General features: G+C 39.4%; 2 protein-coding genes and 2 pseudogenes across 2 annotated transcripts in view; 2 read left to right on the top strand and 2 right to left on the bottom strand.

Moving 5' to 3' along the window:
* Nucleotides 1-11,126: 11,126 nt before the first annotated feature.
* On the top strand, nucleotides 11,127-11,512 carry LOC118829260 (annotated as a pseudogene).
* Nucleotides 11,513-39,049: 27,537 nt separating this feature from the next.
* On the bottom strand, nucleotides 39,050-134,604 carry LOC118829977 (5-formyltetrahydrofolate cyclo-ligase-like). Its single transcript, XM_036736841.1, has 3 exons — nucleotides 134,288-134,604; nucleotides 124,098-124,359; nucleotides 39,050-40,599 (listed from the first exon to the last, which is right to left on the bottom strand). The coding sequence occupies exons 1-3, from the start codon at nucleotides 134,405-134,407 to the stop codon at nucleotides 40,376-40,378; spliced, it is 606 nt and encodes a 201-aa protein (XP_036592736.1). The 5' UTR covers nucleotides 134,408-134,604; the 3' UTR covers nucleotides 39,050-40,375.
* On the top strand, nucleotides 48,149-48,269 carry LOC118830401 (annotated as a pseudogene).
* Nucleotides 134,605-141,914: 7,310 nt separating the features above from the next.
* BCL2A1 (BCL2 related protein A1) overlaps nucleotides 141,915-144,179 on the bottom strand; it is a 7,273-nt gene continuing 5,008 nt past the window's right edge. Inside the window, exon 2 of the mRNA XM_036736840.1 lies at nucleotides 141,915-142,400. Coding sequence (XP_036592735.1) covers nucleotides 142,302-142,400 — 99 coding nt within the window. The 3' untranslated portion in view covers nucleotides 141,915-142,301. The remainder of the gene's footprint in view (nucleotides 142,401-144,179) is intronic.

The raw sequence follows: 144,179 nt of genomic DNA, 5'->3' as shown, positions 1-144,179 counted from the left end.
AGCGGCCCAGGATTTGACTTCAGATGCCTAAAAGAACACAGGCATGACACCTGACTAGTTGACTGTCTCTCCAAGGGGGGTCAAGATCATGGAACATGGAACAACCACATAAGGGAATACCAAGGCACATGAGGCCACTGAAAGCTCAGGGGCTATTCATTCCTATGCTCTCAGTCATACACATAAATCTCACCGAGAACTGGCCCACTTGACATTCATACACTGGCCCTGATTGCATCACTGATCTTACCTAAATTCTGTCCCAACTCTAACCCAGATGCAGGTGGAGTTTCTAGAGATAAAGAGATCCAGCTGTTCTCCTCCATTCAAGAACTTACTACTGATAACAGATTACCTACAGCTGGTATCCATATAGCTGACAAATTAATAAAGAATGTTTATTATATTTATTTTAACACACATGCCTCCCCTGAGTACAGTCAAAACTTTATATTTGCTATATTACATAGAAACATGTAGAACTACGCATCTAAATTATGTATATGGATATGTATATCAAGTCAACCAGCATTTATACAAGTTGATTTGCATTACATATTTTATGTTTATGTGTGAGATATGTATGTTAGATATTAAATTTCTTGGAGGCAGGCACCAGCTCGCATCCATCTTATCTTTTTCATCCTTTACCTAGTTGCTGAACCTAACTAAAAACTATTACACCTGCACGTGGTCCTGTGGAAAGAGAATGGGAAGTCAGGAGAGACTTAAGTTTGAATCTGGCCTCTGACATTTATAAGCTGTGTGATCTAGGATGAGTCACAACTTATGCTTCCCTCAGTTTCTTCATCTGAAAGAGGAAGGTGTCAGATTTAAGGGCCTCTTAAGTCCTTTGCAGCTTTAAATTCTATACATGCATATGTAGAGGGCAGGGGACAGGGAACATTCCTATCAGAAACTGATTTTAAGACCTACTGCACAAGCTCGGTGGCGCAGTGAGTCAGGAGGACCTGAGTTCAAATCTAGCCTCAGACACTTGACATACTAGCTGTGTGACCTTGGGCAAGTCACTTAACCCCAATTGCTCTGCCTTCCCTCCTCCAAAAGAAAAATTTAAAAACTCAAGAACATGTAAAACTAAGTGTTGTAAACGAAAAATAAAAAAAATCTAATTAAAAAAAGACCTACTGCACATCATTTTGGAAAAATCTCAGTAATAGTTAATCATATGAGAGTGGTTTTGAGTTTGGAAATAACTGGTTGTTCAGAGTAAGTCTGCTGAATAAAATATGTGATCAAGCTGAGGAAATTCTACTAGTCAAAACTAAGGTGTGATTATTAATGCAACAAAACTATCGTCCTTATGTGTCTGGCTCTGAAGATAATTACCACAGAGCAGCTTGAGCAGTGACAGTACACTATTAGCTAACATTTGCTTAGCATTTTAAAGTTCTCAAAAAGACTTTTAATGTGCATTATTTTATCTGAGCCACACAACAACCCTTTGAAGTCAGTGTTAGAGGCACTATTGTAAGTCGGGATTCAGGGAGGTAAAGAGCCTTGACTATGGGGTTACACAGCTGGAAAATATCAGAGATGGATTGGACCTCAGGTCTTCCTCACTCCAAGGTCAGCACTCCATCTCTTATGCCATACTGTCTCCATATATACAATGAAATAAGGAAAGGAGATAATCATTTATGAAACACCTCCTATGTACCAGGCACTGTGCTAAGGACTTTACAAATATTATTTCATTTGGTCCTCACAACAAACCTACAAGGTGCTATCATTATCCCCAGTTTATAGATGAGAAATTGATGTGGCATTTAAGTGACTTGCCCATGGTCACACAGCTAGTAAGTGTCTGGGGATGAATTCGAATTCAGGTCTCCTTGACTCCAGGCCCACTGTTCTATCTACTGCACCATCCAGCTGCCTATGCATGACTGGAATATGGATAGTCTCCCCAAGATGTCTGCTTGGGGTACAGAAGGATGCAGCACTCATTTGGCCATATAAGTTCTCGTAACCTCATAAAGAAACAAAAATACCATTTGATTCAAGAAGCTATCTAATTCCAAACTCTCTAGAAGTCCAAGACCATAAAGTCTCCTAACATTATATTCAATCGACTTTATTTCTTCTAGAATGTTAATTTTCAACTCACTGTGTTAGCAAGTCTATGCATATTCAATAAAATTTGACACTCAACTTTCATAAAGCCCATTTGAAGACTGAACTCATAATTCTATAATGATTTCTAGATTAAAATGTTCTTTGTGAAATGGTTTCAATATTCATTCTTTTTACAAATTGCACAATTTAATGTTCAATTCTGTGGGATTAGTTCATTGAGAGAACAGTAATAAATTCCATGGGTATGGAGTAATTCCAGTTATACCCTTTGTTTAACTTTAAAAGTTCTATGATCCTCCAAGTTGCTGGTAGAAAAGCATCACTGCAGTGTCCTCTCTCTGTTTATGAAATGAACAATCCATAGGGAAAAAAACCTAAGCTCCCTGTCTCACAATTCAATGCTCCATCTTCAAGTTGGCACACTCAAATCCACTTTTATGCATGGGGTGGGGGGAGGAGGTGGAGTACTCATTTGTGTTGTAGGGGCTGAAAATGGACTCGGGAGAAAGGCTGCATCATTCAGTGACAGGCATCATCTATAATGGGACGGCTTCTTATGGCATTATCGTTCCTTTTGATACTGGATAGTTTTTCCAAGACAACCAAAAGCCAAACTTTCACGTATTTGTATCATGCCAAACATAAGTATGAGAAAATAATAGCCCATTAGTTCTACTATGTAACTTAAATGTCAGGTTGATTTTTTTTAATCATCTTTACTTCTGGGAAGCCTGTCTTTCCCGCCACCCCCCCAAGCACTATGTAATTAGCTAGATGGCACAATGCATAAAGTATCATACTTGCAGTGCAAATCCTGCCTCAGACATTACTAGCTTTAAGATACTGGGCAAATCCCTTACCCTCTCTCATCTCATTTTCTTCATCTATAAAATGAAGATGATAATAGCACTTACTTTGCAAAGTTGTTGTGAAGATTAAATGTAAAGCATTTTGGAAACCTTAAAACACTTTATAAATGCTAGCTTACTATTATTATTAGATGTTGGTAAAAAAAAATGTGCTTTCCTTGTAGTTTATAGACTCTGAGATAGTTTGTGTGGTGGAAGATGGGGAAATGAAGATGAAAATCTTTTGAGGTGCCTTCCAATATTGTGTTTCCAAGACAAAACATGAGTAATGATGTTACTAGCCCACATTTACTGTGCTTTTTATTACAGCATTGTAAAATGTTTTATTTGTTCAGTGTCTCTTAGATAGATATGACTTCAGAGAATGTGTATCTATGTGAAAAGGAGTAAATTTCACTAAAGATTTGACTGTATTTTTTCCAAGTAATGCACCACAAAATTAAAAACCTCAGCATAGAATTTATACAGAATTCATCTACACCTGTTTGGATGATGGCCAATAGGCCAGATCAGCTCTAGCTGGTTCACAGACACAGACTAAGTTGAGGACAAGTCTACACTGACTAGAGAAGAGGATGGTTTTTGAGCATTCTTCATCCAACTGCACCCAACCGCCTCTCGAGCTGAATTTTTCTATCACCCAAGTGATGTGTTATTTGTCTGGTTGGTTCATTTGTTCCCCAGGTTATCTGTCCCCTTAGCCACCTCTTGTTAAGAAGTTGTCGGGGCCGCTAGGTGGCGCAGTGAGGAGAGCACCGGCCCTGAAGTCGGGAGGACCTGAGTTCAAAATCTGGCCTCAGACACTTGACACACTTACTAGCTGTGTGACCTTGGGCCAGTCGTTTAACCCCAATTGCCCTGCCTTCCCTCCTTCAAAAAAAAAAGTCCTCTCCCCTCTTCCCTTCGGGCTATGTAGAACTAATGAAGTCTCCGTATAATAAATAATCAGATTGATTAGTTCTATGATAGCTGATTTTAGGACATAGATTTAAAATTGGGATGGAAATTAGCAGTCACCTAGTCCAGCTCCCTCACTTTACAAACAAGGAAACTGAAGCCCAGAGATGTTGAGCGGTTTGCCTAAACTGGAACAGGTAAATGCATAGTGCACCTGGGATCTGAACCACCAAGCACCCTGACTTCAAATCCAATATCATCCGTACTCTTTCCATGGCACCACACTAGCCCCTCTTAATGTTGCAACCCTGAGAATCATTACTGGGTATGAAGATGGCCCAAAGGACCAGACAGACTTTGCTATGATCTAGTTCAGAGGTTGACAGTACCTCTTTGTAGCAATGATACAACATACTGTAGAGGTCAGGAATAGACTACTTCCATATTTGCCAGGTGACTTGATGGGAACTGGAGACTAGCCTATACCTTTACGCTGCATCTAAACATGGTCCACAGGACTAGTTGAAAATGAAAAACTGTCAAACCTATGTTTAAGCACCATAGAACCAAAAAACAAAAATTTTTTTAAAAAAACCATGTTTGTTTGGTTTGGGGGCTGGGGAAGAAGGGAGAGTTGGCAGGGTAGGGGATAGAGTTGATTTGTGTATTTATCAATGCATGGAGACCCAGCTTTAGAATTAAGGAAATGGCTGGGATGAGAAGGTGGTAGGCAGGAAACAGCAAGGCCCTGCCACTGTAAACCCTACCTAGCAGCATGACCTTGTGGAAATTTGCCCAGTTTGTTTTGTGAAGGTCAGCCAATCCTATCTAGTGTCCTCCAAAAGTGCTCCTCACAGGATCGGGCTCATCGCAGTTATTTTAAGAGCAATGAAAGGGCTCAAGTTTTACTCCTCCATGCACATCTTCTCCTGATGGGTTTGGGAGAGAATTGTGTAGATGAAAATTGCTTCACATTTTACTTGAGAACCCATAAATATTCAAAACTCTTTATGGAAGTTTGGTTCAAAATAAAATGTCTGACAATATCCAGGTGATTGTCCACTGTCCAATATCTGCCAAAACGTTAGAAAGATAATTTTCATCCCTCCGAGAGAAGGAAGGGGGAAAACATGTACAGTAGAAGATAAAACAGCAACCTCCATGATTCTCCTGTGTGTTAATAAAATAAATGTTGAATTTGATCTTGGGGAGGCATCTGTTCTAAATCCTTACTCTGACGTGATAACTTAAAAAAAACAAACAAGTAAAATTTAATTTGCTCATAAAGCTCATTTTGTGTTTAGGCTTCTACATGTAATAAAAATAATGGGTATGAGTCAAGGCAGTAAAACCATCTCTGTTTCCTAGTATATTAAATCTTTTCCAGCTTCATGTTCAGCATTTGACACCGTGAATTAACTTGTAAAATGGTCACGTTAATTAGTATGGAGAAACCTAAAACTCTGTATGTGTGAAACTGTTGGCATTCACTTTGTGCTGATTCTAACATTCAAATGCCATAGAACTTTATATTTTTTCCATATCCCTTTCTTTCCTAGACTAAGCGCCTTCAGGGCATAATGCAGCATTCAGAAGCTTCATGTGGAATTCCCTGAGCATGATGGGACGCATTTCCTCTGTACCTCATTTCTTTAACATTTTATTTTAGAGTCAGCTAGGTAGTACAGTAGATAGAGCACTGTGCCTGGAGTCAGGAAGTCCTGAATTCAAATCTGTCCTCAAACACTTACTAGCTGTTTGACCCTAGGCAAGTCACTTAACTTCTGCTTGCCTCAGTTTTCTCAACTGTGAAATGGGAGGATAAGAATAGCAACTACCTAACAGAGCTGTTATGAGGATCAGATGAGATAATATTTGTAAAGCACATGACTGGCACATAGTAGATACCTAATAAATGCTTGTCCCCTTTCCCTCTCTTAGTAGACAATAGCCAGACTTCAACAACTAGCCACTCATTGGTCCTTTATATCTGTATTCTTTTTAAATTTTTAATTAATTTTTTTTAATTAACTAGAACTAACATTTATTTTTTCACTCTCACTTCATGGAAGAGAAGAGGAGACCAAAAAAAAAAAAACCCCTTCTAACAACCGTGCATAGACAAGAAAAGAAAATTTCCACGCTAACTGCATCCAAAAGCATTTGTCTCATTCTGTCTATTTAATCTATCACCTTTATGCCCGGAAGTGGGTAGCAGTAGGAGACCCTTAACTGAGGACCTAGGTTATGCTGATCAGAAACCCAATTAGATCGCAAGACTGAGGCAAGAAGTTTTCTCACAATTCCCACAATTGAATAAAGTTTTCTTACAAGATAGACGTTGGAAAAGACCAATAAGTGAATAGAAAGGGAGGGGAGCTAGCTCCACAACTGAGTCACAAGATAGAGTGAGTGTGGTTCACTCAATTTCCACTACCACTTGCTATTCCAATCTCCCCAATTCCCTCACAACCTTCATCATTAGTCTTCTGGAATCATAATTGGTCATTGTGTTGATCAGAGTTCTTATATTTTTCAAAGTGGTTGGTTTTTACAATGGTGCTAAAGGATAAACTGTCCTCTTGGTTCTGCTCACTTCACTCTATCAGTTCATACGAGTCTTTCCAGGTTTCTCTGAAACCATTCCCTCCATCATTTTTTATGGCACAATAGTATTTCATTATATTTACATACCATTTTTGCCAAATGGCTACTTTGATGAAGCTACTGACCAGCTATGCCAACGTTTCCCACTTACCCACACCCTCTCTCTCTCCCCTCTCTCCGCCCCAAATATCTTGCTTTTGGAAATTGCATATTTTGCATATACTTTTATATATGGATCTTTTGTCTGCCATGATTGAAAAGCTCCTTGAAAGCTAGCACTGTTTCTTTTTTTTTGTATTTTTATCCCTAACTCCTAGCATAGTGCCTGACATAGAGTAGGCACTTAATACATATTTGTTAGATTGGCTCACTCTAGACACAAAGTCTAGTCTTTGCTCATTTACTACAGAAACCAAATATAGGCTGGAATGCAAGCAGAGGTAGAACCACAGTGAATAGGGGAATTAGGAATTAGGAAGGTTTTTAAGATACCTTACATGTAAATGTAAGTGGTCACGAAGCGCACTAATTCAACATTATCTCAGTCTTCACAACAATCTTATGTGATACGTAATAACAGCTGACACTCCTGCAGCAGTTTATGGCTAAGAAAGCACTTTCCCCATGATCACTTTTGTACCTCACAAAAATCCAGTTGGTCAGTTAGATGGTACAGAGCATCATCCTCATTTTGTTGTTGTTCAGTCGTGGCCAACTCTTTGTGACCCCAGTTGGGGTTTTCTTAGCAAAGATATAGCATTTGCCATTTCCTTCTCCAGTTCATTTTACAGATGAGGATACTGAGGCAAACAAGGTTCAGTGACTTGCCCAGGGTCACACAGCTAGTATGTGTCTGAAGCTAGATTTGAACTCAGTCTTCCTGACTCCAGGCCCAGCACTCTATCTAACCACTGCACCACCTAGCTGCTGAGGCCAATAGAGACTAAAGTGACTTGCACAAAGTTGTGCCAAAGGCAAAAAACAAACCCCAGTCATTACCAAAGGTCCCAACTGCCCTAAAGGGCATCTAATAACAAGGGCTTATGGAAAACACTTTAAGCCTATATTGGATTGCATGCCATCTTGGGGAAGAAGGGGGAGAAATTTAAAACCTATGGAAGTAAATATTGAAAACTAAAAGTAAATAAACTTATTAAAAAAAAAGAAAACACTTTAAGGTTTGTAAAGCTATACACACACACACACACACACACACACGTCTCATTTACTATAACAACATCATGAGTTCTCTTACTATCCCCATAAATAGAAGGCATCATGCCACTCTTTAAATTATTTCATTACTTAAAAATTTTTTTAATAGAACAACATTGTGGGGTAGTAGGAAGAAAACAGACTAGAAGTTAGAAAACTTCTAGTCCCTAATCAATAAACCTCATTTGTGATCCCTAAGTTTTCTCATACCTAATAATAATAATGACTTACATTTCAATAACACTTTAAAGTTCACACAATTATTTCCTCATTATCTCAGTTTCACAGATGAGGAAACAGAGGCTCAGAAACGTGTGCCCAAAGGCACACTGCTAAGAAATGTTCAAGCCAGTACTCCAACGTCCTGACTTCAGGCCCACGGCTGCTTCTGCTATGTCACATTGTCTCCCCATGTAAACTTAAGGAGTTGAACTAGAATGTCTTAAAATTCCCTTCCAGCTCTAAGGTCCTGTTTGGATGGGTATGGATTTATTCACCAAATCCTGGAACACAAATGCGAAGAAATGTTTGTTATGATTGTTTGACTTAGCTTTCCTGGTATCTGGTGATTTTGTTTTATTTAACATATACTTGGCAATAGTCTGTTTTAAAAAGTTGGGTTGTAAAATACTGAATCATCTGGACAGCAATCTCCTGAGCGAATTAATTAGGCTGAACTGGGTGAAAAGACAGCCACGTCCTGTGCTCCAGGAGTAACAAGCTGGTTTTTCAGATGAGAGAGAACAGAAGTAGAGAGAGGTTGGTTCCCTCAGATGGTATAGCATAGCTAAGAACTGAGAAGAACTTTGTTCCTTTTCTCCAAGACTAGGAATAATCAGGCTGCATGAACTATATGAGACATTTACTGTTATGCAAACTGATATAGCTACCAATTTAACTAATTAGCAGCTGAGAACAGGCTAGGGCCAACAGATAACAGCTACGAAAAAATCTAAGACAACCAGGGTAGCAATAGAAAATTTTAAATAAATCAAATTAAAGGGCTTTGAACAAAATCAATGCCACAAGAACAAGAAAGGAAGCTATCATAAAAAAACTTAACATCAAATATTACCGATAAAAAGTCTGATATTTAAGGTATGTCAAGAAATAATGCAAATATGTGAGACCAAGAACCAAATAAAGTGGTCAAAGGATAAGAACAAAGTTTTCGAAATGAAAAAAAATACTGTTAACTATCATATAAAAGATAAGTCCAAATCACTAATTATAGAAGAAACACAAATTTAAAATAACACACATGGGCAAAGATGGTAAATGACAGAAATGCTTGAAGCCAACAGTCATAATAAATGCTTGAAGAGCTGAGAGGATATAGTATACTGATGTAATGTGAATGAAGCTATATGTATTGGTCTAAACATCTAGAAAACAACTTGAAATTGTGTTATGTTATAACTATAATGTCTATCTATACTCTTTGACCCAGAGAGTCCTCTACAGGTAATACTCAGTAGTACCTCAAGGAGATCAAAGACAGAAAGGCTAGATAGAAGTCAGTCTCTCTCTCTCTCTCTCTCTCTCTCTCTCTCTCTCTCTCTCTCTCTCTCTCTCTCTCTCTCTCTCTCTCTCTCTCTCTCTCTTTCTCTCTCTCTCTCTCTGTGTCTCTGTCTCATACATGTACATATATTTATATATGTATACACACATGAATATATGTACATGCAGTGTGTATACATATATGCTCAGAGAGATTGCAGATATAGATGTAGATGTTATTGATACAGACAATGTGGATGTAAATGATATCTATATCAAAGAGCATAGATATAGATATGGGTATTGATCTTGATATCAATCTTTCTCAAAATTGATCTTGAAACTGACCTTGATCACAAAATCAATCAATCCATCAATTTATCTATATCTTGATTTTCTCAGTCTTGATTGGTGGTCTCAGGGATATTAATGATACCATATATTGATCTTGATATTATGTGTGTATATATAAAAAAAAATTTTGTTCTGTCAAAACAATGTTTTGGGATCTTTGATCATTTTTTATATTGAGATTTTTTATTTTTAGTTTACAACACTCAGTTCCACATGATTTTGAGTTCCAGATTTTCTTCCTTCCCCTCCCCCGCTCCTTCCCCAAGACGGCATGGAATCTGATATATCTTCTACATGTAACTTCACATTGAACTTATTTACACAGTCGTCGAGTTGTAAAGAAGAATTATTTGATCGTTTTTTAAAATGCTTTACAGTTAATTTATAAATGGCAGAAAAAAAAGACCCCAACAACTTGTGAACTACAGCCTAAAGACAGATATGACAGTAACTGTGGGCTATTGCCAAGGTCTCCAGAGTCTCAGAAAGAACATGATTTCCAGAGGGGAGCAAACAGTTGGTGCAGACATTATAGACAAATGGAAAACAAGAAAGGGAAACCTCTAGAAACGTATGAATGAGGTTATTCATAACTTGACCACTATTAATTAGGGTTAGCTTTAATAAATTAATTGATTAATCTGATAGGGCAATAGGCTTCACTCAACCTAGTCAGGCCATTTAGGACCAGTTTCTAGACAAAAATCTTTAATTATCAAAATGGTTACAAATGAAAAAAAATGCTATTAGAGTCACTACTATTGTCTCAGCTTTTAGTTAGGATAGTGAGGCATGAAGAACACTTCATTCTATAAAGCAGCCCCAAAGCCTATGATCACCATGACAATGGCTTGGATGAGTCTCTCAAAAATAAGGAAGGTATACCATGTGAACACCACTGGGGCCCTACTTCTGGCTAAACTATTTTGTCTGGCTTGGTTAGATGTCGTCAGGTAGAACACATCCTTGCCTGATCCCTCCCAGGAAATAATGGAAGATAATTGGCTCCATAGGCTATCTGAATAAATGCCAAGACAGAGATATAGCTCTTAGTCATCATTGTGATTACTGCTGGAATCATGAAAGGGATCGTTTTAGTCAAAGCTGTGTACAGAGCTGACTTTGGGTTATCTAGCAGGTATGCATGAAAGACTGGTAGCCTTGCTGGGACCACAGTGAACTTCTTGCAACAGCATCCTTGACCAGACATGAGAAGCCCTGGTCTCAGAAGGAAGGAGGGGCTGTTCTGAAGAGGATTCCTAGGACACAAGAGGTGTCTACCTTCTATATAATCAAAATTTTCATAACAATATATTTTGTGATGATAGTATAAACCTCAAAGCTTCTTAAGAGTATGACTTTTCTTCCCCTGAATTTCTATTTCCAGTGCTTAGCATAGTGCCTAGACATACTATGCACTTAATAAATTTTTTATCAACCATCATCTATCTATCTAGCCATCTAAAACATGGAGGCAATGTAATGTGGGGAAAAAAAAGGCACATGCTGCCTTCTTTGGACATGCCCTTAAATTGTATTAAAAATACAATTAGCCTTCTGCTGTGGCTGCCGTTGGGGCTACGCGCCGCAGCCATGGCCATCTGATACCCCATGGCCGTGGGCCTCAACAAGGGCCACAAAGTTACCAAAAACGTTTCGAAGCCGCGACACTGCCGCCGCCGTGGGCGCTTGACCAAACACACCAAGTTTGTGAGAGATATGATCCGGGAAGTGTGTGGATTTGCCCCTTATGAGAGGCGTGCCATGGAATTGTTAAAGGTCTCTAAGGATAAGAGAGCCCTTAAGTTCATCAAAAAAAGGGTGGGAACTCACATCCGGGCCAAGAGGAAGAGAGAGGAGCTCAGCAACGTCCTAGCTGCCATGAGGAAGGCTGCTGCCAAGAAGGACTAAACTGGACCCTGCCAATCTTTCCCACTTACCCAATAAAGATTTGACAAATAAAAAAAAAATACAATTAGACCACAAATAGATACTTAACCCCAATAAAGGAGAGGTCTGAATTATTAACTTACCTGGATTCTTCAAGTTTCACCAGGGCGAGTCTTCCTCCATTAATGTAGATTACATTCCTGCTGCAGTAGGCAGTCAACAAAAGTGCAGCCAACCTAACAATGAGGCTGTCTAAGTTTAACTAGGGCGCACCTCAGATGACCAACACAATAGTCCACCACTAGTCACCACATTGGAAGCTTTTCCAGCTTGATAAGATCTGTCAAAGTTTGCATTCACACTGTTGGCATAGCTTTCAAGAGTCAAAATCACCTGCATATCATGATGAGGCACTGAAGTAGGCCTTCAATCTTTATATAACAATGTAAAACCCACCAACATACCTTAGAGCTATTCAATACATCCTAAGAAACTCTGAGGGTCTTTCCCTTCCAGATTGATTCTTTTGTGAAGGCAAACTAGGCCACCTTTTGCCTCAATTCTTACCTAGCCTTTAATTAGTGGGCCTTGCCTCGGACAAACTAAGACCTAGGAAGGACCTTAAAAAGGCCAAGGTCTCCCACTGCGTCCTGGGCCATCCTATGCCTTGCCACTGGACTCTGGAGAAGAGAGTGAGGCTGATGACTGCACAGCTCTGCCTCATTTAAATCCAATTCACTTGCAAATCAAAAACACCTGCCTGATGGAGAGTGACAAACCACAAGCTCTGTTGTTAGCCAGCCTTGCTGCTTTGTCCTGGATGGTGCACAAAGTGACAATTTAGGCAGATGTAAGAATTTTCCCTTCTCAACTGAAGATCCCCAGTCCTTATTCCTTCTGGGTTACGGTGGCTGGATTTCATTCACCTTTTCCCTGTCTCAGGATGGAGTTAGCATGTACACCGCCCTATGATCTACAACAAGGCTGGTGATTTCTGAAGAGTCTTTTCTGAGACTGCGATGAAATGCATGCACCCCTTTTCATGAATCCTTTCCATTCCCTTCATACTCAACAACTAGTGCCCAACCAGGCAAATTGTCTTTAAGCTTTGAAGAGCCTAAAGAATAACAAAATCTAAAAATAACAGCTAACATTTATATAGTGCTCTTACTATGATCCAGGCAGTGTGCTAAGCCCTTTACATTTATTATTTCATTTGATTCTCACAACAGTCATGGGAGATAGGTGATATTCTCGAGATAAAGAAACTGAGGCAAACGGAGGTTAAGTCAGGACAACATTGTACACGGTAACAGCAATATTGTATGGTGACCAACAGTGAATGACTTAGCTATTCTCAATAATACAATGATCCAAGACAATTCCAAAGGACTTGTGATGAAAAATGCTATCCACCTCCAGAGAAAGAATTGATGGAGTCTGAATACAGATTGAAGCATCCTATTTTTCACTTTATTTTGGGTTTTTTTTCTTTTCTTTTTCTCTTGTTTTCGGTCTGTGGTCTATGGAAATGTTTTGCCTGACTATACAGGTATAATCTATATCAAATTGCTTACCCTCTTAAGGAGGGGCTAGGGAAGGAGAGGGAATTTAGAACTCAGAATTTTTTAAAAGCATGTTAAAAATTGTTTTTGAATGTAATTGGGAAAAATTAAATTAAAAAAAAACAGAAGCTAAGTGATTTGCCAAGGAGGCACATAGCTAGTATATGTCTGAGGTTGGATTTGAACTTAGACCACCTTCATGATTCCAGATTTTGATTCCACTCTAGCCACTGAGATACCTAGCTGCCTCAGACACTAAAAACACAAGAGGTGGACAAAATTTTGCAGCTTTTAGCAGAAGTTCATTTAGTATAGCAAAGCCTATGTCCCCATTATATGGTAATAAACACATGGAACTTAAGAACTGGTATAGACTGAAATATGTAAAGAAGTTTAACGAGGTGATATTCACAAGCATATCTGTGAATGATGGATTAATATATACTACATAAGTTAATGTCATAGAAATCAACCCATTCTTCTTCCTGTCTCACAAACATACAGCTGTCCTACAATATCCTTGTAGAGAATGCAGATCAATGGTTCGAAGGCAGGGGGATATGGAGCCAATTCTTACAAACTAAGAGAGAGCTGATTGTTAAATTTTCTGGGTGAGCATTTATACCTCAGAAATCAGAAAACACTAAAAATCAGTGTTTACTGTTTTATTTTCTCAACTTAAGAAAGTGATGAGGGAAATGTTAACAATGCAGATTAAATTTAAGTGTGTCATCTGCACATTTTAAGGGGAGAACCAGTAGTTAACCATTTACCAGCACGCTGAGGGTTGAAAGCATCATTCTGACAGATGATAGCATTCTCACATTCTTAAATAGTCAAACAAGCAGTTTATTGATAGAATTTGTCATTTTTAACTGGTCCTTTTGATATCCTATAGTCACAGCTTGCTATCTCCAAGACTTTAGAGCTAATTACCTCAGATGCTTTCTCATGTTTTAAATCCATTTGATCAGATGGAATGGTGCTCACATTGGCATATTGCATTATCAAAGATCCACGAAGGAAACGGTTGTTGGTCAGTTCCAAGTTAAGTGTTCCAGCTCTTATAACTAGCCACCACCACCAATGATATTGCCTTCATGGCTACCTCTCCATAAGGAGGGGATTTCAAAAGAGTCATTTTCTACCTTTCATCTATTTGAAATCTCTGCATTCTGTCCTCTCCTTTTCTATTCAAGGATGTAATTAAAGTAAAAAAAGTCCAGAAAATCCCCTTCCAATCAATAATTCAAAAAGTTGGTCCCCTGTGACATTTTTTCATTATAACTCTTCAGGTCAGGAGTTAATGAATTCTCTAGGATGGAGCTCCCTGCTGGGATTCTAAAGTATAATTAATGTACTCCTTGGGTAATTATGTATTTTTTAATTATCCTCTTTTTTCCTAAGCAGGCTGGAGGACTTGTTTATAAATAAAAGAAAGCATTACAGGACTGTGAACCATGCTTTGCAAAAAGGGGATTCAAATGAGGGAACAAAGTGCAGTGCCAAGAGACTGTTGGGATATTCGCTGAGTCAAGAAAGATTCATTTAAGAAGGGGTGATAATAGTTCAATCATCTATTAAAAATTCCTGACACGATGTTTCAGTGCCATAATGAATACTACTGAGAAATCAGTCTATTCAGAGGGGTTTTCTCACTCTCTTTTTTTTGTCAATGTTGGCAGCATGCTTTTCTCCCTGGGCACCAGAGAACCCTTGGAACACATTCAATCATCCCACCCTGGGTAAATTTCTTTCAGTTATAGGTACCTATTATTTTGTCACAGCTACAGTATAACCATGGGATTCAACCAAGTTCAGAATGACTCCTATGAAGGGCCATTGGTTAATCTGGCTCTAAGGTAGCAAAGGAGTGAAAAGAATATTGAATTTTCAAAGCTCCTTCACTTCCTAGAAAATATGACCTTGTGGGTCAAGTTACATCTTTTCTCTCAGTCTTAGTTTCCATAATAGAGACACGATAATATATGTACTACCCACCTCAAGGCAGCTTGGAATAGAGGACCAGCCTTGTCGGAAAGACCCAGATTCAAATCCCATCTCTAACACACACTGTGTGACCATGAGCATCTCACTGAGCTTCTCCATGACCCAGGAAGCTAAGATTCTGTGTTACAGATTAGTTGCATTGGTAAAGGGATTGTCACACTGGGCATTCCCTACACTGATGAAATAGCAAATCCATATTTAATAAAAATCCATTTGCTACCTACCTCACCAAGATGCTATGAAGATGAAATAATATATGTGAATGTACAGTATAAACAGAAGCTATTGTTACTAGTGTGATAATCTAGGTGACAGGTAGGTGACTGAGACTGTAGTCAGGAAGATCTGAGTTCAAATTCAGTTACACATACTAGCTGTGTGACCCTGGACAAGTCACTCCACTTCTGCCTGCCTCAGTTTCCTCAATTGTAAAATGATGATAATAAAAGCACCTACCTCCTAGATTGTTGTAAGGATCAAATGAAATAATATTTCTAAAGTACTTAGCACAAGTCTCAGGTCCTTATTCTAATCTTGCCTTCCTTCTCTTGTCACCAAGACATTGCTCAAACTATTTGGAATAGACTTACCTCCTTCCTTGTCTATCTGTTCAAGCTTATGCATTCTTTTAAACTCCACTTAAGATACTACTTTCTCCATGAAGACATAATTGTTCTCCCCTCCCATCCCACAAACCCTGCCGTGATTCTCTTTTCTCAAATTTCCTTGGCTCTCCTTTGTCACTCTTATATTTTGTGTTCTACCATACTTAATTGCGTATGTGTTGGATTCCACCACTTAGGGCTATATAATTGAAATTTTTCTTTTTAACCTGGGGAAAAGTCAGTTGAAGGCAGGAAGAAGTGGGGCAGTGCAATGGACAGACTACCTGTAGTTGTAGTCAAACTAGGAAAGCGAATGGTCTAGTCTCACTCCTAAGGGAGACAGGGGGGATTGTAAGCTTCTTATGGGTAAGGACTCATGCTTCTTTTTGTATCTGACATCTAGTAGGTATTTGATTGATTGATTGAAAGGTAGGGTTAGGAGAAGGGTACAAGAGTATGGGACACTGGAACTGGTGGCTGTGCCACATTACCGTGGGTCAGTAGAGGACCACAAGGCAAGGCGCGTGGACAGATATATGTTACAGAAAATAGGGAGTGTGCCCTGCTGAGAGGAAGCACACACCATATCTCACTCAGGGAAGTATGTTCCACTGGATGGAAGTTGATGCCCTGGATCAAAGCTCTGTCCCACCTGGAGTTCTGCTACTACAACATTCCTGAGTCTCCCTGACCTGTAGACCATAAATTACTTGAGGGGAGGATATTTGTATTCCCAGAATCCAGCGCAGTGCCTTGATTATAGTAGGCACTTAAGAAATGTTTATTGAATTTAATTGAATAACTGCTTGATGACTAGATAAATGGACAAAAGAAAAAAAACAATAAAATAACCTTCTTTCTTTCCTGACATAGCCAATGACTAAGTGAGCATGGTAGTCTATTGTCTCCAGTTCCCTGACCATATTATTGAGAAGACAGTCCTTTAATTAATAAAATGTATGAACCAGAAAAATTGGAATTTTGCCCAATTTTTCTGTAAAGTAGAATTTGGTATAAGGAAGTTCTGCCTTGAGCACTGAAACTAAGGGAACCAAGTAGTGTTACAAGAAGGTGCACTGTGTTCTGAGTGATTTTGTCATCATTCCCTTTCTGTATGCTATCCCCACAAGGAAGTAGGGCTGTGTGGGGGAAGGGGTAGGGACGGGAGGAGACAATTGTGGTATTTGTTTGATCCACTCCTCAATTACTCCACCACCGTATGTCTTTTGTGCTGTGCTTGATGGGTCTTCAGGGCAGGGGTACGGGATCAATTCACTAGAAGGGATGAGTCTGAGATGGCACAATAAGCCAGATACACTCCAACAGCTTCATATTGTGAAGATATTTGGTCTGAGATTCCTCCCCATCCCTTTAAAGGTATACGTTATTCTATATGCGAACTTGGTTCAGACCATGACTCCCTTGATTCCTTCTGGAAGGCTACCCCGGCAACAATCTTAAAGCTGGCAATTTCTCCACTTCTACAGTTTTCTCTAATTGGCGAATCCATCCTCATTTGAGAAAGCACCCACAGCAGCCAAGCTTACTCCCAACCTTGCTTAACCAGTGAATCTCTAGGCTCCCCCTAGATTTTTCCCATCCTCCACAATTACCTCCCAATATCCTCCCCTTAAGCTCTTGACTTCCCTTTTCTGTGCTTTCTTTGCATTAGAAAGTAAGCGCCTAGACAACAGATATTATCTTGGCATTTGCTTGTATTTGCGTTCCCAAGGCTTAGCACAGTGCCTGGCACAGAGGAAGAACTTGATAAATATTTTGTCAATGGAGCTATTTAACTTTTTCACTATCTCCATACCATCCATGGAGGATTTGTTACTGAAAGACAGAATTTACCTCGTTATTAGGGAGTTCTTCCCATGAGGGGATACTAGAAATGGCCTCCCAAGACTGCCTTAGAGTAAGGTGCCAACGTAGCATAGCATTTGCTCAGCTCTGCAGAGATGTTCTCTCATTAAACATCTGCAATATAAACCACTCCATTTTGTTCTCATTTTGTCTCTATAAGCAAATAAGATCTTTGCTAAATAATGCATTACTTAGTCCAAAAAGGAACATTTAGTAATCTAAGTATCAGCCTCAGAATGGCACCTGCAAGAAGTTTGGCTAGTTGACTCACCCTTCCCTCCTTCAAAGGAAGATGAATTAAGAAGGGAGTCTAGTGTTATATAGCAAATGATGTCACAGAATCATAGAAATGGAGAGAATTTTATCTAGTCTAATCTTTTCACTTTACAAAAGAGAAAAATGTGTCCCAGAGAGGTTGTGACTTGCTGAAGGTCATATTGCCAATTAATTAGTGGGAAAGCTGGGAATAGAATACGTACCTCAAGACATCTAAAGCTAGGTGGTGTGGTGGATTTGCAAAGCATTGGACTTAGAGTAAGGAGGAAAACCTCAGTTCAAATCTAGCCCCAGATACTAGCTAAGTGACCCCTGGGCAAGTCACTTAGCTTCTATCTACCTGTTTCTTCATCTGTAAAATGGAGAGTAGTACTTACCTCACAAAACTGTTGTGAAGATCAAATGAGTTATTGAGCTTAAACAACGAATTAATATTTATAAACTTTAAATGCTAGCTTACATGTATGTGTGTGCATATATAAAATTTCCACCCCAATTATGCAGCAAAAACAATTTTTAACTTTTTTTTAAAGTTTTGAGTTCCAAATTTTTTCCCTCCCTCCCTCTTTCCCCTCCCCCCAACACTAAACAGATATAGGTTATACATGTGGAATCACGTAAAACATTTCCATATTAGTTATTTTGTACAAGAAGACTCAAATCAATGATAAAGAATAAAAGAAATAAAGTGAAAAATAGCATGCTTCAGTCTGTGTTTGAACGATATCAGTTCTTTCTCTGGAGGAGGACAGAATGCTTCATCATTAGTCCTTTGGGATTGTCTTAGAATTCCATTGTGTTACTGAGAAGAGCTAAGCCATTCACAGTTCTGTATTGTACAATGTTGCTGTTACTGTGTACAATGTTCTCTTGGTTCTGCTCACTTCACTTTGCATCAGTTCATGTAAGTTTTTCCAGGTTTTTCTGAAATAATTCTACTCATCATTTCTTATAGCACAACAATATTCCATAGTACATAGTACAAAGTCATATACTACAGCTTATTTAGCCATTCCCAAATTGATGGGCATCCCTTTGATTTCCAATTCCAAAAGAGCTGCTATAAATATTTTTGCACAAATAGGTCCTTTCCCCTTATTTTTTTAATGTCTTTGGGATAGACACCTAGTAGTAGTATTGCTGGATCAAAGGGTATGCACAGTTTTATAGCTCTTTGAGCATAGTTCTAAATGAGCTATTTATTATTATTATTATTACTTAGTGTTCTTTTTATTGTACCATCTTAAAGCTGGAGGTTCTGTGTGACAGGGCAAGTCACTTAACCCGAGTGGGTCTAAATATCTTCACATATAAAATGAGGGGTTTAGACAGAGGAATCTCAAAAAACTCTTTGATTTCTAGTTCATATTAACTCCTTTTTTAAATTCACTGGTCTTCAACATGGTATGGCAGTTCTTTTTGCTTTTCTTTGCCAAATATCTTTGTTTAAAAGCCTAAGTTGGTTCTAAGGTATTAATCATAATGTGTTATATTAAATTTACTTATACTTTTTTTGCTCATTGGTCTTATTGTTTAGGCAGATTAGTGTGTCCCTATGTCAGTGAGTGAAGGTTCCTAGAAAGGCCTCCCCTGAACAAAAATATCTTTTTCCCCATTAGTCTTTTGCTGATGCCTGAAATTCTACCATTATAAAGTAATTCCTTTGGTTCTCTATGGAATTGTCCCCTTTTATAACACAAATTCACTTGAGAGGGATAACATTCAATTCAATTCACCAAATATTAACTGTGTGCCAACTATATGAAAGATACTATGCTAGACACTGGGACTACTCTTAAAATCTTCCTTTAAATAATAATATTAATAAAAATAGCCAGCATTTATATAGCACTTTCAGGTTTACAAAGCACTTTATGTATATTATCTCATTTGATGTATATAATGAAATATCAGGGATGCCCCATAGAGAGATTTTTGTGTTCATTTTTGCTAACTTTTCTTACTAATATCCAAGGATTACAAGTAAACCTCATCGTTGGGCTGCAAACTTGGGTCCTTATTATCTCCATCCCACCCTTAGTTATGAATCATCAGCAAAATCTCTGCCAGCCCAGCTGTGTCAAGTATAAATAACTTGTCTACCTTGGAAGGATCCTCAGGATACAAACTATGTGCAAGTGGGCTAATTACACAAATGGAGGATGCTTACAAAGCCTTGTCCAGCTTCACAAATATCCTCTTTGAGAATTTTCTCTTTTCCAGATCTATCTAATGCTTCAATCTTAGCCTTTCCAACTCTGGAGCTTTATCTACTTGGCTTCCCTCAAAGTCTGGCTCATCTTCTTAGTTGACCTTGCTTCTACTACCTAAGTCTCACTACAGCTAGGTATCCAGTTGACCACTGAAGAAGTAGATGGTTTGGCTTCTCTCTCTAATTTCCTGTCCCAGCTCTGGTAGACCTTATAGCCTTCATTTTCCTGAATCTTTTTGCATCATAATGCTAGTGGTACACAGATTCCCACTGACTAACCCATGCATATACTGGCCTCTAACTCATTCTTGTTCCTGGCCTGCTCAAGATCAAGTCCTGGTTTTTTACCCAGAAAGCTGAGTCATGTCTTCCCCCACAAAAACATAACCTTCAATGAATATTAAGTTGCTTGATGATCAATTTCCTGAATGATCTGTCCAATTATATGAGATTTACATTTTCAAATGTATAAATTTATATTGAGCATACAAGAGAGTAGGAAGTTATACCAGAAATGATCTGATAAATTTCATTTAATAGGTATCACTCTTCCTCTGTGTAGAAATTAGCTGACAGAATTAGGGCTTGGTGAGCTGTGAAGATGGGCCAGATTTAGAATGACTATAACCTGGAGACTGAGTAGCCCAATTCACATGGCACAAATGTAGCAGGCGTCCTTCTCTCCTTTGGGGTCAGTCAATATTTCTGTTGACCACGTGAAAGCTTGGGGTGAGCCTATTTCTAGATATGTGTGATTGAAAAGTTAAGAATGTGTGATGATGATAAGTACTTACATTGGATACTGTGCCAGAACTAAACATATATACAAAAGGATTGACCTGCCTCCCTCTGCTTGTCTCTCTTCCATTTGGCTTTGAAATGCAAAGGTTACTTTGAGTCACCTCCTAAGAGTGGGGTAGAGAAGGAGCAGTGAGTCCCATTCTTCCTCATGATGTCAGGAGCCCATGTACCAACTAGGTGAATCCAAGCCTAGCTTTAGGCTACCTTGGTTGGTGTTTCTCTGAGGAGGTGATCAAGCAGACACCACAAGTTGGAAATACCCAGTTGACCTTGTGAGTTTCTTTTTTAAAAATTTTTTTTTGTTACATTTTAAGTTCAGAACTGTCTTCCTCCCTCATTCCCTCCTCCCCACCCACTAGATAAGGCCATTTCACAAACACACACCCACACACACATGCATGCACACATGCACATATATATGTAAAACTGTACTATGAATAATTCTGTTTATCACTTCTTTCCTTCATAAGTCCTTTTTAGTTGATTTGAGTGTTTAGAATATTGAGGATAACTTAGTCATTCACAATTATTCTTCAAACAATATTGCTGTTACTATATACAATGTTCTCTTGGTTCTGCTCATTTCACTCTTCGTTATTTCATGCAGGTCTTTCCATGTTTTTCTAAAATCAACCAGTTCGTCATTTCTTACAGCATGGTAGCGTTCCATCACAATCTTACACCACAACTTGTTTAGCCATTTTTCAATTGATGGGCATTCCCTCAAATTCCAATTCTTTGCCACCACAAAGAGAGCTGCTAAAAATATTTTAGAATGTATAGGTTCTTTTCCTTTTCCCCCAGTTGCCTTGGGAAACAGACCAAATAGTGGTATTGCTGCATCAAAGGGGATATGCAATTTTATAACACTTTAGGCACAATTCCATATTGTTCTCCAAAATGGTTAGATCAGTCCACAGCTCCACTAACAGTGTATTAGTGTCCCAATTTTTTCCACATCCCCTACAATATTTGTCATTTTCCCCTTCTATAGTTTTAGCCAATCTGATGGGTGTGAGATGATATCTCAAAGTTGTTTTAATTTTCATTTCTCTAACCAATAAAGATTTAGAGAATTTTAAAAGACTATATATAGCTTAGATTTCTTCATTGAAAAACTGACTGTTCATATCCTTTGACCATTTATCAATTGGGGAATGACTCATATTCTTATAAAGTTGACAAAGTTCTCTACATATTTGAGATATGAGACCTTTATTTGAGAAACTTTCTCAATTTTCTACTTTCCCTCTAAATCTTGGCTACATTGCTCTTATTCATGCAAAAAAAAATTTAATGCAATAAAAATGATCCATTTACATCTCACAATGCTATCTCTTGTTTATTCATAAATTCTTCTCCTATCCATAAATCTGGTAGGTAATATGTTCCATGTTCTTCTAATTCTCTTATGATATCTCCCTTTATGTCCAGGTCATGTATACAATCTGACCTTATCCTGGTAAATGATGTAAGATATTGGTCTATACCCCCTTTCTGCCAGAATGCTATCCATTCCCAATAATTTTTACCAAAGAGTGAATTCTTATCCCAAAAGCTTAAATCTTTACATTTGTCAAACACAAGGTTACCATAATCATTTACTACTGTGTATTGTATGTCTACTCTGTTCCACTGACCTATCTTTCTATTTCTTAGCCAGTACCAGATATGTTTTGATAACTAACGTATTGTTATATAGTTTAAGAGCTGGTACTGCTAAACCTCCTTCATTTATACTTTTTTCATTAATTTTTTATATTCTTTACCTTTTGTTTACCCAAGTAAATTTGTTATTATTTTTCCAGCTCAATAAAATACATTTTTGTTAATTTAATTGGGATGGCACTATATAAGTAAATTAGTTTAGGTAGAATTGTTGTTTTTATTGTATTGGTTCTGCCCACCCTTGAACAATTAATATTTCTCCAATTATTTAAATCTGACTTTATTTGTACAAAAAGTGTTGTATAATTAGATTCCTGAGTTTGTTTTGGCAAGTATACTCCCAGGTATTTTATGCTGTCTGTGGTTATTTTAAATGGGGTATCTATTCCTAGCTCTTCTTGCAGTATTTTGTTGTTGATATATAGAAATGCTAATTATGTGAACTTATTTTGTATCCTGCTACTTTGCTAAAATTATTAAATGTTTCAACTAGCTTTTTAGCTGAATCTCTAGGATTTTCCAAGTATTATCATCCTATCACCTGAAAAAAGAGATAGTTTTATCACCTCCTATTGCTATTGCTAGCATTTATAAAACAATATTGAATAATATTGATGATATTGGGCACCCTTGTTTCACTCCTGATCTTACTGGGAAGGCTTTTAGTTTATTTCCACTACAAATAATGCTTGCTAATGATGTTAGGTAGATGCTTCTTATCATTTTAAGGGAAAATCCACTTACACATGCGCTTTCAAGTGTTTTTAATAGGAATGTGTGTTGTATTTTGTCAAAAGCTTTTTCTGCATCTATTGATATAATCATATGATTTTTATTACTTTTGTTATTGATATAATCAATTATGTGAATAGTTTTCTTGTTAAACCATCCCTGCATTCCTGGTATAAATCTCATTTGGTCACAACATATAATCTTTGTGATATATTGTTGTAGTCTCCTAGTTAGTATTTTATTTAGGATTTTTGCATCTATATTCATTAGTGTAATGGCAAGCGAAGTGGGACTTTTTTCCTGTTTTTTTCTCTTGGAGTGCTTCTCAGCACTAAGACAATCAAATACCTTTGATTGAGTCTTGCCTTTGTTTGAATCAAGTCTTTGACCGAATCAAGAGTCTTTGATGACCTGCTTAAGTCACAAAAATGCCTAAATCATATGAATCTGAGTCACACGGTGTGATGCTCTCTGTGGGGTGACCCTAAAGAAGTGCATATATACTCTGTGGTTAGTATTTTGCTTTAGGGCTCACTCATTGGAAGAGTGTTACTGTGATTTGGACAGACGAGACTCTGGGTAGCCTGTTAAGGAGTCCTCTAGCTTTGAAAACCCAAATGTTGGTGCTTCTCTCTCTGGTAACTACGTATGTATTGCTATGAACAGTTAGAAGCCCTGTCTAATGATTTGTGTTATTTGCTCTGCTTATATAATTTCTGCTTGTAACTTCTGTTTGTGTTTTCTCTGAAGCTCAGGGTGCTGACTTTTTCCCCTGAACTAATTGAATTATATACGTACATACACACACACACACACACACACACACATATATATATATATACATATATATGTTTCATTAAAGTGGCTTTCCTTAGAAAAGCAGATCAAAGAACCTGTGCCAGCAGCCCTCCTGTGTGCTGGTGTTATTGGCCTTACACCTCCGAAGCAGCTGCAAGCAGCACTGTTGTTACAATTAGTGAAACTGGTCTTTAATTTTCTTTCTGTTTTCACTCTTCCTGGTTTAGGTGTCAGCACTATATTTTTTGGTAGAACTCCTTCTTTGCATATTATTCCAAATAATTTATTTAATGTTGGAATTAGCTGAAGGTCTCAAAATACTAGGCAAGGAACCAAGGCAAGCTTTTGTTGTTGTCGTTCATCCTTCATTTTCAAAGAGGACCAATGACATCCCGATGCTGGGGTAAAATAGCGGATGATGGGCAATGTCCTGACTTGCACACGAATTGGATTTAATTGAGGCAGAGTGGCACAAAGTCATCGGCCTCACTCTCTTCCACAGACATCAAAGTCTAGTGGCAGGACAAATGTCAAGACAACTGGCAATGGCCCAGAATGCAGTAGATGACCTTGGCATCTTTGATGTCTGACCAAGCTCTAAGCGCTCTATAGCACCTGCTTCAGCTGCCTTCATGGTCATTGGAACAGATTGTTCTCATCCACCCATTCTACCAGGGGAAATCTTCACATGCTTGTGGTAGACATCCCCCCAATAGGGAGATAAGCCAAGATCCTAGTTACTAGAATGAATATAAGTTACAGATATGATCCCCTTATAAGATATGGTCCTCTGGAATATAGGAATCTCAATTAACAGTCAAAATCAGATTAGGAGCAAGACTGATGATACAAACAGTACGAATTGACAATCCAGAGATTCTTTTACCTCCTCTGATAAGGGCTTACATTGAGGCTTGAGATTGAGTCAGGGACACACCTTCAGGAAATTGTTGAGGACCCAGCTTTCAGGTCAGGGAGCCAGACAAGCTATTCTTCTTGCTGAAAGCACCTCCCTGAAGAATGAGACACATAAAAACCAAATTTGCCAATGGTCCTGAGGAGAGGTCCAGAATCCAGGTGATTGCCCAGAGTTTGGCAAGCCTGGGTAGGTACTACTATGGTGGCTCCTAACAACAGTGAGATGGATAGTATTAATAGACTAGGTAGAATGAGACCACTAAGAGATAAACATAAGGGTGCTCAAAAAAAGGTTTGAAAATGTAAGGGCAAAATGAGCTAAAGAGATTATTTGTGGCAGAGAGATGCCCCCAAGACGTAATCTGTGACCTCTGTACCCCAAGCTCTGAATTTACAAGGACTGAGCTCAATCTTGGTGACACTTTGGCTCATTTTGCCCTAACCCAGATTTCCTTTTGGGAAATTTCAGGATAGAGCTCATGTCTAGCACTCCACAGATGTGAGTCAAAGGGAGGGTCCCTAGCTCCCATCTAAGCATTAGTGGTAAGAAGGCATATCATTTACAGGACAGTCTTTAATTTCACTCCACAAAAAAAAATGCAGAAAACACCTAAAGAACTCACAATAGCCTGTGAACAATAAATACAGTTTTCCTCCCTCTTCCCTGAGCCCCAGTTCCTTCAGGGACCTATCGAGCTCCCCAGACACATAACTTCATCCTGTATAGGCTCCACAAGACAGGCAATAAACATCTGTTAAGTTGTTATTATGTGTTAGCCACTGTACTAAGTACTCCCTGTGGAGTATCTTGGGACTCCCCCTCAGAATTCCTATACATTTAAAGTGTCAAATTTTTATCAGAGATATTTACCACAAAGGCTTTCCCCCCAAATTCTGTATCTGTCCTTCAGATTCTAGCTTCATTCATTTGTTTCTTTGCTGTACTTACCTTATAATATCATATATTATAGGAATTTGCATCTTATTTTCCTATCAGTTCCTAGAAGTCAGAGACGGTCTTACAGAAACTTAATATTTTTCACAACCACAGAACTTTGTGAATAGCAAGGATCCAATAAATGTTTGATGAATCTATTAAAGTTTTTTAATATTATATCATGTTTTAGGATTTACAGAATGCTTTTATAAGTTATGTAACAATTCTCATAACCTTCCCATATTATTGTAATAGTGCCATAATGAATCTTTCATATTTATTCCAACCCCATTTGGTCAATTCAATTCTTTCCCTCATAGTCTGGACTTTATATAGATTATAGTCAAGTTTCCAGATGAATCCTCCTAAAACAGTGCTTTCACAAGGTCACTCCTCTACTCAAAGCTGACAGAACTAAAAAAAGAGTAAGTCCTTAAGATTTCCATTCACATTGTGTCTCCTCTGTACCAGCTACTGAAAATACAAAGACAAAAACAACAGTCGATGTCCTCAACAGGTCGATGCAACACATGCACCGAAAATGTAGATGTACAGTAAATATAAGAGGTTAGAATCCCTGGCAAAGGGGAAGGCTGGGCTAGCGTAATGGAAGAAATGGTACCAGAGTTGAGCCCTGGAGGAAGAGACAGAGGTGAGGAACTACAATACAGACATGGGGAAATCCTGTGCAAAACACAAAGGCAGGAGACAAAATGCTGAACTGAGGAACCGCTAAATAATTCAGCTTAGCTTGAAGGTCAAGTGTATGTTAAGGAGTAGTAAGGAATAAAGTGGTAAGCCAGAGTCAAATTGGGGAGGACCTAGACTCCAAGCTTAGGAATTTGTATTTTGTCCTAGAGTCAAAAGGGACAGATTCAACACTTTTCGAGTAGCGAAGTGACATGGGCTGACCTATATTCTTTGAATCCCTATATCAAGAAAGTCACTAAGTTTTGCTGGGATTTTTCCCTTGGAAATACCTCCCAATTGCATCCCTTCTACATCATTTTTATAGCTGCTAGATTAGCTCTCCTCCCCCATTAGATTGTGAGCTCCCTGAGGAGAGGTGCTGCTTTTGCCTCTCTTTGTATCCTGAGCTTAGCACAGTGTCTAGAACATAGTCGGAGCTTAATAAATGCTTGTCAACTAGTTGACCTGACTCCCAAGCCCTCTTTTTGTCATAGGAGAAAAAAAAACTGACTATCTGGACAGAAAAAGAAAACAGACAAGGATTTGGGGAAATAGATGACAAACCTGGCACAGGGGCAGGTTAGGAAACTTCATTTATCCAGATATATACTGGAGCTCCCTTTCTGCCAAAAGTAGAGCGCCACATACCTCCTAAATGTCTTTGATTCTTATTTCATCCTTCCAAAGGTGGAGGAAACAACAGAATTCTATTTTGGGCCTGATTCTCACGAACAGGAAGGATCTGGTAAGGGGCTGGAAACAATGGGAATCTTGGCCAAAAATGACTAGACCCTCCTAGAGTTTGTGATAGACAAAGAAAAGAAAGTCAGACTGTACCAATACTTATCCTAAATTTGGGGACAGCAGATTTCAAGGAAAGGTAAATAGAAGTCACAAATATAAATGCTATAATGGAAGTCAGTTGATGAGGCATGGGAAGGTTCTCAAGAATGAAATTTTTAGACACCAAGGGAAATGGTTCTTGTGAAGAGGGAAAATGAGAATCATCTGAAGTGACTGGTAGAGATTCACAAAGAAGTCACCCAGCAACTTACATTTTCAAAAGAAGATGGAAACAAAAAAGGGCTAGCAGAGGATGAATACAAAGTCAGGACACGACACTGTAAAAATGGTGTTTGGAGTACTAAAACTAACATTGATTGGAGTCTGATAAGGAAAAATCAAGACAAAGTTGCTTTGTTTGGCTTTTATAGCATGGGAAGGCAGGATTAAATAAATGATGAACCCACTGCTCAGAGCAAATATTGAGATCAATAACAGTAAAAGACAAAAGCCACAATTGTTAGTCTCTACCCCATTTCTTGTGCAAGTCATTTTCATTCCTATATCCAGACAAAGCCAAAACTAGGCTGGGGCAACCAGGACTTTTTTTTTAATAAGGCTATAAATACAGGGAGCACAAAAATTCATCACACGCACTCCATCATCATTGTTGTTTGGTCATTTCAGTAGTGTTTGACTCTTCGTGACCCCATTTGGGGTTTTCTTGGCAGAGATACTAGAGCGGTTTGCCATATCCTCATTTCACAGATGAGGAAACTGAGGCAAACAAGGTGAAGTGACTTGCACAGGGTCACACAGCTAAGCGTCTGAAGCCAGAGTTGAACTCACGAAGATGAGTCTTCCTGAATCCAGACCTGGCACTCTATCCACCGTGCCACCTAGCCGCCCACTAGCCAGAAACAATTGAATCTAATAGGGTGATACAGTACAGGCTCTACAGTCGGAGAACTTCGGATCAGATTCTACCTTTGATATTTAACTACCCGTGTAACTTTGAGCAAGTGATTTAACCCCCCCTAGCCTTCAAACTTCTCATCTTTAACATGAGGGAGTTGGCCTAAATGGTCTGTGGGGTCCCTTCTAGACTTAGATCGATGATTCTATTGTTCTAATTAGATGAAATAATTAGTTATAATAGGAAGAGACAAGCATTATTAATGACACCCAACTGTGAACCACTATAAAAACTAATTCCCCCTTAACTGATTTTTCCTTAATTACTCCTTATTTTCAAATCATAAATTAAAAAAATTGATTGGAGAGTCCATTTTGCGCTGCTTATCCTGAACGGTGAAATTGCCAGTTACCATCCTGTTTCCACATGTTTGCTCATGCTCTTTTTTCATTTGGAATTTTTCCAATTTTCTCCTCCATCTCTTCACCTATATCTATCTATCTGTCATCATCATCATCATCATTATCTCTATACAGTCAAGTTCAAGATCATGGGATTTCGATGGACCATTGTGAGGTTCCAATGAGATAATGCACTACACAAATGTCAGTTGTTGCTGTTATTCCACAGTCTCCAGACCTCCTTTCTGGGCATGACTTCATTCCCTGAGCGATCTACTGCCCTCCCATGGAGCTCAAGCAATGTTTATAGAGCAATATAGGGGTGTGCTGGTAAATATTTAACCGGGCTTCCCAGGAGAAAAAACGTACTCACATACTTTTAGGTTGAATATGCATGTGTTAACACTTCCTTAAGTCTAGACGACCAACAAAATAATAAAGCAAGCCCTGATTTTAGTGTTTGTTGATTTCTGAGGCTTAGATGTTTGAACACAAAATTTCACAACGCCTCTCCAAACCTATTCAGTTGGCTTCAGCAAACCCCTGCATTTCGGGTTAGAAGGGACAGCAGAGATCATCTAGTTCAAACTCCTGCTTTAATAGAGGAAGAAAGTAATGTTTTATTAGATTGTGAGCTCCCTGAGCGCAGGGACTCTCTTTTGGCTCTTCTTGCATCACCAGTGCTTAGCATAGTGCCTAGCACATATTAGGCACTTGACAAATGCTTATGAGACGACTGATTGTCCAGTGAGACAAAGTAATTCATCCAAGGTAACACAGGTCCCTGCAACCAAATAGAATGCTTAGTTCCCTACACTATCCTGACAAGATTCTGTAGGGCAGGCACTGTATAATATTTACTTCTGTAAACCCAATGCCTACCACAGGCTCTTGTATATAATAGGTGCTTAATAAATGTTTGTTGAATTGAGTATAAGTCCTACTTTCTAATCCTACCATGTCTCCCCAAACTTTAGCCTATGCTGATTTCTCCTTTCTCTGAACCATAATCACACCTATGGTGGCACAGTTTATTACTTAATTATTCCTTAATTATCTTATATATGTTGGTTTAGTTAATTAGTTAGTAGTAGTAGGAGCTAATTAGTTCATCTCTTCTCCTCGACTATAAATTCACTGAGGACACGGACCATATCTTACTCTTACTTTGCCTCTCCCACCATGCATAATACAGTGCTAGGCACATGAAAGGCACTCAGTAAGTCGAGTGGACAGATAGGATTGCTATCTAGTTGATTCAAATCAACAAACATTGTTTTCAAGGGGAAAAGTTATTTTTGTCTGAAGTTGAGCTATTTATTATAAATATGTTTCCCATAGGAAACATGGGTAAAATTAGACTGATTTTCTACAACAACAAAGTTTACACGGTATAGTGTCATCAGGGACAAGAGTCAATGGGGTATCATTTAGACAAAAAAAAAGCTGAGTGTGGTGTAACATTGATGGTGTATTACAGAGAATAATATTATATAATGAAATCATAGGATCGGAGCTTTTAGAGATATCATAGGACATCTGGTCCAACATCCTGACTTTGTGAATAAGGAAACTGGGCCCACAGAAATGAAGTGACAATAATAATATTTATGGATTACTTAAAAGTTTGTAAGGTGCTTTATTCAAGCCTCAAAAAAGTCCTGTCAGGTGGATGCTATGGGTATTACTCTTTTTTTTGGAGGGTGGGGAGGCAGGACAATTGGGGTTAAGTGACTTGCCCAAGGTCACACAGCTAGTAAGTGTGTCAAGTGTCTGAGGCTGGATTTGAACTCAGGTCCTCCTGACTTCAGGGCCAGTGCTCTACTTACTGCGCCACCTCGCTGCCCCGATTTCTTGCTTTCTTTATTTTTTATGGGTATTATTAATCCCATTTTATGGCTGAGGAAAATGAGGCAGAGAGGGGTGAAGTGATTTGCCAATAGTCATATAGCCAGCAAGTGTCAGTGGCAGGATGAGGATTGAGATTTGGAAGAAGGTCACTGAATCCAGCCCTCTCTCATTTTACAGATTAGAAAACTGTGACACAGAGAAGTTAAGCAACTTGCCCAGGGTCACACAGCTAAGCAAGCATTTGAGGCAGGATTTTATACAGGCCTTCCTGACTCCAACGGCCAATACACTAACCATCATCCAACCCACCCATGGTACTAGTAGTGAGACAAGCCCCAATGTGAATGCACTTCACACTGAATCTAACTTGCAGTGTTTTGGCTTGGTTTAGAACCCACCTCATGAGTGAAAGCTGGACTTCTGATTAATTTAATCCATCCCAGTAGGCAGTTACTAGGATCCATTACCATGTGCATACCTACTGATAAAAAGGTATAATATGGCTTTAACTGTCCTCAACAACAAAATCCTACTAGGCTCCAAGATGAGAACGTCAGTCTAAGAAACCTATCTATAAGAATCTGGGGATCAGGGTCTGTCTGTTAATCTATCTCTCTTTGTGCTGTGTGAAAATGAGCAAATTATTTCCTGTCTAGGATTTAATTTCCTCAACTACAAAATGAGTTAACTGGACTAGAGTCAGGGATTATTAACCTGGGGTCCATTAACTTTTAAAAAATATTTCAATAACTGTCCTTCAATATATTTTACTTCCTTTGTAATTCTATGTATTTTCTTTTATGCACTTAAAAATATTATTCTGGAAAGAGGTCCACTGGTTTCATCAGACTGCCAAAGGGACCCATGACACAAAAAAAGTCAAGAATTCCTAAACCCCTGGTTGGTAACGTCCCTTCCAGCTCTGAAATCTATTACCTCTAGGTAATACCTCTGCAACTGCCCAGCCTGGTATTTAAGAACCTTCACAAGCTGGCACCAGACTACCTTTCCAGGATTTTTTTTTTCACCTCATTCTATTTTTTCCCCCTGACCTTTAATTTCACTGGTGTAGCAAGCTCCTGGTGAGGGATTACCTCTACCACAGCAGATGGGCACTTTCACTGCAATTTAAAAGTCTTGGAAAGTTACCTGAGGGCACAGAGAGCTTAAGTGATTTGCCTAGGGGTCATGCAGCAGGAATGTGGCAGAAGTGAGACTCGGACCCAGCTCTTCTTGCAACTAAGCCATACATTCCACCATACGACCTTCACATGCTCCACACACAGTTAGACTGACTATTCCATACACAACTTTCCATCTTGCACCTCCTTTTAGTCTCCCTAACTGTAATGCACTCTTCATCCCTGTATCTCAGAGTCCTTGCCTTTCTTCAAGGTTCAGCTTAGGTTCTGCTCTTTTAACCATTAAACCTTTCCTAATCCCCTTGGTCATCACCACTTTTCACTTCCCCCTACCAGGGGTGGGGAACCTGCGGCCTTAAGGCCACATGTGGCCTTCTAGGTCCTCAAGTGTGGCCCTTTAACTGAATCCAAACTTCACAGAACAAATCCCCTTAATGAAAGGATTTGTTCTGTAAAACTTGGAATCAGCCAAAAGGCTGTACCCAAGGACCTAGAAGGCCACATGTGGCCTCAAAGCTGCGGGTTCCCCACCTAATCAATCACTTTGTATTTACCGATCTAAATACCCATTGCATCTTTCTCCACTCTCTCCCCACAAGCTCTTTGATGAGAACTGGGGTTTTTTTTTTGTCTTTATATCTCCACCTAGCCCAATGCCTACACACAATAAATATTTGTTGAATAGTTCCATTTTCTTTTATATGCGTGTGTATGTATATATACATATATATATACATGTATATATGCATGTGTGTATATATATATATGTATGTATATCTTTTCCTTTTTGTTTGTATCTCCAACTCAGTGGCTGTATATATCTGTATCTTTCTTTGTATCCCTATGTGGTCCTGTATCTCACTGTGTTTGTGTGAGTTGCTGTGTCTTGACTATGTATCCCTGGTCAGAGAACAGGGGAAGGGACTAGTTTTTAACCTTTCCATGCAAGAAATGCCCCAAACTTTACTGTGCCATTCCTATAGGGTATGGGGAAATCAGTAAAATACATTTAGAAAATTGATTCCACTTAAAAACAGTGACTTGTTCACCTCTAGCATATTTGTTCTTTGGTTATTGGGTTGAATTAGAATTTCTGCGGTATAAATGTGTTTTGCTAGGAAGTGAGATGTGAAGCCAAAAAAGCTGTAGGGGCGCCGAGCTCCCAGATGAGCGGCTTCCCATCAAACGTCCACATAGCTTTGGCAATGTCTAATTGAAAAATATGTTCACCGCAACTCAAACAGTTCATCTGGAGCTGTCCAAAGCTGAAACTTATTCCAAGAAATGGGGAGGGCTGAGAATCATCACAAGGGGCTTAAAAATATAGGTATGCATACATTTAGCCTGACAAGTTGCATGTGAAGTTTGTGCTTAAAGCTCAGACATTACTGAACCACATCTACCTTGGGCTCCCATTTGTGTTGTATTTTGTTCACAATTTTGGTAATTTCCCTTCTTCATCATCTGACCTACTGTGCTGCTTGATGAACTGAGACTGCAGCCATGGACTTTTCCCTTCTAGATATCCCAGGCTCCCAGGATCCTAGTTAAAGATATGGAAGAGCTAGGGGGGAGAACACAGGATCTTAGTTTCCTTTGATAGTAGGAAAGGTATCAATGGCCCAGAGGGGTTTATCATTTCTTCCAAAATAGGATGGGGCCTTGCTACCCAAGTGGGAAATTTAAAACTGCCTAAATTATCCACATTGGCCTAAGTTTGGGCCCTGAAAAAAAAGATACAGAAAAAAAGACAATTATCCAGATAATTCAGACAAAGAAAGAAACTTCTCCATTATTATCTGGGTATTATAACAGGAAAAGCAGCACTGCTTTGATGTGTATAATGGCCACAAATAGCCACCTGAATTTCTAGACATGGTCCAGGAGGTACTGGCCATTCATGTGATTAGTGTTGTCAGGTTCCACCTGACCCAAGAGGTTAAATGCAATCACACAGCATTTTGAATTTTTTATTTGTAATAGCTAAACTTTAAAGATAACCTTATCTTTGTCTCTCATTTTATAGATGATAAAAATGAAACACAGGAAGGCTAAGCAGTTTGGTTAAGGGCAAGCAGCTTCTTCACAAGGAAAGCAAAAGCCGTAATAGAGCTAATCCAGTCCAGTATTCTTTGAGATAACTAGGTGGTACAGTGGATAGAGCACTGGGCCTGAAGTAAGAAAAGACCTGAGTTCAAAACCAGTCATGTGATCCTGGGAAAGTCGCTTAACCTCTGCCTCCCTGTTTCTTCAACTGTAAAATGGGGATAATGAGAGCTCCTTCCTTGAAGGGTTGCTGCGATGACCTGTTCTCAGTCCTCATTCTCCTTGACCTCTCTGTAGCCTTCGACACTGTTGATCACTCTTCTTGCTAGTTCTCAGAGTATCACCTCCTGGCTGCTAAATGAACAAGACATTCTATCTCTCAGCTCTGAACATTCTGATTATCCCCCATACTTTGAATGCTCTCCTTCCTCTGCTTTGACTACTGATATCCCTGATCTCCTAAGTCCCAACTAAAATCTCACTTTCTACAGGAAGCCTTCCCTGACCCCTCTTAACTCTAATTCCATTAATTATTTCCTATTCATCCTGTATTTAACTTGCTTTGTATATATGCTTGTACATTGCTTCCCCCATTAGATTGTAAGCTCCTTGAGGTCAGGAACTGCCATTTGCCTCTTTTTGCATCCCAAGCACTTAGCACAGCGTGTGGCACATAGGAGGTATTTGATAAATGTTTACCGATTGATTGAAATGTGATAATATATGTAAAGCTCTTAGCACAGTGCCTGACACATAGTAGGTGCTTTATAATTGTTATTATTATTATTAATTACCACCAGAAGACCATGAAGGCTTGGTCAGTCTCCCAGCTTGTTGCTGACAATTGGTTCCTCTTCTCCTTAAAGAGATTGCCGAGGGAGGAGAATGTGGCCAATAGTACTGTCTCCTCTCTCCCTCTATCCAATGACTTTACTGCCAATGGTTCCCAATATCCTTCCACCTCTAGGAGAATCATCAAAATCACTCAGACACAATTGGGTAGTCAATAGGGGACTAGAGTAGAGTATGGATAGAGAGCGAATTTGAAGAGTTCTCTGAGAGCATAGCTGGGTAAGACATGGGCACCCAGGGTTATCATGGTAGAGGTAACAAATGTCAGAGAACAGATCCATTGGCAAGAAGACAAAACCGAAAGCTGTGGGTACTACATTATACTGCCCAACATTGGCTAATTGCCTTGCAGAGCAAAGGTAAGTGGTCCTGTAAATGGCCTATTTCACTTGTCTTAACAATGTCAAATCGAGAAAGAGGTGATATGTGCAACGGAAAAAACCCCAGATTGAGCCTCAAGAGACTTGGGTTCCACTCCTATGTCTACCACAAATCAGCAATTTGATCCTGTCTCTGGTCCAGACAGCATTGGATTAGATGATCCCACAGGTAGCATGCAGTTTTATTATTCAATAGTTCTACTTGGTTTGGATAAATAAATCCAGGGCATGTTTCTCCCATACAGTGGAATCCAACTGGGAAGATAGTTTGGTTGTATTTGATATGCTCAGATATACAGCTGGCTGTGCCATCTACTACCTCTCCCAAACATTTGCTACCTCTTCTAGTGCGGCTTGAATTTTAACTACCTTTTTCTGTAATGGGTCCAAGTCCTGGGGCAGACACTTTAATCAGAAATGAAAAACTACTGGCCTCTTGCTAGTGTTGTGGAACAGGAAGCTGTTTGTTGACACCTATATGCATGTGGATGGGGGAAATATTGATTCTGGGGACAGAACAACAACTTCAGCTACTTTAGGCAGGTTAGCATAGACATAGCCTGCATCTTGGGGTGATTTGGGAGGAAGCCAAAGACAGATCTGGGGCTGGGACCAAAGAAACATGGCATGGCAAAGCTATGCTAGGACCACAGAAAAACAGTCACATATGTTTCGTCCAGATTGGCAATGGGATCAAATGGGTTGGTGGGAAGGCTTCAGGCAAACCAAAAGGACAGCACTGTGTCTTACAATGGTCAAGGGATATCTGCAGGGTTAAGCCTGGAGGGGGAGGATCTAGGAGAGCCAGACAGTGTGCACTGGCACCTAGGGCTCTGAGGAAGAAGGAAAACTGGAGTAACAGGGTGGGGGTAACCAAAGTAGAACAGGGGAGGATTGGGATATATGAAGACTGGCTACACAAGTGATAAGCATTACTAGAGATGCCAAAAAGTAGAGATTGGACGGTCAAACTCACATTCTCTAGGCTCCACCAGGATATTTGTGCTAAATGTGCAGATCTGCTTGTGTGAAAAAGACAGCAATAGACTATTTTCTTGGTAGCCTAGCAAACATCTCTAAAGGCAGATCTTTTTATTCTTCGATAGTTGGCTTAGCTAGGTATAGTCTTTAAAATCTGTCCTGATTCCAGGAACATCACTGATACTGAATCTCATTTTTTTTAAGTGTCACAAGTACATGACCTGAGCTGAACTTAACAATTTTCAGAAATGGCTATATATGAAACTGCAGATTGTGTCTTTTATCACAATACTTTTAATTACTGTACATACTCAGTTTTATTATCCAATTATGGATAAGATTAAAGTTCATCAAGCAACTTGCTTTATGTGAATTTCCTGCATTTTCAAAAGATCAGTATAACATTAAAAAGCAAATGAAACTGTCAGCTACAGATTATAAAGGTTGATATATCATCTATCTTCCACAGGCAGCAAAACTGAATGCAGTATTTTCCTTTGATGTATTCATTCTGCATATACAGTATATTGTATATCTTCTCATTTCAGCATTGAAAAAATACCACTAATCCCCAGTGGGAGTCATAATTTCACTAAGGATGCAGTACCTAGAGCTCTGTACCACTGATCCTGTTTGTTACACCAGATGAATGCGGGAGGAACCACTATTTCATGAAATTACTTTTAAATATTGACAGCTGCCTTGCCTCACCAAGATACCTAACTCTTCCTATAAAATAAAGCATCAAGATAATAATGAACATTGTCGTTCATAAGATTCTAAGTTGAGGGACCATAAAGGTCATTTAGTCCTCTCCTTCTCTGCCTGCATTCATTTTACAGGTAAGAAAACAGGTTATGGTAAAGTGACTTGCCCAAAGTCACAGAAGTAGTGACTAGGGCAGATTTTGAACCCAAGTCTTTTGGCTCTAAATCCAGCACTCTTTCCATTGGGAAACCATCTGAGATTTGATCATACCGGGGGTCAAATCATGTCTCCTCATCTACTTCATCCAACCATTCGAGCACTGTTTATTGAACACTTACTGTGTGTATCATGCACATACATCACCACACCTACCAGTGAGAAGCACAGGATGTATGCAGCTTAGAGAATCTAAGCTTTCACCAGTTAATTTAACCTATTATGTACAAAGCACTGTACTGAGTGCTTCGACACTGAGTTACAGCGTTAGACCTGGAAGATCATCTACCTCAACCCCTTATTTTACAGATTAAGAAGGTGAAGGTCACAGAGATATGGTGCCACCACATGACAGGGGTAAGTAACAAAGTATCACTAGTACGTGGCTGTGATAATCCCTTGCAGTTGGACAGCACCCAAAAGTTTTCTCACTGCTTTCCTATACATTATTTCATCTGAGCCTCCTGGCAACCCCATGAAGTAGATAGGACAGGTGCTAATAAACCCACGGTGTACTGTGTTTTTGTTTATTTTGTTAAACATTTGTCAACTACATATTAAGCTAATTCAGGCCACACCTCCAGCCAACATGTTGATATCTGTGGTGTAGTGGATAGACTGCTGGCTTTGGAAACAGGAAGATCTGAGTTCATATTCTGCCTCAGCCATTTACTGGCTGACTCTGAGAGAACCGGATTTGCATTGTAAACCTTAAAGCATTACATAAAAACTAGCCATTATTATTGTTATAATTATTATCAAATGCTTTGTTAAAATCTATATAATCTCTTGACAACATTCCCCTCACTGGCCAGTTTATAAATCCTGTCCAAAAACAGTAAATAAAGCTAGTCTGTTATGACACGCTCTTGATGATACCATTCTAGTTTCCTTGTAATTATCATTTCATTTTCAGGTTGTACATTAGCTATCTCTATAATGATCCATTCTAGAATTTCTACCACAAACCCCAAACTTCTGACTCTAGTGCCCTAAGTCTATTGATATTTGCACTACATAGATGAGCCCCAGCTGTGCACACAGGTCATGTACATAAGAAGAGAACCAAAGAGGTTATAATTAGTATCACCTACTGCATTAAAGACAGTAACTTTTAAATAGATTATAACAGAGATAAAACTATGCACATCTACCATCATGGGGCGGGGAGGGGTGGTTCATATGAAGAAAAATACTGGCAAATTATATTGACTTCTCAAAATTAAGGTAACACAAGCCATTTCCCAATAGATATTGGTTAAAGTGTACGAATAGGAAGTTCTCAAAGGAAGAAATCCAAGTTATCAATAGTTATATTAAAAAATCTTCCAAATATTAATATAAATACAAATTAAAAATGACCCTAAGATTCTACCTCAAACATATCAAATGGGCAAAAATGGCAAAAATGAAAAATAACGAACATCGGAGCGGCTGGGAAAAGCCCACTAACGCACTGTTGGTGAAGCTGTGAACTGGTCCAGCCATTTGGGAAAGCAATTTGGAACTCTACTTCAAAAGTCACTAAACTGTACATTCCTGTGATCTAGTAATTCCATTTCTAGGTATGTAAAGCTCAAAGACAACAAAGAGAAATGTCCCATATGAACAAAAAATATTTACAGCAGCATTATTTTGTTGTAGTAAAGAATGGGAAACTAAGGGGGTAGCCACCAACTAAGGAATAGCTGAATAAGTCATGGTGTATGAATGTAATGCAATATTACTACAGCGTAGAAATTATGAAAAGAATTGATTCATAGAAACCTGAAGTTTAGGAAAATATGGGAATTGATGCAGAGAGAAGTAAGTACAACTACGAGGACAATTTATACAATAACATTATTTTTTAAAAAATCACCTTTGAAAGACTTAAGAACTCGATGAATACAATGATTCATCACTACATCACAACACTGATGAATCATGTTACCCACTGTGTGAAGGGATCAAGGGGCAGAATGCAATAGATATTTTCTAATATAGCCAAGGTCAGTCAGTCAGTCAATAAGCATTTATTAAATGCCTAATATGTGCCAGTCACTATGGTAAGTGCTAGAGTGTGGATTCCTTTTGCTTCACCATCCTTATTTACAAGGAATACAAGAAATGGTTGTTGTTTTGTAATTTGGGGGGAATTTAGGAGAAACTAGTGATACAGATGACCAAAAATGAAAACAAAGAAAAAATGTTCATTGTAGCATTAAAAACACAAAAGAGAACAGAGAGAGGTTCAGATGGAGACACAGACACACAGGATAACTTTGAAACTAAAATATTTGATTATGGTCTTTTTTTAATATATGCTAGAAGTAATAGATTCATGGTTTCATGTAAAAAAAAAAAACCCCTCCATTCATATGCCCAAAAAAACCACCCAAGATTAAAGCAACAATGAAAAATCCAGAATCAATCTATAGCAAAAAGTTTTCTGACAATGTTTTAATTATTTAAAAAAGCATCAGTATTGAAACTTTATAATTACAGCGTATTTAATATTAATGTTTATAGTATAAATAATTCAAAATATCAAAATGTTTAATCACTTTTTTAACCAACATAATATTTGTCCTTATAGCTCATAGATAGTTCCCCTACCCATCCCCCCACCTTGTTACTTCTGCCTTCTTCATTCTTTGTAGCCAACTTGACTTTCTTTACAACATGTCTGTCCACTTTCTACATGAAGTCTCAAATCACATACAATCCTCTAAGCCATTATGAACAAATTATTCAAATAATGCCACTTTTAAGTTATTACCACAACCAAGAAATATATTGTTCCCCAGGTGAAATGTCATCAGCCAACTTTCAACCTAAGGCAAATTTTATTTCCAAGTCAGAAACCCCAAATAAATGGAGCTGAGTTTATAATCGCTATAGCACCAGAACCTGGCATTAGAATCTAGAGACAGAACAAGTCGCTTTCCTATAATAAGGCATTTAGGGACTAATCATGGTGAATTGTAGTATTAAGCTCCAAAACCAATGAGCAATTTCTGTTGTATCCTACATCACTTTAGCCCACAAAAGCTATGAAGTATTCGACCCAAATTGCAGGTTGGGTGAACAAAGAAAAGGATTAATAGAGTCCTGATGAGTACTATTTGCCCTCTCTAAAGTCTGAACCAGGAACAAACAACAACAAGGCAATTAATATTTATCAAATCTTCCTATGTATGCTAGGGATTGAAGCAGAGCCTTAAAGGACATGTTGGAATACAGTAAAATCTTGTTCTAAATGAGTTTAAATTATCTTCATCATGCAAGTTGGACCACAGAATCTCATTCATAATTTATATTTCAAAGGGAATATAAATTTGTCATTTTAACACCAGGAAATTAGGAAGAAAAATCACTAAATGCAATGTTCACCTTTACCTAATATTCTATTGAACCCATTGCTAAAGATTTTTAACAAATATTTCATACTAAACCCTTCCTAATTACACCCAAGTCAATCCAGTTCTTAATAATACAAGGGTACAGTTGCAAATGAATTTTGGATAGCAGAAAAGAAATGCATTTGATGCTATTCAAGTACAAAACCCAGATCATTCCAAAGAGTTGTCACTAGGAACCACAAAGTTTATTTGTCTTCATAGAGCACTTCATCTATTTTCACATCATTTTCTCCGACTGGCACCGAACCACAGATCTGCTCTTTGAAAGCCAAAGCAATCGTGTAAGGCTTTCTTCCTTGGTGCTGCATGCACTGCTTCAGGTAGGTGTCATAGTATCCCTTTCCCCTTCCCAGGCGGTTGCCCTGTTTGTCAAATCCAAGACCCGGCATGAAGATGAGATCCAGACCCCCTATTTAAAAAAAAAAGAACAAATGTAATAAAAGTTAACAAATTAAAAAATAATGGATTGTTTTAAGTCTGCCATGCTATTAAAGGAAAGATATGTATAGTTTCACTGGAATACGTGAATGTTTGCAAGTAATTCTACATAATGCTTATCTTAAACCTAGAAGGCTGGTTCTTTGGCTTTTCTCTTTCAATTCGGACAATTAAATTTGAACGTCTATTAAGAACCTGCTGTGTGCGAAGCACTGGAAATACAAAGACAAATCCTAGTAGGCACAGAATGATGGGAGGTGTACAACAACTAAACAGAAAAATACGTAGTTATCAAAGAGCAGTGCCCAACAGCTAGGGGTGGAGGAGGGAGGTCATGGATGAAATGAGCCTAGAAAAATAAGAGAAAGAAATGAGGAGAGAGGGGATTCCACGGAGGAGGGGCAGCCCACGAGAAGGGAGAAGGGCTAGAGGCAGACTGCTGGGTTTGGGGCTCAGAGTCAGAACATAGATAGCTCAAAAGGAATAATGTAAAATAAGGTTAGAATAATGGGCTGGAGTGGGATTGGAGAAGGCCTTCAATTCCAGACAGAATCATTTGCATTTTCTCCTAGGGACAAAAGAGAGCACTGAAGGTCTCTGAACAGAGGAGTCACACGGTTAGATGTATGTCTGAGAAAAAGATCGTTTTGGCAGCTGTGTGAAGGATGGATTAGAAAAGGGAGAAACAAGAAAGAAGGAGACTATTACATTAGCCCAGGCAAGAAGTGATGAGAGCCTCAAATAAGGAAGCAGCCACCTTGTGAGGGGGAGAAAAAGAATGGATGCAAAAGATGGGATAGGCATAACCAACAAATACAGGCAACTGACTGGATGTGGAGCAAGGGAGACAGAAGCATCAAGGAAGTTATAAATCAGAGTGACCTGGAGAATAGTAGCACCGTCAAGAGAAATAAGAAAGTTTAAAAGAGGAGCAAGTTTAGAGGGAAAGATGTAGCATAAGCTTCTCAAACTAAATATCTACAAAACAACTCATTATGTCCAGAGTCAAAGTACCTGGGTTCAAACCCCACCTCTGACAATTACTACCTGCACGATCTTAGGCATATATCTTCACCTCCCCAGGCCTCTATTTCCACAACTGTAAAATGGGGGGGGGGGGGTAGACCTAATGACAAGTGAGGGCCCTTTCAATCCTTGATCTGTTCTCCTGTGATCTTCCCCTGTAAATCTATGTCTCTTCATAACTTTCTTCAGTTACTGTTGAAGGCACCACCACCCTTCCAATTATACCGGTTGAAAACTTTGGTGTCATCACTGACTCTTCGTTCTCCCTGACCCCTATGCTGAAACCGAGCAGGAGCAATCAGACTGGTATGAAGAGAACCAAGAGACAACAAGGGTACAGATACCAAGGTAGGTAAAAATGTCCAGGAAAAGGGAGGTGTTCAGCGGTGTCAAGGACACGGTAAGGTCATAGAGGATAAGGTCTGAGAAAAGGTCATCAAATTTAGTAGATAAAAAGATCACTGGCAACCTTGAGAGACCAGCTCCAACTGAACAATGAGAGCAAAAATCAGAGTGCAAGGAGTTGAGAAGTGAGTCGGTGGGCAGTGAGGCAATGGAGGCGGAAAGGGTTTTCAGGGAAAGGAAATAGAAATAGATGATTATTGAGAGGATGGCAGAGTTAAATGAAGGTTTTTAACGGCAGGGAAGACCTGAGGATGTTTGTAGTCAGAGGGGAAGAAGCCAGCATACAGGAAGAAATAAAAAATGAGGGAGAAGATGATCAATGGGGCAATATCGCAGAAATGACAGTAGATTACAATTAAGGGCACAAGAGGAGTCAACTCTAGCAAAAAGAAGGGACACATCTTCAAAGACTAGCGGAAAGGACAGAATGGAGGAAAATTAGAGGGGTGTTGAGGTGTGGAGTGGAGAAAATGAAGAAATTCATGATGGATGGCTTCAATTTTCTCAGGAAAGTAGGAGGCAAAGTTGTCTGCTCTGGGTGGGAAGACAGAGAAGCTTGAGGAGAGAGGAAAAGATCTGGAAGAGTCACTGGGGATGAGGGGTGGGGAAGAGAGTGATTGAGTCAATAAAGGAAAAATAAAAAGATTGCTATGCAACAGTGATAGTCCATTTGAGAAGAGGTGGCATAAATTTGTATTGGACACAGAACAGTTGCATTAATTTTTCCACACTGCCTCAGCAGCTTGGGAGTACGGAAAGAGAAAGTCAAAGGTGCCAACTGTGACTCAAGATTGAAGATGAGTAGAGTGTGAATGGGTCAAAAACAAGGGGTAACGGGATTTGAGGGTGGAGGAGAGTGCAAAGATGAATCGGTTAAGTGCAGAGTCAAAACATCGAAGGAAGGAAAGCAAGGCCAGGCAGGGGATGAGAGCCTGGGAGAACAGAGAGGGATGGGGGAAAAGAAGGACAAAGGATAGGCTTAGGAGAGTGGCAGAGAGATGTAATGACAAGCAATTGTGAACAAAGGAATTTAAGCACTGAAGAACACAGGGGTGGCATAGTTTGAGGTGAGGGGTAGGTTGAAATTGTGACTATATCTGTGGATGACTGAGGGAAAATGTAGATGTAGGTCATGGAAGGTCAAGGTTGGTGAACTGGAAGGGTCAGGCACATGAATACTGAAGTCCCCAAGGAAAAAGGGCAAGATTTGAGGAGGAAAAGATGGCAATAAGCCAGTTACTGAATTCCTTAAGAAAGGAAGAAGATCAAAGAAAGAGGAAGAGGTCGTATATGTACAAAAATATAGCAGCTCTGCGATGGCAAAGAACTAGAAACTAATGACGTGCCTATCAATTCAAAAATGGCTAAACAAATTGTGGTATGTGATATAATAGTAATACTACTGTGTTGTAAAAATTATGAAAGGGACAGTTTCAAACAAACTTGGGAAAATTTCTATGAACTGATGCAAAGTGAAATGAGCAGAACCAAGGGAATAATTACACTATAACAACACTGTAAGAATGTACAATTTTGAAAGACTTAAGAATTCTAATCAATGCAAAAATTAACCATGATTCCAGAGGACTGATGATAAGTGCTACCCACCACCTCCTCACAGATAAATGATAAATATGCAGAATGAGACACACATTTTTAGACATGATCAATATGGTTTGACAATGCATATTTGTTACAAGGTTGGGTTTCCTTCTGTTCAATGAACCAATCAATTAAATCACATCATTTGTAATCTTTGTATCTTTGCTGCTTCTCAACTCTTTTCATCACTTCCTGCAGTTTGGGTTAATTTGGGTTTGTGGCAGTTCTGAATAGTTTAAAGTACCATACTACTGGATAAATTCATGTTTTTCTATCTATATACCTTCACTAGTACTAAATATAATAGTTATCAAATATTGAAATATCCCTACTTACAACCTTGGAAATAGCTTACTCACCGAGGATGATAAGCTATACCAAATGAACATAAAAGAAGGATGGTTTAATTTACTTTACAGCCCTATGCAAGCTCCACAGAGGAGACGGAGTTTGGCAAAAATGAATGAATGAATTAATAATAATTTGTGTGAGTAGGTGCATTTTTTACTTATTTAGAAAGTTATCATAAAATTATAAAGTATTCCATATTGAGGACAATTAATGGATCAAGCAGAGACTACTTAGACCTAGAAAGCACAAGTGAACATAGTATTTGTATAAAATTGCTTGGTTTTCAGTGAATATAGTCTGATATGCCAACAGCATAATCTTTTGCTGAAACTAGTTTCAGAGAAATGGGGGGTTGGGCAGGGAGAGGGGCAGGGGAGGGAAAAACAAGGCCCGGCAGAGGGAAAGGCAAGGCTCAAAACTAAAGAAAATAAAGTAATGGTCCAGGTGGAAAGTAACGGAACTGCACTGCTCTGTAACTGATAATAATACTGATTCCCCTCAAAGAAGTCATTTTGTTTGCAAAAGGTTCAGCCATGGGCCATGATTTGCAATTCTGGATATCTAAAACGCACACATGGAATCTGAGTTCCTTACCTGAATCACATCTGGGTCAGGACAATGGTGCAGTTGAAAGAAACCAAGACTTGAAGTGGAGAGGCTCCAGCTCAAGCTCTGGTTTGCCATTTACCAGTGGTAGGATTATGGGCACACCCTTGAACTTCTAAGTCCCTGTTTCTTTAGCTGTAAAATGAGGCCCTCTCACTGGAGGCTGTTAGAAAAGAGCTTCATAAAGTGCTATGTAGCTATGAGCTGTTATTACTATGACTGTAATTGAAATTCGTTTCTGTACTTAGATGGTGATTCTTTCACATCAGGACCATCCCAAGATAATTGTGGTAGGACAGAAAGAGGTAGTCTTGAAGTCAGAAGACTAGGGCTGAATCCCAGCTCTACCTCTTGCCATTTGGCACCTCTGTTTCAGTTTCCTAGTCTAAAAAATGGGGAGTCTGTACTACCCGCAAGTACAATGTAAGTCCCCTGACGACAGAGGCTGTCTCTTGTCCCAACATCTCGCAGAGAACTTTGCACATAATACGTATGCACTGAATTGAACTAAAAACACTTGGTAAACCTTAAGAGTTCTAGGTAATTGTGGGTTGTTGTTATTATTACAATCACAGTAAGAGGTGGCCCACTAAAACGACTTCTCACTCAGCACTAAGCCCAAATCAATCAACCAAAAAGGATTAAGTGCATACTCTGCACTCCGAACTGAGGATACAGAAACAATCCCTATTCATAAGGCGCTTATGTTCTAACAGGAGGGATAATAACAACACATATGAGCATACGCAGAACAACTGTGAAGAGAATAAATGCAAATAAATATAATGTAGCTACACATAAGGTGGCTGAAAAGGAGAAGCCCTAGCCATTGGGAGAATCAGGAAAGGCTTAGTATAGAGGGAGGTACTTGAGCTGCATCTTGATTAACTCTTACGTGAAGATGATTCAACATCACAACCATTTGGAAAAGTTCATCTACTTCCTTTTTTTGTTTGTTTATCTCAAGCACATACTAAATTTAACCCAGTAGGACTGGCACTGCCTTGCTTGTCTGTCTCCCCTTTTGAACTTCCTTCTGCTAGCTCTTTTGGGCAAGCTCTTATTATTATGACCACAGTAAGAGCTGGTGCTTATTTTCCTATTTTCTATCCACAAAAGGATTTCAGTGCTGGACTTGGAACAACTGAGTAGGTGGAAGGGAGAACCTAATTTCTTCAGTGCAGTAGAAAGCTGCTTGATTCACATCTCAGTCTGCCTAGACCAAGGAAGGGATTAAAGGCAAGAGTGAAAGGCAACCAAGTCTAAAGGCGGTCACTGTTCAGATTACCGTTGCTTCGTCTCCTGGTTGTTTTCTGAAAATGAAACAGAATCAAAAAGGTATCCCATCACCAAATGAATCCGATCAATATGGCCACCACTTCATCATCTAAAGGGAGTACGGAAGGAGAGGGACCTACCTATTTCCAACAATGGAGACTACTCTGGTAAAATTCAAGTTTGAAGAAAGGACAAGAAATTAGAAATGAAAAGTGAGGTCCCAATTTCTTTTCATTTTTGTTGGACGAAGGAGAGGAAAGGAGAGAAAGAAAGATCAGAAAGTATACCAAGTGTGCAAAAGCTTACAGCCTCAGGAGGGAAAAAAAGGATTAGTATCTATTCTTCAGTTTTATGTTACCTTCACTACTCCCAACAACTTCTGGCCTGCCACATTAGTTCTCAGACCCTTTTCAAGACTAAAAATGATTGATTTTCCTAGTCTTTCGATGTTATCACAGAGAGAGAGGAAGAATAAAGGTACTGAATTATGAGGCTAAAATGTTACACACTCAAACTGTTAAAGGCTATCAGTTTGGCCAAATTTGTATCGGGGTCAAATAATTCCCCCTTTCCTACTGGGGAAGCATGGGGGGGAGGGGAATATTTCCTGATTTTTCTAGCTCTTTCCTTGTAAGTTGGGGGTGGGGAGAGAAGAGTTTGAGGGTAAGCAAATGGTTGGTAAGGGCAAACATATTTTTTATTTTCTTCTGCTACATCCAATGTATTCAACAGAAAGACCTCTGGTCAGTCTGGTGGGGTACTCCCCCTTCCAGGGAGATCAGAAAAGACTTATCTGATCTTCAAGGTACTTTTTCACTAATCAAGTCATGATGTTCTTAAATATTCACTTGGGTCTAATTCTGGTTTCAATCTGTACCTATTGGTACCCCAGTAAGCAAGTGGAATATAATTGGAAATTAACTTGTTCCATCTCATGACCATACTAATGCTTGGTCAGCAGGCTGCCAACAGGGTTTTTCAGTAGATTTTCCCAAAGGTACTACACCCTGTTCAATCAATGGAGCATATCAAATGCTTCTACCTTACTTTTAAAGGCTTTCCTTATATAAGTAAAAATAATGGTCAGTAGTAACTAAAAAAAACCTTTTATCCTAAAATTTTAAGAGTATTCTATTTGGAATATGCCATTCCTCACTTTTGAGACTATAGTAATTTTGGTCCTGACTTTTTTTTTAAGTTCATTTCTATAGTCTTTGATTACAGAACAAATACGCAGTAATTAATCTGTAGGTTGTTTTCTTACTTAACTATTTATTCTATGATGTATTGGATAGAAGGAAGACTTGGTATAGAGCCCCACCCCGTGACACATATAGGCAGTATATCCTGGGAAAGTCATTTAACCTCTCAATGTGCCAGGTAGGCAGTGGCTGATCAACATTGGTAGAGACTGTTCTTCACCAGGAGCTTCCTACACTGATAAAATCATGGGTCCAGATGATTTAATTTTACAAAAACATAAGTCTTTTAGAAATGTTCACTGAGACATGTGGGAAATTATAAGTAGATAAATAGAGAAGTAGATACATATAGGCATATATAAATAAATATATGCATAGGCATATATAAGTAAATATATGCATATTTTTAATCTCCTTCATAAAGTAACAAAGCACCATTTTTCTGAGAATGATGTTTAAGAGGGTGTTTTTTTCAAGGCAGAGGTTGTAGGGAAGGTAAGAGAACATTATGTTCCATGAAGAAGGGCCCACAGTGTGAGAAGGTTAATTGTCCTCTTAACAATGTGCATAAATGCAAACCCACACGCCCACAAGAGAAGGTTGGGCAATGTACTCATAAAATATAGACTTCACAGCTGGTCGCATTTGTTGCATAAACTACTACATCTAAATACACTGGAAGCTCCCCTGATCTGGATTAGTTAAATTTGATTTTCTACCCACCCAGCCTACTCCATGTCCCTTCATACCCTTCTCCCCTTACTAGTGGTTTGGTCTTCTTAGTATCTCATCCTGTTCAGCAGCATTGCTCCAGTACTGATGTATGTTATGGATCCCATAGAGAAGATTGGGATCTGGCTCTTCTGATTATCTTGTTACCACCATATCATCAATCCCTGAATTAGAGCTCGCAGGTAAATCTTAGAAGGCGACTTTCAGTTGGCTGTTACAACATTTCCTACTTGCTTCAACCACATTACCCAGGGTGTAGCCCTGAAAGAGGAATTTCTAGCATTTAGGAAACACATACTATACACTAAGCACAGTTAAGTATTGTATGAAAGGAGAGAAGACCAACATTTCCCATAATAAGGATAAAAGTGGTCATAGGGTCTTTGTAATACATATGATCGTAGTATTGCCACCTACTCTGTGGCATCCAAATGTTTTGGGAAAGCTGGCACAGTGTAGTGGATAGAGGGCAAGTCTCAAAGCCAGTAAAACCCTATTTCAAGCCCTCTAACTCTAGAGTCACTCACACGTCACTTATTTGCGCAATTCTAGGCAACTCCTTAAGACTAAATTGTAGGGAATTGTGAAGCCAGGCATTGATTGATAAGAGAGAAGTTCCTCACCCTGGAGTTCCCTAAGGTAATGAAACTGGAGGTTCACTTACAAAAAAAAAAAAAGTCCCTGCCTTCAAAGAACTTACATTCTAAGGAGGGGAGACAGAGGAGAGGAAGAGGAGACACAATGTGCATGTTTATGCAGGTATACATAAGACTCATAAAATGCAGACACAAGGCAACTGTGAATGCAAAGGCACTTACAGATGAGGGTGCTGGGAGGGCATTAAGGCAGAGTGCTAAAGACAGTCACAGGGCAAATGGGATTCTCTCTGTGCATGATATTTTTAAGGGAGCACACAGGGCCAATTGCAATCTCCTTTCTGCCTATGAGGTGAGAAAAATATAAATCAGTACTCACCAAAGTAAAGTATTTTAGTATTAATATCTTTATTGCTGGGCTTTATCTTTCAATAGTCTTCCTCTCCTGTCCATTTTGGAAAGAAATGGGGAAAAAAAGTCCTCTTGGACAATACCTTTGCTTTATTTTCTGCTTTGAAATGGCAACTATAGTTATAAACAAAGGCTTGGGGCGGGGGAAAGGGGAGTGTTAAAGAAAATCCATTGAAATATATTGTCCTCCATTGAGCAAAGAATTCTATTAGAAGAGCAGCTAACTTGTTGACACTGCCTCATGTTCAGAGTTAATACAGTAAATAAGTCAGTACTTTCTTCTATTTCTGGACACAAAAAGGCAAGAATATATCTAACATTTTATTAGAAATAATAACAATAATGACAGCTATCATTTATATAGTCCTTGCTTTGCAAAATGCTTTATGTTATCTCATGTGTTCCTCACAAGAACCCTGTGAGGTGGATGCTGTTACTATTATCACCATTTTACAGATGGAAAAACTGAGGTACAGAGAGGTTAAGTAATTAAACTAGCTAGTGTCTGAGGCAGAACTAGAATTCAGGTCTTCCTTTACCCCAAGTCCCATGACCTACCTACTGAGCCACTTTGAGAACACAGACATTTAAAAAAAAAAACATACTGCCATCAGATGACATAACAATGTAAGGAACATAAGCAATATATAAATATTAGCTATTATTATCATTAATATTATCTCTATTATTTATCATCTGAAACCATTTGGGATCTTTGCTGTTTTATCAGGCAAGGCTGTCCAGAGTTAGTGAGCGTCTGAGGCCACTCCAAACCAGGGTCTTCCTGCCTCCTGTTCTACTCTCTATCCGCTATGCCGCCTAGCTACCCCAATGGACTCCATTACTTCAGCTAATTCATGATTTTATCACTATGGATACTCTCTCCAACCATACAGATTATGATTTATTGATGCTTTCGTATCCTGTGCAAGCCTTTCCAAGTCCTTCCATAAATCTTCCACATAGTATGTGCCCACCATGCCAAAGGCCTTCCTCTAGGTTTTTAAATATTTGATAATAGTTGATAAGTGCTACCAGTTATACAGCACTTTAAGATTTGTAAAACATTTTACACGTATTATCTCATTTGATTTGCCAATGCCCCATTCGGACTGTTGAGTTGTCATCTCACTCATTCTTGCTACATGACTAACCCTAATCCGTTTCTACTCGCACGTTCGTAATGAAGTCTTCTGTGCTACGTAACATGCACATTGTCCCCTTATACCTTGCAGGTGCCTTTGGGACACCTGCAAAGCTGAGTCTTCACAGATGATGGGGTTCTACGACCTGTAGTCATATGGCATCGTCAGTTGCTGTTTATGGATTCTGGTGGCAGAGAGCAGTCTGGAATCAAATGCAGGACAAAATTAAGAAAGAGCCGGCAGGTCAGTGTGAATGAAATACGGAGTACATGAATGAGATTAACATAAAACGGGGCTAGGAAAGTAGTTTGGAACCAGACTGTGGACCGGAAGCATAGGGATCTCACTTAGCTCACAAAGGGACAAGAGGGCGTGGGGAGGACAAAGAGAAAGAGGGGGAGGGACTAGATTAATTGCCTCTAGTTGCAAGGCTGTTTCAGGCCTACAACCAAATCACCATTTATAATCACCAGAGCAAAGCCTTCCAATGTTTTGCCTTGCGCAACCACAGAGATCAGTTGCAACAGTTAAGTCGCTGAGTGACCCTCACTATTGTCTTTAATAACTTTCCTGTGCTCAATTCCAGAAGTGTAATCACTGGGTGCTGCCTCCTGGCTAGTAATGAGTGTTTCCTGTATTCCCGACCAGGCTTCTTTTCAGAGAGAACCTGTAACAATGAAGAAGACGCGGTTACCCTGGTTCCTACTGTGCTGTTTATTGTCATTTAATTATTAAGAGTTCTGAGAATGTCATGCCTCACGTCAAGAATCTTGAGTTGTTCTCTATTGCCTCTGAGATAAAATACAAACTCCTCAGCTCGGTACTTTAAGCCCTTCACAGTCTGGCTCCAGCCTACCTTTCCAGACTTATTTCTCTTTCCTCCTCTTCAAAAACTGGCCAACTTCACTGTTCCCTGACCTTGATGTTCATTATAGCCTACATTACAAGATACCCATTTTTACTACAAGTCCCTTCTGCCTGCACCAAAAGCTGAGGGAGAGCTTCCTCACTGGGCTTTCTCTTACCCCTTTATCTTTCCCTTGCCCCAGATCAAAAGCAAACCATCATGACTAACTTTGATAGACTTGGCTCTCCTCAGCAATACAAGGCTCAAAGACAGCTCCAAAGGACTCATGATGGAAAGAGCTATCTACATCCAGAGAAAGAACTGAGGAGTCTGAATGCAGATTGAGGCAAACTATTTGCTCTCTCTTTTTTTCCCCTCTTTTTTTTTTTTGGTTTTGTTTCTTCTCTCTCATGATTCATCCCATTGGTCATAATTCGTCTTTGCAACTTGACTATTGTGTAAATAAGTTTAATCTGAAGGTTTATGTAGAATCTATATCAGACTGCATGCCATCTTGGGGGGGAGAGGGGAGAGGAGAGGAGGGAAGAAAATTCGAAACTCAAGAACATGTAACACTAAGTGTTGTAAACTAAAGATAAAAAATCTAATTTTAAAAAAAGGGTAAATCATCAGCTACTTCACACATATGACATGTCTTTTAAATACAAGAACCATCTTACTAGAGTGTAAGGATTTTCAGGGCCCAAGCTGTATCACAGACAAGTTATAGATACGTAGTATCAATGAAGAGCTCAGCTTTGTCCAGCCATAAAGGTGTCTTACCTAGTTGTGGATGGATGGATGAATGAATGAGTAAGTGAAAAGGGGGATTTATGAAGCTCTTATTATGTGTCGAACACTGAGCCTAACCCGTACAAAAGCAAAGATAGCTCTCGACCTCAAGGAGCTTATATTCTAACTGGTTTGCATGACCGTAAGCAAAAGCATGGAAGTAAGAATAATTGTGATAGGTTTGGGGGAAGATGAGACCAAACTTGGTTGGATCAGAGTTTGTATAATGGGATCAGTGCTTGCTTTAAGGTCTGCAAAGCACTTTCCTCATAATAATCCGGTGAGGATAAGTATCATTTTTCATTTTTCCCATTTTTGTAGATGAAGAAACTGAAGTTCGGAAAAATGAAGCAACTTATCAATTTCACAATGCTAGTAAGTGGAAGAAACAGGATTAAAATCCAGATTTTCTGGCTTCCTCTGAAACATGGGCCACAAAAAGTCAACAGAAAAATATTGCTAGTTCTACTTTAGAAGCAAAAGTAAGATCAAAACCAAGATTTTTGAGCCAAAAAAATCATCATCAAAACAGGGTATTTCACCAAGGCAAACAGCTTTTTAGAAACTGACACTGTTGTACCATCATCATAAAGGACTAGTTTTTGTGCTTAGCTGAAGAAATGGTATGCCAAAAAGCAACAGGACATCATAGCTTCCTTCTAAAGCAGAGCATTTTAGTGCATTTATGTCTGAAACATTCTCATAGATTTTTGCTTTGTCATTTGTCCCATTTTCCCCCCAGAAGAATTCACTCAGCAGGTAGCCGTCTGGCTCTAGGAGTGGACTATTCTCACAAGGAAAGAGTCATCCGTGAAATCTGCCAGTTCAGTTTGTGAAAACCTATATTCCTTTTCCAAATCATGGAAATGATCAAAGAAACAAAAGACAATATTGTGGTCTACTTAAACTTAAGACTTAGGATCATGGATCTTTGGTCTGTAAAAGGGATCATAGAGATGATTTAGTCCAACCTCATCTCTGTCCTACCCCTCCCATTTACCATATGAAGAAACCAAAGCCCAAAAGGGTGAGGGAATTAACCCAAAGTTGCACAGAACAAGGAAGTGGACCCAGATCTTCTCACTTCAAATCCAAACATTTTGCTAGATTCTGTACCTACTTCTGAAACGTATGTTCCAGTTCAAAATGTTAACTGTCAAGTGAAATGGAAAACAGCACCTAGCATGACACTGTGCACAAACAATGATGCACAAATTAACTAGGACAAATTAAAGTAATTAAATGTACTGACATAAAATGCACTTTACAATTTATTATGTCTTTTTAAAAAGTTTATAATGTGATGTTATTTTGCTATAATTATTTGTTTTACATGATTTATGATTGTGCTCACAAGATTTTGACACATACTTTTTAATTCATCATAATTAAACTACACTTTTATCACACTGGATATTAAGCATAATTTTGACAGTCAATTTTTCTGGGTCTGGTCTTGATTTCAATAGGGTTTAAATAACATTGAGTTCCCAGGCCAATGAAGCATGTTTATCTCCATTTCTTGGATATATTTCTTGAACTTTCATGGCATCTGGCATACTGCTTGGCACATAGTAAGTGCTATGTAAATGTTACCTATTATTATTATTATTACTATTATTGTAATGCAAGCCTGTGACACCATTTCTACCTCCATTTAAACAAGTCTGCTTCTCAGTATGTAAGTATATTTATCAGACTTCATTATTCTCTCATTAGGGATAAGATTTCCAAGCCTAAAAAGAGGAGAAAAAACAAAAACATTTTTAGGAGGTGATGTTTTATGGTCTAATAAAGATGCTGAAGTCTTACAGGACCCCCTGAACTCCTTATAAAGGTTTTAATAGAGGCTTGAATAAAAAAGTTGAGTTTCATTAAAGTAAAAATTACCCTTTTCCAGTCTTTGGTATTCCAGTCTTTGTACTGTCTTGCCCATGAGAGAAGGATTCTCTCTTCATAACAACAGGTTGCAGCTATTTTCTTGTATTTTTTTGTTTTGTTTTAATGGTCTTCTCACTGTTCTTCCAACCTCAATAAGCTTATACCACACAGTAAAGGAATCAATAATAAGCTCTCCAGTTGCCAAGCCTCCCTGAAGTTCTTGCATGTTTTCTAAAGCTAAATTAGATTTTTTTTTGCAGCACTATTCAGTTTTTTATGTTGATTTTCAATTTCCTTTGCACTTGAGCAGAATTTATCTTGCTTTATTATGGGCTTAAATAATTCTTAAAATGCCTGACTTCCCCAAACCAATAGCCTCTTCAGTATCTCTAATATTCACCAGGTATGCTCTAAGAGTTATATTTTTTTCACATTTTCTTGAATTAATATCTTTTCTTTAAAATCATTGAATTAAAAGCATTAGATCAACTAAATACATGTTTGGCACAAAATCAAGCACCCATCTGATATAGAATTAACTAAAAGTGGGGAAAACAGTTCAATATGGTTTCAACTGGTAAAGGTCAGATGTTCTAAGTCAGTCTGGTGTCAGTATTAACACTCATGAATGATCATTACTGTGACAAAATGAAACCCTATCAAAATATTACTTGTCCCAAGTACTTCACAGATCACTTTAGTCAGTATATAATAAATAGTTTGTTTAACTGACTAGTAACTAGGTTAAAGTGAGGCCTAGCACAATGCATTTGCAACTATACAGATTTCACTCTTCAGAAAGGGTTTTTTTTTTAGTGTTATAACTTCGGAAAGAGCAAATCACAACCTGTCTGGCCCTCAGGTTCCTCACCTTTAAAAAGAGAATGTTAGGCTAGATAACCACTACTACCACCACCCTCCAATCCCTTTTCTCTCTAAATTTACAATCCTATGATTATTTCATCTATCAGTATATTATAAAAATAACATCCATTCTTTGGATTGAACTAAGGAAACTTGGGTTCTGATTCTACGTCTACCACAATCTTAGATGTGTGACCTGTAGCAAGTTAATTCAACTTTATGGGCCTCTATAAAATAAGTAGGTTAGAATAGATGGTGAATGAATCAATGGAGCACTTATTAAACACTATGTACCAAGCATTGTACCTATGTACACTGGGGATACAAATAGAAAAATTGAGACACTCCTTCCTTTCATGGAGCTTACATTCTAATTGGGGGAACAATACAGAAAAGAAAGTTAACCTGAGAGTGGATGGAAAGGCTTAAAAATGCTAAAGGTATAGCGGAAGGACCAAGAGCAAGTTCACAGGACCCTTAGGTTCCATCAGTAAGTCAGAGGAAAGTGTCAGGGCATAAAGGTAGGGCAGATGGTAAGACTAGGTGGGCCTACATCTCCCTGGAAGGAACAGAGTTGGTGACTCCCATCTCATCCAAGCCAAATGAGCAGTCAAGTAAGCTGGATGGATTCTGGGTGACCCTACTTAGGGAAGCACCAAGGAGAGAAAATGGGGCAAGGCACACCACCAGGTAGTAGGGTCATGATCTTTAAAGTCCCTTCTCAATTTAACATGTTGTGGTTCTAAAAATCACACCATATTCTTCAATTTTAGGTAGCATACTATACAGAGGAACTCTATTAATGTTTAAAGATGGCTTCTTTTCTTAGAAAGTAAAATATAAAATATTCTTTCTACTTTCTACTACACTCCACTGCCTCTTAAAATCTTTGATTAAAGGAGCCTTGCATACCAAGGTCACTCAAGTATCCTAAATTCCTAGACTTAGGTCTTTCGTATTTAATATTCTATCCTCACCAACCCTTCCTTTCTAGCCACAATAGTATTCTCCATCCTCATTCCAGATTCATCTAACACTTCACCTCTAAGATTCTTAGTTTACCTTTGCCATGGTGTAAGGTACTTCTCCCTACAGAAAAGGGCAAGGGAAAAGAGATCCATCAAAAGAAGCTGGGTAGAATACAGAGGAACTACCTGATATGAGCTCTGTTGACTACAGAGAGGTCAGGTTTGTTTTTTTTTTTTAATGGGAAAGGATTATATCTGAAGCCTGGCAAAGTTAAGAGGTAGCCATCTAACCTGAGTGGGGAAAAACTGAAAGAAACTGTAAAAATAGAAGTGGGGTTTTAGTATTTAGTTAGTAAAAGCATTGTTTTAGTTACATCAAGCTGGGCTAAATAATGAAGTATCGTATCTGAAATGTTTCCAACCCAATACTGCTTGCGCCCTGTGTTTCTATTTACTAAAGTCTTGAAATCTGGAAAATAAGGAGACTGGGAGAAGAAACAATGCAACATCTCTCTCACCTCTCTGCAGAGAGGTGGGCCTGGAGGGGTTGCACAGACTGACAGATATGGTCACTGTGTAAGTTGGTTTTGCTTAATTGTTTCTCTTTGTTACAAGGGAGAGTGGGTTCAGTGATTAGTGGGGGAGGAAGAGCAGCCATAAGGGGGAGGGGACAACACTATATCTGGAAATTGCTATCATAAAGAAGAAAAGAAGAGGATGGGATTAGACGAGCTCTCCAAGGTCCCTTCCAAAACTAAAATTCTGCCGTTTTTAAGAATTACTCACAGCAATGGAACACTACTGTGCTCTAAGAAACAATGAGCTGGCTGATTTCAGAAAACCATGGGAAGACTTCCATGAACTGATGCAAAGTGAAATGAGCAGAACCGAGAGAATGTTGTACACAATAACAGCAATATTGTTCTATGAACAGCTTTGAAAGACTGAGTCATTTTGAGTACTGTAAATACTCCAATCAACTACAAAGGACCTATGAAGGAAGATGCTATCCATATCCAGAGAAATAACTGTTAAAAAGTAGTATGAGTAGTATGCTTATATATGTATGTGTGTATGTGTATATACATGTGTGTGTATATATATATATGTATGTATGTATGTATGTGCATATGTATCTAATGGTAGCCTTCTCTAGAGCTGGGTGGGGAGAGAGGGAGAAAAAAATAAAAAGTACACAGCAGAAAATAAAAGAAAAATTAGAAGGAAGCATAGAAAAGGAGGTCAGCTTTGAAAATAATGTGTAGTATTTATTACATTGTTTTTTAAAAAAAGCAAATCACATGAAATGGAAATTTGTGATTTTATATTGAATCCTCTTCTTATGCTATGCTGTATACATGGAAATGTTCTCTTTTTTTGTCTTTAAGTTCAAAATAGATTAAAAAAATTCTAAAGAAAATAAAACAATTACATCATCATTGTCATCATCACCATAAAGAATTACTCATAGGCGTAAAAGGGGGAGAAAAGTAACAATGAGAGTAGGATTTGTTCCTTAACCAGAGACTTACCATCATCATACTAGAAAAATATCTTTTAGGGTGCTGGATATCTACAGTATACTATCTGTGTATATAGTAAGGTTATCATCTGTTATATATTATCCCTTACAATGACAGTTCTTTATAATTTAAAATCATTGGACATTTTTATAATATGATTTAGTAGACAGAGTACTAGACTCGGCGTAAGGAAAAACTGAGTTCCAATCTCACCTTTGACACTTACTAGCTGTATAAATTTAAGCAAATCACTTAACTTCCATGTGCCTTAGACAAGTCCCTAGGATTTACGTACTAATTCTCAGATGGGTTGTGATCTTGTTGGTAGAAGGAGTTCCCTAGGCTAATGAACTCCTCTGTGTACCAGCAAGAAGCTTTCTGCCCACTGTGTTTACATGTTTTTATGTCTCACACACAGATAGGATCAAGTGTTGTAAGGATCACAGGATACTTATTTTTAGACTTTGAACAAAACTGAGATATCATCTGGTTCAACCCTTTCTTATTAGAAATGAGAGAGTATTTATGCCCAAAGAGATGAACTGTCTTGTCCAAATCACAAAGGTAACAAATACCACATCCAAGACTAAAACCCAGATCTTTTGAGTTCAAATCCAGTGCACTCTATATTATGTCATGCTGGGAACAAAGAAGATAGAGGAGAGTTCATTTCTAAGGTCACATCAAAAGTTGTCATGAGAACTACAGGGCATGTAGTCAATGACAAAAAGAAAAGTAACTGGAAATAAAATGGGTGTCCACTGACTGAATGATTGTGGCATAATAATGAAATGTTATTTCATTACTGCAACATGATTTGATTTGTGAAGAAATAATTACGGTATAAAACACAAAAGACAAACTAAAATTAACTTTTAAAAAGAGGGAAAAAAGTTGGCATGAGGGAAAAGTCATGAACTTTTGTCATCTGACCTATAATCAATCTACTGGGCCACTAGTTAGCAACCTTTCTTGTCTATTACTGGAAAAAACTTTGGATGGAAGTTTGAGCCCCAAGTTCTAGGCCTTGCTCTGCTATAAACTTGCTAGGGAAAATCAGCTGCCCAATTTTAGCTTCAGTTTTCTCATCTATAAAATGAGAGAAGGGAACTAGAAAATCTCTAAAGTTCCAGCCAGCTCCAGCATTCTATGATTCTACTAAATTGGTTCAAGAGACTGACCACATACCATGCCAACTTCCATTTGGCATATGGGGAAACATTACTAATATAATGACCTTCATATAAAACTATTATTTGGATTATATGTCTGAATGTTCATTTTTAATGTAGATTCAAATTTGTAATTAGAAATATACTTTTTAAATGCATATGTTTGTGGGACTTACATTTTGGATCAGCCTATAATGATGTGGAGAATCCTGCTAGAACATACAAAACCACTGTTTTGGGTCACAATACTCACAAGTTCTAATTCAGAATTTCCAAAGCCTGGTCTTTGTTGTTTTTCCCCTTCCTCAACATTCCCTCCATCACCTTCATTTTCTTCTGCAAGCCTGTGTGGAATCCAGTACCACAAATGATAGCATAAAATGTTGACTATGTATATAAACCTATTTCAAAATAAAAGCTGGTCCAATGGCTCTGAAAAACTCTGATATTCTCTTTTCTAATTTGTTCGATGACCCACTGAACTTGTAATAAATGAATACTAAGGATGATAGAAAAGTTGATCCCATGGCATCAACCAGCATTCATTTTAGTAGAAAGTCATTTCCTCTTCCAATCTAGCTAGAGAAGAACAGCAAAAGCTCGTGTTGTAGCCTTGAGTCTGTCCATGCTTACATGAAATTACTGGAAAAACACATTCACCATGCTGTTCGTCCTTCATTCTTGAAGAAGACCATGACATCTGAAAGGTGATGCCATGACATGCAAGTGAATTGGATTTAAGTGAGGGAAGGCTGTGCAAAGCACCAGTCTCACTTTCACCTCCAGAGCCAACTCGGTCCAGTGGCCAGATATGGATCAGGACAACTGGAAATGGCCCAGGATGCAGTGGGGGACCTTGGCCTTTTCAAGCTAAGGTCTTTAACAGGTCTCAGTTTGACCTTACAGCAGAAATGAAAAGAGGGAACCAATCAAAGTCTTCTCTGTCACCAATACACAGGTTCCACCCATTAAATCCATGGATGAGGAAACCCATCTGGAATGCAGAAGACCACCATAAAAGGAAGAAGGACCAGCCAGAGGCCCAATTAAAAACCAAAGAACTTCCACTCAGGTAAAAATCTGCTTCCAAGTTGTTCTCCATTCATATAGCTCATAACCTCTCAGCTCAAGTGAACAAAAAATTAAAAGTCCATACATCTATTTCTACTTCCATGCCTTCTTTCTGCTTGTTGGGTTCCATGATAATGCAATTTAACTCTCTGACTCTCCAGAGCTTCTCCACCATTTTGCTTCTCTCCAATGGTGATTCAGATGCTTAACCCTTTCCTTGCCCCTACAAGGCTCCTGTCTGCCAGGAAATTCTATTAAACCTCATTTAACCCATACCAACTGACTCAACTGTGACAGTCACTATCATTATCACTCCTGGAAAACAACGCAAACCCCATGTGACACTTACAGTGTGTGCATTATCTTCCTAGAGATAATACGGTGCAATGGAAAGGATACTGGGCTTGACATCCAAAGACCTTGGTATTGGTACTTACCAGCTCCATGGCTTTGATCAAATTACTTCATTCTCTCCCCTGGGCCTCAGTTTTCTAGATTACAAAATAATGAATTTGGAGTGATCTAGAAGGTTTTTCAAAACTCAAACAGTCTAGGGTAAATAAACAAGTTACTTGTAGCCATGTGGATGGAGGTTCTAATGACAAAGGAGCGTTCAGAATCCTAAAACCTGACTTTAAGTAATAACAGCTGACATACAGTGTTTTAAGGTTTGCAAGGTATCCTGTCTACACTATCTCACCTGATCTTTCCAACAAACCTGTGAGGTAGATGTACCACAGGTACATCTACTTTTACAGATGAAAACAATGTAGCTCAAAGTGGGTAAGTAACTTGCCCATGCCCACAGAGCTAGTTAGAGCTGGAAATAAAATTTGAATCCATATCCTGTTGACTCTAAGTTCAATGCTCTTCCACTCCAATATGCATAGATAGATCAAGTGCTAAATTCATTTTGCTTCATTTACAAAGTTAATGTTCCTGGCTGGCCATTAGCAAAGTGTGCACTTCTAAATGTTCATTCCAGTAGTTGTGATGGAAATATATTAATCCTTCCTCAGCCTCTTGCCCATGTGACTGATAACATTTCTTAGAGGCAGCTAGGTGACACAGGGGAAAGACCTGAGTAAAATCCTAGCTCAGACACTTACCAATTGTGTGACCAGGGGGTAAGTCACTTACTTCTAAGTCTGTTTTCTCACCTGTAAAATGGGGATGGAAATAGCATCTATGCCACAGGGTTGTTGAAAGGGCCAAATAAGACAGCATTTAACATATGTAAAGTGCTTTCCAAATCTTAAAGTGCTACATAAATGCTGGCTATTATTATTCACCAATACATCAAAGATACGTCATTTTGGTACTGTGGGAATGCCTTTCACAAATGCAGACCGTAGGCTATCTTTCTCTAGCTTTTGGAGATGGTTTCATAGCTGAAAGATTCATCGGTCAATCTAGTGACAATGTTCACCAACTTAGCTGTGTTGCTTTTTGGATGACCAATAAATTCTGACATCAATCCCTGACTTGAAGTCTTTCCAGCTTGGTAAGACTCGCCAGAGTTTGAGCTCTACTGGCATAAATAACCTTCTGTATCACCTTCACGCCACAACGAGGAATCAGAGTAAGACACTGGTGGAGGCTCACTGTCACATTCAATAAATGTCTAGCCAGGCTTCAGCCTGTACTCCATGGTTGTGGATTCAACCAAAGTTCATAATATAACCTACAATCTTAGTAACATGCCCCATCCAACTTGGCTATCCAATCAAAGATCAAGCCTATATTTAATAGATACCTCTTGCAATGAATTAGGGAGAAAAGAAATCACACCTCTCCCCTACCGCAAGGGGTTCTTTTACAGTTATGTGCAAGAAGTCTAAGGGTATATTTCTGTTCTATCAGCTGCAGCTTTTTTTTTTCCTCCAAGGACCTTCTCCACTTTCCTGAAGCTCACCTTCACCTGGTATCTTTTTTCATCTACTAGCTGGTGAGGCAGCAGCTGGCCTAGTGATAGGTCTTAAGAGACTATGGCCTGGCAAAGATAAGCCCTGCCCCATCTTGCTCTCCTCTGCCTCCTTAAGACCTGGCTGCTATCCTGAGCTGCCCAGGGCTAAAATTAGCCTGACTGATGCTTTCTATGCTGGCAAGAAATTAGGTTATTTTTAGCCTCCAAGAGCTCAGAACCAGGACTATGATGGGGGTGGAGAAAGGCCTTACCTCCAGCTTTCCCACCTGTCGTTACAACCTCCCCAGCTCTTCCTATGCCTCATTTTCATTTCACCAACATATTCTCTCCATTGTGTATTTCTGCCGTTCTGCCTTCATGATTTCCCTTCTTCACTTTCCCCCAACTTTGAGTCTTCTGATTGGCCAACTGTAAATATCTCCTCAGTAGACCATCTGACTCCAGCATCACCCTTCTCCAATTAATTCTCTCAGCTGTTGCCAAAGTTGTCTTCTCTGCTTGTCACTTTGAATATGCCACTTCTTCTCAAAACCTAATTAGTTTCCCAGATTCCAGGCCCTCCCCTTGCAATCCATCCTATGTATCACTGACATATTAATCCCCCCAAAACATTTATTTCATGATTTCACACCCCTGCTTACAAACTTTAAAATAGACCACATTGCCTAAAGGATTAATAGCAATGATTATCATCGTGAGAATTAATTTTATGTAGAACTTTTCAGTTTCTCTACAACAGCCCTGTGTGAGAGCTAATCTAGGTATTCTTCCATTGGAGGCCCAAATTTCTTAGTCTGGCATTCAAGGCTCTCCATGATATAGCCAAACCTCCTTTTCTAATCTTATTTCCCACTACTCCCTTGCATGACATCTCCACTGGTCTGTTCATTGTCCCTTAGACTTTGTTTCTTCAGTTCATAATTCAACAAATATTTATTAAATATCTACTATGTGCAAAGCACTAGACAGAAAGATGAAAAATGTCACTAGTGCTCCTCCCAAAGAGCTTATAGAGAAATTGCAACCTGTACAGAAATAAGTTTAATACAAAGTAGAATGCGGAAGGGGAATGAAGATAAAGTGCTCTAGAAAGATTTGAGGAAAGAAAGACCACTTTAACCTGGGCTTTAGGAGAGTTTAGGAGAGGCTTCATGAAAGTGGTTGTACTTGCACTGTACCTGGAAGGAAAGGCTAGAGAGAGGAGAAAGAACATAATCTAGGCATGGGCATATGAGGGGATAAAGAACAGCTGGCAGTTCAGTCTGATTGGAATGTAAAGTGCATGAAATAAAGTAATATTTAAAAAAAAAAAGGTTACAAAATCAGGTTATTCAGCCTCACTGTGTGATGATCAGCTTTGATAGACTTGGCTCTTCTCAGCAACACAATGATCTAAGACAATTCCAAAAGACTTATGATGGAAAATGCTATCCATATCCAGAGACAGAACTATGGAGTCTGAATGCAGATCAAAGCATACTATTTTCACTTTTTTTGTTTTTCCTTTCTCATGGTTTTTCCCTTTTGTTTTGATTCTTCTTTTACAACATGACTAATATGAAAATACATTTAATATGATTTTACACATACAGCCTATATCAGACTGCTTGCTGTCTTGGGGAGGGGGAAGAGAAAGGAGGGAGGGAGAAAAAAATTGCAATTCAAAATCTTATAAAAGTGAATGTTGAAAACTAAAAAAAAAAAAATTTAAAAAGAGGAAAAGAAAAGGCAGGTCATAGTCGGATTATGAAGGACTTAAATGATAGCTAAGAAGTTTCCATTTCGATATATAGGGAATGGGGCATAGAAATCTATCCTGCCCTACAAGAAAGTAAAGGGAAAGGGGATGGGGGGGGAGTGGGGTGAAAGAAGGGAGGGCTGACTGGGGAATGAGGTAATCAGAATACACGCCATCTTGGAATGGGAGGGAGGGAAGAAATGGGGAGAAAATTTGTAACTCAAAATCTTATGGAAATCAATGTTGAAAACTAAAATATTAAATAAAAATGATTTTAAAAAAGAAGTTTCCATTTTATCCTACAGGCAATAGGCAACCACTGAAGGCTGAGCGGGGGGCCCGGGGGGGTGGGGTGAAGCATCCTCAGACTTATGCATTAAAGCATCACTTTAGAGCTGGAAACTAAGAGGGTGTCTTCCTCTTGGGGAATGGCTAAACCAATTAAGGTATAGGGATGTAATGGAATATCATTGTGCCATACCATAAGAAATGTCAAAATAGTTTCAAAGGAAATTGGGAAGATCTCTATTAACTGATACACAACATGGTAAGCAAAACTAGAACAATTTTTACATATACATATATGTACTTGTGTACATATATGAATATGTATACACGCGCACACACACACACACACACACACTCTGACCACAGCATTATAGAGAAAAACAATTTTGTAAGACTTTGGAGTTCTGACCAATGTAAAGTTAAATTGCAAGTTTAGAAGCCTGAAGATGAACCATAGTACTCACATCCCATCAGAGAGGTGATGAACTTAAAATGGAGAGAAAGCACATGTTTTCAGGCACACAATGTGGACACTGGTTTTGCTGGGCTATGTATGTTTATGATGAGAATTTTATTTGGAGAGTTTTTGTTCTTTTTGTTGTTGTTATTTGATAGGAAAGAGCAATGGGAGGTTGTGATGCCAATCAGTGATTAAAGATTTTCCTGCCCATTCAACAGTCCTCAGGTGGGGCCAGTTAAAGGAAGCTTGATTAGAGGTTTGTTTGTAGGCAGCCCTACACTCTTTACTTACTACTAAGCCCCAGGCCTACACTCTTCTGCGTATTGGGCATGAAGCCCTTGCGCCCTAAAAAGAGAGAGAGACAGAGAGAGAAAGACAGAGACAGAGAGAGAGAGAGAGTGTGTGTGTGTGTGTGTGTGTGTGTGTGTGTGTAGACATATACACATATATACCCAGAAGGTAGCCATTGTAAGGTCAGAATTCAGAATTCAACCAAAAGAGGAGAACCAAGAACTCCAAGTTGACAGAGCTGCAGAGAGAGTGCAGAATGGAGAATGGAAACCAGGGAGCTGCAGAGACCAGAGAACTGAGCGGGGAGAGAACCCAGGCAAGCAGACAGTTGGGATTCGTGAGTGTTTACGGAAAGGCCCCAGCAGTGGGGAAGGTTACAGGATGACTTGGTTCCTTGCTATAATACTATGTTATATTTCCTTGTTGTTACATTGAGGTGGATTTACTGGTTTTGGAATACAATTACTGCTACATCAAATTGGAATTACTGGTTCTGGAATTAGATCCTCTGGTATCCAAATAAATGTCATACTTCCCCCACCTTCTACCTAAAGAATCTCTTATACTTTGTGATTCTGAACTATACTGGCATGTATCCATGACCATCTTCGAGGTCATGAATCTTGCCTTACTGATAACAGAGGTACATATTATAAGTACATGTGAAAGCAAACAAATGTGTTTTTTAAAGCATATATTATTTTGGCAACTGTTTGTTAAGGCTGAACTAGAAAGATCTGTAACAGGAAAAAGGATCACTAAGGAGGCTATTACGATAGTCCAGGTGGGAGATAATGAAGACTAAATTGGGATATTGGCAGCACAAAAACAGAGGAAATGGTTACAAAGGGAAACTGAGGAGGTAAAATGATAGGAATTTAAAAATTAGTTGGATAAGAGAAGTGACAGAGTCAATAGTCAAAGAAGTCTCCTAGATTTCAAGAACAAGAAGGGGGCAGCTAGATGGCACAGTGGTTAGAGCACCAGCCCTAGAGTCAAAAGGACCTGAGTTCAAATCTGGCCTCAGATGCTTACTAGTTGTGCAACCTTGGACAAATAACCCTAACTACCTCGAAAAAAAAAAACAAGGAGGGTGGTCATGATATCAACAGAACTAGGGAATTTTAAAGGAGGGAAAGACTTGGGGGGAAGGGATGCTTGATAAATAGAAAAAATAAGATTTAATTTTAAAAAAGAAAAAAGAATGGGAAAAATATGTTCAATTTTGGACATTCTGAACCAGCAAAACATACAATAGGAAATGTTCAGTAAAGCAGTTTCCTACTTCCATTTTTATCATATACTGCTTAGTTTCAGGGTTCTGCAACACTGAACTACCAACATCCTGCAACCTCTGGCACTGAAACATATGCCTAAAAAAAGGTGAAAGAGTTTGTGAAGTGATGTCAAAAACATATCTCCCAATGACCTAATGGCACGGGGTGACCATCATTTAGCCTTCGGTATTCTCTATGCTTAAGAAGTCAGGCATTTTAGAGCAGAGTCCAAGGCATGAGACTTTTCCACACGTAACACAAGGAAATTCAAAAGAAGATAACCTGGGAAAGCCATTCCTAGACTCCCCAGAGCAGCATCACTCAATCAAAAAGCTGTAACACCACAAAGACATAATACATGATTCTCTTAATCACCTTCCTTTCAACTCATCTTTATAGTCAGAGCATAAAAGTCAATTTAATAATACCACCAGTACAGTTCTGCGCTGTCCTAGATGTTACACAGCCCCTCCAGGCAAATGCCCTGTCTTCCTGGTCTCACTACTAAACCATCCTGCCTGACTGTAGTAACGTTATGAATTGGAGTTACGTTGGCACCCCCAGGTACAAGCATGACTATTGGCCCTTCCCATTCCCTCCAACATTTTACCAACACGTGGGAATGTCAACAACTTAGCTACAAATCATGATGCCCTGCAGTCTTCTACATAGAAGATTCTTTAAAAAAAAAAAAGATTTTCTTGGTTGATTTATTAAAGTACTGTGGTAGCTTTCTAAGGAACTACGATTCAAGCACAAAATTTTAAGTCTTCTAAATCTTTCACCAGGCCATCTTAGCCTAAATTGCTGGACTCATATCTTTTATTCCTCTCATATTTTCAAAGCCCTATTTGTCTAATTATCTGACTTCTGTCTCCACTTTCACTAATATGAAATAATCATAACTTTTCCCAACCTAATGTTATGTTAAAATGTATATTTGTGGGGAGAAGAGAAGGCAGCAGAAGTACCACTTCCTGGCCCTACCCTAGGACCTGTATAATCCCATATTCTTGCAACCCTCCAATCTAAGACTCTGCCTTCATAGCACTGCCCAGAATATTCAGGATGGGATGTACCCTTTGATCCCATATTCCTAGGTTTATCGTGATCGATATCACCACAACTAACATTTCTATAGCATTTTACAAGGTACTTAAGACAGATTACCTCACTCGGCTCTCAAAACAACCTGTTACAGTGTTACAGGTATGATGATTCCCTTTGCATAAATGAGAAAATATGGCTAAGATGGGTTAAGTTATTTCTCCATGATCACAGAACTAATAAAGGTAGGATTTGAAGGCAGAATCTGAACCCAAATCTTGCTGACACCAAGTCCTGTGCTCTATGGACTATGTACCCTAGCTACCCACTCATAGATACTGATGTCCCCTCCTACCTTCCTCTGTATTGCAATTTTGTAGGAGAGAACATAATGGCAGACCCTCTACCCAGATTTATTTATTAAGAGTGAAACATATCAGAGACAAAGGATGCCATGAATTACAAAATATACATATACATTTATTTTCCTGTTGTAATATACCCTAAATACCTAATTGACAAGGTCAACCCTTAATTCTTTACTACAGCAATTTCTTTCAGAAGGAACTATTATATTCCTAGTGTCACTGTTCTGCTATAAAAGAAAACCTCTTCCCCCTCCCACTTTTTTTTTTAAACTTCCCGTAGTCCTCAAGGAAGATCAAAGATCCTCTACCTCTCCTGGACACAATAAAACAGCCAGATGTGAGTCCCATCTATTCACCGACCATTGGCAAGTGACAAAAAGAAAGCAGAAAGCCTCAACTCCCATTTCATTTCCATCTTCTCTAGAAAGGAGGTTGCCCCACATACTTTCCAGATTGATGAGCCAACAGTATAAAGAAGAAACTGGAACCAAACACAGGCGACAAGTAAGAGGGCACCTATAGCGACCTTAAATGAATTTGAGAATTCAGCCAGAGATAGATGGAAGGTGCTGAAAGAACTTGTAGATGTAATCTCAGAGCCACTGTCCGTAATCTTTGAGAAGTCAGAGAATGGAAGAATTGCCAGAAGGCTGTCAACTATTTATTTCCAAAAAAGGGCAAATAAATAGGTTCTGGAAACTGTACAGGCAAGTTTAACACTGACCCCTATAATATTTTAGAAGAAAATATTAAACAGATGGTTTGCAAGGATATAGAAAAGAAAGAGGGAGGGGGCGTAAACCAGAGATAAGTACAGTTTTTAAAAGAAAATATGTGAAACTAACCTCATTTATGTTTTTAAAAATAGTGTTGGTAGGTTGTTGGATCAGGAGAATGTCCCAAATACGATATATTCTGATTTCAGCAAAGCACTCAACAAAATTTGTCATGATACCCAATGCAACAAGTATTTATAAAACAATTATTATGTGCAATGCCAAGGTACTGGGAATACAAAGACAAGATGAAACCAGCCTCTGCCCTCAATGAACTCATATTATATAGAGGGGATAAAACATGGAAATCAATAATTATGCACATGAAGAGGGAGAGATGAAGAAAGGCTTCTCACATGCTACGGCACAGGAGCTAAGCCTAAAAAGGAGGACTCTAAGAGGCTGAAGTCAGACAGAAGGTCATCTCAGGTTTAGAGAAGAGTCTGTGCAAAGAACACAGGGGAGAGATGGATGCCAATGGCAAGGAATAGCAAATGAAGTGGTCAGTTTGGCTAGACTTGACAAGATTTGGCTGGTACGGCTACACCTGACTGGTATGGTTAGATGTGGCCCACATGGCTAGAACAAGATGTACATAAAATGGAATAATGTGCAATGTTCCTGAAGCAAGTCTGTGAAGTGCTTTAAATGACAAGCTGAAAAGTTTGTATTTCATCGTAGAGGCAACAGGGAGCCATTGAAGATTCCTGAACAAGGGAGTGATGCAGATCATAACCGTGCTTTAGGAATATCAATTTGACATCTGTATGGAGAATGGGTTAAAAGAGCAGAAAGACTGGAGTCAAGGAAACAAACGACAAGACTGTTACAGGTGTGTGCAGGTGAGACAAGATGAAGCTTCAATATAGGGTAGCTGCTACATGTGAAAAGAGAACAGACAAGGTATGCTGTGGAGCTAGACCTGAAAAGGCTGTGGTGCACAATGGAGAGAGAAGAGCTGGGCACAGTGCTGAGGGTGCGAGCCTGTGTGACTGGAAGAAGAGCAGTGCCCTCAAAATGAATAGGCAAGTCTGGAGGGGTGGGCTAAGGAAGGGAGACAATGAGCTCCATTCGGGACACGTCAAGTTTGAGATGTTTATGGAAAAGTTAGAAAAGTCCAACAGGCTGTCCAAGACATGAACTAAGCTCAGGAAAGATATTATGGTTTCATTTGTAGAGAAATGATCATTGAACCCACAGAAGCTAATGAGATCACTGACTAAAAGGAAATAAAGAAAGGAGAGGAGGCCAGGACAGAGCTCTGGGAGACATCCATGGTGAGGGGGAGAGAAATGGATGATGGGCATAAGATAGAAAGAGGATGGCTGCACAGTTAGCTGAATTTATAGCCGGCTGAATAACCAGCTACAAAAATTGTTAATTGGTAGATCGGTGTTAATCTGGAAGGTGGCACTTCTAGAACTGGAGTCAGGCAGACCGAGTGCAAATCTGCCTTCTGGCACTGTGTGACCCTGGGCAAGTCCCTCAACTTCTGTCTGTCTCGGTTTCCTTATTTGTAAAACGAGGATAATAAGAGTACCTACCCCCCAGAGCTGTTGTTTAAAAAAATGTGATATTGTATAGTACTATATAAATGCTAGCAATTTGTCATTATTATTAACATCTTTATTATTCAGTAAAATCTCTGGTTAGTTACTTTCATAGGCAGAATCCCACTATAATTAGTCTAACCTAGCACAAGTTACTAACTTATCCTCATGACCTCATTTACCCACACAGACAAAAGAAGTCTTAACTCAACTCAACTCAATAACTAATTATTAAGTGTTTACTGTGTCCACCACAGTACGCTAGGTACTAGGGATCCAATGACATGTAGCAGTAGCAGTTCACATTGAGGTAGTACTTTAAAGCTTACAAAATACTTTCTTCACAATCCTGGGAAGTAGGTAGTTCAGGTATTGTTATCTCATTTTTCAGATAAGAACACTGAGCCTCAGAGTGACTCATTTAGCACCACACAGCCAGGAATGTCAGTTCTCATATTCAAACACAGGTTTCTTCCCTTCCGTTTCTAAATCTATGATCTTATTATATATTCTGGAGAAGAGGACCAAGGACAGAAGCTTAAGAAGTGGGAAGAAGATAAGGGGCCAACCAAAAGAAAGAGAAAATACAACCAGACAAGCAGGAGAAACATCCATGAGAGGACAGTGACATGGAAACCAAGGGAGAAGATATCGAGGAGGCATGTCAAGTACCACAAAGGAGTCAAGAAGTATGAGGATGGGAAAAAGTCCAATATTCCCATAAATCCCTACCCTCAAAAAGAACATAAGCGTTTATCCCCTCAATAGGAAGATGCAGTTTATCCCCTCAATAGGAAGATGCAGTGAACTGCACAGAATGTATGCAAAAAAGAGAAAGAAGGAATGAGGTTCAGTATCATGAGTGTGGAAGCTATACTGATCCCTCCACTGTCTTAACCTGCATCCAGTAAATGCTCTCCAACAATCCTGAAATCACTCTGGTTTTCCAAAAACAATGCAACTGCTTCTGACAAGCACCAGTACCAGTAGATTTGGGCCATTAATTTTCATTCATACCTGTAATTAACTAGCAACTGACCCCTGTCACTGCTGTACATATCTCATACTTAAGTACTTGCTACTCATCTTACCAGACTCTACACTGGCAAAGAGGGCACCTCTGCCCTGGGCTTCAGCTCCATTTGTTTACAGGTAAAACAAAGCTGGGAGGGACAGTCAATTCCACAAATGACAGAAATCAAGCAGAATGGTCGATAGGCTAGAATATTGGGCCAAAAGCACTAAAATAAACTTGGACAGGGAAAATGTGAATCATTACATTTAGAATAAAATATTCAACTGCACAGGTACCAGATAGGGGAGAGCTGAAGACTGCCATTCACATGGTGATATAATACATTTTGCTTACTACAATCTTAATATCGGTCAATACGTATAAATGGCTGCTAAAAAGTCGCCGTCTTTGCATCAATAGAACTATATATATAGCCAGATCAAAGTAAGTAACAGTCTTACTTTATTCTCTGATCAAAACATCTGTTCAATTCTGGATAAACAGGGGCAAAATGAACCTGTCCAGAAGAGGGCAATTAAGAAGGTAAGAGATCTAGGAATTCTGTTATACAAAGGACACTTAAAGAAATTTAGGGATGTTTAATCTGGAAAAGAGAAGGCTAACAGAGGACCTAAGTGTTTTCAAAATAGTTGAAGGGCTTGTCAGGCAATGGAGGAGAACTGTTCTCACTCCAGAAAGCAGAACTGAAATTAACAGCAGAAATTAAAGGAGAAAATATTTGGGTCAATTTAGGAAAGAACTTTAGAATAATTTCATTTGCCCAACAATTGAATTACCTGCCTTGATAAGAGCTCCCTGTCACTGCCTCTTTTCAAGCAGGGCCTAGATGCTGTAGAACTGCTGTGCTGGGAAGAAAGAAGATTAGAAGGATGAAACTGAAGTTTCCTTTTTTGTTTCTTGGCCCAGATCTGTGATTTCATGGGGGGTGAAGACTCCATCTACAAATGCAGATTTGTCACAGTTTTAGAAAGCTGCCTCGGGCACTAAGAGGTTCACATGCAGTCAGTATATGTCAGAACTGGGATTTGAACTCAGCTTGTCCAGGCTTGAAGGCCAGCTCTCTATCCATTACTCCCTCTCCAGGATTCCTCATAATAGTAGAACTCTGACTATATTATTAAATGTTCTCAATAAAGGCTATGCTATAGTTCCAAATTCTAATTGCCAGATTATTTACAAATTTTAAGGAATCTGATGTATCCTTCAACTCAAAGGGAAGTCTGGAAAACTCACATAAATCACTCTGGGTTATAAAGGTCGTTTTACGCATAGCTTTTACTACCCGTTCCATTTACCAGGCCACCTTACAGAAAATTAATGTAGCAATCGATCACTTGAGGAAGGCAGCATAGTACAGTGAAAAGAACATGGGCTCTTTAAGTCAAAAGACCTGGGTTCAAAACTTACCTCTAATGCTTGCTACCTGTGACCTTAATAAATCAATTAACCTTTCTGAACTTCAATTCTCTTATCTGTAAAATGAAGGAGTTTGATAAAATGGGCCACTCAGGTCTATCCCAATACTATATCTACAGTAGGAGATATGTTCAGGATGTGGGATATTCATCTGGTCTTATGATGGAATAATATGTGGGTCATAAAAAGACCTACACAGAACTGGGGAGTCCAATCAGGTTTTGGTTCCAGTACCAAAGCAGGGGGTACTCAGGAAGATAACTCCCAGTCTTAGCATTTGTATTATGAACCTCTTCCCTAATGTAACTCAAGCTATTCTTGTTCATCTAGACTGAGAGAGTAATGCTACAAGCAATATTTTAAATGGTTAGGTGAGTGTTCCCCTGAAATACCACTGGAAACTAGAGGAATAGCCAAAATCCTTTGTTTGCAGAGGACAGAATATCAGACCACAGGATTTGTTTCAAGTGGAGGATTGTTCGATTTGGTATCATTTCCTCCCCCATCTTCCTCAGGGTCCTACACTGGGACATCTGCCTCACTTTATAAGGTTTACATATCTGCATGAACAATCTTTGTTTTCCCCCATTTTAGAGGTTAGTCATAGCAATCTCCATTGCCTTTTTTCCTCCTAATGACAAACAGCCTAAGCTGCCTTTCATTTGTTGGCTCAGAGAGACAGGGGCCAGGACTAGGTCCTACTCACAAAATTCTCTAGAACAAGTAGTTTCATCATGTTGAGTAATGTCAAGGGGTCCCTCGAACTTGTCTTTTTGTGTTGCCATATTTTCTGGAAACAATGGACCCAGAGTATGTAGGAAGCCCTGAATGTGTCAAGGACAAAGTAACACGCTCCCCACCCCTGGAGCAGACATAATTTATTGTTTGCATCCCAAACTGGACTCCCTGTGTGTCAAGACAGGCACCAGTCAGTCTGGACTAGCCTGGGAAACTGGCTGAGCAGCTAGCTGGGCCCCTTGTAGATAAGCAAACCATCCTATCTTCACAGTCTAACAGTTCTCAAGGGAAAGGAACGTGGTTTTTGCAATGGCCGAGCCATGGCCTTGCTGCTCCCCTTCAGGAGGAGTTTTGTCCTTTTGTGGTCTTTACTGCACCTTTCCCCCTCCCGTACCATGCCCGTTTAGGTGGAGATTTCTGGTTCCTCCTCCTTCCTTTGTCCTCTTGTCATAAATATGCAAATTTCTGTATGGATTGTGAACTCTTTGGGTTCCACATGCATGTTCATTTCTCTTGTAATAAATCTAGTTTCCACATAATTTTCATAAAATTTTGATTACTTGTTGACAATCATAACTGATTTTGTGCTTTTCTTGAGCCCGGCATACCCTCTACCAACTGGTTTCTTACTTTTAACACATATACCCAAAAAAAACCCCAACCCACCACAGAGGCCTGAACTTTCTGGAGGAACCCCTCCCACACCTCTTTTACTAATGCCAAGAAGCAACAGGATAATTAATCACTGACAGGAATTTCAAAGGAAGAGTGGACTCTTAAGATAGTGGATGCTTAGGATGCCAAATAACAAGTTAGAGATGTTTGGATTGATAATTACCTAGAGAAGCAGCTTTGCAGAACAGTTGGGAGCTGATCTCAAGTCCAAGGAAACCTGACCTATGACACATACTTGTGTGACTTTGGGCAAGTCACTTAGACGTTTATTGCTCTAGAAAACTCTATCAGACTCTCAGTGACAGAGAAAGTACTTGGTTCTAGTGAAAGAGGGAGTTTCCTTATCTGAGATTTCCTTACACCAATAAAATCAAAGGTCCAATCCCTATCCCTAATTAACTAACCCTTAAGTATCTCTTACCACTGTAGCAGCAGTAACTGACTTCTCTATAGCACTTTAAAGTTGGCAAAGTGCTGGATATACATTATTTCATTTGTGACATTACAGGGTTCCATCAGGGTATCAGAAACCAGATCCATAGCTTCTATTAATTAATGCTAAATTCTTTAGCTTTTCTATAAATTCGGAGAGAAATCTAGAACCTTATCTGGTAGATCAAGGGAAAAAAGACCTTGCTTCAGATCCTGCCTCTGGTACCTACCACCTGTGTGACCAAGGGTAAATACTTAATCTCCCAGGTCCTCATCTGGAAAACAGGGATAATATTACTGTTATCCTGGAGGGAGGGAGATAAGCATGTATACAGTGCCTACTATGTGCCAGGCACTTTGCTAAGTTCTTTACAAATATTATCGCATTTGAACCCCATGACAAGCCTGCAAGGTAGATGATATTATCATCTACATGTACGATTACTGTATTATCCATTTTACAGCTGAGGGAGTGAGATAAACAGAGGTAAGCCACTTGCTTAGAGTCACACAGGTAGTGTTTGAGGCTGGATTTGAACGCATGTCTTCCTGACTCTGGAACCAGTAATCTTCTCCATTGAGCCGCCTAGCTGCCACTGATCTCACAGGGTTGTTTTTAGGTTCCAACAAACAAAGTAATGTGTGTGTGTGTCTGTGTGTGTGTGCGTGTGTGCATGTGTGTGCGCGCATGTATGAACACATGTATTAACAAAGTGACATATATATGTATACATGTCACTTGGAAAACTTTAAAGCACTATATAAGGGTTAGGAATATTTTGCTATTATTGTTGTCATTATTACTATGAGAATGACTATATTATTACTATAAGAAAATCTTATGGGGCCCCTAGGTGGCACAGTGAGTAGAGCACCGGCCCTGGAGTCAGGAGGACCTGAGTTCAAATTCAACCCCAGACACTTGACACACTTACTTACTAGCTGTATGACCTTGGGCAAGTCACTTAACCCCGATTGCCCTGCCTTCCCCTCTCCAAAAAAAAAAAAAAAAGAAAATCTTATAACCTCCGTCTCCAGCCCCTCCTTAAAATAGTTAAAGAGCCTCAAGATCAATCCATATGAAGCCCGGTTAAAGGAATTAGGGCCATTTAACATGGAGAAGAGAAGGCTTACAGGCTTTAAGGGCAGCTACCTACAAATATTCAAAACATGGTAATATAGACCAGCAATGGGCAGAAGTTACAAAGAGAAACACTGACACCCAATATAAGGGAAAAATCTCTAATAATAAGAGTTGTTGAAAAGTAAAATAGGCTGCATTGGAAGGTAGAAGGCAGGTTCCTCCTTACTACAGGCTTTCAGGCAAAGACTGGAGGAGCACTTTTTCAAAAAGGGCTGGAAGAAATAGCATGAGATCCCTCAGAAATCTGAGATTCTCTGGTTCTGAGTATGATTTATTATCTTTGTACTGATATTCCCAAATCATCCTTTTTTTTTTTTTGAAACACATAAGGCCTTTTCTAAAGCACAGGGACTGTACTTGTCAAAATGGCAACTAAGACAAATACCCTCTGAAAAATGAGATGGCCAGTCTGGAGGAACTCTAAGATTCTCTCTAACTCTAAATTCTAAGATCCAAGTGAAATGTAAGGTGGCAGCATTCTTGGTGCCAAAGATTCCAATGCTCTCCTATAGTATGCAAATACAGTAAGGTATGTGTGTAGAGAACCCTCTAAGACGATATATGTAAGGAAAGATTTTAAGTTCCAAGAAGACAGCGGCCTTTTCTTAATTATCTTTCTATGTCCCCCAGCATGTGCTACATCACTTTGCATATAATGTCTACTTACTAACTCATTCCTTAATGACCACTAAGTCAAGAGATCAATTATAAATGATTATAAGATACTTTACTGTATGTTACAGTTTTTAAAAGTGGAGAGGAGAGAGTGTGGCCTAATGACTTCCAAGGTCCTGTATAGTTCTAAATCTCTGCTCCTGTATAAGCCATCCCTGCCTCCCAACCAGACTTCCAGCTCTTAACCTCTAACGGAGCCTTGCTGATTGGTGAGAGCCCACTGTACCTAGCTGGCCCCAGGCATCCTATCATGCCACCTTCCCACCATGCTGCTAACACCCCTTGCCCTCAATTTCTACCTCTTGTTCTGGGATCAGCAATCAAATTAATAGTATTATTGCTTCTGAGAAAAAGACACATCATTCAATAGCCCTTATGGCTGCACCAACTGTCTGTGACCTCAACCTACCTGGTCACCACACTCCTACGTTAGCATCTAAGCAGGATATGTATGTACGTCACTTGGAAAACTTTAAAGCACTATATAAGGGTTAATAATTATTGCTATTATTGATTGCTGTCATTATTACTATGAGAATTACTATATTATTACTGTAAGAAAATCTTACAGCCCCCTTCCCTGGGCCCCCCCCACTACCAACATACTAGCCACCACACTCCTATATGTTAGAATCTAAGTCAGATATGGTCTAACAGCATAGGATGAGAAGGCCTGGATATGTTATGCTCTGCAATGTTTGGAGGCAATACCCTCACTGATGAGATTACGGAAGGATCAATTCATCCAAGTGTCTAGCACAAAGTACGTTATGTAATCCTAATTGGTAACTGTTAAAAACCTAATGTCTTTGGGGGGTGGGGGAACTTATATTTATATTCTCAGCACTTAGCATCATGCTTGGCACAAAGTGTTTAATTAATGCTTGTTGACTGACTGACTAATGTTAACACAGGATCAAGAGCTATAAGGGACCTTAGAGATCATTATCACAGATTTAAACTGGAAGAGACCTTAGAGTTCATTTAGTCCAACCATCTAATTTTACAGGCCAAGAAAGGTTAAGTAACTTCCCCAGAGCTGAAGAGGTAGAAAAGTAGCCCAGCTAAAATTCGAACCCAGATTCTCAGACTCCATGTTCCAAGCCTTTTGGAGTCAGGTGGGGAAAAATCTGACAGCTGCAATAACCACTACCTACCTCACACACAGCACAGGCCAAAGATATTATTACAAGGAAAGTGACCTTGAAGCCTTAAAGGGCTACAAAAATGTGAGCTGATTTTTTTGTGTGATGTGACTATGAGAGGACATTATTCTTCTGGCTAATTGCACAAGTCCGTAAATAAAAGAAAAATAGACACAAAGAATAGCAGCTCTGCTCGGACCATCTAGGATGAAAGGTTAATAAAGGAAAGTCTTCCTAGCAGGCCCTTGGGGCAGAACAAGCCCCCAGGAAAGGCTAGCAGTCCACAGCATACCTGAGCAATGAACAATTTCTATTCACTTCATGTTTGCTCTGAAAGTTATTTATCTTTGAGTTCTCAATGTTTTATTTAACATTCAATTTCTAGCACACTAATTAATTGAATTATAAACACTACATTCTTTTGATTCAGGCCTATAAGTTTCCATTGCCTACCCAGACATCCTCAACTCTCTTCTGACACCTGGTGGTAGCTAAAAATTTGCAGGGACTAGTAACCCAGAAAGAAGCCACAGGATAATTGGAGAATCTGAGATGGTTGATTAACTGCGATGATATGAAAACCCAAACCTATGAAAAAAGAATCACTACATAACCGAATTACTATAAAAGTATCTTTCACTTTAAAAAAAAAAGAACTACAAAAAAACAGATTACCTGCAAGATCTCTTAAAAGACGTGTTTACTTGTGTACAGAGTGAGAGGGACACAGTAAGTTGATTTCCAGAGTTGCTGGAGGACAGAGAAACCTTAATACATTTTTAGGACTGACTTTTTAAGAGAAAACCTTACCCCAAGCCCCACATCTAGGAGGAGTAAAAGCAGTTAAGATGACAGCCTCTCCCTATGTTCTCTGCTCCCCTGTAATGAGTACATCCTAAGCCAGGGCTTAACAAATCCCAAGAGCCAGAGCATTATGAGGCCTGGACATTTCATTGCAGCATTCTATTTCCTTTTCTTTTCTTACTGTAATAGATTTGCCAGTTTCTTTGTCTTTTTGCTGAAATAGATAGACCAGTTTCTTTTTCCTTTTTCTTTTTTAAGTTTTATTGATGCCCTTTGTTTTTATATCATATTCCATTCCAGATATACCCTACAACCCCTGCCACCCAGGAAGCCCTTCTTTGTAACAAAGAAGAACAGTTAAGCAAAAGCAACCTGTCTAATAGAAATTACACACATCTAGTCCCTCAATTCTACAAGGAAAGAGGAAGCAGTATCTGCTATTTACACAATAATCATAAGAGGGGAGAGAAGGGAGAAGAAAGGGAAGATCAGAGAAGGGAGGGGGAAGGAGAGGGAGGCAGAGGGAGAGAATGAAGGTGGTAAGGGAGAGGCACTCAATTCCACTTCACAGCATAGCTCTACTACACCTACTTTAGCCTGTGCTGACCCTCTGCGGTACTTCTACCCAACCAAAATCCCCTCTCCTCACCCCCCAAACAAAAGCATCAACTGTTGTCTCACTAGCCCACAGTGATCACCACTGCTTCTAACTCTCCACTTCCCTTGGTCCATTTTTGAATAAACCCATGCTAGCCCATTCTCCTTAATATAACAGGCTTGCTCAAGAATGGAGCTGGGCAAACCCCTTTAGTGTACTTCCTCTTGGACTAAAACCTCTCAAGTTCCCTTATGCTTATTTGAGAAGAACACACAGTTTTCCCACTGAGGAGAAAACTTCATTCTTCTCTGAAGTCAAATTTTGAGGTCAGGATGCAGTGTAACTTCAAGCCTCTTGGTCTTCTTGTTGGACCAGTTCTGAGGAGCTGGAATCCCCAGGAAGCTGACCAAGGTCAGTGAGGTTGAACTCAATTTAATTCAACAAGTATTATTAATAAAATACTGTGTGCTTGGTACTCAGCTGGGTACCAGGGACACAAAGACAAAACCGAAACCGTTCCAACCCTGAAAGAGCTAACGTTCTACTGGGAAGAAACAACGGGAACATTAAGAAATATCTATAAAATAAATACAAAGTGTGGAAAAGAAGAAGAAGAGGAGCAGAAGGAAGAAGAGGAGGAGGAGGAGGACAAACCAATGGGGGCATCTGAAAAGGCTTTCTACAGAAGGTGGCTCTTGAACCTGAAGGGCAGTGAGAGGGAGAACATGCCAGGAACAGGGCACACCCAGTGCAAAGGCAGGGAGATAAAAAGACAAGGAAGCTAGTTTGACTGGAATGTAAAGCACATGAGGAGAATCCTATATAATCAGCGTGGTGAGAAAGAGGGGTACTAGATTATGAAGGGCTATAACATTCCTGGAGGACTCACTATCCCAACATACCCCAGATTTTCTAATCACTGTACGTTTGCACATGCCTGAGATGGCCTGCAGAATTACTATCTATACTTTAAACGCAAATGACACCTTTTCCATTCTACTTGTTAGTTACAGTTGGCTCCCTCAGACCTCACATAACCTTCTGAATTTCTCTAATGTTTTCTATAAGAACATAGCTGGGGGGGGAAGGGAAAGGGGCTTGAAAGCAGGGACTGGCCTAAAGCTCTCCCCCAGGACTCTCCAAACACCTATAAAAAATAGCTCTGAATAAATTCTAGAACTGCAGAACCCACAAAATAGCAGAGGGAAGTAGGACTCCAGCCCAGGACAGCCTGGATGGTCGCTGGGTAAGGTCTATCACATGGAGCTGGGAGCAGAGCAGAGGCCAGCATGGGCTGCGCCCAGACCAACCAGACCAGGAGCCAGGTGGAACAGGCCCCAGCACCCTGAATCAGTGAGCTGTGGCAGTTACCAGACTTCTCAACCCACAAACACCAAAGACAACAGAGAAGGTTAGTGGGAAAAAACTACGGGGACAGAGTAAAAGGAGTTCACCATTCAGCCACCGCCCCAGGGGGCAGCAGAGGTGGGGCAGCTACAGAACTACAGCTGCAGTTGCTTCTGGCCCCAGGCCCACCTGGTGGGAGGAAGTAAGTGGCGGATCAGAGCAGGAGTGCAGAGCCTGCTTAAGACCTGAGTCTCAGTCCCGGTTGGTGGTTCTTGGGGGAGGAGGAGCCCTGGTGTGACAGAGCTGCTGTATAGAAATAGCTCTGAAAACAACAGAGCAGCCCCTCAAGCTTGGGACAATGTACTCTATACTCTACAAGCAGTCATACCCCAATGAAAAACTCAAGAGTCAAGTAAGTTGGCTGGGAACATGGCCAGGCAGTGAAAACGGACTCAGATTCAGACTCAGACTTCGGAATCTTTCTTTGGTAACAAAAAAGACCAAACCATACAGCCAAAAGAAGTCAACAAATTCAAAGAGCTCACATCAAAAGCTTCCAAGAAAAACATGAATTGGTCTCAGGCCATGGAAGAGCTCAAAAAGGATTTGGAAAAGCAAGTTTGAGAAGTAGAGGAAAAATTGGGAAGAGAAATGAGAAGGATGTGGGAAAAACATGAAAAACAAGTCAATGACTTGCTAAAGGAGACCCCCCCCCCAAAAAAACTGAAGAAAATAACACCTTAAAAAACAGACTAACTCAAATGGCAGAAGAGCTCCAAAAGGCCAATGAGGAGAAGAATGCCATGAAAAGCAGAATTAGTCAAATGGAAAAGGAGGTCCAAAAGACCACTGAAAAAAATACTACCTTAAAAATTAGACTGGAACGAGTGGAAGCTAGAGAATTTATAAGAAATCAAGATATTATAAAACAGAACCAAAGGAATGAAAAAATGGAAGACAATGTGAAATATCTCACTGGAAAAACCACTGACCTGGAAAATAGATCCAGGAGAGAGAATTTAAAAATTAGTGGACTACCTGAAAGCCATGAGCAAAAAAAAGAGCCTAGATATCATCTTTCAAGAAATTATCAAGGAGAACTGCCCTGATATTCCAGAGTCAGAGGGTAAAATAGAAATTGAAAGAATCCACCAATCGCCTCCTAAAAAAGATCCCAGAAAGAAAACTCCTAGGAATATTGTCGCCAAATTGCAGAGCTCCCAGATCAAGGAGAAAATACTGCAAGCAGCCAGAAAGAAACAATTTGAGTATTGTGGAAACAAAATCAGGATAACACAAGATCTAGCAGCTTCCACATTAAGGGATCAAAGGGCTTAGAATGTGATATTCTGTAGGTCAATGGAGCTAGGATGAAAACCAAGAATCACCTACCCAGCAAAACTGAGTATCATGCTCCAAGGCAAAATATGGATTTTCAATAAAATAGAGGGCTTTCAAGCTTTCTCAGTGAAAAGACCAGAGCTAAATAGAAAATGTGACTTTCAAACACAAGAATCAAGAGAAGCATGAAAAGGTAAACAAGAAAGAGAAGTCATAAGGGACTTACTAAAGTTGAACTATTTTATTTACATTCCTACATGCAAAGATGATGTGCATAATTCATGAGACCTCAGTATTATGGTAGCTGAAGGGAATATACATATATAGAGAGACAGAGGGCACAGGGTGAGTTGAATATGAAGGGATGATACCTAAAAAAATACAATCAAATTAAGGGATGAGAGAGGAATATGTAGAGAGAGGGAAAAAGGGAGAGATAGAATGGCATAAATTATCTCACATAAAAGTGGCAAGAAAAAGCAGTTCTGTAGGAAGGGAAGAGGGGGCAAGTGAGGGGGAATGAGTGAATCTTGCTCTTATTGGATCTGACCTAAGGAGGTAATAACATACACACTCAATTGGGTATCTTACCCCACAGGAAAGAAGGAGGAAGGAGATAAAAAAGGGGGAATGATAGAAGGGAGGGCAGATGGGGGAGGAGGGAATCAAAAGCAAACACTTTCAAAAAGGGACAGGATCAAGGGAGAAAACTGAACAAAGGGGGATAGGATAGGAAGGAGCAAAATATAGTTAGTCTTTAACAACATGAGTATTGTGGAAGGGTTTTACATAATGATACACATGTGGCCTATGTTGAATTGCTTGCCTTCTTAGGGAGGGTGGGTGGGGAGGGAAGAGGGGAGAGAATTTGGAACTCAAAGTTTTAAAAGCAGATGTTCAAAAATGAAAAAAGTTTTTGCATGCAACTAGTAAATAAGATATACAGGCAATGGGGCACAGAAATCTATCTTGCCCTACGAGAAAGTAAGGGAAAAGGGGATGGGGGGGAGTGGGGTGACAGAGGGGAGGACTGCCTGGGTAATGGGGCAATCAGAATATATGCCATCTTGGAGTGGGGAGAGGGTAGAAATGGGGAGAAAATTTGTAATTCAAATGCTGAAAACTAAAAATAGTAAAGATAAAAAAAGAAAAAAGAAAAAGAACACAGCTCTGACTTTCCATACAAATCACTTGGGAAAAAATTCTTCAATTTAGAAAATTTGAATTACATGCAACTTTTCACTATCACTGTCATGGTGTCATGGTCAAAAAATATGTTGAATACTTCCCATATTTTTGTAGAGTATATATGAAACTGCAACAAAGATATAGAAGGAGGTTAGTGTTGTGGAAAGAACAACAGATTAGAAATTAGGACCAAAAGTTCTAATGTGCTTTGATGCTAAGTAGCTATTTGATCTTGGACAGGTAACTTTAACTCTTAGACACAGCTTCCTCATCTATAAATGGAGTGAATTTGACTACACAATTTCAAAACCCCCTTATGTCATCACCTGATAAGATCTAAAACTATTTGTATCTTGCTTTGTGAAACAGTGAAGGTGCTCATATTATATTTTATTCATCAGTGTCTTGAACATAGTAGGTTCTGGTGTATTATATGAAGACTGTCAAATCCAATGACTTCCTTATAAAAAGAAAATTCAATTTTTAAAAAGTGCCTTATATTTAAATCTGCAAAAGATTAAAGATTGATGAGAATTTTAAATAGGGCAAACACTCTTTATTGCTAATATGCAAGAAAGGTTTCCTGAAAAAAACTTCTCATAAAATAGTATTCACTAAGGGATAATTTTTTTTTCCAAATGCCAAGTTCAGTTTCAGGTACTACCACTGTAATTGATAATAATGAGAAGCGCCCTTGTGTCTCTTATGCTCTTTAACATCTTAATTGGCTGTCCCCAAAAAGCAATACTAAAATTGGGAAGGAAATTACAGAGCCTTTCTCTATCTTTTAACATAGTATGATGAAACCTATTACTAGTTTATCTGTGTGTATAGTCAAGTAATGAGTTAGGAGCTAGGTGGAGCAAAATCCTAAAGTAAAACGCTTTTAGCCTGTTCATCTCTAACTTAAGTGTACACACTGAGACAGCCAAAGCTGATTTTTCCAATTGTTTGCCAAAGAGAAAAGAATAAGCTTAGATGGAGTCTCAACCCCACCAAATAGGTACTTGGGCAAAGAAAATACAGTTTCAAAAATTCAATTTGTGTTCATGGTCACTTACTATCACCAAGAACAAGAATGACAGCTTACATTTATATAGTCCTTAAAGGTTTATACAACACCTTACTCAGAGCAGCCCTATGGGTAGTGCTGGTCTTAATTTCCCCTATTTAAAGATGAGGAATCTGAGGTTTAGCAAAAAGTAGCCTAGCCATGGGGATGGAGTTTGTACCCTTGGGGGCGCAGACTTTTAATCCTGGGTTGTCAGTCTCTGGGTCTCACAACACAACCTTTCTACTATGCCACCCTCCAGACAGAGAAATGAGTGACTGCAATTGAACCCTCCACTTCTGCTTGTCTCCCTCTTTAAAAGGTCAGCTCTCGAAGCCACTATTCTTAATAATTGTGTTATTGTGTCACCTTAAATGCTGAAAAGACTTGGAGCTTTTATCTCATTGTCACCATTTGTTTTACTAAGATGTTCAAGAAGAAAGCCCTTGAAAGGCTTGCAACTTTTCTGGTTCAATACATTTAACTAAAATAAAATTACATAGTATGTTATCATATTTCTTATGCCTACACCACACTTCCAAGCCTAGATGGGTTCACAGCTCTGCTAATGTGAGCCTCATGCCACCTAGAATAGTTTCTATTACTGCAAGCCCAAGATAAAGTAAGCTATTACTTAGAAATAATAGCACCTAGTATTTATATAATGTCTTTCTCCAATGAGCTCCAAGTGCTTATTCACTGCAACTCTATCCTGGCTATCTGCATCCATAATTCTTCCTTGACGGGTGATCGACTTAGTCTTTTAACCCTTAATGCTATATTCAGTCGCTAAAACAGCCTGATTCAGAAAATGCGAGTACTAAAACAAAATGTCCAGGCCACACATGATCCTGGATTAAGCTACTCAGGAACTTTGTACCGCTCTATGAAGAGATAGATACAACATGGTATTATCTGTTGTTGTTCAGTTGCGTCTGACACTTTGGGACCCCATTTGGGGTTTTCTTGGCAAAGATATTGGAGTGATTTGCATTTCCTTCTCCAGCTCATTTTATAGATGAGGAAACTGAGGCAAACAGGGTGAAATGACTTGCCCAGGGTCACACCGCTAGTGTCTGAGGCCAGATCTGAACTCTGGAAGATGAGTTTTCCTGACTCCAGACTGGGTGCTCTATCCACCGCACCACCTAGCTGCCCTAGCACAATATTTAGTCCTGAGCTAAAAGTAAGGAGCCCTGGATTCTAGTTCCCACTGTGTGACTGTGTTTCTTCTCTCTGAGCCTCAGGTCCCTCTCTACATAAGGAGAAAGGCAGACTACATGACCTCTAAGGTCCCTTCCAGTTTGACACTGACATGTCAAAACGGCACACATGAATAAGAACACTTTTCCAAATACCTTAATTCTGTTAGATCACTGACAGTCACCTGACAGGGATCAGCTAAGAAACTCAGAATTCTACTGACATTCTGAAGAATGCACACAGAGAGTGGAGGTTGTCTTGATGCTTTTAGCAAAGCCAACTTACAAGAATTCCTTGATGTTTTTAGAGAATTTCACAGCATCTTTGTAGATTATGCCATGTTCTTAAATCACAAGATCAAAGAATGTTAGATCTAGACACAACAGTAAAGCTCATCTTTGGTCTTTTCTCAGTCCTTTCCCTTCCTGGATTTTTTTTTAACTTTTTAACACCATTGCGCACCTCCACAAAACCCGCCTGGACACTCTCTGCTCCATATATGGCAAGCATAAGATTTCAGCCTTCTCTGACAAAGGCTTCTGTTTCTTTGCTGGTTCAGTATCTTCTTGCTGCCCACTAAGTGACAGAATCTGTCAAAGCTCTACCCATGGCCCTCTTCTCTTCTCTCTACACAAGCCTTGGGTCTGTGAACTTTCTTTTTATTTTTAATATTTTTATAACTCTTTTTCAAGATAATTAGTCTCCTCTGAAATCCTATGTACTTTATATTATACATTTAGAAACAATATTTTGAGAAGGAATCCATAGGCTTTACTAGACTCCCAAAAGGGTCCAACACACACACACACACACACACACACACACACACTTAAAAACTCTGTCTCTATACTCTCTCCCTTAGTAATTTCCACTACCATGAATTCTATCATATCTGTATGCTCATTTTCTACCCCAAAAGTTCATTTTGTGTCCCTTTCAAAAAAAAATCACTCACATATGAAAGGGACAGTAACTTATACAGATAATTACCAAATTCACACAACCAGCCTTAATATCTCTTCTAAATTCCAGTCCCATACCTCTAACTGCCTGCCGGACATCTCCACCCCAGCACTTCAAACTCAATATGCCCCAAACTGAACCACCCAAAACACATTTTTCCCTATTTCCCTACTACTCCTGGTTAAAAAAAAAGGGGGGGGGTAGCTATGTGGCACAGTGAGTAGAGCACCGGCCCTGGAGTCAGGAGGACCTGAGTTCAAATCTGGCCTCAGACACTTGACACATATACTAGCTGTGTGACCCTGGGCAAGTCGCTTAACCCCAATTGCCCTGCCCCCCCCCCAAAAAGGTCAAGATCTCCCACTGCATCTGGGGCCATCTCCAGTCATCCTGATCTACATCTGGACACTGGACCCAGATGGCTCCGGAGGAGAAAGTGAGGCTGGTGACTTTGCACAGCCCTCCCTCACTTAAATCCAATTCACTCACATGTCACGGCATCACCTTCCTGATGTCACTGTCTTCAGAACAAAGGACAAACAACAACTCCCCTGGGTGCACCACTGTCTTCCCAGTCATCCAGGCTCAAAAACAGTCATCTTTGCCTCTTCTTTCCTCCTATTCCTCAATATCCAGTCTGTTACGAGGTCCTACCAGTTCTATCTCCATGATCCATCTTGCACTTACCCTCTTCTCTTGACTCGCATTGCCACTGCCCTACATTAAGCCATTATCAAATCCTGCTTGGACTTTCAGAATACCCTTCTAATTGGTCTTCCTGCTTTCAATCTGCTCTTAAGAGAAGTGCCAAAAAAGACTCTTCCTAAAGCCCCACTGTGACCATATCATTACCTATTCAAAATCTTAGGGGGCTTCCTATGGCTTCTAGGATAAAACAAAGACTCCTTATGCGGGCATTTGTGACCCCACCCACTTTTCTAGCCTTACTTCACACAGCGGCCCCCAATCTTCTCATCAAACTGGACTACAAGCTGTCCCCTCAATGCAAACATCTATGTGCATTCAAGAAAGTAATCTCCCATACCAAGAAAGTACTCCCAGTCCTCCCCAGCTTTACAAATCTTTGTCTTTCTTCAAGGCTCAGCCATGAAGCCTCTTTGGAGAATCTTTCCCCAGCGCAGCTGAAAATGTTTTCTCCTCACAACTGCATGGGCCGCTTGTCCAAGATCTCCCCTTTGCTCCTCCACTACGGCCTTCCTTAAATTACATTCAGCTACGTACATGCCACATTCACGTTTCCAGAGTCACGGAGCATCTCCATCTACGAGCTTCACACGTAGAACAGGCTTCATAAATCCTTGTCCATTCTACTCCGCTGGGGGCAGAGAGTGGGTCATGGATAGAGTGGACAGACTCTATCCAAGAGCGTCAGAGGTGGAGACAGGAAGACCTGAGTTCAAATATGAGTCCAGTCACTCACTAGCTTTGTGACCCCAAAACGTCATTTAACCTCAGCCTCAGTTCCTTCATCTGTAAAATGCGCATAATGACAACTCCTATCTCACAGAGTTGTTACGAGGATAAAATGGGATAATGTTTATAAAACATTTTACAAACCTTAAAGCACTATATAAATAATATTATTATTAGCTATTATGTTTGTGTCCCAGAACTTGGCATGTATGTGCTTAATAAATTGTTATGAGGCAGCGAGGTGGTGTAGTGAGTCAGAGCTCTGCCCCTGGAGTCAGGAAGACCTGAGTTCAAATCCAGACTCAGACAACTACTAGTTGTGTGACCCTGAACAAGTCACTTAGTCAGCCTCGGTTTGCTCATCCATAAACAAGGATAACAACAGTACCTACCTCACAGAGTTGTGGTAAGGACTGGATGAAACACACACACAGTGCTTAAAGCTATTATAGCGATGACATTTGTTGAGTTGTATCAAAATTAATCTAGTACAACCTCCTCATTTTATAGATAAGGAAAGCAAAATCGTAAAAGGAGTTATAATTTACCCCAAATCCCAGAGCTACAAAGCTGAGAGCAAAAGCCAGATCTGCTGATACCAAGGCAGAGCTCTGTCTCCTAGATCACGTTGTGTGCCTCATTCCTTGTATCATCAAACACAGACTGTCCAGCACCCTGGCAGCCTCTGACTAGGAACAAAAAAAAATGCAGCTGAACTTCCTGTAAGAAAACAAACTACTCATGTCTCAAGCTGCAAATTATCCGCTGGTTTTTCTGAATAACTTGGATACTTCCCTATTTGTACAACTGGAGAACTAAATTTCCTTTAAAGGTTTCAAAGGTCCCTGGAGATAAAATTATCCAAGAGTCACCCTCCTTCTAGAAATTCTCCTAAGGTTTTAAAATAAGTGGGAGAAAGACAAAGAAATATTCTCTAAATCCAGTGTCGGAAGAAAAGAAAAAAAAGGGGTATGACATTTCACACAGTTAATATGAAAATAGGCAATTTATCGATAGACATATTCTTTTCAATCAAGTCTCATAAAAGATAGTGAGATACTTTTAGGCCATCCTAAAAGCGTGGAAAGATATTTAATTTGACCATCTCTCCAATCCAGGACTCTATTGCTCACTTCCAAGAATACATTGTACATCTTCCTATCAGTCAAGGCATGCCATTTTTGAATCTAGAATACCAATTCATTTCTACAATGGGGTCATACTTTTGGGATATAAATACTTTTTTCAAGGTCATAAAGTCTGTAGAAGCAGGCCTGTGAAAATTTTGACTTGGATTGTTTTTGTTTTCCTAAATTAGGTAGCATTTACTTGGTCCCCTTAGTGCTACTGATTGGAAACACCAAAATGTCTATAGTTTTGACAGTGTGGGGAACTTTCAGCAAGGGAACTCTTTCTACCAAACCACAATCCACCTATGACTTAGTAGAGAAGCTGCTAGGGAGTTGCTTGGGATACCTATAGAGGTCCAAAGGACTTATTCAGAATCACAGGGCTGGTAAGTGTCAAAGGTGATACATGGACCCAAGTCTCCCCAGGTCCAAACATGGCACTGTATCTACTACTACACTGCTGCTTCTCATCTAAAGTTAACCACACTACTGATAGGATAATCTGGAACCACCCACCCCTTGGATTATATAATGGAACTGAAATCAGGGAACCTGGGCTCAAATCCCATCTCTGGTGATTACCACCTATGTAAATTTGGGTAAGTCACTCAACTTTCCTAGGCCTCATCTGTTAAAAAAAAAAGGGGGGGGGGGGCCCTTAACTGAGTGGCTTCTAGGGTCTCTTCTAGTTCTAAATCTATGATCTTGTGGCCTCTTGATTATAGGATCCTAAACTGAAAACTTATCTGTGATCACTTAGTTCTGCTGAACAGACTGCTGAACTAATGAGGCCACAGGAGTCAGCGCTTGAAGCCATTTGACAAATTCAAGCCCAAGGTTGCAAGAGGAGGAAGCCAAAAAAGTTCAGCTGAATCAGGAGTTCTCTCATCACTATTATAAAGACAACTCCAAGGCAGCATGGGCTAGCTGAATATACATGGCCTTTAGAATCCGAGCAGCTCTTCAAGGCTTCCTCAGAGACTTCTTTAGGCATAAATTCTCATCTGTAAAATGAGGAGAATGAAATAAGGGACGGTCTCTTTTAGTTCTACATCCTGTGAATTACGAATCCGAGGAATTCTCTATTTCTTACTAAATGGATTTCCAAAGGTCCCTCAGTTAATAAGCATTAAGCACGTGCTATGTGCCAGGCACTGTGCTAGGCAATAGAGACACAAAGGAAAGGCAAAAGACACCTCTGCTCTTCAGGAGCTCACTTGGGGAGACAACATGTACAAACAAGAGATATACAGGGTGACTGGGAGATAACCAACAGAAAGAAGGCAGGAGCACGAAGTGGGAATCAGGAAAGGCTAACTATAGATAGAAGATGGGAGTTTTAGCTGGGACTTGAAGGAAGCCAGGAAATGCAAAGGTGGAGATGAAAAGGGAAAGGATTCCAGGCAGAGCAGACAGCCAGTAAAAATGGCCCAAGTTGGGAGATGTCTTGTGCCGGGAACAGCAAGGAGCCCAGTGTCACTGGATGGCAGAGTACATGTGGCGCAATGGACAGAGCGCTGGGTCCAGCTTCAGACACTCAGCAGCTGTGTGACCTTGGGCAAGTCCCGTCACCCTGTTTGCCTGTTTCCTCATCTGTAAAATGAGAAGGAAATGGCAAGTCACTCCAGTATTTCTGCCAAGAAAATCCCAAATGGAGCCATGACTGAAATGACTCAACAAAAACAACAACAAAGGAATAACGCGCAAGAACACTGGAAAGGCAAAAAGACCAGGTTATAAAGGGCTTTGAAGGCTAAAAGAATTTATATTTGATCCAGGAAGTAATAGAATTCCACTGGCTGACTGAATAGGGGTGGAGTAGGGGGATGACACGGTCAGATCTGTGCTTTAGGAAGATCAATTTGATAGCTGAGTACAGGAGGAATGGGAGTGAGGAGAGACTTGAGGGAGGGAGACCAATCAGCAGGTTAATGCCGTAGTGCAAGCCTGAGGTGATGAGGGCCTGCATCGAGTGGTGGCAATGTTAGAGGGGAAAGGGGGACATATTCAGGAGATATTACAAAGGTGAAATCAACACGCCTTGGCCACAGACTGGACATAAAGGAGGGGTGATGAGAGTTAGAATGACACTTAGGTTATAAATCTGGGTGAATGGGAGGATGGTGGTGCCCTTAATAGCAATAAGGAAGTCTGAAAGTAGAGACGGGTGGGGAAAGGTTGGGAGAAAAAACGACGAAAAGATGTGAGATCAGTTTGGGACACATTGAGTTTAAATGTCTACAGGACACCCAGTTCAAGATGTCTAATGGACAGCTGGAGATGTGAGACTGGAGGTCAGCCGAGAGGTTAGGGCCAGAGAAATAGATCTGAGAATCATCTGCAAAGAAGGGATAATTGAACCATGAGAACTGATGAGATCAAATCAAATAGCACTGAAGAAGAAGACCCAAGCTAGCAAGGGTCTGTTGGCAAAGAGCTTACAATCTAGTTGGGGAAACAGGACAAACACATGAAAGACCAAACATCAATGTAAGGTAGTGCGCCAAATACCAAATGAAGAGTGCAGAATTTCAATGGTATAAGCATTCCAAGGTCTGGTTCTCAGTAAAAAAAAAAAAAAAAAAAAAAAAAAAAGAAAAGAAAAAGAAACATATCACCAAAAAAATCACACTAAAATATAAATAATTCATTTCAGGTAGGAATATCTGATAATAGATTTGATGGGTAGGAAGACATGGTGCACCTTGAGGGAGAACGAGGGCACACAGGTAAGGGGGAAAACAGTGGCTGAAGGCATCGAAAACGAATCTCACCTATGTTTCCACTTTGTTTTAATCTGTCCTTCTTGGTTCTCATATTCCCCTCTCTTCTAACTAGACAGGAAAAAAATGTTGAATAATTTACTATTTCTTGTGTTTCATGCATAATGTGAGGTCTCTTGTTCTTAATTTAAAGGTGAGTCAAAGTTTTACTTTGTGTTTTTCTCTCAAAAATCATTTGTTAGTTTGAGTGACTGTTGTTTTTTAAGGAGGACTAAACATACATATTATTAATGAATCAGTAACTGAAAGAAAAATTCATTACAAGGGAAGGTTTATTTGCAGACACAATTATCTTGCTGACAGATGACAGAAATGATCTCTCTTTTAAATCAGAAGCACTCAAACATTAACATAGCCCAGAAAGCTGGAAATAGATTAGAAAATTAAAAAGAGAAAATAGATTAGAAAGTTAAAAACAGATTACTGACCTACTAAGTGGACAGTGCCATATGGTGTCACAGAAAAAGTACTCAATCTAGAGGCAGGTACAACCTGAGTTTGAATACCATCAGCTCTTCCTCTTGCTATCTGTGCACTTAAGGGCAGAGACTGGGGTTAGTATTGGTATCACTAGTGTCTGGTACATAGTAGGCCCTTAGTAAATGTCTGTTTGGTTGACTGTGTGAACATGGACAAGCCATTTCCCTTCTTTGAAACTCAGCTTCCTTCACTGCAAAATGAAGAGATTTGACTTGCTGATTCTGTAAAGTCTTTCCAGTTTTCACATTTTAACAACTTAACATCTAAAATAATGATCCATCAATACCTCTAGAGTATAAATAATTCTAAGAACACTACACTGTAATTTTTCCTTCCATAATTAAACAAAAGAAAGACATTTTAACTATAGGAAACCATATAGAAAAAGCTGACTAATTCACACTAGTCAATCTGTTGAACACTGACATCTGCTGGAAAATTGAAAATGTATTTATTTCAGCTATGGCATTTTAAAGTCTAAGCAACCCCATATCCCAACATAATACTGGTTGAACTAAATATTACCAAATTAAATCATAACACCACAAAATCACATCATGATGTCATTTTGTTGACTGTCCACTTACGGCCACTTTCCTATGGAACTCACTACCCTGTATGATACTGTTACATCTAACAAGTTTTTGCAAAAACCAGTTAAGAACTTTAGCTAGCAGCAGGCAAAAATTTTCTTAGGTGCCTAATCATTTAGACATGATTTTTTTTAAGTTCAAATACTTAATCTTATCGACTTTTAGGAAATACTATGAAAAACAATTTTAAAAATTTAATTGGCTACACATTATCTTCTTTCTCAAGACAGCTACAATGGTCCCTCCTTAATTTCTTCTGAAAGGCCAAATTAAGTAAAGTCACAGCACAAAGTGTTTCGCAGCATATGTTCTTCACGTTCCCACGCACAAGATAGAGATCTTTCCCTGTACTTCAAGGATCTCAAGCAGCAGTGTGATAGTTAATAAAGTTCTGGGCTTTGGCTCAGAAAAACCTGGGTTAGAAAGCTGCCTCTGATGATTACTAGTGAATAACCATTCCGAAGTCATGTAGCCCCTTTGATCCTCAGGCTACTCAACTATAAAATGGAGATCAGAATACCTACTAAGTATCTACCTTACAGGACTGTTGAGAGATAATTAGATAATGCATGTAATGCATGTAAGCAAAACCTTTGCAAACTTTACAAATCCATATACATTATAGAATCAGAAAACTCCAGAGTTCAAATGGACCGTGGCAGCCATCTAGTCCAATGCATACATTAAAAAAGAGTCCCCCTATGGCCTACTTAACAAAGCATTATCCAGCCTCTCCTGGGGGCCTGAGGCACTGCACAGCAGTGCAGAGGAAAGTGTATTGTATCTGGTGTAAGGAGATTTGGGCTCAACTTCTGGCTCCACCATCTAACACCTCCACCACCTTGGGCAAGATGCTTAAGCTCTCAAACCTCATTTTCCTCCTCTGCAAAACAGATGCCTTCTTCAGGATGCTCTCTGGCTTATCAACATCTGCCCTAAAATATGGGATCCAAAATTGCATACAAATAGTACTCTGGATGCAACCTCACCAGGGCAGAGCACTGCACATATTACATAGCTTACGTATGCCTGTAAGCTATGCACATCATGATGTAGCCCAAGTTCACATCTGGTTTTCTGGATGCCATATACCACTGACTCAAACTGAGCTCGGGTCCACTAAATCCCCCAAATATTTGTGATGCAAACAACTACATAATCAGTCCTCCCCTATCTTGTACTCATCAAGTTAATTTTGAGAACTCAAGTGCAAAATTTTCCATTTATCCCTATTACATTTCAACTTACTCAACTCAGCCTAAAGTCAAACACCCTTTGGATGCTGACTCTGTCATCCAGTGTGTCTCTCCCAGTTTTGTGTTATCTGCAAATCTGATACAGGATGCCATCTCCGTCTTTATTATTGTTTTGCTGGAGTGTGTATTTTCCTCACCTAGACAAATCACAACCCACCTATGCCTTAGTAGACAGTCTTTTTGAATTGTAGTCCCCTTCAAAAGAAATATTATCACCTTGCTGTCAACCTGAGGGTGAGCCTCTGTGATCTTCAAATGGCTGGTGCACAGTCCAATGCATACTCAAAATCCCACTAGCTACACAGGACTGGCCAGAGCTGGTGCTTTCACAGACAAAGGCTTCAAGAAGATGGGGTCTGTTACCTCTACACCACAATGAAACATCAGAATAGGACTTAAGTGGAATTCTATATTTCTACCATATTAATATACATATATGTGTGTATAGACACATAGATATACACACATATACATATATATACATACATACACATTCTTAGTTCCTACTATCAGTAAGTTAGGTTTGGTAAGATTTCTCCTCAGGAACCAACAAAATGCCACCCTGTAAAGGCAATCAGTGAATGGGAAGATCTTCCGGGCCCATTTGAGTGGGCTTTGGGGGAGGGGCTCTCAGGGTCCTGGGGGGAGTGGCTAGGACTAGAGCTAATGGTAGGTGCCTGAGTTCTGGTCCACGTGATGACATGAAGCCTGTGGTGGGAGGAGCTTGCTGAACGGTTGGAGCAGAGCTAAGAGGCAGTTGGTGAGGCTGGTGAGAGCAGTTAAGAGCTGAAGGAGAGAGGAAGCAGTCAGCTAGCTGGAACACAGCTTGGAGATAGTGGCAGAAGCAGCAGCAATGGCAGCAGGCACTACAAAAAAGCAGAAGTGACCCTCGTGGAGACCGGAGAGTGCTGAGCAGGAGCTTGAGGCCAGGAGGTGGTCTTCTTGCTGGAGGGCCCTGGCATTGGCTGTGGGGGGAGGGGGGGGGCGAAGCAGCATCATGGCTTGGCTTGCTGCCATAATGTTTTCCTGTGGCCTCCTGGTCACTAATGTGAGAGGGGCATACTGGTTTTGGAAGGTTCTTGTTAGGATGTTGAATAGTGGACACTGGTCCGTGGGTCTGTTACTTTTGAGTTTCAATAAATGCTTTAACTCCTCTGCCTTATATCCTGCGATTCTGGACCATTCAGGCATATTCATGGTTATCTTTGAAGTCATGAATTCTCGCTTAATGATATACCACCACCCCCACCACCCCCCAAAAAAAGGCTTCCCATCTTTCTAAGCACAGGTAACTAAACTGGTTTAAGTGGCATTCAGTTCCAGCCAAAAAAGTATAAGGAAGGCCTTTGTCTAAAGGATTTTTTTTTAAAGCAAGTAGGAGGGCTTTCTCTTTTGGTTGCTCCTTAAAAAATGAAGAGCATCAATCAGTAGAAACTAAGTTTTTGTTGAGATAAGAACTTAAACCCTCAGGAAGTCTAAAGATGTTAAAGCTAAATTCATCCTGGCAATATTAAACTAAGTTATCCAGTCCATCTGTAATGTTTCTGTAACAGTTTGTTTTCTTTAGGAAGGTGTTTACAGGTAGGTCTAACACAGATTAGAGGAACCATATATCTACTAGATTCATTCAGGGTGGACAGTTACATTTAAATCACCTTAACTTTCAGTCCTAATGTTACTGCAGGGAGCTAGTGCATAGATATATCAAAACATTCTGCCTTTTTTCCCCCTCCTATTTTGAGTTTTTTACCTATGATGGACGCACAAGAAAGATAAAACTTACCAAAGTACAGGTAGTCAATATTTATGTCTTTATATAGTTTATTACTAACTGAGCATACTTCCATGTAACTTAAAATGCAGCAACCTCTCTAGAGAAAGGAGAGACTGGATTAGCAAGGGGGAAAAAGGGCAGGGATTTCATATATTTCTAATTTCCTAGTTTCACAGATCTTATCAACTCTAATGAAACACTATCCAGTTCAAAGATATTATCCCTTATAACATCATTTTATCATTTTATTCTGTTATTCTTACAACTAAGGCAGATATATAGATACAGATATAGATATGTATTATATATGTAGCTTTATCTATAGTCCTTCTGCCCTAATAAATTGCCAATATTCCTCTCTGTTTCTTTAGCAACTTGTCTTTTTTTTCTTTCCAAGTAAAATTTACCCCCTCTACCCACATAATATTACTTCATTCAAAGTCCTTCCTGTGTTTTCACTGGATGTATTTAAATTGCCCAAGGAAATTTTTTTAATTAGGCATGTAAAATAATATTTTATAAGCAAAATTTATATAGATTATGTCCATATTTCACCAGTTCTTCTCCTTTCCTCCTTCTATTATATCAGGGAAGAAACAAGGCCTCTCAAAAAATACAAATACAAACAGAATTTTGTTTAAAAAATGGGAAAAGTATACAGTTTCTCTTTCGACTCTCATACAAACGGCCTAATTATCCCTTGCCTCACTGACTTACATGCAGTCTTAAACCTACCAAGGGACACATTCACAATTGGTTTCAAGCCAAAGTACTATTACTATACTACTTACTGCTCTAATACATACATTTTCCTATAGTAAAATCGAGTTTTCAAAACTGAGGGAGGGAACAGTTAACTTTCAGCAGGTACCAAAATATCAGAAAATAAGTATCTGTTATACTACTTCTGTATTTCTATGACTTCATTATCATCTCACTGACCTGAATCCACCCTGTACAGATTATAATCTAGCTATGAGTGCTCACTGTATATAATTCTTGTCCATGTGCTTCCACAAATCCTCTATGGAGGATCTACAAATTGGAGCATCAGCTCAGTGCATGGAAAGCCTTCCTATATCAAGGGTGGTGAACCTGCGGCTTTAAGGCCACATGTGGCCTTCTAGGTTCTTGGGTGTAGCTTTTTGACCCAGTTCAAGTTTTACAGAACAAATCCTTTTATTAACGGGATTTGTTCTGTGAAGTTTGGATTCAGTCAAAGCACTGCACTTGAGGGCCTAGAGGGCCATAAGCGGCCTCGAGGCTGCAGGTTCCATACCTCTGAGATCTCTGAATAATCCATGGGCATTAGGGCAGCACTGAAGCTGGCCATCTGTTATCCCTCATTCTTGCCACATAACTGGCCCACCATCTTTTTGATCAAACATTTCTTTCATATCTTAGGAGACAGGAAACAACTGGATATAGGCATAGAAGATATTTCCAAATCTATTATCAGTAGACTAAGACAATTGACATGTTATAGAAAAGATAAAAAAATTAATACCAAATTACAAGAAAAAGTAATAATGGGAAGACATCAGGGAATCAAATGAACTCCAACCTAACCTATTTAAACAAGCATTTGATACGGAAAAACAGGAAATGGATAAAAGAACTGGCAGAAACCATTTGACAACCCAGAATGATAACACAAACTATCATCATATTCTAAGGAAGTTTAATCATTGTAAATTAATCATCACAACCAAAAGAGCCTAGCTAATACACAAATTTATACCGCATGATTTCATATATATAATGGGTTTGGAATTTCTTGCTTTCTCTATTAGTAGGGGAGAGGGAGAGAGAAGGGTGAGATTCTAGAACTGAAAATAAAATTGAATGGAAAAAATAATTTAATTTTTTTTTAATGGCTATACAGAGTTTGGTGACTTTGGGAGCATGGTTCCAAATTGCTTTCTAGGATATCTGTGCCAATTTATGGCTTCACCATTGTGCCTATTTTGACAGTTTGAAATTCTCACTGCTAGATTACCCATACTGATGAGCTTAAATAGCTGTCAAAAGGCTTTGAATACCATTTCTTGCATACAAACACTATTGATATTATATTGACATCAATCAGAAAGCATTTATCAAGTGCTTACTATGTGTTAGGCACTGTGCTAAGCACTAAGGATATAAAGAAGGACAAAAACAGGCCCTGCCTTCAAAGAGCTTACATTCTAATGGAGCGCATAACACATAATAGTTAAGTAAATACAAAATAGACACAGAATAGATGAAAGGTGTTTGGATTAACTCAAAATGCTGCTCATCTAACTGCGTGTCAATCTGGACAATTAGTAGTCTGTTGCCAACTTATCACTACCATAAATCTATATATTATCATTTAGGTCTTCTGAATTGAATTTTTGTAAATTGTGGTATTCCATAAGTCACAGTTAAATAACAATACTGAAAGAATACTGGCTTTTAAAGATGAATTTTTGCATCAAAAAGCTACTTGGGATCATGGAAATCAATCTCGTCCACTGTCTATCTTCTATTCAATTCTGGTCCCAGGGCATTATCCATTTGCAGTGCCGTTCAAATTACTTTATTTTGCTTTTGGGAATGATTTCTACAGACCGCATATTTACAGTCACATAATTAAAAGAAAGATGTAGAAACTGTAAGATTCCATTGTGTTTATTGTTTCTTGATAATAAAAAGCTTGGGACTCAGTAGAGCAAAATGCAATTTCACAGGCTTTCCTCTGACAGGCTGACTCCCATGCGTATGTTAAGATAAAGTACCACTCCTCAACAGTTATAATCACAGAGAAAAATTTGTTTAAAAATGCTCTCATTCTCAATCTCAAGTGAGGCATAAAAGAGAGAGACATGTTTCCAAAAGTGCTCACCACTGTCATGGAGGATGTCCTCAACAGAGTCCAAATGGAAGAGAAATTACCTAGAGATGGGTGAGGTCTTCAGGATGCTCTTGATCAGACTGAATCAAGTCCCATAACATAACAGGGACTCCCCAGTGAGAGTCAATTCAATTTGAAAATAATTTATTAAACACTCATAATAGGTTCTAAGGATATGACCAAAATGAAACATTCCTTGCACTCTTACATTCAAATATTTTATATGAATGTGGGAAAATATAACATGTACACATAAAAATAAATAAAAGTTTGAGGCAGAATCCTAACCGCTGCAGAAATCAGGAAAAATCTTCAAGGAGACGGTTACATATGAGATGAGCCTTGAAAGAAAAAAAATTCTGAGAGGCAGAGATGAGAAAGAGGGGGCACTACAAGCAAAAAGGCCACTTATGTGAATGAAAGCATGGAGTTTATGGACAGGCATAAAGTGATGCAATCCTAGAAAGGTAGGCTGGAAACAGGCACATGAGGAGTCTTAAACACTAAGCCAAGGAGTTTGCATTTTACCTTAGAGGCAATAATCAGTGAAGGTTTTTGAACACAGGAATTACGTAGTCAGAACTTTCACAAGATTTAGTGTGGCATAATCTATGTAGAGAAAAGATTGAGAGAAAAACTGTAACCAGGGAGACAGATTAAGGTTTAATTATAATAATACAGGGAAGAAGTGATGAGGGTCTGCACTAGAATAAATGGACAGAAGGGGACATATGCAAAAGATGTTCTGGAAGCAGAATCAACAAGATTTGGCAATTGACTGGGAGGAGTGAGAGAGAAGAAAGAGTCAAGGATGATTCAACTGACACAAACCTGGGTGACTATGGGAGAATGATAGTACCCTTTTGAAAGTAGGAAAATGTAGGAAGGATGTATTTGTAGGGGCATGAGAATGACTTCTATTTTGGAGATATTTGAGAAAACAATGAGACATTAAACTGGAGATGTTAATTAGACAATTGGACTGTCATTACAAGAGAAAAATTACGGTTAAAGATATAGATTTGGGGGCTATGTGCATAGTGATAATTGAATCCATAGGAGCTGAAAAGATCTCCAAATGGGCTAGTATAGAGGGATAGATGACAGAGGGCCAAGCCGTGGCATGCCATTGAGTAGAAAGACCATCAATCTAGTCTAACACATGTATCTTTGATGTTTAATTTGGTATAGACCTCTGAATTCATTGGCATAGGAAACTCCCAGTGAGGAAACTCCCTCTACCAGTGCAGAATTGTAATTGTTCTACAACCAGTCTTAGACTATTGCCCAGGACCCTGAGGAGCTCAGTGACGTTCCGAATATAACAGAACCAAACAGCATGAGTCCACAGCAGGGTTTGAACTTAGGTCTTCCTTACTCCAAGGTTGGTTCTTTCACCCACCATACCACACTGCCTCTTTTAATGTGCTCTTATCTGAGGAGGGCTGCTATGGTATTTTCTTTTGTTATTTGTTAACTAAACAAACACTTATTGAGCACAGTAGTGCGAAAATAGGTGCCAGTAATGCTTCTTAAATGAATGCAGAAACAAATACTGCTAAAATTAGAACCACAATGACTATTTAGTCAAAAGATCAGTAAGTTAAGTGAAAATTAAACAACGAAGCTATCTGGTATCACAGATGTAATCCTAGTCCCAAAGCTCTTTGGTATGAGCATCTCTCCTCACTGGTGGGCATCAGTGCCCTGTAACTGTATGAGGGGATAGGGCTGAGTTGATGAGAAAGGGAAAGGGGAAAGCTCTTTGAGTTTGAGCCTTTGGGGTTCAAGTGCTTCCAGCTTCAAGAGAGAAGATGGAAGATGCCAACCCCTCTTCAGGCTGCTCAAGGAAAAGACTCTGGGAAGAAGCCAACATGAAAGGAGCTGGCAATCTCCATCCATGTCCCTAATCCAGCCTGCTACACTACAGACTTTAGGAAAACTTCTCCTTGGGTAAGGTCCAGGACTTTCTCTCCTCTGTATTATCTAAGACACATATTCTCATACGCATATTTTTTTCTGTTTTTGCTACTGATTCAGATAAATGGGTTTCCATTCTAATTTTATAATGTGTATTCACTGTGAAACTTCTATTTGGCGGGAAAGGGGTCAAGTTTTGTATGTAGAGCTCGGGGCTCTCCTTCCTCCAATTGAAACAGCAATCAGAAGTTAGATTGAATTCAAAAATCACATCCCCAGACTAACAATATTTAAGGGAGCAGACAGCATTTTAGTCTAGTATCCCCTCTCCTGGTAGACAGCAGAGTGGCCAAGCCTCATTTCCCCAACCTCTTGTTTCCTTTCCTAGCAAGAATTAAAGACTCCCTCGGAAAAGGGGTAAGGAGGGAAAAAGAGGCTAGAGATGCCTATTTGGCCTCCCATGGGGTTGCAATTGTGTGGCTCAACACAATGACAACCCCATACAACATGTGGGAGACAGCCTCCTGACACACAGACAAAATCTGTTTAGTAACGGGAGCAGTAGTAATTAGCATTTATATAGCACTTTAAGGTTAAAAAGTGCTTTGCAAATACAATATCACTTTATCTTCACAACAGCCTTGGAATTCAGGCACTGCTATTAATCCTATCTTTAGGAAACTGAGGAAGCGGTTACGTGAGTTGGCCTGGATCACATAGCTAGTAAGTATGATCCCAGGTCTTCCTGACTCCAAGTCCAGGGCTCTATCCACTGAATCGGCTAGCTGCTTCCAAACGACTGGACTGTTTAACTCTTATCTACTTACTATGTCAATATCCCCAAAGTAAATCAGTGTAATCTAGAGCCCACAAATGATCACTTTTTGGGGACTAATCACTAGTCTACTTAAGGGAAAGAGCAGAACCTAAGAGAGAACAGACAAGAAGTGAAGATATCTGGGTCCTATTTTCAGTCCTAAGATTTGGGAGATGATTTAAAAATGGATAACTTGACTCACTCTGAAAGAGTAACACATTAGCTATACTACTGAAACCATGACAAATACAGCTTTTTGAAAAAAGTCTCAAGAACTTGCAATAAAATTTTAACATTCATTTACTATGTAATTTGACTTTACTTTATTCGTTAAGTAGTTATTTTGTAATTAATCATTTTCTGTTTTGCTGAAATATTAAAGATGCATTAATATGGACATTCTCAAGCACAAAAAAATACCAATGTAACAGCTGATTCAAACAAAAGGAAAAACCCAAAGTACAGCATTTTCAACATATGGAAATTTTATGGGATGAATAACCTTATTATGCCAGTTTGAAGTTTCAGTTTAAAAAAAAATAAGTAGTGCTGACTTCAAATTTTATTAAAATGAAATTATAGCTGGTTCATTTTATGTTAACAGAACACACAGGAAAGAGTCCAAAACAGAGAATCTCTGCTGTAACATGCAGTTCCACAAATTAAGCACTCAAATTAATGAAGATTGTTTTCTTCTGGCATGGGGCCCTTTGACTGAAGCACTAAATGCTTCATAAATACGATTTTCCTTTTTCTCTCATTTAATCACTGGATGAAGCTTATGTACCGTACAACACTGCCCTAATGCTGGACAAACGCTGGCTAGAGTACATAGCCTTCAATCACTCTAGGCACTGGAACATTTGGAATGTGTCAAAACAAGATAATAAGATGTCTTTTCAAAAATATATATAGCAGCATTATTTGTAATTGCAAAGAGCTAGAAACAATCTAAATGCTCAACAGTTCGTGAATAGAGCTGAAAATACTATGGTATATCAACATAATGAGCTACTAGCATGCCATTAAAAATGATAAATATAGGGGCTACAAGAAAATTTGAAAAACCTTACATTAAATAATGTAAATGGAAGAAAGCAGAACTGCCCAAACAATATGAACACTGAGACTATTAAAAGGCTTATTCATAATGCAAAGAATTAATAGTTATAAGCTTACTGTACAAAGAAATTAATTTTAAAGTATAAATAATCATAAACGTGTTTATTCAGTTTGGGCATTTGGTGTTACCTACATAAAAACTACGTTAAAGAAACAAACATTTTAAAAACATGGCAAATATAAAAGGATACATGTCTTACTTCAGGATACCCATCCTGCTACAAAGCCTCTGGGGATTCATCTTAGCAGGGGCTAAGCTAGCCTTTAAAGTTTGCAAAGTGCTATGATTATCCCCATTTTACAAACTGAGAAACTGGGGCAGAAAGAGATTAAGTGACTTCCCCAAAGGCACACAAGATACTAAGCACCTGAGGCAGGATTTGAACTCAGGCCTTCCTGACTGCAAGTCAACTTTCTATTTACTTACCAACTAGCTGCCCAAGTAAAGAATTTCTGGCCTTCAGTGAGATGAACATCAGGAGAGTATTGGAGAGGCTCCGGTAGGCTTCAGTGGGACTTTTAGTTGCTTTTTAACCCCTAGGCTAATCCCACAGTTTTAGACTGTGCAGCGTGGAACTCCCTTCAGCAAAGCTTCAAAATAACTAGAAATCAATACATGGGGCCTGCCCTGGGCAAATCTGTGAAAGAGATATCCTTATCTTTAACTTTTCTCCTTGCTCTCAGCATGCCCCAACCCAGACTACCCCAAGGTATCACCCACCCTAATCGGCGCCCCATCCTACCCACCATCACTGTATTAATTTCCCTAAAACATCACTTTCATCATGTTTCCCCTACTCAAAAACTTTCAAAGGCTTTCCTCACCAACTTCCTTGGCCTGGCATTCAAGGCCCTCCAACTTACATCTCCTACTGTGTGAATCCTCCAAAAAGACTTCAGTCACCAAATCCATGATTAATAGTATTTTGCACCTAGAGTCAGAAGGCATGGGATTGAGTGCCAGCTGCAACATCTAACTAGCGATATCAAATTAATAACAACAATAATAATAACCAGCATTTACGTAATGCTTTAAAACTTACAAAGTGCTTTATATGCATCACCTCATTTGATCCTCACAACAATTCTATGAGTACCACAGATATTCCTATGCCCATTTTATAGATGGACACCGAGGCCTAGAGAAGTTGTGTCTTGTCCAGGATCACAGAGCTGATGACTGAGTATCTGCAGTGGGATTCAAACCTAGGTCCCCCTGACTAAGTCCAGTACCTGAAACCCTACATTTCATCTGTAAAATGTAGATAGTAATAACTACCTCCAGGGCTGCTGTAAGGATAAAATGAGACCACATTTGCAAAGTGCTTTGCAAACTTCAAGGCACTACAAACTTTAAAGTGATGAGACAGCATGGTGTGGTAGAAAGAGCTTTGAATTTGGAATCAAAGGACCTGGATTCAAATCTAAGTCCAACCTCTCCAGCGCTCAGTTTTATTATCTACAAAATTGGAAGTTTTCTATGATCTTTTCTACGGTATTTTCCAGTTCCAAATTCTATGATTCTACTTGAGTTCTCTAAGCCTCAGCCCCCTCATCTTTTAAATGGGAAAAGTAAAATAAGAGATAATAAATGTTTGTTCCCTCATCTGTTTCTCATTTTTTAAGATTAATAACCTGTTCAAATAGGTCAGGCTATAGTTGTTTTAGTTACATGGCATATCCTTTTCTCATTTTTATTGTTTCTTCAACATGCGTACTAATTTTTTTCTTTATTCTAAAAAGTAGGTGGTCTGATTTTACACAGAAGATGTAGGAATCATTCCCACATCATAACAAGTGGCTTCCTATCTGTTAATTCCTATTTTGGGTTATTCTGTGCATGCCATCCAGCATCAAAGAAAGTATTCATGATGCGTATGTATGAGGCTTCTGCGTACACCTCAAGTCCTTGGCTTTTCTCTTTCCTGACTCCTAAACCATATCGTACGGCATTTTTCACTGATGACCTGTTCCTACCTTGTCATTGATGTCACTGAACATCCAAATAAAAGTTGACTTCATTTATAGGGTTTCACTGAGTTTACTAATTCCTTTCTCTTTATCCTCTCCAGGAGATGGTGGCATGCAAGCTGCAATTACTTACATGTTGGTCTTTTTAGGAAATCAGGAGCACTACAATAATAAGGAAGGTAGTGAGTGGTACAGTGGATAGAGCACAGGACCTGGAGTCAGGAAGGCCTGAGTTCAAACCTGGCCTCAGACACTTACCAGTTGTGCAACTCTGGGCAAGTCACTTCATTAGTCAGCCTCAATCTTCTCAACTATAAAATGGGGATGATAAAAGTACCTACTTCATAGGGTTATTATGAGGATCAAATGAGACAACATTTTCACAACACACTTAGCACAGTGCTCAGCACACAGTAGGAGCTAAGCAAATGCTTATTCCTTCTTTTTCCCTTTTAACGCCAGTATTCCGGTGGTGCTGGAGAGCTAAAATTAATGGAGCATCCCAAGGTCCAAAGAATCAAGATTACAGGCTCCAAGAGGCAATAAAGGGATGTATCATGAATATAAGGAAGCTGTTCTCTCCCACAACAAAGTGAGCAAAAGAGATGGCAATATAGCTAGGAACCCGAAAGATATCTGGCCCAATGCCCTCATGTTACAGACGATGAAGCTGAGTCCTAAAGAGGCTGGGTAACTTCCACAGGTTCACACATGCAGTCCTTGCCAGAGCTGAGAACCGAACACAGGTCTTCTGATTCCAAATGCCACATTCTTCCCATGGCACCATTCCACCCCCAAGAAATGTACAACCCACCCCCATTGATAAATGGTCAAAGGATATGAACAGGCAGTTTTCAGATGAAGAAATCAAAGCTATCTATAGGCATATGAAGAAGTACTCTAAAACACTTTTGATTAGAGAAATGCAAATTAAAACAACTCTGAAATACCACCTCACACCAAGATTGGCTAATATGACAAAAAAGGAAAATGATACATGTTGGAGAGGATGTGGGAAAATTGGGACACTAATGCACTGTTGGTGGAGTTATGAACTGATAGAACCACTATGGAGAGCAATTTGGAACTACACCTAAAGGGCAACCAGACTGTGCATACCTTCTGATCCAGTGATACCACTTAAGTCTATATCTCAAAGAGATCATAAAAAAGAGAAAAAGGACCTATATGTGCAAAAATATTTATAGCATCCTTTTTCATGGTGGCAAAATACTGGAAATTGAGAGGATGCCCATCAACTGGGGAATGGCTGAACAAGCTGTGAAATATAAATGTAATAGAATACTAATGTGCAATAAAAAATGATGAACAGGCAGATTTCAGAAAAACCTGGACTTGTACAAACTGATGCAAAGTGAAATAAGCAGAACCAGGAAAACACTGTACACAGTATCAGCAACATCATGGGATGATCAACTATTGAGTGACTCAGCAACACAATACTCAAAAACAAAGGACTCATGAAGGAAAATGCTATCCTTATCCAGATAAAGAACTGATGGATTCTGAATGCAGATTAAAGTCTATTTTTTCACTTACATTATTCTTCCTCATGGTTTAATTTCCTTTTGATCTGTCTCTTCTTCCACAAATGTGATAAATATGGAAATATGTTTTCCATGATAGCACATGTATAAACTATATCAAACTGCCTACCATTTTTAGAAGAGGGGGAGGGAAAGAAGGGAGTGAGAAAAATTTGGAATTCAAAATCCTGTAAAAATAAATGCTAAAAAAACTTTATTATTATGTAATTGGGGAAAAAATAAAATACAATTCAAAAAAAAGAAGAAAAAAATGTACAACCCAAAGAGAAGAGGAGCCAGTCACATACCAAATCAAACAAACAGATCACCCAGGTTCAGCACTGCTACCCACTGGATGTTAAAAGACCCAGAGAAGGCCTCCAGGGGATTGGTAAAACCTCTGTGGAAACAGCCAAGGATTTCTCAGGATAAGAATCTATGGAGAGCTTGTGACTGAAATTATTGAAGGATTCATTGCAGAAGTGAAGTCTCTAGTGATCTTGAAGTCTAATGCTTGTCATGCTACCATTTTTTAAAAATAGCTCCAGGGAAATTACAAAGGTACTTGTGAACAAAAAAGGACTGAATTTAAATGAAAGTCTTGATTTTAAAAGAAGTGTACTAAAATGAAATAATCCCCAAAATAGTGGCCTATATAAGCCAAGGAGAAAATTTAAACTGTTGTAAAACATGCTAAAATGTGAGCACACAGTGAATATCATTCACAATTACAAAGCACTTACTGGTGATAAACACACAACCTTCATTCTCCCTGAGTAATTCTATTGTTAGATTAAGAATAAAATTAATCTGAAAACATAAGAGCTCAAAATCAATTATGTCCTTAACATTATTAGTAAACATTTTAAAAATAATTTAGGATATTTTGATACAACTGCTCTGATCCCCTTTTAGAAGCACTTTTGTTTAAAGCTAAGAGTTCTGCGATAGCCAAGTCAAGAAGCATTTATTAAGCCCCCAAGTTATGGGCCAGGCACTGTGCTAAGTACTACAGATACTACAAAGAAAGGCAAAAACAGTCCTTGTCCTCTGAGAGCTCATGATCCAACAGAGGAGGTGACATGCAAACAGCTATGTCCATATAAGATACATATATACTGGAAAGCCTCATGGATAGTACTGATAATCTCAGAGAGAAGTCACCAGAATTAAGGAGGACACAGAGAAGGGCTTCCTGCAGAAGGTGAGATTTTAGCTAAGACTTGAAGGAAGCCAGGAAGTGGAGATGAGAAGAAAGAGCAATACAGGCCTAGGGGAGAGCAGTTACTAAATAGGCATGGAGTCAGGAGATGGAGTGTCTTGTTCAAGGAATAGCAAGTAGGCCTGTGTCACCGGACTATAGAGTACTTTGATGGGACAAAGACTGGAAAGGCAGCAGGGGGCCAAGTTAAGAAGAGTTCTGAAAGCCAAACAGAAGATTTTATATTTGATCCTGGAGGGAATGGGGAGTCACTGGAATTTATTGTATTAGTGTAGAACATAATTTAAGTACCAATTACCTTTATAATCCCCTTTCCTAAATTCAGCAAACATTTATTTAATACTTACTGTGTACAGAGCACTACACTTGGTGCTTAGGCATATAAAAAAAGAAGAAAAAACCTGTTGATGTAGTCTCTTCCAGGGACAGAACTAGGGTAGTTGGGACAGCTGGTACTCTGCCCCAGGGTGAGGATATCAGGTTGAGAGGAAACACCTACTTTGGGGAGAGGGGCTTGCTCACCTCATTTGCCTTGAGATCACTCTGCTTAACAGCATGATCATGCTCCCACTTCCAACCTGAGCCATCACCCCCAGGTATCATCACCATGGCACCCTTCTCCTAGGAGACATTCCTCTAAACTCCCGAAGGAATATGGGCAGAATTCTCTGAGGACCAGGCTGCTCTCTCTCCCAATGGAAATGTTCTTTGAAGAAAGAAAGTGATGCAGGGGATAGAGCACTGGGTCTGGAGTCAGGAAGACCTGAGTTCAAATCCAGCCTCAGATATTAGTTGTATAACCTTGGGTGAGTCAGTCACTTCACCGTGCTTGCCTCAGTTACCTCAGCTGTGAAATGGGAATAACAGCGCTGTTGTGAGGATCGAGTGAGATGATATTTGTGAAGGGTCTGCACAGCGCCTGGCACACTGAGGTGCTACGTGAAGGCTCATTTCTGCCCTTTCCCTGCTCTGCTATTCTCACTCTCACCTTGCTCCACACTGCGGCGGCCCCAGCCACGCCGCTCCCACATACACCCTCAGCCGGGTCTGTCACACGGAAAGGACACCTCCTGCTGCTTTACACCCTGCCCTCACGAAGCTTCTAGCCTCCTGCTGAGACAGAGACAGAGCACAACACTGTACAATATTCCATGACAAGTACATCAGAGAACTGCAAAATACAGGGCTGTGTCGCTGACCAGGGAGACCAAGGAGAGCGTCCCAAAAGAAGTCACTTCTGAGTGGGCTTGAAAGGATACGTAGGCCTTTAATATAAGGTGAAGAAATCAAGGGAGACCATCTGGGGCATGAAATAGAGTCACAGGGTTTGGCCAGAGCACCGTCTGGGTCACGGGCCCGAAGGAGGTAAGGCTAGTGGGCAGGCAAGAAGGACGCACTGAGAAGTAACATGCCTGCATCTCCACGTGCCGGGGGATGCCGGATGATAATGCTAGTGCTGACACAGCACTTTAAGGTTTGCAAAGCGCTTTACACACATTCTCCCATTTGATCCACACAATGACTCCATGAGGCAGGTACTATTATTATCCCGATTTTACACATGAGGACACTGAAATCTGGAAAGTTCACATGACTTACCCAGAGACAGGAACCAACTGTCTCTGGCAGGATTTGAATGAAGGTCTTCTTGATTCCAGGTCCGGCACTCTATCCATTATACTAACCTAGCTGAATCTGGGAAGGAGGAGAGAGCCAAGGTGGAATGACCTTTCAGGAGGCTATTGCCATGAGAACCTAAATTAGGGTAATGGCAGTGGGAAAAGAAAGGAAAAAGTAAGACGTGAGAAATATCGTGGTGGCAGAATAGGAAAAACTTAGTTATTGTTCAAAGATGAGCCGGGAAGGAACGGAAAGGATCAAAGATGACACCAAAACCTTGAACCTAGAAAGCCAAGTGAATTTTAATTAATAACGTTAACAAAATTAAGTCTAACAAACTTGTATAAGATGATTGATTTAAAAGAGAAAGCTACCAGGAAGTTAGAGACTACCTAACTGAGCCCCAAAATATGCATGTCCCCTTTTAAGAAAGATATTAACTCTCCAAAGATCTAATTCCCTGAGGAAAGACAATTTTTTTTTTCCTTTTGAGATTCCCAGTAGGGATTGTCAGGCTTCAACAAGGACATGATCCAGAACCAAGAAAAAGAAAATAAGAAGGCTGACCTCCAACTTATGATTCAGTCTCACCAAACTGGTCACGCAGTTTTATTTTATAAATAATAATTATAGTAATTATTATTATGAACAATAATACTTCAAGGATCCATGATTTCATGAGAGTGGGATACTCCCACTGCCAACACAGATTGCATCCATGCCTTAGCAGATGGTTTAATGAGTTGCTGTGGCCAAAAGATCCGTCACCTGGTGACCAACTCCCTGGTAATGAGCCTCTCTGAACTTGGCTAAGTGACAGGCTGTGGGTCTGAAATCCAGCCTAGCTAATTAAAATAATAGCTCACATTTTCAAATCTTTTATCTCATCTGACCATCACAATCCTATCAGGTAAATAGTACAAATATAATTACCCTTTTACAGATAAGGAAACTGATTCTCAGAGAGGCTAATTGACTTACCCACGGTCACTGAGGTTTTTAGACTAAGTTCAGAGCCCTTTTTTACTGCAAAACAGCTACAGATATTTCTCTACCTGAAATTGTAAAGTAGGTGAGGAAAACATCAAACATAACCCTGAACTCTAGCACTGGGCAGCTGAATTTGGAAATAACAGCAACTCAATTTGTATGGCACCTATCAGGGGGGTACACACACACACACACACACACACACATACACACGTACATATATAAACAATTTGGGAAAGTTTTTTAAAATAGTGATTCTTTTGGCATATATTTTTAATATAATCTTTTAAAAAGAGACACACTTTGGCCTCTAGTATAGGTTGCCCAAACTGCATTACTTCAGACACCTGAAATAAAATTGAACATTTCACACCATGCCTAGGTCAAGGAATCTGAGGTCCATTATTTCAAGTTCTTCAGTAACTCCATTCGCCTATAATCCCATCATGATTTAACACCTCCTGAGCATCCACTTGGCACATGAAATTTCATAGAACCAGGGGGCTTTTACCCCAATGCAAAAATATGTGTTCTTTGTTCCACTCTCCATTTCCTTCCCCTCCCTCCCTCAACTATAGATTCACAGATTTATTGATTAGGAAAGAGAAGGGGACTTTAAAGGTCATCTAATCCAACCTCCCCATTTGACTGATAAGGGAACTGAGGCCCAAAAAAGTGAAATGATTTGGCCACAGGATGTGAGCGGCAGAGAGACGACTTGAACCCGGGTTTTCTCATTCCAAACCCCACAGTTTTCCCATTGTGCCGGGCTGCCTGTATTTGAATATATCCCAAAACTGAATAGAAGCATTTTTAAGCCCATTGATTTGACTCAAACATCCACCCAGTCCATTAGGGGAGATAAATCAAGAACTAAATGCCAGTTGTGACATTATGCAGTGGGTAAGGCCACCAATTGGTGATTAGGGCAGAAAAGGAAAAATGTTTAATTTATAAATCTTACTGGTTCCCAAAGGTGGTTAAGTGCAGATTTTTTTTGTCTTGATCTCTATATAAATGTGCTTGCCTTTGTTTCACTAGTATATCTGATTCATAAGTACTGCATTTCAGCAATATTTCCACATGCCAAGCCAATATTTCCATATGTTAATCAAGACAGAAATAAACAATTATGTTTAGAAATCCATGAGTACTTCGTATCATTAGATCATCAATTTAGACCGGGAAGGGGCCTCAAAGGCCATCTAGTCTCAACCCCTCCCTTTACAGAAGAGGAAACTAAAAACCCAGGAAGACTGTACAACGTATCCAATTGTAATACTAATGTTTCACTCAAATAACAAGCATTTATGAGGCACCTATTATTTACCACACACTCTGCTGGATAAAAGACAAAAATGAAATGGTTCCTGCCCTCAACGAGCTCGGTGAAGTCAGACACAAGGAATGAAAAGAATATTAAAACGAACCTGAAAGCTGTATAATTATAATAATCAATCTTGGCCCCAGAGAAGAGATAAGGAAAGAACATTTCTTCTTTCTCTGGAGAGGTGGGAGGGCTCTGACTGCAGAATGCTGCACACCCCAATCAGAGAGAGGACTGTGTTAGTTGTTTCTACCCATTTTTTGTTTTTTGGTCTCACAATAAAGCTTACTGTTGGGGGTGACAAGGGAGAATTAGGAAGGGGGCATACCTGGAAATGACGGTGATTTAGAAACAAAAAACATAAAACGACAGCTTTTAATTTTAATTCGGTTGTCCAAAAAACCAACAATAATATGGTTAAAATAAGATAAAGCCTTTAGCTATTCAAAAGAAAGAAGTTAGACCAACTTATAATGAAAGTGAAACAGTCTTCTGTTCAAACTCCATTAGGTACAATAATGAGCCCTCCAATACTCCGCAGAGCAGTAGTGGGGAAATGCCACTGGCCCCCAGGGCAGGAAAACCAATGGAGGGCCACATTCCGGTTTCTTCGTATTAAGAGAGAGAAATAAAGTTCTTTTTAAATTAACACAAGAACATGAAACTAAGATATGCAATATAATTGTAAACATCTTTTATTTCTAAATTTATAGATACTTAAGAAAAAGAAACAATGAAAAGGGGAGTTAAAGAGCAAGAAAGTAATGGAAGGAAAGAAACACAAGAAGGGGTGAAGTAAAGGTACAGAGAGATTCACAGGAAGAATCAAAAATGAGAGAAGGCAATCTCCATAATGCCAGACACACAATGGCAAAGACACAGGGATAGACGTACTGACATAAAGAAACACTGTAAGAGAGATGAGAAAGTTTTTCATAGGTTTTCTGTTGGAAGAAGAGAATAAGCATTTATAGAGTGCCTACTATATGTCAGGCATGGTGGGAGGATTTTTCAAATATCTTAACACAATGACATTGTGAGGTAGGTGCCAGTATTATCATCATTTTATAGAAGAAAAATCTGAGGAAGATAGAGGTTAAAGGATTTGCTCAGGGTCACACGACTAGTAAGCATCTGAGGCTGGATTTGAACTCGGTTCTTCCTGACTAAAGACCATGCCACCTCCCTGCTTCTAATGTTAGGTTGTATGCTTGTGTCACATCTGTGCCTTGAGTTGGGGCATTATCCTAATAGGTTCTCTACCAGCTCTTAAACAACTCGATTGTTTTTATTCACAAACTTTAAGGTTTTTTTTAAAAATAAATGTCAATTTTCACATGGCACAGTTTTGTATTTATGTGAAGTTGTGCCCTAAGTATTTGAAAAGCACTGGTCAATTTACTAGTTATAACTAATTACAAGCCTCTTTGACATGCATGAACCGCCTGATTATATTATCTTTGGTTCTACAATAATGGAATGCTGACATTTCAATTCAGGATTTATGAAGGGTTACAAAACACGATCTCATTCAATCCCACCAAAAACCCTACACTGTCGATGTCATCATTATCCCCAATTTAGAGATGACGGATTGAGTTTGAAAAAGGGTGAGATGCTCGGGGTTACCTGGCTAGTTAGTACCTAAGGCAGATTTCAAACCTAGGCCTCACAGACTTCAAGTCTAGCACTCCCATCTACTTACACATCTCCTCTATCATTATTCCCTTCCCCTTCCCCAAATAAACAAAAAAATAAACAGATAGATACATGCATACATAGATAAATAAATGAATGAATGAATGAAACCCTTCAGGACCAGGCACCAGCACACACCTTACATTTACAAACATGCCATTTAAGCTTATGATTTTGTTCCTAAAACAACTGTATTCCTGCAGCCCCACTAGGTTCTGGCCTGCTTTTTTGTTTATAGCTCCAATGTCCAATGTTGTATAATTATAAGTTATTACTATCATCAAGCTTTGCAAAGAAAGCTACTACAAAGCGGCCCTGGGTCATTAAAGTGAAAATATGAAGATGAGAAACAGCAATGAGTCTGGGAACACTTGCTTTTCATTTCACAAAGAAAACAGTCTATTTTCACAGAGTAACATTCTGACTGTCTGATCCTTTAGGACATTGCCACTGATAAGAGTTAAAACCGTGATTTCACAAGTAAAAACATTAATGGAAATGCTCTCACAGGACAAATGAATAAACTGAGAGTGGACTCTCTCTCCCACGGCCAGAGCTGCTCCAACTCCACTCTAACAGATAACACACTACATTGGTTCCTTCTGAAGTGTGTATCTGGAGGGTTGAGGTGGCCAAGAAAGGTTTCATTAAAAAAGAGGAACTGCTTCTGAGTCTGAAAGGAAAGACATAAATAAGGTCTTTTGGCCCTCCTTTGTATTCCTAAGTTTAGCACAGTCCTGGCACATGACAAGAGCTTAATAAATGCTAGCTGACTGACTGAAAAGTAAAGAGGAAGAAAAGGGGCAGTCCAAGAAGGAAATTAGTTCTAAGCAAAGGCATGTTGGCAGAAGAACAATGTAAGTGAAGAACAGTCAAAGCCCCTCACCCTCCATGGAAATTCCTATGTGGGCACCTGATCTGTAAGCTGAGGGCCAAAAAAAATACACTAAATAATACAGAGTTTTAAAATTCCAGACCTCTTTATTAAACCTAAATCTCTTCTGAATTATATCTGTACAATCATATGTCTATAAACCTAATGAGGATTTTAAAGTCCCAGTTAAAGGTAATAAATGAAAATTGAATTGTAATAACAGTTTTAAACACCTGAACTTCTTAACGTAAATAGTTTTAATTCATCTGGGCCCATCCTTGTAACGATACTTAAGTGCTCACCCAGTACATTCAATGAATCATTATGCTGGAATAGAACATTTAGCAGGCTAACATATCTTGGCAAGAATAACAGGCTATAACCCCTACGGAAGTATCGTTTAATCTTAATGTGTAAAGAGTTAGAAAGCAAAATGCCAGTCTGAAATTAGGGTAGGTTCTAAAGGGGCTGTCTAAGAGGCAAGGGAGAAAACATTGGAAAATGTCAAGGATATCCTGTCCATCCCGCACTTATTCAAGTGACCAGCCCTGTCCAATAAAAGCCTGACCTTGTCTTCCTGCCTGTTTTGTTGGATACAAAATGGCTTGAAAAAGCTCAGCTTCAGACAGACAATGCACTTTCATGTGTACTTAGTGCCTATAATCAAAGTCCTTCTATTTGTAAAATTACCAAGAATAACGTTTCCTGGAATAGTATGTATAATGCAGGATACTCTCAGGGTAAAAGTAAAAAGAAAAACTCTGAGAGCAAAATAATAGGAACATACGAGGCTCTAAAAATAAAAGGAATTTGAAGAGCCCTGGAAAGGGAAGCAGGAGAACTGGGTTTTGGTCTCAGCTGCTGTGGGATCCTGAGCAAGCACTACGCTTTGGGGCCCCAACTTCCTCACCTAAAGATGTATAGATGCCAACGTACATAGTATCATAGTGTCATAGTATGGGAATAAGGGAAAAAGAGGCAATGGTTATGAAAGGGCTTTGAAGACTATAAAATGCTGGACAATTTTAAGATATTCTTTCTAAGGCATGACTCAAAAGCCACACAGATAGCTTGTCATGGGCTTAAAAACTGTCATGCCTCCTCTCTGAGGGTCAAAACCTAGGTGGTCTCTGGGAACGGTGCACGCACTGAATAAACTGCCTGCGGACTGATTGACAAATGAAGAGATCTTTAACCTTATTTGTGTCATGGACCCCTTTGGCAATCCAGCGAATCCAACGGACTCCCTCCCATTCAGAAGAATGTCTTCAAACATATACTGAAAAATAGGAATCCGCTTTTTTTTAAGTTCACAGACCCCAGGTTAAGAACCCCTGTTCTAATGCTTTCTATTTTGTGAAGTAGTAGCAATGATTTACCATCAGAATTCACCACAGTATGTTGCCGGGTATTTCCTGGAAACTATACTATTTTAGAAATCTATTAATAGTTGTTTCTGTTTTGGAACTACAAGGTTTTTTACTACAGTTAAATATTACATATTAATTATCATATACACATGTATTTTATTACATATGCATGTAATTTATTACATATACCTGCATTTTATTATCTACATATTACATACTAATATATCATATACATATCCAAAGCTACATCAAATGAAAAACCGCAAAGGAAAGGAGGGAAGGGGGAGACGGAGTGCCTATTACGTGACAGGTACTGAGTGCTGTAGAGATCTCAGTTGAGGTTAGAGAGTGCTATTTAACTGGGAAAAAGATGACAAGATAAATATTGACTATCTGCAACATTTCAAAGAGCTATTCAGAGGAAGTAGACTTCTGCTGTGTCATCCCACGGGAAAGAGAACTAAGAGCAACATGTAGAAATATGGGGGAGGCAGATTTCACCTCAAAGACGGCGAGTTTCAGGTTAAAGGGAGAATTTCCTAACACTTAGAACGATCCAACAATAAAACGGGCCGCCTCTTAAAATAACAAGGGTCCCGTCTTCAGATTCCTTCAAGAATGTGTGTCAGAGACAAAACAGAAGGGATTCCTGTCTAGGATGACAGATTGAATGAGGTAATTTTTACTCACTTCCAAATCTAAGTTTCCATGATTCTGTAATTTTACTCATAATTCTAAAAAAGCTTCCTTAATTTAAAAAGAAAAAGAAAAGAAAAATGTCCTTGATTTTCCTCTACATTTTGTCTTCTGTTCCTTCACCTAGCTAGACAGACTTATTAGAGAGGGAAAGACCGAAAAGATAAGAAATAGGATGGGATAATGAATGGAGTAAGATTCTGGAGGGAGTAATAGGGGATGGTATTAAGAGTACAGAACAGCCTTGGACATTTAGAGAGATGAATTTTCCACTGAGACAACAAAGAAAGAAAAGGAAATGTGAAGATGGTAGGGTGAATATTTAAAGGTCTAGACAGAGGTGTTTTCAGAGTCACAACAATGAGTACTGGTTGAATATTTTTTCCCTCTTTATTTTTCTTGCTTTTTTCCCCCACAACATGGCTAATGTAGAAGTGTGTTTTGCATGACTTCATATTATAATGGGTATCATATTTCTTGCCTTCTCAAAGGGTGGGAGAGAAGACAAAGAGAGGGAAAGAATTTGGAACTGAAAATAACAATTAAAAATTAAACAACATTTTACAAATAAAAAGAATGGACACTGGCTGAGAAGTAAAGTGATCTAGGTTCCCTAGGACCTATTACTAATCTGACATCAGTCACTCAGCTTCTCTGACTGTTGAGTGTCTTCATCGGTAAAATGAAAAGGTTGGACCGGATGATTTATAAGGTGCTTACTAGCTTTAACATTCTATGATATACGATTTAGCCTGGATGAAGGAGTTCATGAAAGATGGCCTAAATTGTCTTCATAATGAAGGAAGCAAAATCATTTGCCAAGATCAAGTGGGGGTTGGGGAAGTATGGAAAATATTTGGAACAGTCAATGTGAAATATGCCCTGGGGAATCAACACAAGATAAATTAAAGTATTTTGAAGCAACATCAACAGCCCCAGCCAGCTGAAGGCGGACAACACGAATGTGCAGTGGGCTCACCCAACAACTTCACAACTTGCTCTAGTAAAACTATCTGACTTCAACATTGACTCCCCTCTATGTCAAGTAGTATTTTCATTTACTTGTTCCCAAGCTACTCCTCTGAAGCATCAATGGGTTGCCCTCACTCCTACTCCTAATTCTAATATTCTAGGATATATTCAGTACATCCACGCTCACTCACCATATCCACGTAACACTTGATTTTATAGATTTTATATCTTGGTCTTGGCTTAGTTGGCCAAAATAAATTTGCTTTTGTTTCTCTGACACTGTCGTTGATTCTCACTGTCCTATAAAATAATATTGTTCTCAATCATTCGCTATCCTCCTCCATGAGATTTGGCAAATGATTTTATATTCTAAATCAATATTGCAATTGGCATCCACATTTCTCCGCTTGACAAGAAAACCAAGTATTAATTGGCTAAGGCAATTTCTAGGTTTATCCGGTTTCCTGGTCATATGACTTCTAAGAGTCGAACTTCTCCAGGAAACGGCAATAGCCTAAGTTGATGACTGTTTTATCCATTTCCCACTTCGGACATCAGTGATGTACGATGTCAAGTTAGATTCGCTTCAGTTGTGTGCCATACGTTCTCCTCATTTTTAATCTTTCTTAGTATTGACTTGGGACTTTGCTCTAACATAGAAGTATGCAGTAAACTTGACTGTCCACAGATAGCTGATTGGGATATTAGTACCACATCAATAACACGGTTTTTTCTGTGTAAAAATATAATTTATTTCATTTACTAAAAGGTTATTTAGAGGGCACCATGACCAATGCTTCCTAATTCTCTCCTTGAGTAAAGTACGGATGACCTATAAGGGTGAGGTCATTTAAGGATAAAACTGGGAGGAACAACAGACAAAAACGTAAAAGCTACGTAAAGATTTCTGTAATAATTTTTTTTCTATGTAGAACACCGCATGAGGATTCTAATATCACGCCCCAGATCTGTTTCTAGAGGAAACAGAAACCGCACTAAGAAAACAAAAATGGGAAGAAGAGCTAGACTAGATAAGAACAAACTAGACGTGGCATGATTTTAGGGGCACTGAGGGAACAATCTTCAAGCTATCTGAAATAAGAGAAGATATCACCCTTTGGGAAAATATGTGGATCTTATTATTACCAAGAAAAAAGTGATTGAGAAAATAGCCATAACCACCAAATATTTTTTTTTGTTTTTTTGGGGGTTTTTTCAAGAGGAGGGAAGGTAGGGCAATTGGGGTTAAGTGACTTGCCCAAGGTCACACAGCTAGTACATGTGTCAAGTGTCTGAGGCCACATTTGAACTCAGGTCCTCCTGACTCCAGGGTTGGTGCTCTACTCACTGCGCCAACTAGCTGCCCCCATAACCACCAAATCTTATGTCTGCTTCCCTAAAATGTGCTGAGAGCATCTGTAATGAAGCATTAAGGGGAGAACATGCAGGCTTTGCAGCTATATGCTACAGCAGACTACATCGAGTCACAAGACTGACCAAAATACGTAGAAAATATATGATATAATCATTTTATCATGTGTTAACTATAAAAAAAATCATTAGTCTGGTAGAACAAATGACTTGGCAGACAACAGTGTCTTTCATATATATCCTAAAATCATGTAAAAGAAAAAAGTACTAACTTTATCATGAAAGATTAAGATTATACACGGGGAAAAGTTCTATTCTGATAGTAAAGGATCATGAGAATCATGATCTTCCAGAGATCTTTAAAAATTAGGAACTGGCTTTGTTTTCAGTTCTCACCTATATAGTCCTTGTGATTTCTCAAAATTCTTCCATTAGATTCCACTGCTTTAGTGATCGGTGACAGGAGTGGGGGTGGGGGGGGGAGAATGTGGAAATGGGAGACAGAGAGACTTCATTAATTACTTACTGTGTGCTAACCACTGTGTTCAATGATGAAAATACAAATACAAGCATAAAAAAAGACAGTCCTCTCCCTTCACCGAGGTTATACCCTAAGAGGAGAAAACAACACAGGAAAGGGAGATGAAGGTAGATGAGGGGAGGGAGAACTAATGCAAGGTGTAAAAGTCTGAAGAGCCAGGACTACAGCAGACAGAGGAATTGGCATGGCTCTCTTAGCCACTTCTCCAAATGGGGGTTCAGGGAAGAGGTCACCAATCCAAGGAGAAGGCAGAGGCATCTTCTAGGATGAGGAGGCTGCTGGCATAGAAGTGAAGTCCAGAAAGTAAGGAGCAGAGCCAAGATAAGAGTGAGCATTGCTGGTTCACAGTGCAATAACTGGGATGTCCATGAGTTATTTGTTACTTTTGTCACATGATCGGCCTCTTTTTCCAATCATAAGTCCTTGATATGTCTTTTATTCCACTTACAGATTGAAAGCTGGAAAGGATCTTGGAGGTCATCTAATCCAACCCCCTCATCCAAGATGAAGAAAATGAAGCCCAGAGAGTTTAACTTGCTTGAGGTCACAGCCAGTAAGTGGCAGAACCAGGATCTGTACCCAAGTTTTCTGACTCAAAATCCAGAGTTCTGGGGGCAGCTAGGTGGTGCAGTGAATAGAGCACCAGCCCTGGAGTCAGGAGGACCTGAGGTGAAATCCAGCCTCAGACACTTGACACTTACTAGCTGTGTGACCTTGGGCAAGTCACTTAACCCCAACTGCATTGCCTTCCCCCTCCAAAAACAAACAAACAAAAAAATCCAGAGTTCTTTCTACTGTAATACAAGGCAATTTACCTTCAGTTATATATTGTAATCTATGCATACTTGCCACATGGGCCTCTGGGTCACATGAGAGATTTTGATTCTTCTGAGATTGTGTTCATATAGTGTCACTGGGGAACTATTTGTAATAAAAAGTTGGCTTTTCACAACACTGAGCAGCTTGGAATTATTAAAAAAAATTGCCCAATATATCAAATGAAATCTAGCCAGATATCAATCTTCTATTAAATTCTGGGCCTAGCTTATTGTACCACTGTGGTATCTATCCAAGATATACGTGGATGGATGTGTGATCTCATCTATGTGGGTCCTTCTTCAACTGATGCAGCTCACAAACTATTCCCCTCCTTTCATTCCGTGTGACTCCCATATCTACTCCATTATTCAGTTTAACTAACCTGTTTATAGAAGATAAATAAACCTTACTTCTCCCTTCTGTTGCCAATGTTTGAATTTCTTCACTATAAATTAAATACAACCAAGTCTAAAAGACTATCCTGATTCTTCAATTGTATTGGAATTTTGCTACATCAAATGTTGCATGATATAAGTGAACTAATGGCTAAGGCTCAAGATTTTTGTGTAGCTGAAATTTCATTTTAATGACAGTCCATTGTAACATGAAACTCAATCTTGTAAGTAATATTGTTAGCAGTTCTATTAGTCTAAGGCATAGAAAAGGTAAGAAAAAGAAAAGAAGAAAAATTAGCTCCTATGACTACTTTTAAGTCAATGTGATTTTAAGCTGTGTTATCTAAGTATTTTCAGACTATTTGTAAATTTAAATTCCCCATGCTATTTCTACCATACATTAGCACAAATGCTTAACAACGAGCTGGGCTTCTTATTTATTTCTAAGTTTCACTATACAACAGAACCAGTTCCCTAGACAAAGATTTAAAGTTTCGAAGAGCCATACACAAATGAAAGATACCCTTTGATAGATGGCGTGATTAATGAGATTGCAAAGAGCTCTGTGTACTACAGGTTTGGGGGAATGATTAAAGGTAATGTGACTATTGCTCAAGCAGTCCCTGACTAAAAATTGTATGTGGTTAAATCTCTATAAAGTAGAGGCAGCTTGGTGGATAGGGAAGTGGCCTCAGAGCCAGGAAGACCTGGATTCCAGTTCTTCCTCTAACATACAGGACTGCCCTGCTCCCCTCCCCCTCCCCCCCTCCCCCCCCCCACCCCCCCCCCCCCCCCCGCAAGTTATTTAGTCTCTCATTACCCTAGGCAATTCTCTAAGATTATGCACTGAGATCTGCATTGCTAGAAGAAATCTCATTGGGGAGTTCCTCATACCAATGAAATCATGCCTCCACTCTCATCCCATCCTGTATCTGTACGTCCATGTTGTGTAGTGAACCCATATTCTAGTGAGTTTCTCCCACAGGGCGGGGGAGGAGGGAGTAAGGGAAGCAATGGGCCAGAAATCAAAAAGTCTTTTTACCTTAAAAGAGTGGTGATATCGGAAAGATCTGAGGGTGATAACCCTGAAGCTGGCAGGAGGATCCAGGGGGGTGCCGACTTTAATGCAGAAATAACTAAAAGTCAGGTCTAAGGCAAAGTCAGAAAACAGAATCTTCCATTGCATTTGGCCATAGAGCAGGACCAGGCCAAGAGGAAAGTTAGAAAGGGAAGGGCCTACAACAAAAAGATAATGGTTATCCCAAGACTACTCTCACGCTCTATGAATTGCTAAGTCTGTGCTCTGTAAGTGTTTTATTTCATTTATTTCACTTCAGTGATAGTAGAGAACTTTCTAAAAGCCTAATCTCTGCCACTAATATGGGAAAAGGACCTTGAATAAGGCATGTAGCTTCCCTGGGCCCCAGTTTCCTCCTCTGTAAAATGAAGGGAGTGTAATAGACAGTCTCTGTGTTCCCTTCTAGCTTTAAATCTGTAATGAGAGGATCCCAGCCTCTATCCTCTGCTGTGGTTTGTTGCCTTCTCTTTCTATTTATCATATGACAATAGCAGTCCTATCCATCCAGATGCAAAGCTGTGTTCTTTGCTGTGACTGATGAGGAAGTAAAGAAAAAAAAAGGGTAAAGGGATGGAGGAGGGAAAGGAGAGGCAAGACTCCAGGTAATCCGAAGGCCCAATTCCCTGGGTATTTTTCTTTGTTGCCAACTTAAATGTCCACTCTATCTCAATTCCTCATGGTGAAGAATGCTGTGTTGTGAGCAAAAACAGTTTTGAAAAACCCTAGACTAAATGAGCTCTAAGATCTCTCCTGGCTCTAATGTCCTAGCACACTGTGACTTTTTATGTGTGGAAAAAAAAAACACATACCACTAACACAAAATTCCCCAGAGAATCCTAAGATTACTGTCAGAACTCAGTTAATTGCTGATAGTCTTCAAATTTTCTTAGCAACCACCATACTGCCAAATGAATTAGGTCTACCAATTTATAAGAAAAGTGAGATAAACACAAATCCCTTACATGGGCAAGTCAGTTTGCTATAGAAGTCATTGCACTATTAATAGAGAGGGCATCAACACAATGGCTGGGGGGAAGCAGCTTGCTTGGTCAGCACTAAAGCTGGGGTGAGCAGCGCAGCCAGGGCATCTGGGTTGCATTACACAGCTAGTATGGCAACATGTAAGAGTAGCATGACCTAAGATATTTAAGGAAGAGGAAGGGGTTACTGGTTGCTGGTAGGTTTAATTGCTCAGACCAGTTTTTGTGCCTTTAGATGGTTTGAAGTTTTCTCAGATCGAAGGCAAGACCCAAAGACCATGTAACCAGCAAAATGGCTAAATAGTTGCTTCCTACAAACTTTTACAATTCCAAAAATCAAAAGAGAGTAATTATGCACCGAATATAACAAAATTAAAGATGAATGTACAAGTTTAAAAGACACACAAGGTAGTACACAAGGTAAAAATCCAACAAATTAACTCCAGAAACCTTTACTATATAGACCTCTCATTCAACAATCCTACACCCACATGCCAGCCAGAGTAAGCATAATTAAGCCCAGAGGCTTAGTATTCAGGGAGTTAGCTGTAGAGATTGATGCCCTACAGCAGTAAAGGGGGGGGGGGGGGGGCGGGAGCGAAGAACAACCCAACTTCCACAAAAAGTAGCAGACACTAATTCTGTTTAGTCACAAGAAGCAATGAAGGAGATGGAAGAACTGGACAGGATGGAAAAAAAGTGCTGAGAAACAAATCAGATGGTATTTCTCAGTGCTCACCCATCGTACCCCTCAGCTGCATTTAACGCTGTTGACTACCCTCTCTTTGCAGGTTGCTTTCTCTTCTCTATTTCTGTTTTGTTTTGTTTTACACTATAGCCTCCTAGTTTTCCATCATCTGTCTTGCCACTCCTTCTCAAAGGCTGCTTTGCTGGCTTTTTATCCATACCATCAACTGATGATTTTCCTCAAGGCTCTTATCTGGACCCTCTTTTTACTCTATGCTATCTCTTGATGATTTCGTCAAGCTCTTGTGGTCATCTCTTATGGATCACTACATCCAACCCCAGCCTCTTTCCTGAGCTTCTGTCCTGTATAACCAATTACTTATTAGACATTCCAAATTGGACATCCTAGAGAGATCTCAAATTTAACATATTCAAAACAGAACTTATCAAATGCACCAGCATTCCTCTATTCTCCCAGGTTCATAATCCCCATGTCATCCTCAACTTCTCACTTTCCCTCATCTCACATATTCAATTAGTTGCCCAATTTTGCCATTTCTACCTCCATAACATCTCTAACATGACTCCTTCTCTTTACTCAGGCAGCCACCACCTCATCACCTCTCAACAAGATTATAACAATGGCCTCCTAAGTGGTCTCCTTCCCTCAAATCTCTCAACATTTCAATCCAACTGCCATGCATACATCTACCAACATGATTTCCTTAAGTGTAAATATGACCAAATCATTCTCCCACTAAATAAACTCTAATGATTCTCTCTTCCCTCTAATATAAAATACCAACTCTTCCTGTTCAGCTTTTAAGCCCTTCACAGCCTAGCCCCAAGCTATCTTTCCAGGTTTATTATGTGCCTCTTTTTCCTTACTCTCCAGGTATCTGAAGACATAAAAGACATGGAAAAAATCTTGGACCATGTTATCACAAACAAAAAGCAATCAAGAGAAAGAATATCGATAAATAGTGACTTATAGGCCTACTTCCCAACTATATAAAATTTTTATGAAAATAATCTGCATCAAGAGCATCTCTGATGAGGGCATTAAGAGGAGGGAAAATCTATGTTAGATGAATATTTAAAGAAAGGATTTTTTTTATTTTTTTAAGTATTGGTTAAGAAATTGTCTAAATATCTAGGGAATGATATTCTTCCCCAGTTATAATTGTAGGGGAATCAATCAATGGAAACTCCTCTGATATTTCCCTTTATTCATAAATTTAAATTCTTCCTGAAGCTTAATTACATTTAGAATAAAATACTGTGGTACAATAGGGAACAGCCAGAGTGAAGGAATTACCTAGTAGCAAAAATAGACCAACAAAAGAAGAAGCACCTAAAAATAATGAGTTTTGGAATAGAGGAGTAGAAAGTAATGATGATAGTCCCAAATAGCTAAGCAGTCAAAGAAGATGAATGAATCGTTCTCAAAAGAAGAAAAATAAACTCTCAACAGCCATCTAGAATGTTCAAAATCACAGAGAAAGGCAAATTAAAACAACACAAAGGTTTCACCTCACATATATCAAATTGGCAAAGATGGGGAAATTCAGTCTTGAAGCCAAGCACACTAATTCACTACTGGTCAAGCTATAAATTGGTCTAATCATCCTGGTAAATAATTTGGAACTATGAAAGAAAGTTACCAAGATGCTCATGCTATTTCTAACCAGAGGTCCCATAACTGTGTTTATATTTCAAGGTGGATAATAACAACAAGAAAAGACCAATATGTACAAAAAGATTCATAACAGGATCAGTTTTTTAAGGCTCCCAAAAAAGCCTCTGCCCAGTACAGCAGCAAGAACACCAAGTATCCACTCCTGATTGCCACTTTCTGCCTGCATGGGCCCAGAAGAATCACTTCACCTCTCTGAGCATCTCTGCTCCTCCTCTGTAAAATAAGGGTGACCCCTAAATTCCCTTCAACTCTAAATCTATGATTCTATTAGTGAGAAATGCCTGAACAAACTGAGGTATGTTGATGTCATGGAATAGGACTGGATCATAAATAATGGTAAGTATAGGGAATTCAGAGAAAAATGTAGGAAGTGATTCCAAGGGAAGAAAGCAGAGGCAAAAGAAGAGTATATAAAATCGATTGTTTCTTGTTGAGTTGTTTCAGCCGTGCCTGACTCTTTGTAACCTCACTTGGGGTTTTGGCAAAAATACTGGAGGGGTTGGCCGTTTCCTTCTCTAGCTCATTTTACAGATGAGGAACTGAGGCAAACTAGGGTCACACGGCTAGTACGTGTTTGAGGCCATATTTGAACTCATAAAGATGAATTTTCCTGATTCCAAGCCCAGTGATCTATCTACTGCACCAAAAGGCAATGGAAATCAGGCCAAATAAAATTGATAATGCTGGTGCCAAGTTACTGAAGTTAAAGCACACATCCTTCCTTTCTGCCAACAACCAATAAACTCTAAAAGTGGAAAGCAGCATGCACTCTCAGATATAAATGCTCAGCTGGATGGTTTTTTCCACAGTTTAAATAACTCCCTCAGGTATTTTTGTTTAACCACTTGGGGGAACCATTTTCTGAAGGGGAAGGGATGGTGTTTGTTGGGAAGCCTATATAGTGTCAAAATGAATCTGTTTTCTCTTAAAAAGAAAGTAATGATAAAACCAAATAATAAAATGGCCGATGCTTTATAAAGCACTGAAGTCATACTAATCATGAAGAAAGAGAAAGTCAAGAAACATCATATAACTTCAAGGCAAGCACAAAATATAAAACAACAAAAACTTAAACAGTGGATAAAAAGTGAGGAATAACATTAGGTACAAGAAGTAATTTATCCAAACAGAATGTATGGCATTTCTACAAATTCACTCCTACCATAAGTACTCTGCTCAAAAATCAGTAATCATAAGATGAATAGTGACCTTGTTAATATTGTGGCCTGGGGTGTGAAAAGGCTCTTCTACTCAGCTATGAGATCTAGTCTAACTCCAGCTCCGCAGGAGACAGGCTGAAATGGACAACTGGCCAGGGCTTACTTAAGTGGCTAAGCTTCTTGAGACCCAGAAAGATTTCTTGCTTAATCTACACTGTAAGGGTGAGTGAAGCAGCCACGTCTGATTGACTGCAACATCTAAGCTATATGCTCAAAGGCGGAATTCAGTTAGGAAGCAAAGGTCTCCCCACTCACCTGTTGACAAAGCCTCCTCCCTCACTTCATCGTCTCTTGGCTGATGAATGTTCCAGGAAGTTTTGGGAAGAGAAACAATTTCTTCTGCTGAAAATAACTTGACCATATCCATGTGGTTGCTCTTGAATTTGTATCGAGGGATAAAACATGTTTTGCCACGTTGAAAAATATCCTTGATAATTTCTACAGTCTCAATTTCATCCTGCATGCTCAGAAAGATTGAAATTCTCTGAGACTCTTGATATTTACTGTGAGCAATCACCTAAATGGGAAAAGATTACAATTATATTTAAGAAACTACTGAAAAGAGGATAAATATTAATTAAAAAGCTTTCTACTTCCTCTTGTTTTTTTTCCAATTTCTTCACCAACTATTGCAAGCAAGAAAAAGCACTGGAATCTCGTATGTTAAAAAATACTCATAGCAGTGCTTTTTTGAGGTCGCAAGAAATCGGAAAGAAAGCAGGTACCCACTGGGGAAGGACTAAATGAATTGTGGGATAGGAATGGATTATTTTGCCTTAAGAAATTTAAGACAATATACATAATTACTAAAACAATATAAAGAAAAATAAAATGCCATTTAATTTGCAGAATTATAGTGGCCACTGTGGATATAAGGAAATGTTCTTCTTCCCTTTCCCTGGGATGTAGAATGTTGCATATGAGCTTCGTGTTGACTGTTTTTGCAATTTTTTTTTCTTAAAAAGGAAGGTTCGTTAGTTGAATGTAATAGACTGAAGGGAGAGGTAGATCTAGAAATGACTGCAATATAAGAACAAGACAACAAAAAAAGAAAAAAGTCATCATGCTACAATGAACAGAGCGCCAGTCTGGGAGTCAAAAGACCTAAGTTTTAATTCCTGCCATTTACTACCTGTGTTACCACAGACAAGTAACAGCCCCGGAGCAGTTTCTTCATCTATAAAAGAAAAGGTTGGGGGGTCAGCTAGGTGGCGCAGTGAGTAGAGCACCGGCCCTGGAGTCAGGAGGACCTGAGTTCAAATCCATCCTCAGACGCTTGACACATATACTAGCTGTGTGACCTTGGGCAAGTCACTAAACCCCAATTGCCCTGCCTTCCCCCCTCCAGAAAAAAAAAAAAAAGAAGAGGTTGGACTAGATGGCATCTAAGGTCTCTTTCAGACTCCAGTTTATGATCCTATGGGTAAGGTAATATTGTTTTAAGTCACTATCCTTTCATATGGAGCAGTTTGTTGTGGAGGTGTCTGCTTTGATCAGAGTTCTAAGAAATGGTTACTCTAATTCAAAGTTCTAAGACAGTTGCTATTCTTTTTCTTATTTTTCTTATTTTGAATGAAAAAATGTGAAAAGCTTTATAATAACCTAGAAAGATAACAGTGCCAGAACTTTCTCTGATTATGGGATAAAGGTAATTTATTTATCTGACTACGGACAGAAGATGAGAACTCCACTATTAACCATAAGCTACACTGGAGTAATTTGCAGAAAAGACCCAGAATCTGACCCTAGAAAGCAAGAGAAGAAAGAAGTGAAAGAACAGACTTAAGAACAGAATCCACTCAGCTTGAAGCTGAAAGTGATGGACATTATAGTTGATGTTGAGAAATAAGTACAAGTGAGTAGAGGAACAGCTTAGAAATAAAAAATCAGAGAAGTCCCTAAGCAGATTGACTACTTCAGCCAAGATATCACGCTCGGTGTGAGGCATTGGTAAAACACAGTATGGATTAACTCATCTTGGCAGTGAACACATCTGTTCAATGCAGAATCTACATGCATCAAGGAATTTTTAGGGACATTTTCTGAGAAAGAAAGAAGACACCAGAGTCTACAATTCCAGAGCTCACTCGTGTGCCTCCTCAGAAGGTTTTCTGGAAGTATGTGCCTACTTTCACCCACAGATATTAAGTGCACTAGTGTTAGAGTGCTACCCACCTTTACGTGTAGATTGTGACATATTTATTATTCCTACATTTGATTTAATATATAAATACATTATTATTTCTTTGGTTCTATTGTTACGTAAATGCTTATGTTTTAGACCTAAAAGTGTACTATTATCAGTGTTTGGTTTTGAGTAAAGTGAGGTACATTTGTGGAGGCTCAAGAACTGAAGTGGTATATGATGGGGGTATATTCGTCCACATTCCCTGGTCCCATAAGAGAGTTGAAGGTGGTCTTCTGGGAACCTACACCTGTCAGTGTGTGTGAGCAGACCGGAGTGAGCAAGCCAGACCAGAGATCGAGCGGATGACCACACGATTTGTTTGAGAAGCGTGAGGCATTAAAATGTGGGTGACCACTCCATGTACCAGGTGCACTACCGAAAAAACAAAGGGAACTGGGTTAGGAGCCAAAGGTCTTAGGCTCCATTTCTGGCTATGTCACCTACTACCCTTCAGCACCTAACAGAATCTCAGGGATCCTTTCTATAATATCCTTTAAAAAGGTTGGGGGGAAGGGCTGGGGGGGGGGGGTCCCATTACCTTCTGCTTGAAGTGCTAGATGGGCACCTTACTATGGAATATGAGATGGGTATAATGGAAAGAATGCTGTGTTTGAAGTCAGAGGATCTGGGTTCAAAACATGCCTGTACCACTTACTACCAAAGTGACCTTGAGCAAGCCATTTAATCTCTTTTCCTATCTGCAAAATCATAGCATTGTACCAGTTGACTGTTAAGGTCCCTTACAACTCCTACTCCATGACTTTATGACTTCAAAAGGCAGCCCACTCCACTTTGGGCAAGCTTTCGTTGACAGAAGTTTCTCACTGTATTAAGCCAAAATCCATCTTTTGTAACATCCTCTCATCGATCCTTGTTTTGCCTTCTGGGTCCTTGCTGAATAGATCTAGGCCTCAGGTTCCTCTCTGGTAAAACACTGATAATTTTTTCTTTGCTAAACTTACAAGACTGTTGCAAGGGAAATAAAATAAGGCAGGATGTGTAAAAACATTTTACTATATGTAAATGCTTCAGGACATTATTATTGTCTCTACTTCATAAATTCTTTAGAAGCTGTGTTTTTAGAGTAAAAGAACACTAAGAAACACCTTCCAAACAAAAAACAAATTTCATAGCTACTATGTGCCATGCTCAACACGTCCAGCATCCATGATTTCGATGCTGTGAAGTCATCCTTTCACATGGGAAGACGACAAAATTTGTGGCACTCAGATGGTCTTCCTGAGCTATTGTGACAGAAAAATTAATCATCCTACAATCAACCGGGTGAAGGATTTCTCTGAACTGGACAAAAGACTCAGAGTCTCTGACTGGGACAAAGCCTATCTCAGTAGGCACTACCTGAGCTTGTGCTCTGCCAGCATAGCCTCCAAGAACCCCGAGTCACCTCCAGGCCGTGATGAAGCCTTGGAGGAACTGTAGAATAAATGACACAAAACTCATAGTAAAGGCACTTCTAGTGAAAATGATTACTTATAAATAGTCAATCTATATTCAGTTCTGTATATGTACTTTTTAAGAAACTGGTAGTACATAAATTTCCCAAAGGACATTTTGAACATGACAGCTGTATCTTCGGTGTTGCTGCGAATATACATTTCCTAATGTAAAAGTTTCAACCTGCCAGAATAAAGTGAAGTTTTTAGTCCTACTGGGGAAAATGCCAAAATGTTATAAAACTCTCTCCAGGTAAATCATGTTCCAAAAAGAACAGTTAACATTTACTTAGCTACCCTATTCACATGTCCTATCTAGTGAACTTGAGAGGCAAGTTCCATATCATTGTTATTACTTTATAGCTCAGTCAGCTCAGTCAACTAGCTAAATGCCTACTATGTGCCAGGCACTGTGCTAAGCACTGGGGATATAAAGACAGGCAGAAGAGAGTCCCCGCTCTCAAGGAGAAATCTAATGGGAGAGACAACATGCAAACAACTGTGTATAAACAAGCTGTAGCATGAAGGCAGATCAGGAAAGGCTTTTTGCATTAAGTGGGACTTCAAGTGAGATTTGAAGAAAGCCTTGGAAGCTAGGAGGTGGAGATGAGAAGAGAGAGAGAATTCCAAGCACAGAGGTCAGCCAGTAAAAATGCAGCATCATGCAGGAGATGGAATGTCTTGTTCAAGAAGGAATAGCAAGAAGGCCGGTATCGCTGTATCATAGAGTATATGGGGGAGATAAAGTGTAAGAAGATAGAAAAGGTTCATATTAAAGTCAGTGATGTTGTTAGGGACTTTCATTTGACATTTAAGCAGCCATCCTTAGGGCAAAGTACATGAGGGTAAGGGTCCCAGGCTCATTGATGCTACAGGCCTTCGGAGGTAAGAGCTTGAGCTGACAGAACAGAAGAGGCAGCATCAATAAAATATCGTTAGCAAACATGCACTAATTAATGTCTACACATAAGCCCATTTCTATTATCATCTTCCTCCTCCTCCGGATAAATTTAGCTGCTTTTATGTTTTCTGCATCCAAAGCCAGAATCTCCCACGGACTTCTTCCCATCACTGATTCTCTCTGATGATCATTTCAATCAAACTTCACCTGCAAAATATATTAGAATGAGGGGGCTTCTGACATAAATGATATGTCTCAGGCCCTCGTCCCTCTAGAGATGGCCTTCCATTAGAGGTTGAGAGTGGCCCATAAATAATAATAACTTGCATTTATTTAGATCTTCACAATTTACAGAGTACTAGCCTCTCAACAGCCCAATGAGGTTTAAATATTATTATCTTCATCTTACAGATGAGAAAACTGAGGCTCAGCAAAGTGAGATGGCTTGTCCACAGTCACACAGCTAGTCATGTAGCACATTTAAAAAGCTGGAGCCCAGTTCTTCTGACATAAAGTTTCATGCTCCTCCTTCTATTCAGCACGCTGTCTCTCTTACACAGATATCGTTGAATAAATAAGCAAAAACAAAACAGGAAGAGCCCTTATAATGCCCTTCTTCAAATAACTCATTCATCCTCATGACTTCAGCTAGTAACTCCACACCAATGAGTACCCAAACAACCTCTCTAGTGTATCCTCTCACCTGACCTTCAGACACTTCTCTCTTATGGCATCCTGAACATTTATTTATAACACAACAACACAAAATAGTTACTAAGCCCTTCCTAAAGTATGCAGAATACTATTGTAAGCATTAGGGGAGACACAATGTAGAGATAAAACAAAGTCCAGCCAATATGGAGGTTACAAAATAGTAGGGCAATAATAAAAATATACAATACAACATGTTAAGAGCTCTAGAGAGTATAAAACAGAATGCCAAGTGAAGACTGAGGGGGAAGATTGTTAACAACTGGGGAAATCACAGACAGCTTCATGAAAGTGGTGGCTTGTACTCAGCTTAAAATGATGAGTGTTAATGCAACAGGCAAGGTGCTAGAGGGAAGGAATGGTAAGCCAGAAAACCAGTAATGAAAGAGGTTGTATCTAAAGTTTATAAAAAAAAAATAGTCGTGGAGAGATATATGAAGAGGTACAAACAAGGTTGATAATTGACTTTCTAATTGAGATTCACAGAAAAGAGCTTAGGGCAATTACTACCTCCATTTGGGCTAGGCCCAAAAATCTAGGAATTTCTAATCAAAGGCAGCCAAACAAACTGTTATTATATTGCAAGAAAAGGCAGGCAATTTGCTATAAATAAATAAATAAAGCCTGACTCAGACATCTGAGGTACGATGAACCAAACCGAATATGGCAGTATGCCATGGCAACCAGCCACAAAAGCTACCAACAAGAATGACAGAAGACTGAAGATCTTGCTTCCAGAAAGTATGGAGGGCAAGTGGAGTTATGCAGTGATCTGCCAAGAATGTCATGGTCCTGTTTCTGCCAAGTGACAAGTTAACAAATATGTATATACAAAGTGGAGAATGATCTCTCTATTACAAGAGAATAAGAAACAGCTAAAAGAAAGCTTCTCTACTCTCCAGATAAGCAGGGAGTAGAATTCCTTTAAATAAGGAAATGCTTCAAAGAGAAAATAAAGAATATGAAAATTCTGACCAAAAGAGGGAAAACATAAACTATGTCAGGAGGCTGGAAGGCAGAAGACTGTGAATACAGCAGGAAGAGAAAACTGACCACTGAACATCTGGAACTGTGCAATAGATAGACGGCTTTTCCTATTGAGTGGGAACCCAATGAGGAAGAAACACGGTCCTATGCTCTAAAGCATAATGATGTCCAAGAACAACCAGAAGAGAAAGTCTCTGCTAAAGAGGACCGAAATGGCTATTGGTCAACAGGAAGGAAGGAAGGAAGGAAGGGAGGGAGCAAGGGAAGGAAAGGGGGAGGAAGAAGGGAAAGAGGGAAACAAGCATTCCTTAAGTACCTACTATGAGCCAAGCACTGTCCTAAGTACTAGACAAATACTATTTCATTTGACCTTCACAACTGCCTTGGGAGATGGATACTATTACTATCCCCTTTTGACAAATGAGGAGACCGAAGCAAACAGAGATCGGGGGCACGCAGCTAAGTATCTGAAGCTGAATTTTATCTCAGGTCTTCCTGACTCCAGGCCCAGTGCTCTATCTTAAACTGCATGACCTAGCCCCCTAAGGCACGTATCTGGAATGTGGAGAGATTCCTCAGACATGTCAAAGCTAATGGCCACAACCTACTCCTCTTGATTCATGTGGGGACAAACAGTACTAACAGTAGGTCTTATGAATCCTACGGAAGAAATTGAAGACTAGTTTAGAAAAACAAATGGTTGAAGTAGGGCCTTCAGAAGAGAGGCTAATTAGAGAAGTGAACAACTAATTAAGAAGATGGTTCCTAAGAATAGGATTTGGATTTCCGGGCTCTGGCTTAAAATATTGTAATGATGATTCTTGTCCAGGAAGAACATACTTAATGAGGTAAGAAATATATTTTCCTATCATCTTGTGATGCTGATTATGAGCCACAGGGCACTCATTGACTAAGACCTTTTTTAAGTCATTTATAAAAGATGGAAAAAGGGCAGAAATGAAGGATATATACAAAAGAGTAGCACAGTCTTATAAAAAATCAGATATGCTAAGGTTCAGAGAAAGCTAAGGCTAACAATGAATGCCAAGCACAACAAAAAAGGGGTGGGTTTTTTTTAGCGTTTTTGGAGACAGAAGGAAGAACAAATAAGGGATAGGTCTACTATGAAGAATGGATGGGACAATAGTAATGAATGACTTGGAGAAGGAAGAACATCAGAAGTCTTATTTTGACTCAGTTTTCCTTCTAAGGAAAATGGTCTTAGAACTGGGGAGGAGAATGTATATGGTGAACAGAGGGCTGACCCCCGGGTTAAGTGAGGAGATGGAAAGAAACTACTTATCTACCCTCAGCAGATGAGTTCACATCACCATGCCCAGAACAGCCTTACCACAGGTACAGAAAGCACAAGAATTCGTACTTCCTGTGATTCTGTCAGTGAACCTTGAAAGATTACAGAGAATTGGTGAAGCATCGCAAAACAGGGGATCAACAAATGTCCCAATTTCCAAAGGAAAACAGTGCAGTATCCAAACCGGTGAGGATGATTTTAAGTCCTGGCAAAATTCTAAAATGTTGTATTAAAAGGAAGAGCTTACGAGTATTTAGAAAAGTTCATTAACACTAACAGCTCACATAGTTTCACCAAGAAAAGGTCAAATCAGACTAGCTTTTTTTGATGGGGTTTTTAGACAAGGTCTGTCTACGCTCGTGACAGTCTCATGCTAATTGTCAGAGTGAGGATATTGAGTTATTAAAACTATGTAGTAGTAGTAGCTGATGCTTACATAGCGCTTACTATGTGCCAGGCACTGTGCTAAGCTCTTTAAAAATATTATTTCATTCTATCCTCATAGCAGCCCTAGGAGGTAGGTGATATTACTAGCCCCATTTTACAGATGAGGAAACTGAGGTAAATAGCTGTTAAGTGGCTTGCCTAGGGTGACACAGCTAGTGTGTGAAGCAGGATTTGAACTCAGGTTTTCATGACTCCAGGCCCAGTGCTCTATTCACCATTCCAACTAGTCAGAGCACAAGCTCTGATAGGTCCTATGAAGTTGGAATGTCTTCCTTTATGGACCAAGTACCATCCCAGACATTTCAAAGAGGCTCATCACCAGGTTGGCTGCAAAAGAATGAAATTTTTAGCCACCAGAATCTTTGAAGACCATCTTCTGAACTATGGAAAATAGTTGCAATATGAATTTATGAAAGCATCACTCACGACAGGGAAATGACGGATCCCTGAAGTATAAAAATACTATTGGGGGGGTATGTGTATGGGAACCACTAATATAAAAACTCCCCCCACTAATTTAGATCAGCATCTTAATGGTATTTATAGCCTTAGAGAAGTCTGACCTTAGAGTCAAGAAAGTCCAGATTTAAAATAGTCTGACACATACTAAGGGTCTGGTGCTGAGCGTTTAACATTTCAACGCCCCAGGTAACTCACTGAGACTAAAAGTACATAAGGGTATTAAAATGTTCCTACATAATCTCTCATTTATACAGCATTCTAAGGTTTTAAGGTGTTTTCTGTACAAACCTGTAAAGAGAAGTAGTGTAAACATTATTATCCCCATTTTATAAATGAGGAAATTCAGGCTCATACAGGTAGAGTGATTCACTCCAAGTCACACAACCAATAAGCAGTGAAGTCTGAACCTAAGTCCCAGGTCTGTGGTTGTTCGTTGTTCAGACGTGTCCAACTCTTCCTGTCCCCATTTGGGGTTTTCTTGGCAAAGATACTGGAGCAGTTTGACATTTCCTTCTCCAGTATAAATAACTAGGTCCTAGGCCTACTGACTCCAAGTCCATTAATCAATCCACTTCATTTAGTGGACTCTCCTCCCCTTTTAATACCTAGGAAAATCCAATCCATCCTTCAAGGCACAGATCAAATTTCACTTACTCGATGAAAGTATTCCTAATCACCCCAGAGGAAAGTGATCTTGCTTTCCTCTGAACTCTTTTAACATCCACAGTCTAAGTCATTCAAATATCAAGGATTTTTTTTTTATTTCAGTGCTATGGGAACTCTCTTAAACAGACCCTCTTTATAATTTAGAGTCAGAAGAGTTGCCTAATCATAGAACTACAGACTTAGAGTTGGAAAGGACCTTTGAGATAGACCATGTAGTGATACTCCTTCATGTTGTCAATGAGGATTGGAAAGGTGAAGTGGACCTATTTGCCCATGGTCATACTGCTTACAAGTACCTAAGCCTTCCTGCCTCCAAGTCCAGGACAGTTATCCTAACAGCTTGATGACTTATACAGCTTTGTTACAGATCTTCATTCTTTTCAAAAATGTCCCTTTTTTTAAAAACAGAAACTGTATAATACTCTACAATACAAAGTAATTATATAATTATAATAGAAAGTAAAATACAGTAACTGTATAATACAAAGTATGTTAATCTTAAAGAATCTGATGGTATAATCATTCATTCATTCAAACAAAAGTTTAAGTTCCTGGGGTGAGGGGAGAGTGAGCAGTACACTCCAGAAACGCGTGCTAGACAGAAAAGGAGGTAAACCCTTTCACTCAGGGAGTTTTATAGCCTAGTAAGCAAGAAACTTTGAAGGTAAAAATCATATCATATTTGCATTCTCAGCACCCAGCAGTGCCTTGCAGAGGTCTTCCAAAAGTATACGTGCTTCCAGAAATTACCGGCACATTCGTGCCGCGACATTAGTACAGAAAACATCTGAACAGCCATAGTACAGCCAACTAGACCAATATGCGCCTCTCCACCACTTCACAAGATAGGGCTTCAACTTCGAAAATGATCTGGAGACTTTGCTGTTTTTAACCTCTCCTTGGTATATGTCTAGCCGCGCGAGGGCAGTTTTAAGAAATGGACTGAGGGGTGACCTTTGTACCTGCTGCATTTGGGGAGGGAGGTATTGAGCTCGGGGCCAGAGCTCCTGGGCTGGAATTACTTTCCTTCTCCCCATGGTCTGTTTCACCTCTGTCAGTTTCCTTATCGGTACAAAGAGAGGGGAGGAGCCAATGAGATCAAAGGGCCCCTACAGCTCTTGGACTTAGCGGCCCAGGAAAGAGACGAGCAGAAGAGCGGGGGCGAGCACGTTAAACGCGAAGGGGAGGGGGAGTCACGTCCCTGAAGGACTAATTACGTGCGCGCCCCCGCACCCGAGTCCAGAGGCGAGTTAGCCCAGGTCGTCCTACGCTCTTCCCTAGGGCCCAAGGCCCGCGTCCCCGCTTCGCCCCGCACACCTTCTCTGTCAGCAGACGGGACTGGCGGAGCCGTTCCTCGGTGCTGAGTGCCCCTAGCCGCTGCTTCATCTCGGCCCGCAAGTTGCGCTTGGCTCCGTTTATTGCCGCCGCAGCCGCCATGTTGGAGTTTGGAGCAGCAGGCCCGCCCGCTGACCCCTCCAGCCTAACTGGGGAGAGGGAGACCCGAGCCTGACCTCGGAAGCGACCTCCCCCTGAGCAGGCCCCGCCCTCCTCTGTGCGCCTCCGGAAGCCGGGGGGCTACTTGGTGGAAGGTTTAGACACGCTCTGTCGGCGGGAGGAAGTGGGTGCACTAGGGCTGTAAGCTTCAGAGCTGGAGCGGAGTTAAGCAGGCCTCGAGTCCAAGAGGTTAGAGTCCAAGAGGTTAAGGGACTCGCCCGAGGTCAGGCAGGCCCGGGATTAGTGGTATTACAACACCTGTTTCTCTTTAAGCTGTAGAAGTCATGGACCCAAGATGAATGCCGCAGGGTAGGATGTGCTCCCCGAGTACCGAATGACTAGTCCGTGTTAAGTGTTATTTACAAATTAACCAGCCCATCCTCCCGAATGCCCTCTACCCTTCCTTATCCCTCATTTTAGGGAGAATAATAGCCATCTTGGGCAAGATGAGAATATTCCTAGGTGGTTCCATGAAGCGGGATGGTTGGTAATTGGGAAAGCTTTGCGCTGGGTGTTGAGACCTGAGTGCCAGAATAAGCACTGCCCCTGTTTGATCTTACACTAGTCATTTCCCTTTTCTCCTCAAAAGTAAAGGGGCCAGCTGCCTCCCACTGCCCCACAGGGTTTACATGTCATTAAGAACTAATAATAGCATCTATTTATGTAAAATTGTAAAGGCTCTTTCCTCATTATATTTAGCCTTTTAAGTTCTACCAAGTGCCTTTCCCATCAACAATCCTGAGGTAGTATAACCCATGAGGCGGGCAGTATAACCTTATTTTATAGATGAGAGGACTATTCCAACAAGCCTTCTTTAAGTGCCTTCTTTGTGCCAGACTCCATGCTGAGTGCTAGAGAGAGACAAAAGTAAGAAGCCAATGAGGACGAACACCCTGTACCCCGCTAGGTATAGGTAAAATACATGTAATTGGGGGTGGGGGAAAGGGGTCGCAAACAACTGGGACAATTAAGAAATGCCTTTTAGTAAGTGGCACTTGAGCTGAGCCTTGGAAAGAACTAGGAGATGGAATGTCAAGTACTGAAAAGGAGTAGGCCAGTGTGACTTGAATGTAAACTCTATACAAGAAGCACTTGGAAAATATATTGGAACCAAACTTTGATGACATTTAAATGCCAAAGGAGTTTGTATCTTGTCCTAAAGGGCAACAGGAAACCACTGAAACTTCTTGGATCACATGACAAGATCTATGCCATAGTAATTTAAATTTGACAGCTGGGTAGAGACTGAAGGGAGGACCAATCAGAAAGTTATTACATTAATCAAGATGAAAGGCAGTGAAGGCTAGAACTACAGCAGAAGTGGCCTGAGGAGAAAGGTCAGAAAGGAAAAACTGATTGGCAGCTGGGGAGAGGAAAGAGTTAAGGATTATTCCAAGGTTGCAAATCTGGTTAGAAATATGGTAATACCCTTGACAGAAATAAGAAAGTTGGAGATCTTGGCTGAATTTGTTGGGAGGAGGGGAGGGAATGGATTCCATTTTGGACATGTTGTGGTTGAGATGGCTAAGATATCCAGAGGGACCTATCCAGCGTATTATTGGTGCTATGGGACTGGATGTGGTGACAAGATAGATGAGGTCTGGATAGGTGAATTTGATGGACATCTGCATACAGAGCCCTGGGGTCCACTACACAAAATCTCAGAAAAAATTAGGAAACATATATGGTGTCACAACCAGTACCAAAACTGGGACTAAAATCTAGCTTCTTCTGACATATATAAGTGTGAGGCCTTGGGGCTAGTAAGACCTAGGCTTTGTTGCCTTGTAAGAGATTTTTTAAAAATATTTAGCAAAATGAAACACTACATCAGCCATATATGACAGTTTATGAAATATTTCACATCCCTAGACACATCTACACACACCCCTACCTCTTCAAAGAAATGAGGTACATTTTCTCATCTTTCCTCTGGGGCCCAACTTGAACATTATAATTATACATATTTCACATCCCTAGACACACACACACCCCTACCTCTTCAAAGAAGTGAGGTACATTTTCTCATCTTTTCTCTGGGGCCCAACTTGAACATTATAATTATACAACATTCAGTTTTGTTTTATTGTTCTTTCAATGTACTTTGTTAACAGTGATTGTGCGTACTGATTTCCTGGTTTTGCTTATTTCACTACGTAATTTTGTTTAAATCTTCTTGGTCCTTATGTATGGATTAGTGGCCTGAATTTGACATCACTGCTTCACACAAACTCTTTTAAGACTATTAGTTGCAGTCAAGGTGATGATCTGCATTGGTAGAAAGATTTTCCTCACAGGAGAGTTCCCTATGTCCATGAAATCTCTACCCCTATATTCACGTAACAAAATGTGTTTAGCAATTCCCCAATTGGTGCCAATAACTCTACTTGTACCCTTGAGCTTACCTCCTTTGAAAGGTTACCCTTTCATTTATTTCCCCTCATCCTTGATCACTTTGTATCTGCTGACTCCTTTTCCAAAGCCTACAAATATTTATAGGTCTTCTCCGTTCTTGTACATAATGTAGGCTCTCAATCCATAAAAAATCTTCATTTGACTCTGCTGTCCTGTATTTATAGATACTTCTTTTATAAACAACCTCTTAGAAAGGGCCTTCACCTCCCACTCCTCAGCCCTGGCAAACTGGCTTATGGCCTGACTGATCTTTTGAAACTGCTCTCTCAGTGGTTACCAACCTCTTAACTACTAGACTTTTCTCAGCCCCCATTGTACTCCTCTGTAGTGTTCGATGCTGTTGACCACCCCTTCCTCTTGGATATTCTGTGCTCCTTTAGCTTCCATGTCCCTGATCTCTCCTAGTTTGATCGCCATTTTGCCTCTGACTTTCTCAGTCTCCTTAGCTGTGTTGCCTGCAGGGCATGGCACTGACCACTAACAGTCCTTAAAGATTCTCCTACTGGGCTGGGACTGGCTCACTTACTTCAATTCCACCTATGCTGTCAGGTCGTGATGGCTAGCTAGGGTGACCATATTGCTGCACCTTATTTTCAGGGACCTAGGTATCTCTAGGGAGATACATATGTCTACTGTTCACAATTATAGCTCCAGAACCCCTACCAATATGCTTACCATTTAAACAAATTAGCCAAGATGATTAACTCTTAATCATAATCACAAAACATTTACTAATAGAAGACAAACCACTAATAATCATAACATGATAGCCTACCTGTAAACTTGGGTTGCATTATCCCACTAATACAGAAGTGTCTTTGGGAGATGGTGGGCACAAACTTAGAGAAAGCAGAAACCTAGCAACTCTGGATGGTAGGCTTTTATGTCTTTAGTCTTGGGAACAGCCTGATCTTTAAGTAATGGAAACATTCCACTCCTGACTGGGCCTATTTACTCTCCTCTTAGATGAAGCTGTTTCACTGCTACTTTCTGGCCACTGAAGTGGTGGTAAGCTCTTTTTGGTGTCCCCTCTCTAAAGCTGTAGGTAATACTAGAGAACAAGACACTATTTTCCTATTTAATTCTTTAGACATCAGAGGATTTTCCTTTCTCCAGCTCTAATCCTCACCTCTTTCCTCCAATCAGCTCAGCTCCCAGATTCAACTGCAGAACCTCTGCATCTCTGGTTAGCTTGACTCAGAGCAGCAGCTTCCAATGGTTTCGCTTTTATTTTAAAATTTCTGACATGTTTGTCCTTCCTGTGTCAAATCAGTGCCTACTCATGTGTTATGACCCACTTCTATATTAGGTTGAAAAATTGTGTTATATATGACAGAAATTTAGATTTTCAATCGATATACAATTAACTCTTGGTCCCCAAACAGTTTTTTAACTCAAAATTCCCCAGCAATACATTTCCAAGTCCTAAAAACAGTTACATGTAAGTTAGCTGCTGGGAAATAGTGACTCTGGGGATCTGCTTTCATTAGAACCCTCTCAGAACTGTGTCTCCAAGCACTGAGGGGCCGTTCTTCCAGGTCCTCTCCAAAAAGTTTATATTTCTCTGGATGGTAGGCTTTTATGTCTTTAGTCTTGGGAACAGCCTGAATTTTGCTTTACCTGCTTCTCTCTTCTCACCTAAATGTCCTTTATCTGCCCCCTTTGGTAAATAAAATGCCTACATAAGAAAGGGGCATTACCTTACAGCTGGATTATCCCTCTCCCACCTTTCTTTAAGATTTACAAAGCACTTTGTAAATATTTGATTTCCATAAAAAACCCTGTGAGGTACCTACTATAGGTATAATTACCCCCATTTTACAAATGTAAAAACAAAAGTTAAGAGACCAGTTCATGGTCATACAGCTAATGAGTGTTAAAGGCAGACTTGGTTGGACCTAATTCTTCTTGACTCCAAGTGTGGTTGTCTGCCAGGACTCTGTACTGGGGTTTCTTCTCTTTTTACATCATTCCTGTAGTACTCTCATCAACTTCTGCATGAATACATTCCATTCTTAGGTCTGCCTCTCAAAATTTGTGTTACTCTAGAAGATTCAGCTTAGGTGCCCACTTCCTACATGAGACTTTCTTTGAGCCCTCCAATTGATGCTGTTTCCTCTCTTCCCCAAATTACCTTTATCTTACCTGTGTTTGTACACGTATATCTCCCAGTCTATCATAAGCTCCTGACGTTGATTCTTGTCATTGTATTCCTAGCAACCAGCATAGTGCCATGTGCATAGTAGGAATGTAGTAAATGTTGGTCAAATTGAAGTAGTATGGAGTACAAGACCAGAAGCAGAGAAATTAGAAGACTATTGCAGTAGTTCAGTCCTGATATGATTAGGCAAAGGGGAAGTGGCAGGATGGATTCAGATGCTTTATGATGGAAAAATTAGGCCTTGGTAACCAACTGTTGAGAGGGAAAGTGGGAAATGGGATTGTCAAGGATCACTACAAGGTCATAGTTCTAGCAGTACAACGGAGAATGATCTGGAATCTATATTACATAAGAAACAGTTAAAAGAACTAGTTATGTTTAGCTTAAAGACGATGACAAAGGAGACATGATCTAATATCTTGTTTTGTTTTTATCTCCAATACCTAGTAATGTCTTACTCATAGTAGACATTTAATAAGAATTTTTAAAATTTAATTCAAATGTGATATCTGTATGCAGATAATTATAATAATATTTAGACATTTTAAGATTTACAAAGCACTTTGTAAATATTTGATTTCCATAAAAGACCCTGTGAGGTACCTACTGTAGGTATAATTACCCCCATTTTACAAATGTAAAAACAAAAGTTAAGAGGTTAAGAGACCAGTTCATGGTCATACAGCTAATGAGTGTTGAAGGCAGACTTGGTTGGACCTAATTCTTCTTGACTCCTTAGTTTAGCATTCAGTATACTTCACAATTTGAGAATAATCCCTATTGTTCCAAATGGCAAAAGCTGGGATAGAAGTTGAAGCTTCAAGGAAGTATGTTTCAGTTCAATATACAGAAAAACTTTTCTAACACTTAAAGCTATCCGACAGTGGAACAAGCTGCTTCACAAAATAATAAATTCCTATCACTGGACATGCACAAGCAGAAGCTAAATGATTGTGTAAGAAATGTTGTAGAAGGGACTATTTCATTGGCTGGGTATTTGTATTAAATGGTCCCTAAAATAGTTTCTAATGCCACTACTCTGATTCTCTTCAAAAAGAGTGAGAAATTAACTTCCAAATCCCAGTAAAGTGGAATCTATGGAATTAAGAGCTTACCTTTAAAGAATTAGTATAGAGCCTGTTGTATCAGGACCAGCCTCACTAAATTCCAGGAAACTTGTCACCAGAAGATTGACCACCAGAAGATGATATTTTTGGTGACAGAAACTCATAAAACTGTCTACTAAAGTGAGGAGGCTTTGCATCCCACACTAAAATTACTGACTTTTTGAAGTATTTATGTACAAGCCCCCCTCTTAATTTAACTTAAAAATTTATTAGGCACCTACTTAGTTTAAGGCATGGTCCTCAGTGAGACAGGAGAACAAAAGAACAGACCAATTCCTCAAGAAGTGTTAGTTCTGCAGGAAAGACAGGCACACAGTCAAGTAAATAGAGTATTTGCAAAATAATACAAAGTAATACTAAGAGGAGGGGCAGGAGGTGGAGCAAGAGTAGCAGTCTTGGAGTCAAGAAGACTCATCTTCCTGAGTTCAAATGTGACCTCAGACACTTACTAGCTGTATGATCCTGGCCAAGTCACTTAAACCCCAGTTTGCCTCAGTTTCCTCACCTGTAAAATGAGCTGGAGAAGGAAATGGCAAACCACTCTAGTATTTCTGCCAAGAAAACCCCAAATAGGGTCACAAACAGTGGTATATGACTGAAACAATTTTAAGAGGCAGAGAATGTTACCAACTGAGAGAGTCAGGAACAGCCTCTTCTAAGAAGTGGTACGCAGGTATGTCTTGAAGAAAATGAGAGACTCCAAGAGACAGCTTTGAGGAGGGAGTAAATTCTTTTAAACAAACTTCACCTACTTCCCAGCTGGTCTGAGCCGAGTCCTCATTTAACTCTATAGTAAGATTTGCGTCTGCTTCAACCTAAAGATACACAAATCAGGGTTAGTCTGATGATTATTTTAACATTACCTGAAGCTTCTAACCAAAATCAAAACTCCTTGAGGCTAGGGCCATGTGCTTGTTCATAGGAGAGGCTCAATAAAATGCAATGAGTAAATGTATTCAAGTATTATAAGTCAAGTAGATAGTAAGTGACCTATCAAATTAATTCAATGTGTCAACCATTTAAGTGTCAGTTTAAATTGTACTTAAATCAGAGCATTGTACTAAATACATGATGAGTACATCAAGTAAGTAGAAGGTGTTATGTTAGATTTAAGAGATCATAATTTGTTAATCATTGGCAGGATTAGGAAATGCTTCATGGCGGGGTTGGCGTTTGAACTGGCTTTTATGAGATAGGTAGCAATTTAACAGAGGAAACAAGAAAACATTATGAAGGAAGGCAGGAAAGAAGGAAGAAAACAAGTATTAAGCACCTACTATGTGTCAGGCACTGTGCAAAGTGCTTTACAGATATCTCACTTCATCTTCATGACAACCTTGGGAGGTAGATGCTGTTATTCTCTTCCTTTTATGATTGAGGAAACTGAGGCTGACAGAGGTTAAGTGAGTTGCCCAGCTTCACTCAGCAAGTAAGTATCTGATGGCAAATTTGAACCCAGGTCTTCCTGACTTCAAGCCCAACATCATATACCACTCTGCAACCTAGCTGCCTCTAAAGAGGCAGAAAAGCATGGGGGAGGAGAGTAGGTAGTTTGGAGGTGTAGTTTGACTAGATCTTCGAATAAATACATAGAGGAGAGTAGTACGAGCTAAGACTAGAATGATCGAATGGTACCAGACTGTGTAGGGTACTGGATTCTAGAGAAGAGTTGGACTTTATTTGGTAATCCTTAGAGAGTCATTGAAAATATTTGTAAATAACATAATCAAGGAAGATTGTAGCACAGTATAGTACAGTAGTAGATAAACAAAAACAGCGCATATCAATAAATGTTCCTTGAGAATGATGTTTGAGGCTTGAGGTGTTCTGTTAATTCAACATATTATTGAAGTGATAAGACAGAACTTGTATTTTGCTATGCTCCCCTACTAACTCAGAGCTTAAAGCTTCTACTCCAAGCAAAATAGGTTGAGTCCGAATTTATAGATATGCAGTCACAGTTTGTTAATAAAAATGTTGATTTTTTAAAAATTTTCATAGATTCCTCAAAGAACTGGTTATGTCCACAAAATTGCCTTAAAGAAGTAAATCTTAACTAGAGTTCTTGCGTTAGCCAGTGCTTTAGGATAGGCAGGTGTCACAATACAGGGTAATTCTTTTCAGTTGAAAAGGATTACTTCAGAAAGGAAAATATACTCCAGATCTTTGTTGAAATATCTGTGAAGTTTGGCCACACCATATTAGGTTCAAAGTTCTTTACGAAGCCATTTTCCTGTTAAAAAAAAAATGAATTCTTTGTTTTTAAACATTTCCAAAACAAGTGAGGACTAAGTTAATGATGTAAAGCATTAAAACTGTCATAAACCCATAAATAGTAAATTGTTGACCCAATTTCTTTTGCAAATACTAGAGGGCAGAAATTCTTAACCTTAGGTCCATGGACTTGAGGTCTACCTTGCCATTGCCTGCTAATCTCCACCAAGAACTCAACCCTCCAAATCTGAACCTCCAGGGAACCTACCCCCTAACCCTGATGGAGTTACTCTGTGTAGCATGGGGATTTACCAGGAAATAGAGCTGCCCAAGTCAATCTTCACTTCAAACTCTATATGTCTACCCAGATACCCAAGCTGTAATTAATCTCATCTAGCTATCAAACAGGACACCAGGGCCTAGCCCATGTACATATCTTGCTATCTGCCCTGCTATTTCATTACCACCACCTTTACCCTCTTATCCATATAACAATCAAATCAATATTACCATTGATAGTGGAAAGAGTAATATTCTATGCCCTATGGCTCCCCTCACTATGCCTGATCAACCAGGGGTTCTTAATCTTTTTCATGTCCTGGACCACTCTGGCAGTCTAATGAAGGCTCTGGACCCCTTCTAAGAGTAATATTTTTAAAGGCATAAAATAAAATACACAGAATTACAAAAGAAACCAATTATATTGAAATGTAGTTTGGGGTTTTTTTTCACAGACCTCAGGTTAAGTTCTAGAGGACAGGGATTGTTTTAATGTTTTCTCTATACTCCTGACACCTAACACAAATACTTATTGATTGATTAATTATAAAGACCTTACATCAACATGCTAATTTTATATATGAGGAAAGAGAGATTCGATGACTTGCCTAAGGTTACCCAGTAGGGGAACAGTGACTAGAACACAGGCCTTCTGGGTCCTAGATCTGTATACCTTCCATCTCAGATTTCTATATCAAATACAATGGTACATTTCTGAACAATAACTTTAAGGAAATAAAATTCAAGAAAATGAACATAATTGAATTTTTTTAGATGATTCACAAGGACTTTAGGATCCTGTAGTATCTCCAAGTTGCTTTTATGATCACTTGTTCTATTACTGGTAAAGTGACAATTAATAGAGATTTAAATTTGGCAAAAAGCTAGATAAACCAATTTTTACTATGTTTAATAATCCCTTTTTTTCTCTGTTTGCAAAGTAGATGAAAAGTGTCATAAGGACCCTGCCATATTCTAAACGCAGGGTGAGAAAACCTCCTCATTTTCCCATATGTAGCATATACACCCTGGATCCATGCTGTGTGGAGTAATGGAAAGACCAATTCAGCAAACATTTATATGCAAGACACTGTGTTTGGAGTCAGGAGAGACCAGAATTTGAATAACACCTATAAGACCAGTCATTTGATCCTGGGGGGAATCATTTATCCTTTCAGAGTCTCAATTCCGTTGTCTATAAAATGGAGATAACACCAATACTACCAATTTCATGGAGTTGTTGTTGAGAATCAAAGATAATACATAAATGTCAGCTATTATTATGATAATGAATTTGTCTCTTTTGCTCTGGGAAGTTATTATATCATCTCTTTAAAACAGAAAAATTTAGCTTCTAAAATAATGGTTATTTAAGCCACTCACTGTTCTATTATTAATTCCAAGAGAGATTTTTTAAAATGCTCAATTATATTGTGTATGCATATTATTTCTGGGAGTAATTATAATTGGCTCAGTTTAACTATATTGACCTCAGGCTAATGCAAAGTTTGAAATAAAA

This window comes from Trichosurus vulpecula, chromosome 8 (assembly GCF_011100635.1).
Source record: "Trichosurus vulpecula isolate mTriVul1 chromosome 8, mTriVul1.pri, whole genome shotgun sequence".
Classification (NCBI taxonomy): Eukaryota; Metazoa; Chordata; class Mammalia; order Diprotodontia; family Phalangeridae; genus Trichosurus; species Trichosurus vulpecula.
This window is presented reverse-complemented; position numbering and strand designations above follow the sequence as displayed.

What these genes read in the sequence shown, in the direction of transcription:
- LOC118829977 (XM_036736841.1), bottom strand. Translation starts at nt 134,407, where the DNA reads ATGGCGGCTGCGGCGGCAATAAACGGAGCCAAGCGCAACTTGCGGGCC. An exon ending in CCCGTCTGCTGACAGAGAAG is followed by an intron (nt 124,360 to 134,287) that starts GTGTGCGGGGCG and finishes TTTCCCATTTAG; the next exon opens with GTGATTGCTCACAGTAAATA. An exon ending in GGAGGAGGCTTTGTCAACAG is followed by an intron (nt 40,600 to 124,097) that starts GTGAGTGGGGAG and finishes TTTTTTAAATAG; the next exon opens with GGGGTCTGGATCTCATCTTC.